Raw genomic sequence first — 144,179 nt, 5'->3', positions numbered from 1 at the left:
AATGATTTCATTTTGCTCACTCAAATATTCCACAAAACATTCATGTGCAATCATAACCTGACAAGTATTCTACATAAAAGATTTTAAAAATAGCCATAATCTCTTAAAATGTCGAATATAGAAATCATAAAACTCAAGACTCTTTATTTAGTTATATAATAAGTGACAAATCGCATACACAATAAACAAATACATCCCATACAATCACCACAACGTTAAACAAAAATAATTAACGCACTGGAACGATCATTACACATGTACGGATAATTTAATCGTATTACTTATCGTATGTGTTTTTGCGTAACTTTATAATAATAATAATAATTATAATAATCATACCTTTATTTCATGAAGAATTCACATAAAGAATTAATAGCTTTTTTACAATGTGGTCTTCAGTCACAAAACACAACTATATATTTTGAAACATGCATATGAACATACAAGGGAAAAATGAAAATAAATTATACAGTTAAATGTTAAAATGACTTCCTTATCAATTCCGACGACGTCGAAGACAACGAAGACGACGATGAAGTTGATGACGATGATGATGATTATAATGATATTAGAAAATATGCAAAATATGATACAAAAATCAATCTTTAAAAAATCAATCTTTCAAAATAAATCACATCACACAAATCACAACAAAGTATTAAAGAAACATTACTACTCAAAATCAACGAAAATCTCGTATAAAATTTTGTAAAATAAAGCCAAATATTAACAAGAGCACCGCCTTGCGGGTGCAGACCGCTTATCTATTTACTTTTTAAAGGTGAAGGGACTCTCAATCAATTTCAATCACAAAGGAGGGAGGGGTGGAGTGAAGAGGGGTGTATAGTGTGGGGGTGTGGTCATTTATTACATTATCTTCCAAAAAGGCGGAAAAAAAAAATGCAAAAAAATAAAAACAAAAATTTCAGGGGGGGGGGGGGGGATTCTTGGGTGCGATGGTTGGACGGCATTTCAAAAATAAAATAATAAAAATAAATATTTGTGTTTTTTAACCGTTTCAAAAAAAAATTGTGGGGGGGGGGGGGGGGTAGGGGTGGGGATGTATAGTGTGAGGGTGTGGTGGTCATTTGTGAGATGATCTTTAAAAAAAATGGGGGGGGGGGGATTCGGGGGGGAGGGGGGAGGGCGTGGGGATGGTTTGGGAGGAGTCTTTTGTGGTATGTCAGGTAAGAGTTGTTTTGTCAAAGTATCAATCAAATCTAATCATAAATAAAGAAGTTTTGGCAATTTTAGCAAAATTTAATAATTTGACCTTGAGAGGCAAGATCATTCAAAGGTCAAGGTAAAATTCAACTTGCCAGGTACAGTAACCTCATGATAGCATGAAAGTATTTGAAGTTTGAAAGCAATAGCCTTGATACTTTAGAAGTAAAGTGGATCGAAACACAAAAATTAACCATAAATTCAAAGTTACTAAGTCACAAAAATGGCCATAATTCCGTACAAATGACAACCAGAGTTATGCAACTTGTCCTTTTACTGTCCCCTTATGATAGTTTGCGAGTGTTCCAAGTATGAAAGCAATATCTATGATACTTTAGGGGTAAAGTTGACCAAAACACAAAACTTAACCAAATTTTCAATTTTCTAAGTATAAAGGGCCCATAATTCCGTCCAAATGCCAGTCAGAACTACATAACTTTGCCTGCACAGTCCCCTTATGATAGTTAATAAGTGTTGCAAGTATTAAAGCAATAGCTTTGATACTGTAGGAATAAAGTGGACCTAAACACAAAACTTAACCAAATTTTCAATTTTCTAAGTATAAAAAGGGCACATAATTCTGTCAAAATGCCAGTCAGAGTTACATAACTTTGCCTGCACAGACCCCTTATGATAGTTAGTAATGTTGCAAGTATGAAAGCAATAGCTTTGATACTTAAGGAATAAAATGGACCTAAACACAAAACTTAACCAAAATTTTCAATTTTCTAAGTATAAAAAGGGCACATAATTCTGTCAAAATGCAAGCAAGAGTTATCTTACTTTGCCTACCCAGCCCCCTAATGATAGTAAGTAAATGTACCAAGTTTTAATGCAATAGCATTGATACTTTCTGAGAAAAGTGGACCTAAACGCAAATCTTAACCGGACGCCGACGCCGCCAGTCAAAAATCATAAAAAGCGACATTTAAAGTTATGGTAGCCAGAACTAACCTAAATTATGTATTATGGTTATTCAAATTAAAATGCTGCATATTTATTATCGTTTCAGCAATGATCAACAACATTGGTGGTCCGGGAACGGTTAATTACTTTTTGTCAACACTGTATGTTCCAATGATCAAATACTGTGAAACCATTATATATCTTCAGGCATTAATTTTCGTATATTTCGTCAGTCGACCGATTGACGAATTCAAGATCCTAACGAACAATTATGTCCCATATTTGAACAAATTAAGACTGAATTACCAAAGGCATGAGGCACTAAAATCCAACATAATCCACTCATACAGACTCCGTCTGTTACGTAATCAAGATAAATCCGGTTTTGACACAAAATGGTGTAGATTACACAGTGTACTTAACTGACACGTGACATTGCTCTAAAACGCGAAAGCAGTACAGCTGTATCGACTGCGTCGACTTCGTTTAGGTAGAATTGTAATGATAAGCGCTAATTGTTATCAACTTTATTACCCATTGTGTGTATTGTGTTTTTCCGTGTTGTTGCAGAAGATTATACAGCCTCCACGCACCGGATAAGATCCGGATCAAAGACAATGAACAAAATTAAAAGATGATGATGTATATACTTACCGTATATACATTATCCGCATTGATTACAAATAAATACAAAATATTTTAATTTGTGTTTGTTTGTTTGTGTTTAACTACAATACAGGTGTAAAAATAGCTTGTGCTTCGTTTTATGGGCTATCGATCTTTTTAATCATTGACATCTTTTACAAGTTTTACGATACATGTTTCAAATAATTGTTACTTGTAGCAATTAAAAACGTAACCGGTAAAGAGAAATTAGCTGTCATGACGATTAGTTCCATCCAAACGTAGGGAAATTGTTTTCAGAAATTCACTTTTATTTTTGCGCGATTTTCAGGAAATCCCCGGAAAGCACGTGTTTCGAATGACTGAGTATGACGCAATAAAACATTGCTTTGTATCCTTTTGCATTCAATCTAATTTAAACTCACTTGTCCATTGGTTGTTACAATTAAATCTGAACTTTGCCCTATGAAACCACTTTCCCATAATGCACTGTTCATTTTACACTTCCGAAGATTTTTGTACTTAAAGTGATCAAATATTTACGATGCAAAACTCTTGAAACTTTATTGAAAACTGACCAAATAGTTTGCTTACACTAATTTTAACCAAAAAACTTCGCACCTTCTCTAATTTGCGCCGATAAAGGTAAGATTGTTATTAGTTGGCCATGATAATAAATGAATAAGACCAATTGGCAACTGGCTTCACTGTTTCAAACCCGGGTTTCAAACACTCGTTAACGGTTATTCGGTCCCACTAATCCGCTAATCGTAATAATGATACACTAATGGGGGCAATTGCTGTTCACCTGATAACAAAAGACTAGTATATTGACATGTGACAAACAGGCCCCACCTCCTGCAAGTGACTCTCAAGTGTCCTGCCTCTTTCCCCACTACGACTTTTCGCAACCGCAATATATTTCCGACAAACAAATCGGATATTGACTGAAGCATTTTTTTTCAAAGTCAGGTATTGGCGAATTTAAGTGCTGACGAAAACGTCATTTTTATAAAAATGACGAAATTTCGTGCTGGCGAAAATAAATGATTTCACAGTAAACTTAAAGAAAATGGAAATACATGCGGGAAGGACGTTCATTCATCAAGTTTCAACTATCTCCTTTATAGCAGACAGGCTTATAAGATGGAAACGAAGAAGATATTTCACTGATTTATGTGATTGTTAATGTAGAACCAATGTTTTAAGTAATAAAAAAAATGTAACGTTAATAGTCAGTTTCATATCCAGTAGGGATAATACATGTATTTGGTATTAACATTTGGATGAAGAATGTATATATATACATTTTTCATCCAAATGTTAATACCAAATACATGTATTATCCCTACTGGATATGTGGTGTTTACACTTACTTATTAATCCAGTTTAAAGGGGTTTATCATATAAAATACTAGTAATGACATGCTATGTCGTGAATGTTTGAATAAATAAAAACGATGACGCATATCATAATGGATCATTTCACACTTCTCATGAAACACTAATATCAGTTCTTACTCCTATACAAGTGCTCGTGTATTTGACATCTGTATAAAATTATTTTGTTAAATAACTTTAAGAAAATGTTGTCAATTTATAGAAACAACTTTGAGAAGGCTTATTGAAGCCAAATTGATAAGAAAAGACCAAATATTTTTATTTTAATAAATACAAATGGTTAAAATTATTCATACACAATTTGCAATTGTGCATAATTTTGTTCGACTGAAACTTATTGATGATCTTAGGAACCTGTCTGAATATAACTACATGTACTAGTCAAATATCAACTTCAACATTTCAGTGATACATTGTACATGTATGCTGATTACCTGTGCAGGAGGAAAATGAAACCACCTCAAATATTTTCAATGTCCCTTGACCTATTGCTTTCATATTGTGCAAAATTCTTTAACAACATGACCCCAATCTATAAACAATAACAGACAACTGTATAAAGTATTTTGTAAAATTATGACCCTTCTCCATTTAGAATATGCATATTATTGATAAATCTATGTTAAAGTTTGCGTACCACCTCATATATTTTCAATATCCCTTGACATATTGCTTTCATATTTTGCGAACTGTTTAACCAACATGACCCCAATCTATAAACAAGAGCAGACAACTGTATCAAGCATTGTGTAAGAATTATGGCCCTTTTTTGTCTAAGTAACTGAATATGTTCTTAAATTTTGTGTTTAGATCTACTTGACTTCTAAAGTATCAAAGCTTTTGCTTTCAAACTTCAAATATTTTCTTAATACCATGAGGGTACTGTACCTGACAAGTTAAATTGTACCTCAACCTTTGAATGCCTTGACTCTCAAGGTCACAAGAATAAATTTTAGTTAAATTTCCATAACTTCTTAATGTATGATAAGATTTTATTCATAATTTGACAATACGACACTTACCTGAATTCTACAATGGACTCCACCCAAACAAAACAATACCCCAAGCCCCAACTCAGAATCCCTGCAGCCCCCCCCCAAAAAAAAAATAAAAATAAATTTTGTTTTCCTTTTATATTTTTGAAAGACTTTCTAATAAATGACCACGCCCCACATTATACCCCCTGCTCAACCCTCCCCCCCCCTACCCAACCCATTATTTTTTCTTTTCTTTGAAACATGGTTTAAAAAAAGAAACAAATGTTTATTTACTTTATTTTTGAAGGACCATCCAAACATCCCACCCAAGCTATTGCTATCAAACTTGAAAAAAAATCTTATTAGTTTGTTTCATGTCTTTACAAATACTCAATAGATTGTTGAAAATATACCTGAACAATAACCTTGACCTTATTGATTAATTTGATTAATTTCCCCATGATGTCTTATGTTATACTGTCAAGCACTCGAATAGTCGAGCGCGCTGTCCTCTGACGCGCTTGTTTTCTTTATTTTTCATTCAAGCATACATTGTAGATGATTTCTATGTTCGAAGATAGTAATTTCCTTTTGCTATGTTTTTTATGCCCCCTTTTTGAAGAAAAAGGGGCATATAGTGATCGGACTGTCCGTCTTTCCGTCACACTTTGTGTGAGGTTTCGAAAAATGCTCATAACTTCTATGTCCCTTGAGATACAGCCTTCATATTTCGTATGCATGTGTATATGGGCAAGGCCTTTCCATAAGCACACAAATTTTGACCCCTTTGACCTTGACCTTGAACTTATGGTCTGCGTTTAGGTTTCAAAATCTGCGTTTAGGTTTCGAAAAATGCTATAACTTCTATCAAACCGTTTATTGGGGGCATATGTCATTCGATGGTGACAGCTCTTGTTTGACAATTTATTTAAAAAAAGAATCGTGACTACATATGGCAATTTTTCTCGTTTTCGAAGGATGATGACATCACTTGTTTGTTAATTTGTATGCCCCCCTTCAAAGAAGAGGGGGTATATTGTTTTGCACATGTCGGTTGGTCCGTCGGTCGGTCCGTCCACCAGATGGTTTTCGGATGATAACTCAAGAACGCTTAGATCTAGGATCATGAAAATTCACAGGTACATTGATCATGACTGGCAGATGACGCCTATTGATTTTCAGGTCACTTGGTCAAAGGTCAAGGTCACAGTGACTCCAAATAGAAAAATGGTTTCCGGATGATAAGTCAAGAATGCTTAGGCCTAGGATCATGAAACTTCATTTGAACATTGATCATGACTAGCAGATGAACCCTATTGATTTTCAGGTCACTAGGTCAAAGGTCAATGTCACAGTGACTCGAAACAGTAAAATGGTTTCAGAATGATAACCCAATAATGCTTACGCTTAGGATCATGAAACTTCATAGGTACATTGATCATGACTGGCAGATGACCCCTATTGATTTTCAGGGCACTAGGTCAAAGGTCAAGGGCACAGTGACTCGGAACAGTAAAATGGTTTCCGGATGATAGCTCAAGAATGCTTAAGCCTAGGATCATGAAACTTAATAGGGACATTGGTCATGACCAGCAGATGACCCCTACTAATTTTCAGGTCAATGGGTCAAAGGTCAAGGTTACAGTGACCTGAAACAGTAAAATGGTTGACTGGAAATAGGAAAATGGTTTCCGGATGATAACTCAAGAACGCTTACGCCTGGGATCATTAAACTTCATAGGGGCATTGATCATGGCTGGCAGATGACTCTTATTGATTTTCAGGTCACTAGGTCAAAGATCACAGTGAAATGAGGCAGTAAAATGGTTGACTGGAAATAGGAAAATGGTTTCCGGATGATAACTCAAGAAGGCTTACGCCTGGTATCATGAAACCATCACCACCTCCACTACCACCACAGTGAAAAAAAACGTCTTAACACAATGGCTGCCACTACAACTGACAGCCCATATGGGGGGCATGCATGTTTTACAAACAGCCCTTGTTCTTTTTCAAGTAACAGGTCTTAAAAACTTTTAATGGGCAAAAAAAAAAAAAAATTGGTTTTGTTAATTTGATGTCACCTGGATATGTATACATGTTTTCATAGTGTTTTAAATATAGTTGTTTTTGCTGTAGGTATAATGGCATTTTTAACATACCTGATTTTACGCATATAATTGCTTGATTTTGTCATTTGCAAAGATTGCCAATATACAACATGAAGAAGTAATTAGGCAAAATTATTTTTACAATACTTGAGGCTGGACCCTACACATTCAGTTTAATTGGGTCTAGCCACTCATTAGTTATTAATAAGAAAGCAGGGAGATTTAATATTTGAGTTTCATCTACAGATCATGAGATGTAGCATTTATAGGCACAGGAAAAGACTCGACCTTGTATAAATGCAAAGGATCTTTCAGTTATAAAATTAGAAGTTTTAAAGTTACAAACAAGCTTGATTCATTTCTTGCAAACAGAAAATCATTCATTGAGTACATGTCTTTCCATTGATTAAATCTGGAACTTCTAACTTAAATTCTTCTAATTCACCATGTATGCTACTGGTTTCTCTTATTTCATCCATAAGAATACTTGTAACATAATCAATGACTTGGTGCATATTTGAGGATGTTGATTGCAATCCACAGTCAATAAATTTGTTTGGTAGCATGTTATATTTAATACCTGACATACAGTTGTCCATTCTTATAAATGGTTAGTTTATTCATGTGATCAGCAAGGAAATTGACCTGATCCATTGTTGTAGTGCCGAAAAGTCCTTTTGAAAGTTTATCTATGAATGGCAAAAGTGCACTTTTACTTCTAGATTAGATTATGGTTGATTAAAGAATGAGACTTTCAATACTCGAAATTGTGCACTTAAATTTTGCTCCTGTTCATTGTCTGAGGCTGTTTATTCGAGTCATCATGTGAGATAACATGTGACACGATTGATTCTTCACTTAACAAGCTGGAAGTGCAGGCACATAAAATTATTGTGTGTTCCTCTTCAATTAAAGCATGATGTGTATTTCTTAAGAGAGTGTTATTTTCAACATTTTTGTTTATAGATCGTTTAAAAAATATGCGTTCTTCTATTATTTGACTTCTATTTGTAATGTCTTTGCCATCAACTTCTAGTTTCTGTATAGTTTTTTGTTCGTTTGTAAGTTTTTCATTGTTTGCAAAGTATTTCGTATTGTTTTCATTGTGTTCAACATGCTGTGCCCGTGCACGAAGTATTATGCCATCAAATTGTAGTTTTCAACTATGTTATTCAAAATGTTCCGATTTTTGCATAAAGAACAATATTGAAATCACCTCCAACTAAAATGTTTTTATCTTTGTTATTTATTTTATTGGAATGTAATGTTTCATAAAATTTGGATTCATCTATATTCAGGCCGTAAACGTTTATTAATGTTAATTGTGTTTCATGTATTATTATCCCCCGCCAGAGGCGGAGGGATATTGTTTTGGCGTTGTCCGTCTGTCCAGCTGTCCTTCCGTCCGGCACTTTTGTGTCCGGAGCCATATCTTGGAAGTGCTTTGGCGGATTTCATTGAAACTTCGTATGAGTATATATATGCATAAGAGGATGATGCACGTCAAATGGCATTGTACACCATCTGTTAAAAACAGAGTTATGGCCCTTTGTATCTTGAAAAAATGCTTTTTACTATAGGCACTTTTGTGTCCGGAGCCATATCTTGGAAGTGCTTTGGCGGATTTCATTGAAACTTAGGTGTATATATATGCATAACAGGATGATGCACGCCAAATGGCATCGTTCACCATCTGTTATTAACAGAGTTATGGCCCTTTGTATCTTGAAAAAATGCTTTTTACTATAGGCACTTTTGTTTCCGAAGCCATATCTTGGAAGTGCTTCGGCGGTTTTTATTGAAACTTGGTATGAGTATATATATGCATAAGAGGATGATGCACGCCAAATGGCATTGTATACCATCTATCTGTTAAAAACAGAGTTATGGCCCTTTGTATCTTGAAAAAATGCTTTTTACTATAGGTACTTTTGTGTCCGGAGCCATATCTTGGAAGTGCTTCGGCGGTTTTCATTGAAACTTGGTATGAGTATATATATGCATAACAGGATGATGCACGCCAAATGGCATCGTACACCATCTGTTAAAAACAGAGTTATGGCCCTTTGTATCTTGAAAAAATGCTTTTTACTATAGGTACTTTTGTGTCCGGAGCCATATCTTGGAAGAGCTTTAGCGGTTTTCATTGAAACTTGGTATGAGTATATATATGGATAAGAGGATGATGCACGCCAAATGGCATTGTACACCATCTGTTAATAACGGAGTTATGGCCCTTTGTATCTCGAAAAAATGCATTTGTTTGCGTGTCGGCAGCCATATCTTGAAAGTGCTTTGGCGGATTTCATTGAAACTTGGAATGAGTATATATATTGATAAGATAATAATGCACGCAAAATGGCATCGTACATTATCTGTTAATAATGGAGTTATGGCCCTTTTTATATTAAAAAAAACAAATGCTTTTTTGAGTGTCAAATATAACACTTTTGTGTCCAGCAGCATATTGGCGGGGGATATCAATTCAACGAATTTGCTTGTTATATCTATACTTGCTTGTCTGCCAATCATTATTTCTTTCAAGTTATCCACTGTTATTCCTGTATTACTTTTGATCAGTAAAGTGATGCCTTGTTTATTTGTATGTTGTCCGCTAAGATAAACATCTCTGTCCCATGCACTTTTCAATGTTTGTGCGAAGGTACGTGTGATGTGATTTTTCTGTAAAAGACTTTTTTTCGTCTAACCATTTGAAAATTTAAGTGTGTTTGTCTTTGTTATTTAGCCCTTTTACATTTAGAGTACATATGTTAATATTCATACAAAAGGAGGAGAAATACATGCCACTTTTCTTGTTTCTAACATTTTAAAATCATTTTGTAAAGCTAGATTATTTGTTAATACTAAATTATGCAAAATTATATTACGCTTTGACGTTAAAAACAATAACCTTCCATGTCCTACAGGTTATTGATACATTCTGTTCATTAAATTGATCTACGTACTTGTTCATTTATTATGCCCCCCTTCGAAGAAGAGGAGGTATATTGCTTTGCACATGTTGGTCGGTCTGTCCGTCCACCAGCTGGTTTCCGGATGATAACTCAAGAACGCTTGGGCCTAGGATCATGAAACTTCATAGGTACATTGATCATGACTCGCAGATGACCCCTATTGATTTTGAGGTCACTAGGTCAAAGGTCAAGGTTACCCGAAATAGTAAAATGGTTTCCGGATGATAAATCAAGAACTCTTAGGCCTAGGATCATGAAACTTGATAGGTAGATTGATCATTACTCGCAGATGACCCCTATTGATTATGAGGTCACTAGGTCAAAGGTCACAGTGACCCGTATTAGTAAAATGGTTTCCGGATGATAACTCAAGAGCGCTTAGGCCTAGGATCATGAAACTTGATAGGTAGATTGATCATGACTTGCAAATGACCCCTATTGATTTTCAGGTCACTAGGTCAGAGGTCACAGTGACCCGAAATAGTAAAAATGGTTTCTGGATGATAACTCAAGAACACTTACGCCTAGGATCATGAAACTTCATAGGTACATTGATCATGACTCGCAGATGACCCATATTGATTTTCAGGTCACTAGGTCAAAGTTCAAGGTGACCCGAAACAGTAAAATTGTTTCCGGATGATAACTCAAGAATGCTTTTGCCTAGGATCATGACACTTCATAGGTACATTGATCATGACTCGCAGATGACCCCTATTGATTTTCAGGTCACTAGGTCAAAGGTCAAGGTCACAGTGACAAAAAACGTATTCACACAATATCTGCCATTACAATGGACAGCCCATATGGGGGGCATGCATGTTTTACAAACAGCCCTTGTTATTACCGACTTACAATTTCTCAAACACTATCGAAGCTTTCAACTTCGAAGTCTATGCACTTGTAGAATATCAACACCTTCATCTACTGACAACAGAAGACAACTATTCACCATTTTGTACGAGTTATTCCCCTTTTCCGACTTCAATTTTTCAATCATTAAAAGCTTTCAACTTGAAATTCAACACTCTTGTAGAATGATTATGTGATGACCTTCTTATATTGACATGAGGAAACTATTCCTCTTTTTGGATTTGAAACTTAGTCTGTGTCAAGCACTTGTATTCCAGCGTCCTGCACCCGTTGGCAGTGCTCTTGTCAACACTTGATACTGCTTGTCCAGAGTATAAATGAGAAGCTTGACATCCGATTAACACTTCAGTTAAACAAACCTAGCCTTACTTATGAATCTTCCTCTTCATCTCTTGAAAGTGTTTGTCTGTTAAATACAACCATAAATCTAATATTTAATTTAAACTTGTTCAAACATACATTGTTTTTATGCCCCAAAGGCAGGCATATGGTTTCTGAACTGTCTGTCTGAAAAATTATACTTTTGCCATAACTTCCATACTACAGAATAATTTTTTCACTTGATATTTGTACACAACTCTTCTTTGATCAACACCTTCCCACGGACATATTTCTTGATGACCTTGGCACTTGAACTCAAAAGTCAAAGCATCAAATTACTTAACATTCACCATAACTTTGTGGTTCATGATTGGATTTACTTTATTTTTGTCCATAACTCCCCTTTGGACAAGACCTTCCCACTGACCTATTTTATGATGACATTGACCATTGAATGACCTTAGCTTAAAGGGTGAAATGTTTAAAACTAGATAGACATATTAAGCACGAGTAACATATTAAACCTTCAACTTCATAACATCAGTATACATGTACACTTTATCTGGCAGCAAAATAGCGTGGATCCGTTTACATTTACTTCAGTTTAGTCACTACACTTCTTTCCAAGCACCCTAAATCTAGCCCCAGGCCTTCATGAAGGAGAAATTTAAGTCATAAACACATTTTTACAAACATTTAATGCAAGAATGTAACATCTACTTTATCTACAATGAAAATGGGTTCAGATGACATTATGATGATAGACATGTGTACACATAAAATATTGCTTAGCTGGCTATTCAACTTGCCAGCAAGCAGTTGCCTTTCTGAAACATTTTTTAATTGTCAACAAATAAGAACCTAAAATAAAAACAATTTGAAGTAGAATGTTTTGCTTAACAAAGGTTTTGACACAATGCTCCAGCTAGGCTTTTCTACAGAACACAGCACCCAGCCGTCCCAAGGTCCCTTTCAAGCCTGAAAATGCCATTGATTTTATCTGATCACATAATTTAATCAAGTTGAAATAAATTAACTGAGTGTTTTTACAGTGAAAACAGTTTTATTCAATCTAGAAACAATGTCTTAAAAATCTTAAATCTTAAAAACTGTTAATTTATAAACAACGCATGCTATATTCAAAATATGACAAACTCAAAGTGATGATATTACACTATGCACTAAATGCTCTTTTGACATAAGCGTACCCGCCGTTTTAAAATCTTAGCTGGAGCAATGATCCCAAAAAGTTGTTAACTGATCAAATAATTATGTGAAAACATATCTTCAGAAAAAGCCAGTATTAAAGAACAAAAATATATACAACAGGCATAAAAATGGAAAAAAAAAGAGAAATAAGGACAATCATGATAAAATATGTGAATTACAACTTTTTAAGAAACACTGTCCACTGATTTTAATGCATACAAATTGTGAGATACTTTAGACCTACAACAAAAGTGAGGTTATCAGCAATATGCGGAGTTATAAAAACTGTCCAAATAACTATTTAAAATGAGGGAGAATATTTTCGTAAGTGTTAATTCTGTCTCTCGCAGACATGATCCAAAATGTGTATGACTGTTCCATATTGTTAATATTGTTTGGTTATCCACTGTTTGCCCACCCATCTGTTCCGAGCTCATGATAGCACTAATCCACCGGTCTGTTGTTGAAACACGTCTATTGAGTCACCATCTTCCATATCAAGCTGCAACAGCAGAGAACCAATTTTTAACCCTTTAAGCGCTGGAACCGAATTTTGAAGGCCTTTGCAAACAGTTTGGATCCAGATGAGACGCCACACAACGTGGCGTCTCATCAGGATCCAAACTGTTTGCTATTCTGATAGTATTCTTTGAAAAAAATGAAAGAAAATGCTAATTTTAGAAATTCAGCAGAAGACATTTTAGCAGACGACAAATTTCCCAGCATGCAAAGGGTTAAAGTGAATAAACTTTAAACTAAGTCAATGTGTACAAATTCACAGTATGGAAATTTTTGGTAATTATGCAAAAAACTTTGACTCTATGTTTTATAGAATAATTTATCAGCTGTTAACAGAATTTCTTAACCAACAAAACAATGAAAGTCAGTGATGCCGCAGGAAAATATCAAAATCAGGTCCAACAATGTATAAATAAAACTGATCATTAATTTGTTTAACATCATGGCCTAGGTACTTACCCCGTGTGGTGTGTCTGTTTCATTAATTGGATTGCCATCAAATCTGAATCGTACCACACCCATTTTAAGCCCTGAAGAAAAATTTAAGGAGAATATGAGTGACAACTTAAAACCAAAATATTGTAAAGGCACATACAATAACAACAATTAAAATGACATTCACTTACAAAAGAAAAGAAATTATCAGATAAATCATACAACTTTAAAATTGAAATTATCACAAAATAATTAAAACACGTCACCTTAAAAGTTATAAACAAGAGATGTGTTTGTCCAGTGATTTTTTTTTTTGCTTTTATTTGTTACAGCCTGTGCTATTTGAATTGGGAAAATTAGCGCGATAAACCATGAAATTGGGAAAAATAGTGTGATAAACAATGAAATTGGGAAACATTTAGCATTATAAATATGATTGTAAGTAAAAGAATTATAATAGTTTTTTATTGCATGTTCAGGGTTTTTTCTAGCCATTTTGGGAAACGGAATCTGGTCAAATTGGGATTGTTTTAATTGATAATAGTGGCAAATTTGGGATTTATTTATGGACAAAAAGGACTAAATTAAAGTTATATATTTTGTAGGATGTTTAAATAAACAGTGGAGATCTAGAGTTAGGAAATCATAAGTCATAAGAGACTTCTTTCTAAAAAAAATAATTTTTGTGTGTGGAAATTTGGGCTTTTTTGGGGAAATTTTTGTCAGCTTTTTGGGAAAAAACTTTGATTTTTGCGATTGGGAAGCAGCTGAAATTCGACGGTAAATTTTAGCAAAAAAAATCAATGTAATCAGAAACACAATGCACCCTACTGCGCCGCTTTGAAGCCATATATTTGACCTTGAAAGATGACCTTGACCTTTCATCACTCAAAATGTGCAGCTCCATGAGATACATGTACACATGCATGCCAAATATCAAATTGCTATCTTCAATATTGCAAAAGTTATGGCCAATGTTAAAGTTTTCAGACGGATGACACACGGGCAGCTCAACTGCTATATGCCCTCTACCAGGGGCATAACAAAAGCACTGCATAAAGGGTGCCACGCTCGGCTACAGGTGCAGTTTTGAACAAGGGCTGTTTGTAAAACATGCATGCCCCCCTATATGGGCTATAAGTTGTAGTAGCAGCCATTGTGTGAAGACGTTTTTTGTCACTGTGAATGGTGGTGGTGGTGGTGGTAGCAGGAGAAATAGTAGTAGTAGTAGTAGTAGTAGTAGTAGTAGTAGTAGTAGTAGTAGTAGAAGTAGTAGTAGAAGTAGTAGTAGTAGTAGTAGTAGTAGTAGTAGTAGTAGTAGTAGTAGTAATAGAGTAGTAGTAGTAGTAGGTGGTGGTAGCAGAAGAAATAGTAGTAGTAGTAGTAGTAGTAGTAGTAGTAGTAGTAGTAGTAGAAGTAGTAGTAGTAGTAGTAGTAGTAGTAGTAGAGCAGTAGTAGAAGTAGTAGTAGTAGTAGTAGTAGTAGTAGTAGTAGTAGTAGTAGTAGTAGTAGAAGTAGTAGTAGTAGTAGTAGTAGAAGTAGTAGTAGTAGTAGTAGCAGCAGCAGCAGCAGTAGTAGTAGTAGTAGTAGTAGTAATAGTAGTAGTAGTAGTAGTAGTATGCATTACAAAAATGCAGTTAGCCTTACATTTGGTAAAATTTAAATATATTACAAGGGAGGCAAATCTGTAACAATAAATTTAAACTTATTGCATTTGTTTCCCCTGTAGTGTATTACATCCCCTGTCCTGCTTATATTTATATTAATCAACAAAATTAAACATTAACACAATATTTAATATACAAACAAGGGACAAAATTGTCACAAAACCAGGTTTTCATTGGAAAAAAATCTGATAAAGGGAGAAAACTCAAACTGAACTTTTGAAATGAACAAACAAAATTAACCCCCTTTCAGGGTCTTCCCCAGGCCATTTAAGCGCCCCTTGCCGGGGCGCTTGAATTTCGAAATCAGAGTACCCGGGGCGCTTGAAATTTTCCGATCAGTGTTTTCTTCAGTAAAAGAAAGTGGAGATTGTCCAAAAAAATCAAGGTTTCCCTATCAGTGTATCAATATTCCCTGTTTTAAAAGAGCACTCGGTACCTACTTTCACAAGTAATCGCCATAAACACCACATGGGGTAATGGATAATCCACTGATAAGAGAATAGCATGACGCGCGTATTGATTATTCTAGCCACATTACACGGTCATTTAAATGCTGACAAGTATGTATCTGGTAACTTTCCAGTCGTCAAACTGTGAAGTTCATCGTCCAATCGGTTACGCGAATGCTTATGAGGGCGGGGTTAACTATCGACCATTATTTTTTATTGACGTTGGTCATGAAGTAAGAGTTTATCCCAGCTTGATTAGCAAGTAGTTGTACCATTTGAGTTATATAAAACCGGTAATTAGTACAGTACAGAACATTAAAGACGGTTTCGGGCATCATCATCACACCTTTTTACTGTAAACAAGTGTTACCTTTGACTCATAATTAATACGAGAAATTAATTGCAAGTGGTAAACAATTAATTATTATGCGGTTACAATTATGTGATAATTTATTTAATTCCAGTACATGTATATTTCAACATGTCCATTTATAGAACTGATTCACCTCGTTTTTCTGACATTTATTCGACACGTAATGCGCTTTAACACATTTTCGTTGAATTAATTACGCACACTTGTAAATGTTTCGTCCGATAATCGATAGTTGAGAAGACTGATGATGGCAACCGGCCGTGATCCTCGTGGACAACGTGAATTTCATGCATAATTCCGTCAAAACATTTATTTGACTCGTAATGTGTGTAAACAAATTATCGTTGAATGCATAACGCAACGGTTAATATTTGTTGAAATCTCAAATGGGAATAATTAAATTCGTAATCCGAAACCCATTACCGTAAGTCGATGTTAACGCGTTTTTAATCCGAAACACACTTCCGAATGTAAATGTTACCGCAACGTTAAATATTTTGCTTCAAATTAGCAGTGCAAATTTATTTTGTGTCGAATCTTTTTCTCAATTAAAAGAGCGCGAAAAGTATGCAGCATGTACAACGTCGCGTCTATTGCATACAAATGGCGTGTATTGCGCGTTTTTAACAAGCACACAACAGGTCAGGGGATTGACGCATATTCAGAGGCAATATTACATCAAATCTATAAATAGTCACTTAAAAAATGGCAAGGTTTGTGTTAAAGAAATAACTGAAAGCTTTTATCGTAAATATTTACCAGAAAGAGATTGATAAAAACAGAATAAACGGGATTATCGGGTAATAAATAGAAACTTGAAAAATAGTAAGTATACAGTAATAGAGTCGGGTTGAAACGGATGTATTGGGGAATCGTTCGAGTCGGGATTTTACTATCTGTGCGGAAAAGTTTTAAAACAATTAAACAATATAAAAAATATATTTTTAAATGACTGGGGGATTTTTTTGATGAGTCATAGCGCACCAAATGACGTCTTTTGACGCTGTTTTTCTTTGAGTTATAACGCACCACATAACGTGAATTAACACGTTAAATTTAAAAAAAATCAACGTCGGGAGGGGACACCCCTCCCGAACCCACCCCCGGGGCGCCTGAACAAATTCCTGGGGAAGGCACTGCCTTTGTAAGTTTGTTTTTAAAAAAAATCTATTTTTAGTCGTGGCAACCTTGACATTGGAGATATTGAAGTGATTCTTTCGTGCGACACACCGTCCCATGATGGTGAACAAATGTGCCAAATGATTTTAAAATCTCACAATGAATGACATAGTTATGGCCAGGACAAGCTCATTTATGGCCATTTTTGACCTTTGAACTCAAAGTGTGACCTTGACCTTGGAGATATCGACGTAACTATTTTGCGCGACACACCGTCCAATGATGGTGAACAAATGTGCCAAATAATTTATAAATCTGACAATGAACGACATAGTTATGGCCCGGACAAGCTTGTTCCGCCCGCCCGCCAGCCCGCCCGCATTCGCCAATCTAATAACCAGTTTTTTCCTTCGGAAAACCTGGTTGAATATACAAAAAATCTCATATTCTGATAATATTTTTACTGATCCACTGTTTTTTACTAAAAGGATGATGTTTCATTGGACTGATAATTATAGATTTAGGATTACAGACCAGTTGCTTCAGTAATATTGTTCAGTGTGCCCTGTTGGCCGCGTATGCATTCTTGAATTATCATTAAAAAAAAACCTTTACTATTTCAAGTGACCGTGACCTTTACCTTTGACCTAGTGACCTCAAAATCAATAGGGGTCATCTGCGAGTCATGATCAATGTACCTATGAAGTTTCATGATCCTAGGCCCAAGCGTTCTTGAGTTATCGTATGACAACCACCTGGTGGACGGACCGACCGACATGAGCAAAGCAATATACCCCTTCTTCTTCGAAGGGGGGCATAATAAATGAAAGCTTGTCAAATTTATTTTTTATTTTTATAGATGTCACTGTGACCTTGACCTTTGACATAAGGCTAGTGACCCCAAAATGGGTGTGGCGTGTAGAACTCATCAAGGTGAATCTACATATGAAGTTTTAAAGTTGTAGGTGGAAGCATTTTGATTTTTGAGCCAATGTTAAGGTTTAAGCACGACGCGGACGGCGGACATTGGACGACACGCCGAGCTGGCTATGACAATACCTCGGGTTTTCTTCGAAAACGCCGAGCTAAATAGAGATAACTGGATTGACATCATGTAAAAGCTGAATGATCAGGTTATAATACAGTTATTTACTCAGAATGCTCCTGAAAAACTTACAGCTCGATCACAGTATGCAGACATCAGTTTTCGCAAGGGTGTGTTTCTCTTAATTTTGAAATGCACCACACTTCCGTCCTGTCCAGTCACCTTCAAGTTTATGTGTTCAGTCTCTGACTTGACATCATCCTGAAAGGTATGACAAGATTTAGCAAAACTAGTAAACTGCTCCTGTAACCTGCAGTTATTCATAGGAAATGATAATTGATTCTTCATTTTTAACTAAATTGGGAACTTTATCAATTATGCTGAAAACTTTATAATGCATGTACAAATCATTTTTCATATTTAATAAACTTAACAAGAGATGTGTTTGTCAGAAACACAATGCCCCCTTATGCGCCGCCTTTTTTTAACCTTCGACCTTGAAGGATGACCATGACCTTTCACCACTCAAAGTGTGCAACTCCATGAGATACACATGCATGCCAAATATGAAGTTGCTATGTTGAATATTTAAAAAGTTATTGCAAAACTTTACTGTACTGTTACAAGATTACAAGTTTTTGAGATGTGGAATTTCATTCCGGGGGTGGTTGAACCTACGCCTAAAAACCTAAAACTAATGACGAGAAGCTTGAAGTACAGCGAAAATATGAAAGGGATATTGAGATAGTTTAGTAGATAGTATATTCTTCTTTTTATAAATGCACAATACATTGTGGATAGTCCGGAAAGTAAGTTGACATTTAAGTAAAATAACAGAGAAATTGTTGGACCACTTGAAATCTTGGAGGACCAGTAATTTCGGAAAGCTGGTGGTCCTTTGAGTCAGTAGGTACAAAAAAAGTAAGTGTCAAGCCCTGTAGGGCTGTAACCGTTTCTAATTGTTCTATTTTAAAGTATTTATAGTTGCAATTTCTAGTGAGCACTATGCAGGCTGTCAAGTGACCTTTTTTCAAAAAGTAGGAAAAAATAGGAACTACTTTTGCAAGAAAAGTAGGAAAAAAGTAGGAAAAAGTAGGAACTTTTCCCTCAAAAGTAGGAATACATAATACTTATTTTTTAGACACAGGTCCAGGAAACATAGCTTGAAACAGAGCAGGAGTGCAATCACATGTTCTGTATGGATACCCACTTGAAGCTACCTTAAGGGCCCAGAAGATTTCAGCCTTTTGTACCTGTTCCTTGTGTGATGGATGTACTTGCATACAGATAGATTTATCCCCACAACCCTGAGAGCTGCTTGGCTTTTGGGCACTTCCAAACAAACACTTTTGTGAATTATAATGCATGTATTTCATGTTTTCCTTGTGTTTTTATCCATCTGCATGACTTATAAGTTGATTAGCACCAGAATTACTACAAGATGGACTTCATTCAGACAGTACAATATCTTGCAAACTCATTGCGGTATCTCTCTCGCACCATGATCCCAGTGTTTTTCCACTGTTGTCCAACTTCTCCATCCATGAAGGGTTAAACTTTGTTTTCCCACTAGGAATTTTAGCACTTATAGTGTATCTATGATAATTAAGTTTCAAGCAAAGCTACCCTGATAAAGAAGTATACATGTAATTAGATGCTGTTCATTTTGGTGTATCATCAAATAAGTGGTTAGAGGTCTTCTGTGTATCGATATAAAAATGGTAATTATATTGTGCATGTTATATCCTTAAGCAGAAGACCAAATTTATTTAGCAGCGATTTTCCTCCTTCTTTATAAAGTACCGGTAAACGGTACTTTCCCAATCGAACGAAAATTCCCAAATTCCCAAAACGGTACTTTCCCAATCGAGCGAAAATTCCCAAATTCCCAATCGGCATCTGGAAAAATCCCAATCAGCGTCCGAATTTTTTCTCAAAACGATAGAAAGTTTCGTAAAAAAACCAACTTTCGGCGAGCGAACAAAGAAAATAGTATAGTTGTGTGTAACCACGCGCTCGATTAATTTCGGGTTTTATTATTCAGCGCATTCAATCAATAGAGTTGTTACTGTTTCCGGTTCTTTTGCCAGGCAGCCAGCGTACTGTTTTACGTCGGTTTGTAACCTTATCGTAGTTTGAAATGAGTCATAATAGCAAATATTATGCCAAAAAACCAATCGGAACCATCAATCACAGGACACATTGAAAGCAATAATGATGCTGTGCAGGGAGGGATGCAAGCAACTGAGTGATGATTAAACATCAAAGATTGTTGAAATTTCACAAAAATGAAAGAGAGAGACATTGCTTTAAAAGAGATTAAAACAACTAGTAATTGATTTGGTGTGTTCTTTATAATATTTTGTTATTTATATAAACTTTATAACTTAATGGTCATTAAGGCATGCCTGCAAATGATTATTTAAATGGGTATGTTCAATTAAGTATGAACTGTATGTATTCAATAAGACCCAAACTTCACGACGCGATTTTCCCAATTTCAGGATTTCACGACTCGATTTTTCCCAATTTTGAGGTTTTCACGACTCAATTTTTCCCAATCGGACCGGTACGGGTACTTTTCCCAATTGGACAAGGAAAATCGCTGTTTAGTGATACACCAACTTGTTGTACAAGATTAATACTAGTATATAAAGCAGTGTAAATGCTCTGCTACAGCTACATTGTGAAACCTTTAAATTGACAATAGGGTGCAGTTATAATAACTTAAGTTACATTCAAAATGACTGGTCATTGCAGAGCAGATTATGCAACTGGAGATAGGACCTTATCACCTGACATCTTTTATGACAGCATTGATTGGGCAATGAAACAGTTGCACTACATTGTTTATTCCAGTTTCAAATAATGGCTTTTACATTATTGATGACTTTGCGGGAGTGTAATAATGCCGTTTAATAATTTTAATACTTCGCTTTAACACCTTGAAGTTACCTCACTAGCAATGGCATCATTAGACAAGAATTGTGTTTGTCAGAAACACAATGCCCACTATTGCGCAGCTTTGAAATAAAATTTCAATATATCATTTGGCAGGTTTAGAAATTATCTTCTTTTTAAAGCTTATTACTTCCCTTGGATTGTATTTTTTAACTTTTGACCTTGAAGGATGACCTTCACCTTTCACCACTCAAAATGTGCAGCTTCATGAGATACACATGCATGCCAAATATCAAGTTGCTATCTTCAATATTGCAAAAGTTATGGCCCATATTAAAGTTTTCGGACGGACACACACACACAGACAGACAGACAAACGGACTGACAGTACAACTGCAATATGCCACCCTACCGGGAGCATAAAAATGTATCAGGGCATTTAGGCTCTGTGCATTTATCTTTAATTACTAAACATGATGTACCTATGATATCAATAGAACATCATATCCGTTGTCATGTAATACAGAATTTATTACATTATATTTGTAAATGATGAAAACTCGGCAAAGCATCAGCTTTATCTTTTTTCCAATAACTTGTGTAATAAATTCCATATTACATAACCACTCATACAATACATGTATCTCTATATCTCTACATTCCAAACAGCAATATCGTGTAAACATGCATAAGGTTTGGTCAAATTGTTGTCAATGGAAACAAAATAAAACTGGAATAAACAATGGGTTCCCTCAGCTCTTGCATCACTGGGAACTGTGTAAGGTAGTGAAGTCTGCAGTGTACAAATGCTAAGGAAGTAAACAAGGCACTATTGTTACTTCAAAAAAAAACTTGTCAATAATTTTAAAAGTTACATAAGAAATAAATATTTATGCTCCTGAAGATGTGCTAGCAGACAGTCAGCATGGGTTGTCAGGTCTCATCTAGATGAATGCACATTAACAGGGATACAGTCATGCCATAGATTCATTCATCCTGCAAGTTTACTAAATTAACTCTTAAAAAAAAAAAAATTCTCCATTGAAAATGAAAAAGTAGGAATAGTAAGAAGATTTGGTAAAAAAATAGGAAAAAGTAGGATCCTGATGAAAAAGTAGGAAATAGTAGGAAAAAGTATGACCGCTTGACAGCCTGCACTATGCAAAATATTATAAATCAGACCGTCAGCACAAAGCCATTACCGCATGTGTATTCGTTATCATAGGTTTGTTTATAATGGACGTTTTACGTAAAAAATAAATTAAATCAGCTACAAATGCTCTATCTGAAATATGTACATGTTTTGCACATAAAATAAAATGTGCATATCGTTTGAATGCTGAAAAATGAAAAACATTTACCTAGCAAATACGTTATCAATATATAATTTGGTTAACATATTGCTTTACACTATGCTATTGAACTTTGCTAAACCATCACATAGAATATTTCATGATGGCATCCATGTGCAACGTTTCGTTGACTTGTAAGAATTTTTAAACTTAAAAGTAACGAAGATATTCTTTCAGTTATCGTTTATGTCCGTGCCGAGTTAATGAAATACCAAGCAAATTGGCACCGAGCGAAGACAAAGCTTTAACAAACAAATTCGTTGAATTGATATCCCCCGCCAATATACTTCTGGACACAAAAGTTTTTTGGACTGATGGACAACACCAACGTTCATCATCCTCTTATCCATATATATCAGTGCACCACCTAGGATTTAAAAAGGGCAGGGGGGCTTTTTTGTCAATAGGGCACTTTGGACGCACAGTATTTTGTCAAAAGGGCACTTTGGAGCGCGCGGGCGTTTCTGGAATGCTTCCTCTTGCGTTTTAATTTATTTTAGATCTTTTAATAATTGTTAGAATATATTATTCCCATTATTATTAAACAATTCAAATATAATGTCTACAATGAGGAATAAATTAATTACAATGTTTTGAAATAAGATATTTATTAATCATTAATGTAAAAAAAAAAAAAAAAAAAATTTTTTTAAGGGCAAGGGGGGCCTAGGAAAGGCAGGGCGGAGTTTTGGGAGGGCAGGGCGCCCTTCAATTTAGGCCTAGCTGGAGCACTGTATATATATATACTCATACAAATTTTCAAAGAAATCCGTCAAAGCACTTCCAAGATATGGCTCCAGACACACAAAAAAAGCATTTTTTCAAGATACAAAGGGCCATAACTCTGTTTTTATCCAATGGTGTACAATGCCATTTGGCATGCATCATCCTCTTATCCATATAAACTCATACCACGTTTCAATGAAATCCGCCAAAGCATTTCCAAGATATGGCTCCGGACACAAAAAAATTTTTTTTTTTAAATACAAAGGGCCATAACTCCCTTATTAACAAATGGTGTACAATGCCATTTGACATGCATCATCCTCTTATCCATATACTCATACCAAGTTTCACTGAAATCCACCAAAGCACTTCCAAGATATAGCTACGGACACAAAAGTGCCGGAGTGACGGAAGGATGGACAACGCCAAAACAATATCCCTCCGCCTATGGCGGAGGATAATAAATAAATTTTTATCTCAATTGATTGCGCTTTCAAACAAATTTTCCTCTACCCCCTCCTCATAGTTTTTTAAAGCGGGTATATACGATTTTTTATATGTGTTTATTTGTAATATATTGATAAAATATGTTACAATAACACAAAATAGGCAAGAAAAATTATACATTAAAGCCGAATTTCATAAAATGCAGCAAAGACAAATTAGCGCCCCGCGACGTACATATTTTCCTACAATAACCGAAGCATTCGTCTTTGTATTATAAACCTTTAAACTACGAGGGGTGTTCCAGAAGTTCGTGGATTTTTGCTATAACTTATTAGTTTGCTGGAAAAAGTCAATGAAATTTACATATGATACAAACCAATTATCACGGACTTTATATATAAGCTAAAAATGCATGAATTCCATAAAGCGCGTTTGAAATGCGTTGCCATAGAGACCTCAGTAACGACATGCGGTGCACGCGTGTATTTTATTATGAGTATGAGCGTTACGCGAATTTAAATTTGGTTTAAATGTCATTGATAAACAGAATATACGGCAAATTTCACGTTACAGCGCCTAAGTCCTCCTTACAGCCCGGATTTGGCCCCTATGGACTTCAGCGTCTTCCCGGGAGTTAAATCACAGTTGCGCGGTATTCGCTTTGCAAGTAAACAGGAACTTACAGTTGCAGCAAAGCGAACCGTGTCGTCTTTTGACGCTGACTGGTATAGAGACACTTTTGACAAGTGGATTTCCCGACACATAAAGTGCATTCGCGTTGGAGGTCAGGGCCCTCAATCTATCAAATCTGCCGCCGAATTTCGGTGGCAGTCCCCCACCTGAAAAGTATACTTTTTTCCCCTTTTGGGGAGAAAAATTCCCCTTAAAAAAAAAAAAAAAAATTTTTTTTTTTTTTTTTAATAGAAATATGTGTCTCATGATTATTATATCTCAATTCTTTTTCAATTTAAACTTTTCAAACATACTAAATTATGAAAAATGCAATGAATATAGTGCAAACATGTACAAATGAAATAATGAGAGAATAAGTAAAAAAATCCCCCAAAAAGGGAAACGCCGCGAAAATTCCCCCACCTAAGGGCTGCGGACCCCTTCCCCCAAAGTAGTGTGAGGGCCCTGGAGGTGATTATGTGGAAAAGATTTGACAGTTGTCTAGGTTGGCGCTAAGGAAAAAAACTTAGTCGCCAAATCTAGGGGGGTCCGGCGGCATGCCCCCCCCCCCCCCCGGATTTTTTTTTGATCCTAGATTGTCTGTGGTGCGTTTTGGGGCTATTTTCTGAGCAAAATTAAGACTATTTGTTTCTGAAATTAGCTCTTTTTGCTTGAAAAGTTTTCTTTGCTGGTGAGCCACTTGCTGACATTTTGCAGCCAATTTATTTGTTTACATAGACACCAGTGGCGTAGTGATAATGATACACTAACACCGTTAAACAGTTTTCGGTACATGTGGTATTTAGGTTTTAAACCACTAAAGCAGCCCGCCCGTCTCGGAAGTAATTATACGACATTTTATAAAATCCAAACATTTTTTTTGTTTTTGAAGAAATGCGTTAGAAATTACTAAGTCAGCATGAGACCGCCATTGCACGTCAAAAACCGTGAGACTCACGACGAAACCGTGAACCTTGACAGGTATAGACGTTTCTGATTCTGCATTCACGTCTGCACTATTTTAGACGTCCTCCGATCGCGAACCTAACATTTGGTCATTTCCTGAGTTTACATTATTCTGTCCGCTTTCTTTTCTAAAGAATTGTGTTAATTTCTGTTGCTTCGACTTTCCATTTTCGCTCGCAGCATCCATTTTTCCCAGAATCTGCAACTCACTTTCTAAATCGGTCTTTCAAGTCGCATAGCGACCGTAAAGGGAAGTAACTCTTATCTACTTTTTTAGCCAATCAAAATCGTTGTGTCTTGGTAAATTAGTTTATAGTGGCTATGTCAATGCCATAACTCCGCCCATCTGATTAAACGACAATTCCGTACTGGTCGATTCGATAACGTTGAATCATAACATCTATAGCATAGGTCATACACGGCACGCTTCAGTGATTCAGTCATCGCGTAAATAGCCAAGTAACCCAAATGTTAAAAAAGTCTGGTCGCAGTGTAAAGCTTGACCAATTAAGACATTAGCCATGTGGATTATCGACCTAGGCGGTCGTCATTATCCCCTGGGGCCTTTCCGGTAAGGATGTTATCTGTGTAATCTTAGCGATGTTTCTGGCGATTGATACGGCCTGAAAACAGGCATTTAGAGTGTGCATTTGTAAAGCATAGGGTCTATTTTTTCTCAATCGCCAATTTCATGAAAATCTTATTTTTAATCGCCAGCTAGGAATTGTAATCGCAAATGGCGATTTCGGCGATCGGTAACGCTAACCTAGAGTTGTTAACTCAGGGTTTTTTTTCCACTTTTTGGGAAGATAGCCCATGGCTTTGGAATTGGGAATTTTATCGGCATTTTCATGAAATTGGGAAAATAAATTCATTAGCCTTTTTTTCCACACGAAAAGTCCACTGATTAGGGAAATACTAAATTTGATTTAACTCTTTATAATCATTCAAATTATAAGAAAAAAATCATATAATACTTTGTTAGATGTTATTGAATTAAAATTGAGATACAATACACATAAGACTTCTTTCTAAAAAAAAAAAAAAAAAATTTTTTTTTTTTTTTTTTTTTTGAAATTGGGAATTTTTTGCCACATTTTGGGAAAAAAGTATACTTTTTGGGATTGGGAACATAGCCGAATTTCGGCTATAAAATCGGGCCAAAAAAACCCCTGTAACTTCATAACGTCATTGACGTTGAACAGAAACGTTACACGTGCGTCAGTGTGCGCATTGTGCACATGTTTAAATCTCTGATATATATTTATTGTTTTATGTATTTCCATGATATTTGGAGAGTCTACGTTAGCGTTACCGATCGCCAAAATCGCCATTGGCGATTACAATTCTCGGCTGGCGATTAAAAATAAGATTTTCATGAAATTGGCGATTGAAAAAAAAGACCCTATGCTTTACAAATGCACACTCTAAATGCCTGTTTTCAGACCGTATAAAACGCCAGAAACATCGCTAAGATTACACAATCATTACCCTTACCAGAAAGGCCCCAGGGGATAATGACGACGGCCTAGGTCGATAATCCACATGGCTAATGTCTTAAGTGGTCATGCTTTACAGTGCGACCAGACTTTTCGAGTATTTGGGTTACTTGGAGATTTACGTGATAATCACTGAAGCGTGCCGTGTAATGGCCTGTGCTCTAGATGTTACGATTCAACGTCATCGAATCGACCAGTACGGAATTGTCATTTAATCAGATGGGCAGAGTTATGGCATTGACATAGCCACTTAAAACTAATTTCCAAAGAAACAACGATTTTGATTGGCTAAAAAAGTAGATATGAGTAACTTCCCTTTACGGTAGCTATGCGACATGAAAGACCGATTTCGAAAGCGAGTTGCAGATTCTGGGAAAAATGGATGCTGTTAACGAAAATGGAAAGTCAAAGCAACAGAAATTAACACAATTCTTTAGAAAAGAAAGCGGACAGAATAATGTAAGCTCAGGAAATGACCAAATGTTAGGTTCGTGATCCGAAGACGTCTAAAATAGTGCAGACGTGAATGCAGAATAGGAAACATCTACCTGTCAAGTCTCACGTTTTCGCCGTGAGTCTCATGGTTTTTGACATGGAATGACGGTCTCATGCTGACTAAGTAATTTCTCACGCATTTCTTCAAAAACAAAAAAAAATGAAAAAAAGTATTGTTTGGATTTCATAAAATGTTGTATAATTACTACCGAGACGGGAGGGCTGTTTAAGTGGTTTCTAACCTAAATACCACATGTACTGAAAACTGTTATACGGTGGTAATGTATCATTATCACTACGCCACCGGTGTCTGTGTAAACAAAAAAATCTCCTGCAAAATGTCAGCAAGTGGCTCACCAGCGAAGAAAATTTTTCAAGCAAAAAAAGGGCTAATTTCAGACAAAAATAGTCTTAATTTTGCTCAGGAAATTTTCAGGTGGGGCATGCCCCCCTAGGTTTGGCGACTAAGTTTTTTTTCCTTAGCGCCAACCTTGAGAGTAGATTTGGAATGGACGAAATATTCTTAACATGCTATTTTTTGTCCATTTATGTTACCAAATGAAAGTTATAGCGAAAATCCACTAACTTCTGGAACACCCCTCGTAAGTTTAGATGCACATTGTACATGTATGGTATACATGCTGGCGAATTCGGCTGTACAGCCGTTTTCAATTTAAGAATTAAATATCTGGCTTATTTCGCATTTTTCGACACATGTTCTTCTTAACTTTTATTTTAATTTATATTGAAATATATATATAATAAGTTTTTTACACAGTTTATATAAATTCATAAATATTTGACAAAATCGTATATACCCGCTTTAATAGGATTGTCATTGATTTCAAAATTGACCCTGCTTGGCTGAAATATGGATTTCCAAAATCTGGAAAATTGACACCCTTGGTCATATACAGACATATCACTCAGTTTCATTGTGCCAATGGATAGACGGTCCATCCCAAAGCAAGCAACTATGAATACAACTAGCTCAAATATGTAGATATAATTTATAGGTCTACTCTTAGAGTAGCAATAAGGATTTTTAATTAATGGACACTTTTTAACTGATTTTAAATAACGAAACAAAGCAGAAGTTCACGTCAAATCGAAACAAATGATTTCAGTGGAGTAGTATTCGGACATGAAAAATGCCGGTATTATGAATCCTGTATTATAATAGACAATTCCCTCAAATAATACGAACACAAACACTGTTTTATAAAACACTGTATCGATACCTTTTTAGATTGATCTTCAGACATTGTGAGAGATAAGTAAAACCACGCGCAGAACAAATTTTTGGAGTGTTCGATGTATGATTGTAAAATGGCGCACAAAGAAAGACCACCGTGTTTATAAAAGAAATCTTCTGATTGGTTAACCGTGCGCGTGACCTTTCAAACCATAACCTTTTTCATTATTTTTTTAAACATATGTTATTTGAATGTTTTATAATATTATGATATTATTTTTCTGTTAAAAATGTGCGATGTTTATAACATAATAATATAGTTTTCAAATACTCATTACTGAGCGAGTGAGTGACGTCACGCGCACATGCAAATTTAGACTTCGTTCTAAACCGTGATACATCGACTATCTCCGGAATCCTCCGCAATGAATCGTCTGCTGATCCACTCAATCGTGATACATCGGCTATCTCGGATTCCTCCGTAAGATTTATGAAATAAATCGTCTGCTGATCCAGAGTGCTGATCCACAGTGAATCGTCCCCTGGTTTAGTGCGCATAGGAAAGGTTGACAAACTCATAGTTTAGATTCACAATAATTCAATAAATTAATTTCTATTTTACTAATTATATTTAAATGAATGTCTTAATGAAACATGGTCGTGAAATAAAACGCGTACGAAACAATTTTTTTTAATTTATGAATTGTTAAAAATGTTGTTTTGTAAAGAAAAGAATGAACACAGTTTATATTCCGCCCACTGGTAGGCAAAGTGTGGTGGTATAACTATACGCAAGTATAGAAAAGTTTGGCATAATTATAGTTTATATATGCACAATAAGTCTGTAAATTAAATATTACTTTACTTATTGATATCTGAATAAACATTAGCAGTAAAAAATGTGTTTTTAAAGGATTATAGTGTATTGTGGTTCTAAATTGTTTTCTACTATGATGAACTTGATATTGAACACAATGCACATGCTCGTATGTATGTTTTTACCACATAAATCTATTTCAGCTACATAGATCTATAGTTGACTCATCTTTGCGACCATTTTTTAAAAAGAAAACACTCAGAAATCGAACTTGTTTCAAAACAAATTTTAGTTAAAGTGATATTATGGGCATCTAACAGTTTATAGGTGTCTATCGCAACCGTTGTTTATTTTTGGGGTTTTCACTTCATATACACTTATATATTTGTTAATGCAGCATCAACATATTAAAAAATATCCCGGAAAAGGAAAAATAATCGATTTAAATATCAACTGTACTTTCTTTTGACAACTGATCATGCATGTACGATGTGATACTAAATTTAGTTTTAGTGCAGATTCGTTCATACGACACAAAGACACAATTTTGTTTTACGGATTATTTCGGCTTACAGGACTCACCAGTCACGTAAAATATCGAATATAAATTATATTTTTTATAAACAACTGGCAGCAAGATGAGTTGCAGATAATTGGTCAGTAACCACATTTTAACTAACTCTTTTAACCTGTTAATTCTTTTCAGCTCAATTCAACAGTGAAAAATGCCCATATTATCACTTTAATGTACCATAACAAATAGGACGAAAACAAACAACAAATACGTCGATTCCATGAATGCAACGTATACCGGTAATAACAAATTAAAACCTATATATGTTTTGAAATAGCTTATCTTAGTACACATCATATAATTTTTTATTATAAGTGCAATTTTATTTTTTGCCGAAACTTACAAACAACACCAATAACAACACCAAAATACAAATTAACACAAATGTAATCCTTTTATAATAAGAATTATGGAAACTAGATAATGATAGAAATTAACAAAGAATTCACTTATTAGTTACATAAGTTGTATCTCTTTATCATCACCAATGACGGTAATTCATCAAATACTGAGATAAGAACCAAGAACTAAAATTATTTCTTAAAATGCCAAAATCCTAACAATCTGTCTTTTTGAAATAAAAAGAATTAAAAATATGTTTGGTATGATGATCAGTACAGATAACATTCTGCTTCATTGTACATGCAATTCTGCTTAAAAAATCTGAACATATTTCGAGGCAGATTTCGGGTCAGTGTCCTTTCTGTACAGAATAAATGGAATCCCGGACAATCACTCCTACGAACAATCGCTCCTACGCTAAATTTGACGGGGCGGACAGTCGCTCCTACGATGTTTTGACACGGCGGACAGTCGCTCCTACGAGGTTTTTACAGGGCGGACAGTCGCTACTACATTATTTTGCCAACCCGGACAATCGCTCCTACAGTATTTTGTCAACCCGGACAGTCGTTCCTACATTATTTTGACTCCACGGCAAAACGTTACTTACGCCGATCAAAGGCTAACACGTATTATGAACCGACAATAAAATTTGCCAACTTGTTAACAGTAAGCCGATTCAACATGAGCCGATCAATGTGATTTTAAATAGTTAATAACTTATTACCAAACTATGTTACAGTTTGTCGATTCTTTTACTGTAATTATTAGGTAGTTATAAGGACACCTCGGACAATCGTTCCTGCATTATTCCTATCAGGGACATTCGTTCATACATTATATTTATTGGAATAAGTTCCATTTTGCGAATGGAATAAACATAAAAAACCGCATAGATGAAACTGTGTTCTTTATTTCATATGTATTTATAATATGACATTTATATGACATTTATAAACATGTATACACACAAAATACGCAAATACAAACGAAAAGAAACACATATGTACATTTATACACACAGCTCGATTTTAACGATTTCAGAATTAAATATCTGGCTTATTTCACTTTTATTGACACATGTTCTTCTGAACTTTTATTTTAACTTATATTGAAATATATGTTTAATATTTTTTTTTTACACATTTTATATAAATTCATAAATATTTGACAAAATCGTGCAGTCTCACTTTAATCGTGAATTTTTAAGTATATTTTTTACACAACGATTGTTTCTTGAGCATGAATGGACATAAAAACATTAAAATTATTATAATATGTCGATTACATTGAGATCTATTATCATTGAGCCCTAGCAGGAATCGGAACGACTTTTACTGCATACCCATCGTATTGTAGACTTAGACGTGTGCTTCTTTGAATACGAGTGACCCTATAAGCATACAAAAGACGAGTGTAGGACATTAGCCCTCTGGGACATTAGCCCATAGGACAAAAGCCCCTAGGACATTAGCCCCTTTGGACATTAGCCCCCTAGGACATTTGCCCCTTAGGACATTAGCCCCTACCTATGTTTACATTCATTTTTTAGGTATTTAATTTCATCTTTTTTTAAATTAATGGAATTAATGGGTTATATTTTTTAAACAGCAACAACAACACAATATGTTACTTATGTTTCTAATTGTAAGGTAATTTTAGACTTCTGGATGGTGTCAGATAGCAAAATGTTTGCAAAATAAGTCCAAAGATAAAAATAGTAAAGAAATTGTAAAAAAAACCACTAAAATTTACGTGTGTGGTACAAGCTATATATATTGTTTCTATATACATATGAAATTTAAAAAATGGAATAAAAATGCTCACCTGTAAAAAAGTTTTGAACGTTTTAAAACACCTGGGGGCTAATTTCCTAGCATGCACTTTTTTTAAAGGGGCTTTTGTCCTTGGGGCTTTTGTCCTAGGGGCTCATGTCCTAGGGGCTAATGTCCTAGAGGGCTTATGTCCGTACCACAGAAAAGACTGACCGAGTTTGTTCGTTAGAAGTTTCATGTTGGAAGTGAATTTGAAGGTGTGGGACATTACAATATAAGAATCGACAAACTGTAACATAGTTTGTTAATAAGTTAATAAATTAATTAAAATCACATTAATCGGCTCATGTTGAATCGGTTTAACAAGTTGGCAAATTTAATTGTCGCATAATCTTTGATCGGCGTATACTACGCCGGGTTGGCAAAATAATGTAGGAGCGACTGTCCGGGTTGACAAAATAATGTAGGAGCGATTGTCCGGGTTGGCAAAATAATGTAGGAGCGACTGTCCGCCCTGTCAAAACATCGTAGGAGCGATTGTCCGCCCTGTTAATTCATCGGTCTCCTTTATAACGATAATCCCTAAATTCTTGAGTAATTTAACCTGGGAATCTTTAATTGTCGATATGATCTTAGCCTTTGCTTCTTTTATAAATGTAAAGGAAAGTATGACATGAGACAAATGTGCCGTTAGCCAATAGTCTTGCTTTATGATAATATTGTCACTGAACAAAGATGTAAAAAAACATCATAAAATAAAAATTATTACTTTTTAGAATATGCCCGCAATAGACGTATATAAGGTCAGGTATAAAGCAAAAAAACCGCTGAACGATGGTTATCAAACAATGCCGAACCTTAAATTCATATTATGAATTGATTTCATTTATATTACCATATATAATATAACATTTTATTTTGATAGGGCGAGTCGTTATATATGTGGGGCGAGTCGTTATACATGTGGGGCGAGTCGTTATAAAAAGTGGGGCGAGTCGTTATGGGGCGAGTCGTTAAGGGGGCGATAAATTTGTTATGAATAAAACGTTTGAATAAAATCGAAATTAAATAAAAATCCTACCATATAAGTAATGATGGGGCGAGCCGTTATCTATGTGGGGCGAGTCGTTATAAAAGTGGGGCGAGTCGTTATAAAAAGTGGGGCGAGTCGTTATGGGGCGAGTCGTTAAGGGGGCGAGTCGTTAGTAAACCCTTTCGGGTATGTCGTTGTTTGTTTGATTTTGTTTTAAATTTGAGTACTGATAAACATTGTCAAATAACATACTTAACGCATACCAATTATTTGATTTAAAAGTATTACGTCGTCGTTTATATATATGAAGAAAGCGATTTTCATGTAATCGTAATAAAAATTATCGAATTGAGGAATGAATGCACGCTATGCCAATTTTAAGATTATTCAACAAAAATATGATAACATTTTATTCTAACGTGAATGTAAAAATGATCTGCTATATTTTGACTTGCAAACACAAGGATATTGCCTTCAATGTCATTTCCGTTTCAAATAAAACAACATTTATATAACAGCTTGTCGTGAAATAAAATTTTATTCGCGCGTACATAAAATGTAACAAGTAACAAAACATGATAACATGTACTGATACGCAAGCACACGCACAACGAATTAGTGATACAATGGTAGTTACAATATGAAGGTTCATATATTTTTCATGTCTTAAAAACTGCATATCGACCCATGTTTCTTTATTATTTATTTTGCAAATACACACTACAACACTACCTTCGAATTTATTTTATACCGATACGTGTAAATTGTCCCCGGCTTTCGAAAGTACAAAACAAATCTCTTGCACGACATCAATCGGGACTCCTCGGACAATTCCGCCAAAACGGCGATCGTCTCTCGGGTGTATTTGGTGGAAGGATATGTCTAACGCCTCTAGGCGGAAGATATTACACCGAAAATATAGTTCGGGTTACACACCATTAAATTTGCACTGAATCAACCGATAATATAGATATATAAGGACCAATATCTTTAAGGAGTAATATAATAGAATATTTATTAATGTTAATGTTTAAAATTAGATATTTTGCATGCAAAATATTCAAATTTTAATAAAATTCTAAAAAAGCCTATTAGTTGTTTATTGAAGGGAAAACATCAACATTATTCAAACTTAAAAGAATCAGTTTTTCTTAAATTATATTCATTGCAACATTGCTGATGTTCGGCTGCAGGCGACAAACTTTGAGATTTAATCAATATGTCTATGTTCTATACCATCAACAATCGTACAACACTGTACAGTGGTACAGAGAAAAATTTTCGATGTAATATAAGAAATAGTAAACTCCACGTTGGTCCCAATGGCATTATAGTTACCAGCCAGGCAGTCACAAACTGTATATTTCATGAAATGATATGAGTGGGGCTTGATTGAATTTGAAAAACGATTCTTTCTGTACATTTGATGATGGCAACCATACAGTACTTCTGGCAGATATTGTTTATACTTTATCCTAGGCATTTTAATTCCAGATGTTGTTATAATCCCGGCCAGGCAACTAGCTTTTCAAAGCCTTAAACAATCCAGTGCCATTAAAATTAGGGACAGTGTAACAATGTTCAGTTTTGTAATATTAATATATTATAAGGCATAACTTTGCCCTTGGAAATGAACTCAATTCAGAATGGCCTCTCAAAATAAGACATACTGTATTGGAAATGTTAAAACTGAGCTGTGGTGTTGTTAAAATTTATATTATTTATCTTTTAAGAAACTTTAAGATACATATCTCAGGCATGCCCATGGTTTTGGGTCGGTACTCTTTAGATGGGAAACAAAAACACTAAATATGGTCGACAGTGCAGGCAACAATTGTAAAAAGATATTTTCCATCCATGACTGCCATTACTGACATGAAGTTATTTAACTGTAATATGTCTGGAAACAGTGTCAGTCCCACTTTCCTAAATATTGATTTATTCATGCATATGTATATATATGCCATACAAGTACAGTCAATTTACAACATTTAACAATTGGAAAACAATTATCACAGGATTTGGATCACAATGCATTGATATATCACATTTTGAATATCACAGTCAAAGTTAATCATTTAAATTCAGTTATAAGTAAATAGTCAGTGTATTTGGCAGAGATCTGAAATAACAAGTAGTTACAAGATGTTTAAATCAAGACATTATATATATACCACAGGATGTCCCATGAAAGGTTTGCAACTTATTTCCAATGGGGCCCTATAGATGGGTGGAAAATGTACAAAAATGGTGGCATTAAAAATGCATAAAAATATCATTAATTTAAACTTGAGACTATAGTCTTGAGATCAAATAGTAATTAGCATATATTATTAGAGAGCATTAGTTACACAATGTATACTACTATTTTGTGACAATTTGTCATTACATTTAAATGTACATACAAATACTTTATTGATGACTTATTTGAACAACAGTAATATATATATATATATTATAACAAACCAATATATATATATATATTATATATATAATATAACAAACCAATCACATAAAACAATAATTTAAACAATAAGACTACTAGTAACAAACAAAATCAGCATCTTTTTCAATTTCAATCATATTGTCTGTGAGAGAAGTTTTCACTCTGTTTTCAAATTCATATTTATTCTTTTATAAGAATTTTTACATCAGCAGGTAAACAGTTCCAGTCTTTGATCGTTTATAATTAAAAGTAGTGCTGGTAAAACCATTCACTTGAGGACATTGAGGTAAATAAAAGTTATCTTTACTATGTCTACTGTTATCACTATATATATCAGACACTAAACTAAAATTATTATACAAAAAAGGTCATGTAAGAAGGACATTTCTTGTTAACAATTTTATAAACATGAATGAGTGTTATTTGCTTAACTCTGTTTTGAACATTTAAGCAACCAATATTACTAAAATCTTTAACTTTCAAAGATGTTCTAGAGTCATATCCATGAATAAATTTAACAACTTTATTTTGTACAACTTGTAATCTATTTTTTAACTGTTTACTAATACCATTGTACTATGAAGAGCTAGCATAGTCAAAATGGCATTGAAGCAATGAGTTACATAACAATTTTCTTAATTCCATATTTGAACAGTGGTTTTGTCTATAAAAGAACAGGGGTGTAGCTGCTTTTAGGCACAGCAGGCCCGGGCCTACATTTTTTTTGAAACATGAAAAAATTAAAATTGCTTCAACTTCAAAAATGCATTAAAATGTTGACCCTGAAGGTGGTGAGGTGTAAGAAATCTGCATTTCATATTGACATGATCCTCAGGCAATGGATTCTGGTCTTGTTCAAAGGACATATCTTCCAATTATCAACTCTACTTCTTTCTATATAGACATGCAGACAGTATTATTGGAAAGAATTACCATGGTTTGACTTGTGAATAAGCGAGTGTTACAATTTTAAATGTTTCTCTGTTCCATATTGTTTTAAAATTTAGTTCTCTGGTATAAAGATAATACAGTAAAATTTAGTTCTCTGACATTGAGATAAAAAAGTAAAATATCAAAGAAATACAGGCCAAAGTCTTATATTTTCTTACCTTATTATTTGTCTAGATATGCTTTAAATCTCACCACAGGCATTATTGGATTTAAAAAATTTCTGGGGGAGGACCCCTGCACACACACCCCGTTTTTATGTAACATATTCGGGCCTACAGCTCAAAAAATGCTAGCTACGCCCCTGAAGAATCTTATTCTTGAGTTCACCTTTTTTAATTATATTATTAACAATAAATGTAGCAGAAAGATCAGTGTCGAATATTGAACCAAGGTGTTCAACAGATGATTGAGAAACAATAGTGTGATCATTACATTTTACATTAAAATTATGAAGTTTAGATTTCCTTTTGGAACCAAACACTATACATTCAGTTTTTCCAAGGTGTAAAGACAGTTTGTTATCCACTAACCATTTAATACAATTTGCAAGTTCTTTACAAAAAACACTACTGATGATACTAGGATCTTTGTGAAAATAAAGGATGACACTTTCATCGGCATATAGAATAAGTTTACATAAATACAATAATCAAAAATCACTAATATCCTATATCAGTGTTAAGGCATTATGAAATGGAAATGGTGTGACAAGTAACAAGAACCCTACACATTTACATCACAAAACATATGATATCTACAATTACTGGATATAATATATATGTTGAAAGTTAATATAAAGAGGGCAATACAAAAGAATGTACAAAAGTAGTAATAAAGATAAAACAACCAGTTTACAATGTTAAGATTTATGCAGTTGTTGGCAATAAGAGAACAATTACCATTCTTAATTTTGAATTTTGCAAGTGTAAATACATGTATGTAAATCAGAACACAAGAATTTGTTTCCCGGTCACTTTGAACTATATAAGTGCCCAATGTTTACCCTCAGTGAATTTGTAAAACCAACTTATATGTGCTGTCTGTCCGAAAACTTAAACATTTCCTATAACTTTTGCAATATTGAAGATAGCAACTTGATATTTGGCATACATGTGTATCTCATGGAGCTGCACATTTTGAGTACTGAAAGGTCAAGGTCATCCTTAAAGGTCAAATATACAGCTTCAAAGCGGCGCACTAGGGGGCATTATGTTTCTGACAAACACATCTCTTGTTTTTACATGAAAAACCACAGACATTGTTGGAATTTGCCACATATTAGGCATTGTGCATACATTTTTAAACTCAATTTTCCACACAATGAAGCAACTTTTTAAAAAGGCACCAAAAAATGTTCCTCCATCCCCTTTGCACGCTAAACAAAGAATCAGTTTTAAGCTCCACTGGCCAAATTTGTTCAAATTATGCCCCTGGGTCATATTTGACCCTGCCCGGGTTACACACCATTAAATTTGCACTAAATTAACTGATAATATAGATATAGAAAGACCATTATCTCTGAGGTGTAATATAATAGAGTATTTGTTTCTGTTATTGTTAAACATTAGTTGTCATTACATACAAAATATTCAAATGTTAATTAAATGTTTAGAAATCCAATTAGTTGTTTCTTGAAGTGTAAACAACACCATTATTCAAACTTAAAGAACCAGTATTTCTTAAATTACATTAATTATCGGTACAACATTGCGGATGTTCTGCAGGGCGACAAACTTTGAGATTTAATCCATATGTTTAGGTTCTATACCATAAACAATCGTACAAAACTGTACAGTGATACAGGGAAAACTCTTCGGTGTATTATAAGAAATAGTAAAATCCACTAAGATCCCCCCCCCCCCAAAAAAAAAAAACAAAGTGACAAGCCAGGCAGTCACAAACTGTATACAGACAAAAGCCATATGGCTCTCAGTGGGGTTTACTATTACCAGTATTGAGACACCTAAAGGGTTTCGCAGGATGGAATAAGTGGAGAGCTTGATTGAATTTGAAAAACAATTCTTTCTGTGCATTTGATGATGGCAACCATACAGTACTTCTGGCAGATATTTTTTATATTTTAGCCTAGGCAACTTAATTCTAGATGCTGTTATTCTGGCCAGGCCGATACTCTTTAGCTGGGCAACCAAAACACTAAATATGGTCAACTGTGCAGGCAACAATTGTAACTAGAAGTGGCGCGGCAGAGGCCGACGCGTATCCCCATGCTGCATGTTTGACCCAGTAAGCATTTTAATGAACCTCGTGGTGAATATAATGGATCAGCCCTGTTTTAGCCTTAAGTGTAAATTGGTTATTCCAATACTGTGGAGACACCAATAACACCTATAAACAAATTAAGAATACAGTGTTTTTATGCCCCCGGTAGGGTGGCATATAGTTTTTGAACTGTCCGTCAGTCTGTCTGTCTGTCCTTCCGTCTGAAAACTTTAACATTGCCCTAACTTTTGCAATATTGAAGATAGCAACTTGATATTTGGCATGCATGTGCATCTCAAGTAGCTGCACATTTTGAGTGGTGAAAGGTCAAGGTCATCCTTAAAGGTCAAATATATGGCTTTAAAGCGGCGCAATAGGGGGGTATTGTGTTTCTGACAAACTCATCTCTTGTTTTTAATTGAAAAACCAAAGACATTGTTGGAATTTGACTTATTTAAGGCATCGTGTATACATTTTAAAACTCATTTTTCCACAATATGAAACAACTTTTTTAAAAGGCACCAATAAAAGCTCCTCCATCCCCTATGCACACTAAACCAAGAATCAGTTTTTTATAAGATTATCCTTCAAAATGGGCAAAAGTCCGGGGCAATACTGTCAAAATGCCCTTTAACAACTCTTGTGACATGCAGCTGTAGTCTATTTTCTCTGTATTTTTTTTTTACAGCGAAACACATAATGGCATCATCATAGATGTATAGCTCAGAATTCATTTTATACTATATAAATATGTTATGTGGTCTTATTTATACAAAATAACCTGGATATTTATGAAAAAACACCATCTCCCTGTAAAGAGAGATGGCATTTGTTCGCCATAAACATTTATATATTCAGTAAATTGTAAGCAACAAACATGAAAAATTCAGTCCCCCAGTCATCGAGTTTTTAAAGAGTTCAACTTTGCTTAAGTAATAATGCATCAATGTTGATTCTAACAAAAAAAGGGTAGTCATTTATGCCTAAACAGTTCTGCTTTCCAGAAGCAAGGACGTCAAACACAAACTTTAAACCATTTATAGTCTTAATTATTAAACAAGAGGGCCATGATGGCCCTGTATCGCTCCACTGCTGAAAAAAAGGCTGAAACAAATATTCTCGGCATGTGCAAATACTTAAATATAGGCCCAATTTAAGCACATGTACACTTTTGTGACCCCCTGGGCTGGGTCACATTTAACCCCAGGGGCATAATTTGAGTAAACTTTGTAGAGGACTACTTTATCTCACTACATACAAAATGTGGTAGCCCTAGGTCCTAGAGTTAAGGACAAGAATATTTTAAAAGTCTTCACAAAATAAGCATGATATATGCGTATATAATGTTCAATTTTGTGATCCAGTGGTCAAGGTCAAATTTGACCCAAAGGGCATTATTTGAACAAACTTGGTAGAGGACTATAAGATGCTACTGCATACCAAATTTGGTAGCCATAGTCCGAATGGTTTTCGACAAGAAGATTTTTAAAGATATCACAAAATAGGTGCTTTATAAGCGTTAATTCAATTTTGTGACCCCTCGGGGCAGGGTCCAAGTTGACCCCAGAGGCATTATTTGAACAAATTTGGTAGAGGTTTATTTTAGATGCCACTGCATACCAAATTTGGTAGCCCTAAGCCCAATGGTTATGGACAAGAATTTTTGAAGTTTTCACAAAATAGGCCTTATATAAGCATATGTTCAATTTTGTGACCCCCGGGGCAGAGTCAAATTTGACCCCAGGGGCATAATTTGAACAAATTTGGTAGAAGACTATTAGATGTCTCTACATACAAAATTTGATAGTCCTAGACTCAATGGTTATGGACAATAAGATTTTGAAAGTTTTCACAAAATAGGCCTTATAAGCAAATTTTCAATTTTGTGACCCCTGGGGCAGGGTCAAATTTGACCCTAGGGGCATAATTTGAACAAATTTGAAAGAGGTTTACCCCAGGAACATTCCTGAGAAATTTTATCAGAATTGGACCAGAAGTTTAGGAGAAGATGTTTAAAGGAAAAGTTAACGCGCGGACAGACGCACGCGCGACGAACACAGGACCATAACATAAGCCCCGCTTGTCTTTGACCAGTGGAGCCTAAAAGATATTCGGCGTATATCCTGATTTTGTAATATAGTAAGAAAAATAACAATTTTATTTGATTCTGTAGTAGAAACAAAGAAGAACCCTTTTCTTTTCAAAGTAAAAGTTTTATAATTATGATAAATTGCCAGGACATAATTATGGGCCTTCGTTTTTGACATCTGATATCTTGTGAACCTAATAATGGTGCCCTAATACAAATGATACATAACATGAAGTAAAACAAAACAAAATTACTGCGTGTGTGTGAGATAGAGAAAATTATCAAAAAACAATGAAAATTTTATTTGCATATTAAATACAACACACTTTGACAACAAAAAGTATTGTTTGTATAATCAATATGAACATAATCTAAGTTGCTGCTAATATGGGATCCCCACCAGGATTTGAACCTGGATTTCCTCTCCATATAGAAAGGTGTGTTTGCTTACACTATAAGGATGTTCCAATTAACAGCAATAATATTGGTTACAATTATTTCTGTCAACTATATTAATTGATTAATTAAGTCTTGACACAAAATGTGTAAATAAACGTTTTAAGCTTTTTAAAAATAATATATTGAAGGCAACTGTCACATTGATAATGACATGTATCATAAGGGCTCGCCTTTAAAGCTACTCTGGATCAGGAACTCATGTTTTTCCACAACTGAACCTGAAATCAGAAAAAGATTATTTAAAACCACCTTTTTGTTATAGAAACAATTTAATGCCTTTTTTATTTCAATAGATTATTGATCCCCATAAAAATCTGGACACATAACCCAACAACTTGTTGAAAATGTGTTTGCTTATTTACATCTGTGAGTACATGTGTTGGTACATGTGACAGTGAGGCGGTAAGAAACTGCAACAACTAAATCGAAACAAATATTCAAATAACTACAATGGTATGTTTCTTATGCTAGCAATTAAGTAGCAAATAATGAGAATAACTAAATATGACATTTTGGGCTGCACTAACTATTAAGATCTATATAATGTTCAATGAACTTTATATACAAACAGGGCCGAGTTGCAACATTTTACAAGATAAAACGTTTGATTACTTGTACGGTAAGAAATAACACTTTTTAATTGATGTAACATGCATCAAAATAATCCCAAATAGTTTAAACAAAAAACACAGAAATATTAATTGACTAGATAGTAGATTGACATGAACAGACAGTAAAATAGAGTTTTGGAATGGTCATGTTCATCAGATCATGTACAAAATTGGGACAATCATAGCTCTACACAGTTTCCAACTAGTATTTTAAATGTAAAAGAAACAGATAAAGAAAAAAGATGTACACAGAACATTTGCTTGGAAAGTTCTGGGATTATTTCATCCAAATTTCTTCAAGAAAGTATAATGTACTGAAAAGTTTAGCTTACTAAAAAAAAACACTTAACAATATATTATATAATATTACAGATATTAACATATAAACATTGTTACTGAACTCAACAGAAAACACTTTAAAAGTTTCAATGACTTAACACATCGTTGTTGAAAAAAAGGGGCGCTTGCTGCACTGGTAACAACACAATTATATAACGCGATAATTTGCACATAAAATGTCCATAATCAAGAATTAGGTAAACATTGTGGGCAGTCAATCGTTTGGTATATGGGTGTTTGAACTAAATTGCATCCGATAAACAAAATGGCAGAAAAGCTATTGAGGTTATGTACATTTAAAAACCCGCAGAACTAGATATAATAAGCGCTTGGTGAAATCTACCATTAATTATGCTCACCATCTTGAAATAAAAAGTTCTTCAGCAAGCGTCAATTCTTTCTTTGGTCTGATGCGCAATACACAACTGATTGATTATTATGCCACTTGAAGTGATTAATAGTAATAACACATTTAATTAATATATCAGTGAACTAAATCTTGCAATAGACTAACACTAGTGTAAATTATTACATTTTTTGACTTGATACATTGACATGTTTAACTATGCTGTTTACAAATTTAGATAAGAGTGGGTCTCACTAAACACTGCAAAGACACACACAGTCTAGCAAAGGCTACAAAGACAAGTTAAGTCAGATCAAAACACAAATAAGTTAACCAGTGTTTCCTTTATTTAATAAATTTAAGACTATTATGGGAAAATATTTAGGAGAAACAAAGATTTTAACATAAATAACTGTTTTTATTTGGTCTACAGTAGTTTTGATATAATTCCAGGCAAGGTATAACAAAGGCAATCCAAGACTTACAGTGGGTTTATTGGACCTTGCAGCATGTGTTTGACTTTGTGTACCTTTGCTACACTTTGTGTGTGTGTTTTTGTAGTGTTTAGTGTGAGCGTTACAGCATGTAAACAATTGCTTCTTTTAATTTTAGAGACATGTGATTAATGCTATAATGCTTCTTAAACTAAGGAAAAACGTTTCGGTGTAATGTTTGGAGAATGTTTTTAATCATGTTTTTAATTTATTGTAATTAACATGTACATGTTCTTAAAAATATATTCATATTTCTGTTCAAATGATATGCATCCATTGTTTACAGTGATTTTTGTATTATTAGCTAATGTACAATTCGAATGTAATCATTTGGGACCTACTGGCGGGAATTTTTATATGAATTTGACTTGTCATGATTAAAGGTAAACTAAGGTCAAAAGTGACGTTAAACAGCTATGCTGAAAAAAAGAAAGGAAGTCTTCCTTAACTGGGCTCAATCCACTGACCCTTGGAGTTAAAGTCAAGCGCTTAAACCAATGGGCCATCAGTGCTTCCATAGTCAGTGGTTTATTTTATACTTAATACATGTATAAGCATTCCTTGAAATATCACACAATCAAACAATAAAAAAAGAACTCTCCCAAATTATTTGTGTCATTAAATGCAATATTGATAAATGTAAACATTCGATATAAAAAGCTCCAATAAAACACAAGAATAAAAGTAAATAAAATAAAAAAGTAACCCTCAACTTGGCTAGAACCATTGACCCCTGGAGTAAAAGTCTGCCGCTTAGACCACTCGGCCTTCCATGCTTATACAATGAGTGATGTATTTTATTCTTTATGTAAGCAATCCTTGTAGTGTCACAAATTAAAACGAAAACAGTCAATTTAAAGGTGCCAGTTAAAAATCAAGAATAGAATTAAAATAAGGAAAAAAAGTAGCCCTCATCAGGGCTAGAACCACTGACCCCTAGAGTCCTGGATTTAAAGTCTACCATTTAGACTACTCAAACATCCGTGCTTATTGAATGAAGGATGTATTTTAAACTATATATAAGCATTCTTTATAGCTTCACAAAATACAAGTACAACAACAGATTTCTCCAAAGTATTCAATCGTTTCGCGTTGCAACGCTGTATAATTTTCAGGCTTTTAAATCGTCAAAAGATGCATATTATGGCTATTTTAGAGCACGGTTAATGTTCAGTATTACTGTTTCCTTGCAAATATCATAACTAAAACCAAAATATGCGAATCTGAAACATTGTTTTAAAATTTTCTCAATTTACCAAAACGCGAAAATTTAAAATTAACTTAATGTCATAGTCCAAATAATTAGACGTAATCTACCGATGTATACATGTATCGACCTCATATTTATAGGATAGCTGAAATTATTTGCGTTCAGAATAAATCTGAGCCAAGAGTCTGCCAAAACAGAAATCATCAAAAGACTATTGCGGCAATTTATATTGACTACATGAAGTCATCATTGATAATTAATACTATAGGAGTAGTCAATGTCAATAGTGGAAACTTTCCATTTAAACAAGTGTAATTATGTTGTGGGAATTCACAGATTTACACTTTATATTATTTAAAGAATGTAATCTTGAAACAGACGAGCTACAAACAACACATTTTAATGTTTCTTCTTTACGTCAGGTTTGAAACCGTCGGGCCGCCATCTTGTTTCAAAAGTAGTTCCAAATCCAATATGACGGCCGCCTTCGTACATCAGAGAGACGGTGTGGTGTAGCCCACTGTCCGATGCGTTCAGATTGGCACGACATTTACAAAGCAAGGAACGATAACTGTGCATGAATTGGTACAGCGCATGTGAGCGTGTCAGTCAGTCAGTCAGTCAGAATAGTTAGAATGATTTATGGTACTTAAAGGATGGGAAATTATCTTAAACTCTATTGAGACGATGAAACAATGCACAACTTGAACCTGTATATGTCGGGGAAGAACTATCATGGATACACATTTAATCAAATCTTGACACATGTTGTCATCTAAATTTTATTGTTTCACCAATATTTACATCCTTCGTTTGAACATTTATAATCAAATGCTTATTTGAGCCCATTATCTCGTTATGATCATAAACTGCTTATGCTTTTGATATGGTTACTTTGCTGTTACATTTTTTTTACTCAGCAGTTTTTTAGAAATGAAGTTATACTTCGTATTGAGATATACTTTTATTTCAGACGGACTTTGAGGTCATCCAGACAATTATTTCTCTGTTGGACGACGCGGTTTAAATATTACTATGTTCAATATCAAATCACTTGCAATATCCCTATTAAGATTACAATGTAAAAAGCATACCCACTTTGAAAATTGAGCATGTGAAACACGCTCGGCGCTCTGAGAAAATGCGGATTAATGCATGTGCGTAAAATATTCTCCTTGATTAGTCGTGCAGTCCGCACCGGCTAATCATGGATTACGTTTTTCCGCCTGTATGAAAATATTTTTCGTATAAAGAAAGTCTCTACTTAGCGAAAATCAGCTTGAGTCGGCAAGTGCCGTCATTGATAAGCCTTCTTTGACTGCATCTGGGACAACACTTAACGCACGATCTGGGACAACACTTAACGCATGTTAGGCCCCGTTTTCTCAGATCGAGGCTTATGTTAATATGATTTTCAGAATGAAGCATTTTTGGACGATCTGCACACGTTATGCGACGACGATGGCGGAGAGATGGAATGGGACTACAGGTAAGCCTCGATGACATTTGAACCGCGCACTGGGAAAACGGGGCTTAACACATGTTCGCACAGGCTAATCAGTGACGACACTTTCCGCCTTTATGGTATTTTTCTTTTAAAGTAAGTAAGTAAATTGCGCACATGCATGAAGCCCCAGTTTCACAGTATCACACAGCGGGGCTTATTTAGAGTTTATACAGAGCTCGTATAAATTGAAATGTAACTAACGTTATTTCGCTGTAAAACAAGTCATTATTGGTATATCACCGGCATTGTCGTACAAATGATATTTTGACTTGTAACACAGTGGATCTTTGTGCATGAAGCCGTAAAATCAGTGTATAAAATACTCATATCAGTATCGTTAATATTTTTGTCAAGGCATTGCCACTTGAAACACAACATTTAACCTTATTTAAAAAGTCTGAGCTTACTATTGTTCTGGTATCGTATCTTATATGCTTTCATTTTTCAGGATGGAACACGGCCTTGACACCAATGACGTCAGCATCTGGTTCATGCAGAATAACGTCACCATGACAGGTGTCTACGGCAGTTACCATGGCAATCTCCAACATGTCGGAAACATCACAAAAGATCTTGTAGTCACGTTGAGGGACAACGAAGAGCAAAGTGATAGTGTCCAGACGGCTTGCATGTCTCGCGGAAAGGTGGCGGATATAGACGCTGATAGTTCTGCACGTGCTCATCGTGAATATGCTTCAGTCGAGCAGGTCAAACACTGTACAATTAATTCCGATAATGGGCAACCTACGTGTTACCCTCAGCTGGTCGACTGCGCAACTCAAACTGAGACTCGAACCTTTGTGGACCGTTTGTGGACAGGTCTTGGATATATTTCCCGCTTCCTTTACCCAATTTTGGCTCAAATTATCAAAATCGGTCAACATATACATAGACTCATGAAGAAATGATTGTCGTCGGGGCAAGTACATAAACGCTTAGTTTTATAATGGTGGGACAGTGCCTAGTTTTTTTCATTTAGTTATCTGAATGGAGGGAAGCTTACATTGATGCATCATATTGGCATGTGCTTGTAAATAAATTTTACTAAAAGTTAAGGTTATGCTGTGTTGTTAAACTGACTTTATGTTTCTGTGCTTTTTTTCTGTACTGATTCCTCGATTATAAGTAAAACATATCCTACAGAAGGTTTGTTGATAATAACATACATGTAGTTATAAATATGCGCCTGTGTTGTAATGCATTACATTTCTGATAAATAAAGAAGCACCAATTCTTTACAAGCCGAAATGTGTCAATCATTGAAACCAATAGCTTATAACGCATAACGTTAGTTTCTAAGATTTTCATGAGTAATCAATGACTTGATAACAAATGTATCCAGTTCAGTTACTCAAATTCGCATATTTTACTAATTTGAAAGTGGTGGTATAATACGCGTTGTTTCAATTGACATGACGCCTTATCTATGATCGCTCCGCCCACTAGAATTGATCCACCAATCAGCGATCGATTAATCGGGCGCACTCGTTAGCAACGACCTGCCCGCCATTTTCTAGACAAGCTACATGTTTAAGTTCACTTTTATTCCAACGAGTTTCTTTTGTTTTCCTCTTTAAAAAACGATTAAAAATGGTTAAACGGTGTAAATGGGGATTATGTAACTCGGAAAATCGATATCCTGAAAGATTAGTTGGTGACATTTAATTTATATCGTTTCCAAAGCCGAAAAGAGATCTTGAGAAGTGTAAGAGATGTATAAATACATGCGGTCGTCACCACGAACAACTGAACGTCAACACTGTCAAATACAATTATAATATATTTTTATCGGATATACTAGCAGATTTAAATAGTTTATGTTATCGATCTGATTATCACATAATATTTCACTTTAAAAAAAAATAGTTTTACCAGTTACTAGGTCAGAAGCGTGGTTCATCTGCATTACTTAAAGAGAAATAAAACCCAGCATAAAGCCTAATTCATGCTGTGTTTTATTACTCTGATAGTAATGCACTTAATTGACATCATACATGTTATTTGAAGGTGACATGTGATATATTATCTAATTAATGGTATCTACACATTTGCACTCATGTGGTGTCACCAATAAACGCTTTTAATCCACACTAGGAGCTGAATGCCTAGATCTCATTTTTTAAACGAGTTTCGTTTATTTTGTTCGGATCAAAAAACGGAAATGAAATATGGCAAAAACGGTGTAAAGAGGGTTAATGCAACTCTGACATTTAGTATCCAGAAAGATAAGTTAGATGAATTAAATTTATACCATTAACAACGCGGCAATGCGGTCTTGGCAAGAGCGAGTGGAAGCTTCAAGAATAACCGAGATCCCCTTTATAGAACATTAATTTATTTCACAAACTTGAAATGTCATATAAGCAATAACTAAGCATTATTAAGTATGTATTATGTCACGTGTGCATGTAAAATAATTGAGAATTTTGGTACCCAATTCGTGTAACTTTACGAAATCCCCGTTAAAAATCGCGTTTCTGTGTGTGTCAGAAACAAGTGAAAACCATTTTGTTATTATTTTAAAACAGACGTATCGATAAATGCTATTGTAAAAGAGTTATTATTACTGATATTAGTTAACCAATAAATGCGGTAACTTCGGGGAAGTCGGTACCTGCGCGAGCGTCTGATATTGGTAGCCTTATTAATTTATAATAGCCTGACCGTATTCCATTTCGTACAAAGCTAATTTTATATCAAACAATGTCCAAACTTACTGTGTTGTTTTTACGCTTTAAATGATAGTGATTGATAAATGTCCCATAAGCAATGTTTAATATGATAATATCACTTTTATACGCAATAACATGTGGGATTGAGGTACCCACCCGGCGTCAGAAAGCGCGTAAAACTTCACCGAATTTCCAGTTATAAAGCGCTATTTCGTGTCAAATGCACGGGTAGGGGGAATGTTTCGGTAATAATTTTGTTAATAACACGGGTAAATACCGGTGAAGTGTTAATTTATTGCAAATACCACCATTACACGTAATAATTTGAGAGCGTGGTTAATGTACCGATTTACCCGTTATAAATAGCTGATGTTCTCTTAAATTGTATATTTTTTGCATTTGCAGAATAACTAAATGGCATCAACCCCTTTACAAGTGTAATTTGGTGTTTAACAAGTCCATAAAATCATCCGGAATATCGCATAAATCTATATGCAGTCTATAGGCAAAGAAGCCATTTTGGAGTTAGCTTGTCTAGGTTTTCTTCCCGCTGAGCCACGTGATTAAGTGGGCGGAGCGATCACTGATAAGGCGTCATGTCAATCTCTCTGTACAGGTCTCGGAAAGGTTTAATGGATGATGTTACTTATCTTCGACTAGCACACAAGCTACTTGGCTATAGTGGTACAACAGCGATGTTTTGATATGGCGATAAAAATCTGTTTGGCGTCATTAGCGAACGTAAATAGGTCCCTGGCGACCCTCAAATCGACGCTTTGATTGATTACCCTTTTTCATTTTTTTTAAAGGGGCCTTTTCACGTTTTGGTAATTGACAAAATTAAAAAAAAAGTTTCAGATTCGCGAATTTTTGTTGTAGTTATGATATTTGCGCGGAAACAGTAATACTGAACATTTACCGTGCTCTTAAATATCCATTATTTTTTATATGCATCTGTTGACTATTTAAAACCCTGAACAATAGTTGTTATTCGGAACACTCCAGTCTGGGTTTTTCCGATATTTGAGCACGCGGGGTTGGTACAAACAAAAGCTGACTAGCATATTTTAAAAGAGAGTGAATCAATCATTTCTCTTAGTCTTATCGCTGAATAGTAAACACCACTTTTTCTGCTCAAACGTTCGTTTAAGATCATAAAAATACAATGATTTAATAATTTTTCTTCAGATAACTAATCTCGATCGTGTTTAATTTGTAAGAATATTATGTAACACGATATAATGCTGCATGTACATGTAAACGGCTTCGGTCACGTAACTATGTCATTGCATATACTGTGCGTAGGCCTGGGTATACAGTTTTAATATATTATGCTATTCAAATATTTTTAAAATCACACAGACAAGTACCAAACAACAACGACCTTACTATCCTCAGTCCATTCGTAGTACTAGAACTAATATATCGTTCCATATCAGTCGGATATTTATATGTCTATTGATATAGCACTTTTGTGATGCTTTTCTTTAATCTTATCTGAAAAGTAAAGAAAAATTATTCGCTAAAGACTAAGACCTTTTAAAAGATTAGAAGGCACATCAATAACGAGCGTTACCATACACTACTTTTATTTGCTATAATTATCTATAAAGCATGCCGAAAAACAAGAACATGAATAATGTTTTTCAGAAGAAATATTGCATGTCAAGCCGTGTGTATAGTTTACTTCATTACCATACAGCTGACAAAGTCTGTTTTCATGTCTTTTAAGGATGTTAGCCACTGGATCCATTTGTATAGGCGGCTGTATATCTGAACGGTGTGTTTAGACTTGTATCCTGTATTAAACGTCTGACATACGTTTGTATATCAGTGTTAGATTTGTTATGTGTAATTATTATTAATAATTAATATTATTATATAATATTATTAATAATAATAGTTATAACAACAACAAAAGACTTGAATTTTGACATTTTTCTGAAATAAACACTACTGTCGCTTAAATACTTATCCACTACTGAATGGGAAGCAAATCGGATATCGACGTTACTGGTCATTACTGTATTAATGACAATGTTTGTACCTCCCGCGCGCGCTCAGAAATCGGAAAAACCCACAGCGCGCAGTTCCGAATTAAATCTATTATAAAGCGTTGCAACGCGAAACGATTGAATAATTTGGAGAGTTCCGTTGTTGTCGTTATATTTTGTGAAACTACGAGGATTGTTTATATAACATATATAAAAAAAACATCACTCATTGTATGAGCGCGGATGGTCGAGTGGTCTAAGCGATACACTTTTACTGCAGAGGTCAGTGGTTCGAGCCCAGTTGAGGGTTATTTTTTTCTTTCTTTAATTGTATTCTTGTTTTTTACTGGAGCTTTTTGGATCCAATGTTTACATTTATCAATATAAAGCATTAAATGACAAACTTCAATACATGTCAACCTCTGTGAAAAGGCCCCTTTAACAAAAACAGTCATAGCGGATTCTTTCGTCAAAGATAAGCCTATGCGGACCGCACAGGCTAATTTTGAACGACACTTTACTTGGCAGAGCACTTTACTTTACAGTGGAGTCAAAATATTGCGAAATAGTCACTTAAACCATGTTTTTATTAATGTCAAATGTTTGTTAAACATTATTGCACACGTCAGTAACAAGCACGTTTAGCCCAAAATAGCATTTTAAAGTTTAAATGTACAGTTATACATAAAAGTGTAGACGTGATACTGATCCTCGCCACTTAAGGCACGGTATTGAATGGTTTGCTGAGTCGCAACATCTGGATTGTGAAAAATACTTATTCTCCTACGGCAGTTAACGCTGGGAGAGGTTTTAGGCGTTGATTTGGGCGTTTATTTATTGTATTGCGTAGTGATGAACCGACGTTGGAATTATTAGTCAACTGACGGGGGGGGGGGGTATGTTTACCCCTAAGACAAGTTACGATAGATGCACTAAGTTAACTCAAAGACCTTCAATCATCCTAAAAAGTTGGTTGTTTACACTAATCCGACCGATCATATTTTCCTGAGCCGTCTATTAACTTGTTACGCATTTCCAGGTAAAAATATCGAACATAATAGCCACATCATATTTTGATTTAAATTCAAATATTTGTTAAATATTATCGCATACATCAGTCACAGCAATCTTAACTTAACTAGCTTTTTAAAGTTTAAATGTATATAATAATTATAGGGATATATGAAAGTGTACAGAATCCCGGACAATCGCTTCTTAGGACAATCGCTCCTACGCTAAATTTGACAGGGCGGACAGTCGCTTCTACGATGTTTTGACACGGCGAACAGTCGCTCCTACGATGTGTTGACAAAGCGGACAGTCGCTCCTACATTATTTTGCCAACCCGGACAATCGCTCCTCCAGTATTTTGTCAACCCGGACAGTCGTTCTACATTATTTTGACTCCACGGCAAAACGTTATTTACGCCGATCAAAGGCTAACACCTATCATGAACCGACAATAAAATTTGCCAACTTGTTAACAGTAAGCCGATTCAACATGAGCCGATCAACGTGATTTTAAATAATTAATTTACTTATTACCAAACTATGTTACAGTTAGTCGATTCTCTTACTGTAATTATAAGGTAGTTATCAGGGTCGTTCCTGAGGCTATTTCAGCTATACGCACGATCGAGCAGCGAAGCTGCGAGTGGGGGAAAGGTGCGAGAGGGGGAGGGGATGGGGGTCTCGCCCAAGAACATTTTGGAAAATTCATTGCAGATGGTGCGTTTTGGTGTTATCTTTCAGCCACGTTTTGGCAATTTTATTCATCAATTTCTTGCTTGAAAAAGACCGATAAAAGGACATATTTCATTAAACATTGTCAACAGTAAATAAACTTTCGAACATAATTTATTTGCTAAGTTGAAGTGCCAATGCTTAAAAATAAAGAAGCCTTATTGCGAGGGAGAAACGATCGGTAGTTGCATAGGTGTGCGAGGGTGTTCAGCTCTATTGCTGGCGGGATATTGGGATCCTTCCCTAGAAAATTTTAGAAATTTCTTTGCAAACGGTGTAATTTGGTGTTTCATTTCAGGCACATGTTGGCAATTTTTATCCTCGAATTTTAGCTTGAAAAAAATGAGAACAATAAATATTTTCAATAAACATTGCCAACTGCAAATATACTTTTGACCATAATTTATTAAGTTTGAGTGTCAAGGCTTTAAATCAAGAAGCCTTTGACTTCGAGGGAATGGGTATTTTAATGTGAGGAAATGTTTGACTCTTGCTTCCACCCCCAGAAAGTTTTGAATTTCATTGCAGAAGGAGCTGTGAACATTTTACCACTTATCTGTCAAAAGAGCTAGCTTCTGAGTATCACCTAATGAACATATTTCGCTGACGCTATCTCTAAAAACATCTGGATAAACGGAGCGTTCGCCGCAATTTTGAAAATTTGCGCCATGTAAACATAATCTCGTTAATGTAACTCCAGGAAGATAAGTTACATTGCTTAAATATATACCATTTCCAACGCGAAAATGCGGTCTTGACAAGAGCGAGTAGAAGCTTCAATGTGTAGAATTACCGAGATCACCCTTATAGAACATTAATTTATTTCAAAAAATTGGACATGTGATGTAAGCAATAACTACGCATTATTAAGTATGAATTATATCACGTGTGCATGTAGAATACAAGAGAATATTGATACCCACTTTGCGTAACTTAACGAAATCCCCGTTATAAATCGAGTTTTGTGTGTGTCAGAAACAAGTGAAAACGATTTTATGTTTCTATTTAAATAAAAACGTATCGATAAATGCCATTGTATAAGAGTTATTATTACTGATATAACCAATAAATGCGTTAACTTGTGGGAAGTCGGTACCTGCGCGTATGGTGTACGAACTGGTCCAAAATTATTCTAAACTGTTCGGGACGGTTTACTAAACTGTACATATCGGACAGTTACATACTTTTGAACCGCTCGTGCGTCTGTAAACCGTACCGGGCGATTTATTTTGTGGATAACAAACTGTCCGATACAGTTTAGGAAACCGTCGTAAATTATAGTACGGCATAGGTTTTGAAGAGGAGTCAATCAACCAATCAGAATCTGACATAATTTAGGATTACACCACTTTGTTGATATACCATTTTAAAAAAAAACAAATAATTTCAAACCAATTAAAAGTGCAAGTAACAAGTATAGAATTAAAATCATTAATTGTTTACTTGTCATTGCTAGAATTTCAAAAACAAAAAAAGAATGATGAAATTTAATTTCTGTTAGGTCCAGTATATTTGTATCACAAAGTTAAAAAATCAATTATTAAAAAAAAAACACAGTATTTCTTTAACTAATTCAGAACATTTTCAATCTCCGGATTTGCTTGCGGTATTTTTGTCAATTGTTACTTTAAAAAGTATTATCCTTTTGAAAAAAATACTACTGTCCAGCGATAATACCGTATCGGACAGTTTAAACCGTGCCGGACGGTTTATGCGCACGAACGTCCAAAACTTTCCTAAACCGTCCCGGACGGTTTGTAAACTGTCCGGGACGGTTTACAAACTGTCCGGGACAGTTTATAAACCGTCCCGGACGGTTTAGAATAGTTTTGGACCTGTTCGTACACCATATGCGCGAGCGTCTGATACTGGTAGCTTTACCGAATTCCCCTTCATACAACGCTACTTTATATCAGACAATGACCAAACTGATTGTGCTGTCTTTCACTTTCAATTATAGTGATTGATAAATGTCCCATATGCAATGTTTAATATTATTAATATCACTCTATACGTAATAACATTTGGGATTTTGGTACCCACTCGGTGTCAGAAAGCGCGTAAAACTTCACAGAAATCCCAGTTTTAAAGCGCTATTTCGTGTCAAATACACGGGGGGTGGGGGGGGAATGTTTCGTTAATATTTTCGTAAATAACATGGGTAAATACCGGTGAAGAAGTGTTAATTTATTGCTAATACAACCATTACATGTAGTAACAGGTTCGATTTCGGTAAGCGCGCAAGCGTATGAGAGCGTGTTTCATGTACCGAAAAACCCGTTATAAATAGCTGATGTTCTCTATAAACGTATATTTTTTGCATTTGCAGAATAACTACATGACACAAACCCCTAATACAAGTGTTATATGGTGTCAAAAAAGTCCAAAAAATCATCCGGAATATCGCGTAAATCTGTATGCAGTCTATAGGCAAAGAGTCCATTTTAGTGTTAGCTTGTCTAGGTTTGCTACCCGCTGTGCCACGTGATTTAGTGGGCGGGGTGATTAAGTGGGCGGAGCGATCATCGTCGAGGCGTCATGTCAATTGTCAAACGTAAGAAAACTGTCTTAGAGAATACGATCTGGCAAATTTAAAGGTATTCGCACACAATCTATTGATATGGAGAGTGAGTGTGGAATTATTGTCTTTAATTATTTCTATTTAAGTTTCGATAGCTTAGCGCTGTTGACTCAGTTAGCATCGTTGCAAAAGGAAATAGTATTCTTTTAATATTTTTATAATAATGTTCTATATAGCGAAGGCATTGGCAGACTTCTAAACCTTTCGGTCTACTGGCGGGAAATTTTTCAATCATTGTATTGGCTGTTCATAAGATCAATAAAGGTCGAACACTGGTTAGAACAGCTAAAGGGATCAAACACAGCCCTTCATATATTTTGGATCTAACTGTATCATTATTTGTATGCCATAAACTTGTACACACATATAAAAAACTTAGTAAAATTTTCTTTTAATTGCCCAATGTATTATTAAGTGTAACTGTACCAATACTACCATGATAAACATACCTGCCATGAATTTTTCGTCGTGTTGTGCACGAAACACGATGATGTATGATGCTTTTACGACCATGCGAACATCGGAAAGCGAACAAGAACGTCACCACGACCAGAATGTTGACAGGACTAATTGTTATAGGCAAGTGCAATCCAGATTCAACTGTAATTATGTGTTGGAATTAACATTCGTGTAGTGTTGCTGTAACTTTTTTCTGTGAAGGTAATTTGTTATTAGCATTTTTTAATGGTTTAAAATGGTAAATTTATAAACAGTGGCTTATTTTTAGAACCAATCTGTATTTTTCACTCGCGATGAAACGCTTTTATGAACAACATGTGAATGCATTTGACGGTACAAAGCTCATCAGTTCCGATTTCTTTTAATTCATTTATATTCTTTAGATTAGTAATGAAGGAAATTCCTAGTTTAATATCACGATGTTTAGTTGTACATTTTTTTCCAGAGGTCAATGCAAAGTATTTTCTATAATTTAAACACAAGAGAAATATATAATATGGTTAAATCATCTAGCGGGCATATACATTTCGCATTTTGGAATACAACTAGTGTTATTAACAATGTGAAGAGAATGGTTAAGTAAAATTGAGATCTGTAGAGGTGCTCAGCTACACGATATGTTTCAAGCCTTTCTCATATTCAACGAATCAAGCGTTTTCGAATATTTCTTTACGGGTATACATGTATTTTGTTCTCTCTTAAGATATTGGCGCATGCGAATGATACACACTACAAACAGAAGTGAATGTAATAGTTGACTTATTTATGTCTTTTTCTTACAGAAGAATGTATATATATATATATATATATATATATATATATATATATATATATATATATATATATATATATATATATATATATATATATATATATATATATATATATATATATATACATTAAACCACAGTATTATACGTGTTTTCTTAAAAGATGGTTAATGAAAGACACGAAACACATTTTACACATACAGTCATAAATAAAGTGATAGAAGTTTAATTGATTTTATTTTGCAAAATTCAAGCATCTATAATCCAAAATATAAGCTCGTAAGATCAATACACATAAAAAGTATACATACATGTTGTGCAACCATAGTGATAGCTTCACACACATATTCCATACACTTGATCAAAACGACCGACAAAAATATTCATGGCTAACAAACACTTAGAAATATCGGATGGTCATCAAATGAAATGGATAAAATAAAACGCGCTTTTTATCGGTATTGTTGGATAATACGTGTATACCTGAATATTTTCAAAATTCGATGTTTAGTCGGAATGGCACACTGGTAGCGCAGAAGAAAGATTCCGGTTTCAGAATCTGAAGAAGGCAACTTGTTTTTCGCCCACTGTTCCTTCAAGTTAAGAAGGATTATTACAATTATTATAGTTTGAAATATAGCAAACACATTTAGTTGTAATATTTGTTGTTTTAACATACACACATCGATGAACATGTCCCTTTGAACGTTATTTAATAAGTAACTTTTTCTTTTACTTTGTCTAAATTTGGTTATTATTTATCTCGTGGTTACGAAAGCAAGGGAATTACGAAATATTTCATGGCAAACCCGAATGCGTACTAACTGTACTCACATGTTTTAAATACCAGTGTTACCCTGTTGCTATTTTTAGAATCGGACGATTTAGATAAACCTTGAACAAAACCACGTGACATAATATAATAAAATCGATCACGTGGTTAAAATTAAAAGGGAACAGTCTAAATTGCGTTCACTGAGTAATGCTAGAACACTATCATTACCCCACTGGACGGGCTTGTTTATTCTGAATAGAGCTTTACGGATTTACGGCACAGGAAGACACTTCAGAAGGTAGTTTTAACTTGTTTTTGTTGTTGTTGAAAAGTTATATGTTCTTATCATCATCATCATCATCATCATCATCATCATCATCATCATCATCATCATCATCATCATCATCATCATCATCATCATCATCATCATCATCATCATCATTGCCACCACCACCATCATCATCATCATAATCATCATCATCACCACCACCATCATCATCATAAAATCAAATATAGGATAAATCGAATACATAGTAAGTATGATATGGACAAAGTTTATCCGGTTCGGCCGGAAAAAGTAAAAAGGGCTCGATAACGCTCGCTTTATTTCCTTTTTATAAGCCTCAACGTTGTGACTTTCTTTATCTTGGAAAACTCCATGTATTCTCTATACCCGCGAACGGTGCTGATTGCAACAAAACAGTAAAAGCTAAGAAGAGTAGTTCCTATTAAGTGCTCCCCGAAAATTCTACATTCAAACAAAGTTTCTCGCATGCGCCGACGTTGCAACGCATAACTTTTTAAAACTCGTTGTTCGCCATTTTTTCCTCATTTTGGGATGTATTTTGTGCATTTCTTGTAACTATATAAGGTCACAATGGAACGTAGAGACACACGGCGTTTGAATGTTATTAGCGGGGATGTGGGGCAAAAATGCGTCATTCCGCTGATATTTAGCTCGATTTGATTCATGGATTAAATTACATTTATGATGTTTTCATTTCCTTCGTTTTTTCGTCTATTATTTGCAGCTGTTTTACTTTATCAAATTCGTTGACAATGAGTTAGAGTGGCTTTTATATGTTGGGTCTAATTAATTAATTAAGTTAATTAATTTCGCGTGAAAACGTCGTCCAAATGTTGTTTAAGGCCGTAAAGGTATTGGCACGAGTGGTACATGAGAGTACAATCAAGTGCACAATATTGAAGATTGTTTTGTTTTACATAATGCTAACAAATTATTATTAAACAGATGACTTAATATAAATAAGGTTAATCAATTATCTTTAATGTAAAGCATAACAGTGTATATGTTGTAAACTGAATATCATCGCATTTAAAATACTAGATTAAATGGTTTACAAAACAGGGGTTTTCTGACAAAATTGAGAAAGACATTGGGCCCATATCGAATCAAAGATGCCTATATTGTTCCAAAATGACTTTCCGAATTCCGTATTGAATGTTTCCAAAAAATATGAGAAATAAATAAATTGCACTATTTAGTTTTTCTCCTATCTAGCTCACTGGGTGAAACTCTTTTTAATTACATATTGAACACACCTCTATTGTTAATAATATATTTTGTATAGCAAAAATACAACAAGACAAAAATACATTTTCAAGTTTTATTCAAAACGTTACGATTCTTTCGATTCCAAAAGACCAGGTTCCATTACCAAAATGGTAAAAAACACAACAAGGCCTTTTAACTGCAAAGTACTGGTTTTTGGCCCAGGAAACGGACTCGAGAGCGTTTTTATAAGTCTCAGGCTTTCGATGCAATCGAGCTAAAATAGATAGGTTTAAACTAACTGCAATTACGTACATTTATAATTGTTAACAATGTTTACTTATGTCGAGCATGTATTTCACACTATATTTTGAGTTACACACACATTGTTATAAAACACTACGTGCTATTGTGTGTCGCTTTACTTAAATCCAAAGAAGAAACATCATTGCATAATTTTGAGGGTTTGACCTTCTTATCAAAAGCTAACCGTGCGAATGTGTAACCGTGCATTCCGCATTAAACAACTATAATATCTCAAACAACTTTAATCTATTATTTACACATACTCAGGTTTAAATGATTTAGGATTAGAATAAACAGTGTGATTTGTCCATACTTCAATCATTATCTTGTTTATTTAACTTTTCGTAATAAGTTTCATTTAATTATTTTGTTTCATTCATAAGATAATGGTCGGATTTATATTTAACCTTAGTGGCAGTATGTAAACAAAGACATTTCTCTACATCCGTCTATTTTTTCGCGGCCAGGTATCTTCTTATGGCGAACGACTTGACTGTGAATGAGACATTATCTAATACCGGAAACGACAACATGAATGCGTACCAAGCAATCAATAACGCACATACAAATGCTGGGTTTGAACGCCAAGAAAGTGATGAAAATGAGCTTAATGGCAAGATTGTGAAAGGAAGAGAAGCAACAAGTTGGGCGGTGGTAAATGGTCGGTCTCTTCAAAATGGAAAACTGGTGAACCAGAACGATGGAAAACAGCTTTCATTTACTGATCCGACACAGTGTGAAAAGGAATTTCATGCAGGACCATCGAGATCGGTAAGAATACAGATTTTTGCTAAATAGGAACTATATAAGTTGCATCGATTGTTTCTATATGAAAAATATTATTTAAAATGAAAAATATGTATAGTAAATTAGAAACTTAAAATAGTCTGCATTTAAATCATCTTTTTTTGCAAGTAGATTGTATTCTCAATGCTAGAAAATTAACTCATTTCTATTTGAGTGCATTTTCCATGCTGCATACAAGTTCACAAGAAATATAGATCAAACATTATCGTAAGCAGTACAATATTCTTCGTTTCTTTTCTGAAACAGAATAGTTTGAAATGACATTTTTTAATTACTTATGCATTTATAGGTTATTGTTGAAACAATATAAAGAATAAACAAGTAAATTAAATGTTGTAAACAAGAAGTGTACGTCTGTATCGGCCAACACGATTTTGAATCTTAATACTTAATAACTGTTTTGTTTAAGCGCGTCACTGGGCGACTTTGTCTTTCTGTGGCATCTGCAATCATGGGTTCCGTAGAGTTCGGCTACCATACTGGGGTAATAAACGCGCCAGAGATGGTATGCATCTTCTAGATTACCTTTGTAATCAATGTTTTCGTTATACTTTAAAGTTTGTGACGAAAGACTGAATATATAATTTTGGCATGTTTTGAAGTTTGTCATTTAATGCTTTATATTAGTAAATGTAAACATTAAAATTTAAAAGCTCCAGTAAAAAATCAAAAATAAAATTTAAAAAAGGAAAAAAAAGTAGCCCACAGCAGGGCTCGAACCAGTGACCCCCGGAATCCTGAATTAAAAACGCACTAGCCAACTGAGCTATCCTGCCAAGCTCACTTCAGATGCATATTTTATACTTTATATAAGCAATCTTCGTAGTTTCACAAATTTAAACGACAACAACAGAACTCTCCAAATTATTAAATCGTTTCGCGTTGCAACGCTTTATAATTTTTAGGTTTTTAAATCGTCAAAAGATGCATATGATGGCTATATTAGACCATGGCAAATGTTCAGTAATACTGTTTCCTCTCAAATATCATAACTAAACCGAAAATTTGCGAATCTGAAACAACTTTTCTCAATTTTGTCAATTTACCAAACCGTGAAAAGATCCCTTTAAGTAAAACTGTTTGTTTATCATCGTGTGTCGAATTGCACGGCTTAATATTTAAATATCCACTTAAGAAGAGCAACATGTGCTGCTGCCGATTTCACGTTAATTCAGTCATGTAGACCAACTTTGCAAATACCGCACATTCTGTTATCACTCTTTTCGTTATACTTAAAAGTGTGTGATGACAGACTGAAAAGTACGTTAAACGTAAAATTGCCCGTTTATCATCGTGTGTCGAACTGCACGGCGTATATTTAAATGTTCACTATATTAGTGCACGTGTGCTGCTTTCGATTTTACGTTCATGCAGTAATTTAGCTCAACTTTGCAAACGACGCAAATTCTCCCAAGCAACTGCACTTTACACCTGAAAACAACAAACGAAGACATAACAGATTCAAGAACCATCAGATAAATTAATATGTGACCAAAAGTTATTGCCAAACAGGAAAATACATACAACACTTCATAAAACATAAACATAATTTCATTCGATACATCCCTCATTAAATTGCTAATTCTGAGTAGTATCGCCACCAATCGTTAATACTCAACGTTGTCGAAAATTAGCGCTAATCGAAAATTTACGCTAAACGGCGAAAAAACATTATATTAATATAGGAGTATACCCATATATGTAAAGTTATTAATATCCATTACCAAAAAAGCAGCTTCTCATTGATTGATGATTGATGCTACTGATTGATTTTGAGTTTTGATCGAGTTATTTTACAAACAACAACATATTTTAAGATTAAGTAAATTTTGTTCAGAGATCATTTCCGTTTGCACAACAATTGCCATTTTAACAATTGAAGTTGAAAATCTTTGTTTATAATTTTGACCGGGCAAGTGCTTTGCATTGACAAATCTTGCTCACACTTAGGATAAATCAAGCTTGCATGGAGGCCTTGTGTGGAATTGTTTTTGTTTGCAGTTAGAGGGGTCAAGGCAAAATACACTTTTATTAAAAAAAAAAGAAACTGCTTGTGCTTAATAACTTTTTATGGAGGCATTTTTCTTAGAAAATCGACTTCCGCTCAATATATTGAGTAAGGTTTGAGGCATGGCACTCAAAATTTGTATATATGAAGTTTACTTGATTGGCTTTGCTTCTTGAGCCGCCACAAAATAAATGGTTAGGGTCAAGGTCGCTTCTGAAAAAATAGAAAAAAAAACTGAATAAAATTAGATTAGATGGAAGTTTCACGTTGCAATTTTGTGAGTAGTAGTTTCCATGCATACACTTTTTGAAATTCTTTTTGGGTCAGTTGGGTAAAAAATATTGTACTTTTATGCAGACAACGGTTTTTCCCGAATTACTTGAGACTTGATAAAAATATTGTACTGAAAGTGTGTTGATCGGTAAAGATTCTAACATAGAAAATTGCTTCAGCTAAATAAATGGAGTTTGAATGACCATATTACGCTAATAGTGAGTGCAGTTAGCTTAGAGAAAGAGTTTACTTGGGATATTACACTATTTTGACTTACAGTAAATACTGTAGTTAAATGTTGAAAAGCAGTTTTTTGTTGATTTGCCATGTTTCTTGTTGCTTATATTTGCGCGTTCTACTGAAGCACATAAAGGAATTTATGAACCACACCAACGTCAAAAGAACTGGGAACGCAATGGATGACGTCACAATAAGGTCACTATTTGCTCTGACTGTGTCAATATTCGCAGTTGGAGGAGTTATTGGAGGACTGACCGCTGGTTGGTGGGCGAACTTTTTGGGAAGGTGCGTTATAAACGTTGTAAAATGTTTTTGAACATTATTGACTTTCAAGCATATACGTACATGTTATTTGAATTTTAACAGAATATACACTAATGTTTATCTTTTTAGCATATTATTTATTAGTATCGATGTTCACAGTTCATTCTCTAGTGGTAATTACTTTGAACTATTTTCCGCAATTGCCAAATAAAACGGGAATTTAGTAGATGCACGCATACATCAAATCATGTGAAACGTTGATGTAGCCCTGATCAGAACGGTATGGAAATGCAGTTATAATAATAGCGACTGCCTTGGTTAATTGTAGGAAAGGTGGTATGCTCGTGAACAACATAATCGGCATCATCGCCAGTGTGTTGATGTTCCTGAGCCGAGTAGTGGACTCTTACGAGATTGTCATTGTTGGGCGTTTCCTTATTGGCATCAACTGCGGTAAAAAATATGTTTTCATATTATCCAAATCAAGCAGCGATACGCTTATTTGTATATACAACACCTTCCAGTTTGTCTCATATAATCGTTTGTCTATGAGTTTTTTTAACATAACAGTGGTAATAAACTAATAGATTCGAGATTTATGGACATGAACGTGCGTTTTTATCAAACAATGCAGCCATGTAATACATCTTTCCTAAATTGTCAATGGCTAGTGACCCCAGTTTTAATAATTGTTTTATGGTAAATATTGTGTTTTATAAATTAGTATGTATTTAAAACAATATGTTTCTCGGCATACTTTATATTGTGACAAATATAACCATTAATATTGTTCCGTCCGATGCCCATATCTATCATATCGTTATTAGGTCTCTACACCGGCCTGACCCCTATGTACCTCTCCGAGGTCTCATCCCTTCACATTCGAGGGGCTCTAGGGACCCTCCATCAGCTGGGGACAGTAACTGGGCTTTTTGCGTCGCAGGTTCTAGGATTTCCGGAAATACTTGGGAACGCTAGCTACTGGAATATTCTACTTGGTACAAAGTATTTCAACTAGTAGTCGTTTGTATTATGAATATAAAAATGCACTAATAACTAGTTTAAAAGTACAATGTTCAAGCCAGCAAATTACAAATCTAGTTATGACAAACATCCACCAGCAGCATATGTGCTTTTATATGCAATTAGGGATAAGCAGAAATATGTTTTACATTACAGATAAGGTAAAACTAAATGGAAATGAATTGATTGTTATGGTAGCGAATAATTTTACGGACACAATAGTCGTAAATATAAATCATTAACAAATGTAACCAAACATGCTGAACTTAAATGCCAAAAGCATGTAAAGCCTGTATGTGAACATGTAATCCGATTCAGGTGTTGGGCTGACCCCACTTGTCCTGCAGCTGCTGACCTTGCCGCTGTGTCCGGAAAGCCCACGGTACCTTTTGCTGACCAAGAACAAGGAAAGTCAGGCCAGGGAGGGTACGTATCACACTTTGGGGTCACAAGCTGAACTATACTTAATGCAATGATAACTTCACTTAGTCGTTCAAAACGACCGCTGACACTAAATCTCAAGTAATGTCCTTGAATTTATTTAAATAAAAACTTTTATTTTTGTCCAGACATAATCGAATTTGCATATAGATCTTGATTTAATAACGTGTCTTCTACATTGTTATATTTTCGAATCAGCACTGATAATACTTCGAGGAACCACACACATAGACGACGATATAGAAGAAATGAAATCAGAGAACAACATCAACGAGAAGGACACACCAGTAAGAATACTCGTTTATTTCTTGAGAGATTTTACAAAATTCGGATTACACCTATATGTTACACATTCTTGTCAAGACTTGCATTACGGGTACGTCTAAGAACCATTCCTTTGTTTTGATTTCAGATTGGCCTGATGGGTTTGTTCCGCGAGAAGTCACTGCGCATGCCCCTCATAATTAGCATTGTCATGCAGCTATCTCAACAGTTCTCTGGAATCAATGCGGTAAGTGAACGCTCTATTACAACAGTTGTTTTGCGATAACTACTATTTTTGTACTTATTTAATGACAAATACGAACAATGTTTTAACAGAAAATAGGGGATATCTGCATTGACTCTGACAGTTAGGGTTATGTCATTCAAAATTATGTTTTTTTTCAGATATTCTACTACTCATTTAACCTGTTTAAACATGCGGGTCTCTCTGATACTTGGTCTGCCCACGCTACTTCCGGTGTTGGCGGTACGATGGTGGTGATGTCCTTGATCACCGTACCACTCATGGATAGGGTGGGGCGCCGAACCCTCCACCTGTTTGGGCTCGGCGGAATGTTCATATTCAGCATTCTAATTACACTGTCCCTCTCCTTGACGGTAATATAATTATGTGTGCGGATGCGTCAAACGCAATTCCAAGTTTTGGTATTCTCTATCATACTGCTTTCATTTTTAAGACACATAGGCCTACCCAATAACAAACAAACCCCGATAATCCATTCGAAAATTACAATTTAAATTAAATGGTTTACGAATCGACGCTAACAAGCGTATTGCAAGAAAATATAAATCGATGCTGATGGTTACACATAAAAGAAAATATATTGTCTGCCTCTATCTTTGATGTCCAAACAAGGAATTTATTAATATTTGTTCAACATGTATGGAACATGATTGAAATGTTCTACAAATCGTATGAGACAAACATGTCTCATTTGAAGTTTGTCACAAAGAGCAATTAACGTTGTATTTCAGTATTTGGCGAGCTGGTTGCGGGTCGCCAATATTGCTGTATCCCTGCTATATGTTGTATTCTTTGGCTTGGGTCCCGGTATGTTTAATACTTGTTTTAAATTTCTGAATACACATATCACAGACATAAAAACGTTTAGATGTGTATTAATATAAACACTATTTCCATTTAGGAATTTTATTTACAAATTAGACTAATTTTGTCTTAGTTAATTAGTTATTGCTTGATTTGTAACTTTAAAGTAAATTGGATCTGAATATATTTTCAAAAGATACACATAATTAAAGGCAGAGCATTTTATCATATTCAACTATACACACAATTAAACGCTTATAACACACATTTCATTAATCGTTTACTCAAATATCAACTGTCTTGTCTTAGTTAATTAGTTATTGCTTGATTTGTAACTTTAAAGTAAATTGGATCTGAATATATTAGAAAAAGATACACATAATTAAAGGCAGAGCAGTTTATCATATTCAATTATACACACAATTAAACGCTTAGAACACACAGTTCTTTAATAGGTTGATCATATATCAACTGTGTACAAGGTGATATTGTCGGTGGGTCCCGAACTCTATTTCAGGTTCGATTCCCTGGCTAATTGTCGCCGAGATGTTTTCCCAGGGTCCCCGCCCCGTGGCCATTAGTGTCTCCGTGTTTACAAACTGGGTTGCCAACTTCACGGTAGGATACTGCTTCCCGTACATGCAGGTTTGTCCTGGACTTATATTTCATTTACATTATTTAATTTAATTCTAAAAGGTTTGGTCTTGCTGGTAAACAAATAAATTAACTCACCACGTTTAACAGTATAAGTCTTCAATGACGTGATCAGTTCGTAAATAATTAAGAATACGGTGCGGTGCGATCATGAGCTTCGATATAATGTTTGTTTTCACGCTTAACATACATTGAGAACAGGTAAATATACATAATACTCTTTGTTTTGTTTTCCAGAGTGGACTGGGTAATTTTTCGTTTTTACCGTTCACCATTACGTTAGGGCTGTTCTTTATCTTCACGGCGAAATTTGTTCCCGAGACGAAAAACAGAACTATCGAACAGATCTCTCAAATTTGGAAGAAGTCAGGCGAGTTGAACAAACTATAGACACCAAACAGGAGCTATATGTTTCTTGGTTACATAGTTCATATTCAAGGTGCAGTTCGAAACATACCAATAGTTGATCTCTCAGATTAAATTTTACTTGGTTTAATATCTCAATGGATTAAAGGTCTGAAGTGAATGTGATCTTTGATTACCATGTGTAAATAAAACATTTGAGATGCATTATACTGTGACACTGTGTAAAAAATGTATAACGAATTGCGACAATCAAGGTCTTTACGATTGAAGTTGATTTTAGAAAATATTTCCATGACAAAATGAAACAAATGTTACTTTCTTTATTTGGATTATATGTGTATACAACTCATCAATATGGCAATACATCCGTATGTCTGTGTGTGTGTGTGTGTGTGTGTGTGTGTGTGTGTGTGTGTGTGTGTGTGTGTGTGTGTGTGTGTGGCGGATGGCGAATCAGTGTCAATATTGTATGTAATGCTGTTAGTATTGTAAAACACGGTGTTTAGTTTTAAAAAGATTATTTTGTATGATTAAAAAAAATAAACTTACTGAAAGATTTCCGTTAATGGTGGCGTATATTTCACTTACGTGAGTCCGAGGGTATTTAAATTATTTAGAGGGATTTTTGAACGCCCCTCGTTTAGTTGGTTACTAGCAATGCACTTTAAATGCTTGATTTGTTGTATAAGACTTCGTGACTTCGTATTCATTTATTTTCACATTACAAATGACTATTAAATGTGATCGTAATGTCTTTTTCAGAGAAAAGCGTTACAAAAACGTTGATATTTCAAAATCAATCATGTTTGTCTTTATGTTACATTTAGCTATGCATGACAAGATATAGGACCAGTTTTACTGTTCATATTAGGGCATTTTTTGGTGTTTATTATTCGAGCGTTTGTCATGGGATAGTATTTTACACCCGCAATCGTTTGTATAAATTAGACAGTGACAATTGTGTTTCTTTCCAGCATATTAAGTTTATTGGCATTTTATTCAATTACTAATATACGCTAACACAATACAATATACACTGTGCTGTTAATTAAATAAATATTCAATGTATTCAGTTGGCAATAACTGCAAACATTTATGACACAAAACGTAAAAAGCCGCATCATCATATATTTCATAAGTAATAAAAAATTGAAACATGATATGATTAATTGGAATAATTATTTGGAATGTTGGCATTTCTACGAATACATGCACAAGGAAACAGAAACCTCTTTAATATTGGTAACCTATTAAAGCTCTTCATTTTATTGTGTTTCATTTAACATCAATTATCTTGAAAGCATGCCTTAATTACAAAACTAAGCATAGGATGCTAAATCATTTGTGTAAGCCAAGCGCGTGGGATATATGTACAATTTTTTATATCTATATTTATAGCATTATAACTTGATATATTTAAGACAAAATGGTATGCGATATTTTCTAAATCCTAATTTACAGCATAAAAACGTTTGATATGTATGTAACCTTTACACATCGTACATGCTATGTGTAAGTCAAACACGTAAGTGATATGCACTACAGCCACAATATTTGATATGTAACAAAAATATAATGCGTTAAATAGGTGTATGAGAGAAACACGTTTGTGAAAATATCTGAAGCCGAATTCTAACAAGTGTTGTTTTTGAGTACACAACAAGTGCAAATGTTGAAGATATGCATTCAAAACTTGACCAAAGTATTGCACATTGGATACAACCTGTAATCATATGTGAAGGTAAAAAACAGAGGCACGCTTCATTGAACATGAGCGTGAAATATATCGGAACTAAACTCCGAATAAAAGTGCCGTTTATGATATTCGTCAAAAAATAATGAAAAACATAAATACAATAATTATTCAATGATGTACAACGATATACAACGAATTCAACATCATATACAAGTCAGAACGGCGATCTGCAGAATAGCCCGTTTGTTCTCAAACGAAAAACAATAAGTATAGTAACGTTTCAGTTCTAACTTTTGCTGTTTTACAAGTTTGTTTTACATGACGCAATCTTTATTTCGTACAACGAAATGACATCTTCTAAGTAATAACTTTTGTAAAACTAATGAACAGTGGGACAATTATTGTTATACACATAAAAGCGTTTAATTAACTAATGAGGTAAACTATGTATGCAAAACTGTAGATATGACACGCGAATCATGATTAATTAATTAGACAGTACAACATATTACACTATTCTAGCTAACGCTTATTATGTTTTAAATACAGTGAAGTGAATGAACATTTCGAAATTATTACCAAACGACACTCTATACATTACTTATAACGGTAAACTATTACAAAAAAACTATGTTCACAACGTTTTCCGTATAAATTTGATAACTAAGCTGAGAATTTGGCTTAAGTTTCAAAATGATTGACGTATTATTTTTTTATAAACAGTCTTTGCTTTTGGTTTAAGCGGATGTAATATCGACAGCAGAAATATAAAACATGATTTTATGATGTATTGGGATCGTCAGAAAAATACACTGTGGATTACGTTGATGATAAGAATGATATGAATGTATGAATTCGTAATCCTTTACATAAAACGCATAAAAATAACGGCAGACAACATGGCGAAAAGTATCTCTTCTCTAATCCCTGCCTTGCGCAACGCCTTTCAACAGTACAGGCCCACCTTCATGCAAATAAATAATTGGCCATACGACGAATTCCAACTGGCTCCCGGATTTCGTGTAGGCCCGGTACAAATCAACGTTGAAGGCACCTTCCTGAGCACTCCAGTCGAGCACGGCAGGCGGGTCTTGCACACACATCATCCAACACAGCTCCACGCATCTGCATTGTAAGTTATACATTAACAATAACTGCAGGAAATAACCCATTTATATTCGCATGGACTAGTGACCAATTGTCTACAAAATGCATACGATAAACGAACAATACTACAAAGCATGACCACAGTACACATAGTTAATATCTTATTTTTTGTTAGAATATCTATACAATCTTTTAAATGCAATTCTTAAACCTGTAGCTGTCTTTTAAATAAGCATCATTCTCATGAAATTTCAGCTTCATGTGTCTAGTAACTACACAGATGGAAACGGACATAAACATGCATACACGAATAAACAATCCCCTTTAAAGGGATCTTTTCACGGTTTGGTAAATTGACAAAATTGAAAAAAGTTGTTTCAGATTCGCAAATTTTCGGTTTATTTATGATATGTGTAAGGAAACAGTATTACTGAACATTTGCCATGGTCTAATATAGTCATTATATACATCTTTTGACGATTTCAAAACCTAAAAATTATAAAGCGTTGCAACGCGAAACGATTAAAAAATTTTGAGAGCTCTGTTTTTGTCGTTTAAATTTGTGAAACTACGAAGATTGCTTATATAACGTATAAAATACGCATGTTATGTATGCTTGGCAGGATAGCTCAGTTTTTACTTCAGGATTCCGGGGGTCGCTGGTTCGAGCCCTGCTGCGGGCTACGTTTTTTCCTTTTTTAAATTTTATTTTTTACCTTTTACTGGAGCTTTTAAATTTAATGTTTACAATTATCAATATAAAGTATTTAATGACAAACTTTAAAACATGCCAAAATCTGTGAAAAGGCCCCTTTAAATTGATGCGTATGTTAATCGAAATGTTTTACCAAGTTTAAGTCAGCACGCATTAGAATAGTTAATTTCAAAATCCTAATTCTGCCATTTTATCACGATATTATAATTTTTTATTGCAACTTAAATGGACATAAAGAAATAGGCTGATAGAATTTATTAAACGTAAATTTCGCTGGTGTCGTAAATGCATATATATGTAATTGGCGTCGCACTGAAGTGCGGCGACTAGTATGTAATACGTTTTTTTCGCTTATGGAAGTTATTTTACGGATCAATGTATATATTTTTGTTGTCAGAATATCTTGCATAGTGGCGATTTTTTGTGTGTTAATTAGTGTAAATAAGTACTGCAGTTGTGCCTATTACATTTACTACAACAATTATTGCCAATAATGCAAAGCTAATTATTTTAATTAATAACTGATCACAGGGACTGGGCAATAATAAAAGATCACAGGGACTGGGCAAATACGCGAACCGGTGAAAATTTCTGGTTTTGTATAAAAACAAAACTTCTTTGTTTCACTATACTAGCAACCACTTTTTTACTAATAAAGGAGCTATAGAGCGTGAAGCGCGACACGTATTATTAATTGTAATAATGAGTCTTGATAAAGGAAGCAGCCGCTTATCAATGAGGAGCACCATCATAGCACCCCAGTCTCATTACTATTAAGTCCTTCTACAGTTTTTTTTTAAGAACCACATATAGATTCTAAAAAGGCCGCAGGCCTGACCCGTATCTTGCCAGTGGTATGGACCCTTTGGTATGGACCTTTAACCCCGCTCACTATCCAGCGTTTAAACTTCCGTGTTTACATTTAAACCGACTATTAATAGCTAATTAATATCTTAGTAAGAAGGTGATTTTTTTAAGTGGTTCCGTAGTGTAGTGGTTACACGCTCGCTTCACATGTGAGAGGCCCAAGGTTCGAGCCCCAGTAGAATCAAATAATTATATTTGTGTTCTATGTTTACTTTTTGTTTTGATGTAAACATTTTAGTTTAAATAAATATGCTGTTTTATTGTAACCATTTTTTGTTTTTATTATGCCCATGAAAAATATGTGTGAGGGGGGGGGGGTTGTTAACACATCAAAACTTTTACAGTGTTTTCATATCAATGAGTACTCAACCCATATCGTAAAAGAGCAACGTAAGAATAAGATCAGTATCATCTCCCCTTGAAGTTGAGAAAAATATGAAATAACGCTTAAAAGATGAAGCAGATTTTTTAAAACCTACACATTTCTGTTCCATTAATGCAAACTGCACACGGATGCCAGTAAAAAAAGGAAACCAATGTAAATAAAATGAACTATGAAATATTTGGGGGTTACAACACAAAATCATAGATAATAGTTATTTGGGAGTTATAACGCAACATCATAGATAATGGTTATTTGGGGTTATAACACAAAATCATAGATGATGGTTATACCAGTATCTTTTTCTATTTTGTTCAAAATAATCGGCCAATATATTAATATTTACAGTAGAAAAAAATCGTTCCATGTAACTTCATTGAGTGCCTTTTACACTGAAATTCCCGACGCCTTTTGATGCCTTTCATCAATACTTATCTTGTACATTAAACAGATATGTTTTACTAATTTACTATGTATAATTCAACAATACTCGGTGCTCACTTCTTAATGTACGGCAAACACACATCAACGACCTTGTCTCCGAATTCCTCCATTCGCCTGAGTTTAGCTAGAACTTCCTGAAACAAATAACACGATACATTTTGTTTTGTTTTCACCGATCATACAATAGTTGAATGACGATGTAAAGCGGGCATACGTTCACATTTAAATTTTCTCTACTGACAGAAATCGATCGCTGCCATGACGTTTTTTGCATTTAAAATTATGGGTTTGGATGGTATGAAATTAAGTCAATTTACCTTTTCAATCACGGGAACCACTTGTTTAGCAACCTTCTTACGGTATTCCTTGATCCCTTTCTTTACCTCTACCGGCACTTCAGGCATTTTTTCACCTTTCACCTATGAAACACATCCAATATGTGTTATTTGCAGGTTTAAGATATTCTTTTTTTGTCAAACAGTATTCCGTTTTCTTTTCGCAAACGCTATTTAGTTAACGTGAATATGTTTAAGAATCAACGAAAATGTGTTCACAAACCTTAACCGTAACGGGGATATGAACGTGTTAAAGTTAACGCTAACATACAATAATCATGATAAAATTTCGCATACGAGTGATATTGCGGAATACCTCGGGCAACATTGAATGGTAACATGGATTCCAAAAGATTCACGGTGTCAGATTATTACCACGATGTTAGCAAACGTAAACGTGCTGTCTAGATAACTATTGTACTATTTATTTGATAACACGAATCTTTTCGCAAACGCTAAGAAATTATCTCAAGCATTTAAGTGTTTGTAGAAATAAAAATGTCTTTTAATGAATCGACTTACAAAACTGTAATTCCTCGAATATTAAACAAAATAATTATATGAAAAAGATAATATACAAAATGTTCCTGCCTTGGTGCGAACCCGTTACCTAAATATGCAAAAGCAAACAGGTGACCACTTCACCAAGGATTCTTTTTTAAATTAAAAAAGTAGTTTAACGCTATGCGATAATATATGTTTTGCTCAATAATCGATAAAAAAAAAAAAAAAAAGAAAAGATTTATTAATTTTCCTATTTCCATTGATGATTATCCGTAAACAATTATATGTTCAATATTTTTCTTAGTTAGGTAGGAGTCATATTTTGCTGGTATGAACATATTGCTTACATTGATTAAAAAAAGAAAATATATTGCCAAACTACGTTACAAGTCCTAGACATTCTACGCTTTCATATAATTATCGTGATGCAATGCGTGGCCAAGATATTGCAGAAGATCTCCGGATTAAGTGATATCTGAAATATCAAAATGTTATGATTTACGTTAGCGGTAATGTTTCATGATACATTTGTGTTCAGATAATTCGAGGATCTGGAAACCTCACCTTTATGCAATTTTAGTTTAACGCTGAAGTATTTTCGTAAACAGTAATTTGATATTCATATAAATATCGAAATTAATAAGCTGTATTACGATTTTTTCGTGAATGCTAATTAGTTAAGGAAATGTTTTCGCGAAACTTTCTGTGCTACCATAAATGAAGAGTGAAGACGATTAATCGCTCCAATTATAATCGCTCTAATTAAATGTTCTTGGGTCCATTTGTTTACGTTGTGCATTGTATACACGTCACTTTTTTCAGAATATACACGTATTAGAAGACGTTCAATATCTAAAAAAGACATATACTGTCTATATATTTTATGATGTGAATACAAAGAACGATTATACAATCGACATAAAATATATCAAATTGCAGTACCCGAGTAAATCTATGATATCGTGGATACAGTAAAAAAAAGCAGTATTTATCTCGAAACATAAACATGATAAAATTCTCATCAAATACCCACCGAACGTATTTCATGTTGGAATACATGTCACTGGCTGGGCCTTACCTTTGGTACAGAGTGGGCACGCGTTTGTCGTTCTTTTGTAGGCGTGACAACCTCCTATACACGGCATACAAGTACACGTGGTTAGGTTTATAGTGGTACATGTAAACATAGATTGGCATTAAAAGTGAATTGTTAAAGTAAAAAAGTACCAACGTGTACCGATTTTAGAGGCATTGTAATTAGGAAGAGTTACACAGAGAGCGTATATGAATAACAATTTTTAAGGCCTCTTCATATGCATTTATGATTATGAAAATCTATACAATAAAATTTATTGAAGCATTCCAGGTACTGATTGAATAGGGAAAGAGCAGTAAGCAAAAGTTATAAGGTTCCCGAACTTATATAAATTAATAATATGAATTATAATGTGATAACAAATAACATGATAATATTAATAATGTTATAAATAATGTAACAATAAGGTTGAAAACCTTAAACAGAGAAGAGCAAGAAAATAAACAAAAATATTCTCCCACCTTTAAACATACCAAGTGCTACGGATCGTTAAAGCAATTTAGGACTGTATTAAACAAATAGGAGCAATAAATTATAAAATATTTACATATTGTTTTTATCTACACAAAAACATATGTACTAGCCGGACAAATGGACTTAAGATAATTTTTTTAGAACAATCCATTATATTTTCAATTGTTTAATTGCCTAATATCCAACAGACTTTATTTGCATTCCAGAGACACACGATACGTTACATACATAGCAAAGTCACAGTATTGTGTAAAATACAGTTTTATCGAAGATGGATAATCATTTACATTACGCTTAAATATAATTCTATGCTGCAATACATACCGAAGTAGACAGGATTTGAGCAATATAGCAAATGCAACCATACACGGCTATTTGTTACAAATAAAACAGTTCTTTTTGGTAATTTGAAGAAATGCATTATTTCTTAATTGTACTGAAGTTTTGTCCTATGAACACAATAAAACGTCCCACAACTATTTTTCTTCCACTTTATTCATGTAGTTATACATGTACATATATGCGTATGGTTGCTGTTTTTGATGAAAAAGCACATTGGATACATTACAAAGGTCAGAAATAACTTACTACAGTTGTTTTCTCTGTGACAAGGTTTGGCAGTGCCGGTCTACCACCCTTATGGGAAGAGAATCTTGGAATCTAAGGGAAAACATGCACCGGGTGATTGGAAAAAAGGATGATACAACTAAATGACGGTAGGTAAAAAGGCAACATTAGGCGACGGGTTTCATAATATTTAGCGAGAAACGTTTTTCTTATTAAAATCATAGATTAAAACTTAAACCCAATCTTATTGGAATTGTATTTGTGTATTGTGATAAATATGAAACAAACCAGAAGTTTGAATGGGTCAAATGCACACAACCGTACAATTCGGACATAATAAACAAAATAAAGAGATCACTATATTATGAAATGCAAGCAAAGCACACAGCTCTGATCAGAAAAACCTAACAGAAAAAAAGAAGGAAAACATCTTTTTTTACTACAAAGTACTACAGAAAGCAACTCTCAAATAACAAGCAAAAATCCCATAGCCTAACTGCCTCAAACACACAGATATAAAAGTTCTTCATGGTTGTGCAACATATTCATCGACTTAGGTAACACAATAACAAAACAGCATGAAAGCGTAAAGATACTGAATACCTTTGAATGGGATTTAGTGCTTATAGGAGATTTCAATTGTTCGGTTCCATTCGGTTCAGACGTGGACGAGTGGCTTTCCATCGGTGGAAGAAAAAGATCCTCCTCGATACGAGAATTTTGGTTGTCCGATGATTCTTTACAATGACTGTAAATGGTCTGAAGATCAAGAAAAGTAAATCAGAATTACAATTGATACTACAGTTGGATTAAAATAAACTTGGAAAGTCATCATCTCCTTAAAAAAGGGGATTACATCTATAAAAAACGTTTATTAGTACAAGTATAATGTTTCATAGTAAAGTTCATGTCAATTCGGTCAGAATAACATTTAGGTGATTTTTTTCTTGATTTTCTTAAAACAGACAAACAGGCACATGTCCGGACAATCAATAGTTCTTGCATCTTGCAAAGTCCGGTTGGAGACGAATATGTAACATGAAACATGCGTGTAAAGTAAAAAACAGCAACGCTTACAGTCAAGAGGTCAATTAATATCTTGATGTTCCGTTCTTCGTTTGTTCCCAACTTCTCCAAATTTTCCATGGCGTCTGTCCATTGGTCATCATATACCTGGGAGAACTTCTCAGCGATCTTCTGTGGCCTGTTTGGATCGCTGAGATCCGCAATATTTGGGTTAGAATCAAGCACCTTGGCTGCTGTCGAAGAACTCAGCCTGTAAGGTTTAATAACATTGAATAGTAAAACATTAATTATGATTTTACTAATAAATAATAATAATAAAATAATAGAAATACAAAAATAAATAAACAATAATTTTAATAATAATAATTATAATAATAATAATAATATAATAATAATAATAATAATAATAATAATAATAATAATAATAATAATAATATAATAATAATTATAATAATAATAATAATAATAATAATAATAATAATAATAATGATAATAATAATAATTATTATAATAATAATTATTATTATAATAATAACAATAATAATAATAATAAGAATAATAATTGTAGTAGTAGTATTATTAATCTGAATTTAAGCAATTGTTAAATGTTTAAAATATTATTCTCTATCAATAACATAAATACAATATTTCAATATTTAAATGTTTTTAGCAATGCCTAACTCAATCATTAAAGAAAGTAAATAAGGAAACACATTCTTAACAATTGAAAATGGAATATTTCTGATGTTTACAATGGATATAGTCGTTTATTGGTTCACTCGGTAAATCGGCATAACAATTCAGTTCGTAACTTGCAAAAAAGTACTTAATTGTGTTTATACCGAAAGGTCCTGCGGTGTACATTCAGAAAACACGAAAAATTGCCAGCTATAATACATGTTTCGAATATAAATAACCAATTATTTAGATGTACATTTATACAAAAATAAGTGTTAGTAAGTAATATGTTGAGGAAAATACAATATTTACAAAGATACACGCAGAAGAAGCAATATTGTCTAAAGTTTGTAAATGTCGTTACATGGCAAAGTACAAAGATTATAAGAGTCATCTGAACAATCCAGATTTATCAAATGACATGAAAAGGGCGCAATAATGTCTTAATGTTAGTTACAACATGTGGCATTGTTTTTTCTCCAAAGTGATACATAGTACAAACGAGAACAAAGATGAAACGGATTATATTACTCTTTTGTAGCAAAGTTTACATATTATGTTATTTCTGTTGAAGTTTATGTATCGTATTCTTTCAATCGAGAATGAGAAAAGCAGCGACGTCTGAGCGACTCTATACTTATCATGATCAACAAAATCTAGATTATTTTTATACTTGACCTTACATTTTATAATAATCTAGTTTGAGCAGTCATAGTATCTGCCCATGTTTGTACAAAAAAGGTAACATAACCATTCCATCAACAGTATAAATATAACAAAAACGATTTAGATCATAGGTAGCTATTTTAAAGCATATTCAATGAACTCAGAACAACGACAGTAAAGATTTTAGCTAAGAAATTTCAGAAATTGAAGTTAAATAAAAGCTTTGATTGTGAGTTTGCTCATTATATAGAGTATAAAATAATATATTCAATACTTACTCAGGTATTTTATCTAATTGCCTTTTATTAAAAAAATGACATACTAAATGAATAATAAAAACACTTGTATAAGCATACAAATGACATGCGAAACGCAAAAATACACATGTTTTCTTCTTTGTTTTTCATTTTTAAATGAGACTTTTTAATGTTTTAATATTTTTTTTCTCTTTAAAGCAAGGATATAAGATCTTATTACTTTATTTTTTTCCAAAAAAGATAAAACTATGATTAATAAAAACACTTGAATTTAAGTTAAGCAGAAGTGGTACATGATGAAAGGAACATGTTTTCTCAATTGCAAACAATTTTCTGCTTTTCAACAGAAAGCTGTTTAATGTGACTAACACATATACACTCTTGAAAAAGCTCCTATTTAATATAATATTCCGCACTTTTGCCAGAGGAGTTTAGCAAATGACGTTTTGTCGCGTTCTTTGATATTTTCGCAATGTTTTATTATGGAAAATAATAATAATAATAATAATTTTAATAATAATAATAATTATAATAAATACAAATAAATAAAAAATAAAAAATAAAATAACAATAATAATAATAATAATTGTTAGTATTGTTATTATCAACAATACGATTAGGTTTTTATGCATATGTTTTCTCTTCCAAAAACATAATGAACATCTATGTTTCTTTTATTAGAACTAACCGCGTCAAAAGTTGGTCCTTTTCTTCATCTAACTTCTTTATCTTTTGCTTTTCCTGGTGAAGCCTGTCTTGTAGCTGATTGATTTCATTTTTGTGGTTCATCTCGAGGGTGCGTAAGCTAAAAAACCATAACTCTAAATCAATGTTCTGGACTAATGAATGAATCAGGAACATGCAGTTTACAAAATTGCGTAGCATATTTTTTGTCCGCTTATTTTAGATGAGCTGATACGAGCAAGCTTAGTGTTTTGTAGAAAATTGCACAAACAGAAAAACAAGGAACACATAATTCAATGATAGAAGAACATTAATTTATGTAATTTAATTTTCTTATGCAAGACATCACCTGTTCATACGATATTTTTTACATGTTAAATTTGTCAGCGAATGATATATGCAAACCTGTTTAACGACTCTTCGAGTTTAGCTTTCATTGCATTGGTTTCGTCTTGCAATTTTTGTTTCTCGTCCGCAAGCAGTTTATTTTCACTGTTAATGCTGTACATCATAAAGAAAACAATTGTGTATAAACGTTATAGTATTTTAGATAATTGTTGGTTTTACATAATGTTTGGTTTTACAAATAAAATATCACTGACAAATAAAAATCATAGTTAATATCAGACATAAATATATGAGAGAATTTTTAAAGAATTGTTATTTCATTTAATATTTAACTTGAAGAAGTTCTAGCATATTGAGCAATTTTCACAGTTTGAAAACATGTTGACAAGCTATAAAGGGAGTTTGATAAAGTGACGTTATTTAATGTGCCCTACATCATTTTGGAAATGACAATTATGTGCTATGATATGTCAATTGCAGCATTTGCAATTAATGAAAACGCATTTAATGTTATCGTTCCCATGTGTTAGATACAGCATCATATGAAGGACTGTATGGCTTAAAAAACTGTCTGCAGCACGGTATACATTTTTAATGAACAAGAACACGGGTATTTTCATCGGGATTTCGCTTTGAGTATGTCAAATGGTTGTGCCAGTCGACATTATAAATCGAGACATCAGTTTTATATTTAAATTGAATGCGTTACATGTATACATGTTGTAAATCCCAGTGACATATATTGAAGGTAGTAATTATAGTTTTTTGTTCCTACGTGTGTGCTTTTAAAATATAATTTTTACTTGACAGATTCATGTATATCAAGAATACATTTGAATTTCCAACGAGTAGCGGCATGATAAATCTTGTATAAAGTATACAGTCGATTCTAAGCAACATTCACTCTTTGTATTTTTTTTTATAAACAAACAGTATTGTTAAAATGTTACGTTGTCTCTATTATAATGAATAGTCGAACTCACGTCTGTTGTTTTGTAATGTCAATTATGTGCCTTTATATAACAAATTAACAAACAAATGTGAATAGGCGTGTCTTTTCCAAGTAACATAAAGGCTTCATATTTTGCTGTTCAGCATACATCTAAATTGTTAAAACGTAACGTTATATTTACATTCATCAATGATCGATATCGTGTTAATCGTTACGTGTTATTATCATGTGCGAGGAAGAAAATACCCTACTCCATTTACAGAATTAACAGTATTCACCCAAGCTCTTTTATATAGTTCACACAGATTAAAAATATAAATCTGCATTGGAAAGGAGTAAAACATCTGAAACAAATATGAAATGACACCCTTATTTAAGTTTTATTCAAAAGTGATCAAATGTTTTATCGTGGATCGAATGCTTTTTTTTTAAATTATGTCATACCGACTATTTTCTCTCTCTTTTCCAAGTCGAAGTTCTCTCTCCTTTTGAAGCTCGCTTTCAGCTTTGTCTATTTTATCCTTCCACTCGTCAGATGGAGCCCTATATGGGTAATCGATTGAAATCATAATGATAAAATAGATCTTTTATTATGCCATCACACTTCGAGGTGCATATTGTGCTGACATGGTGTTAATCATAACAGTTAAATCCAGCATACAGTAATGAAAAGGCACGTTATCTGTACGTGATTCTAACAAGACTGCTATTTGCTTATCAAATCATGCAAAGATAAATTATATAAACTGGTAAATAAAAGTGATACATTCGAAAAAACAACGGTCGACACACAGTAACAAACTAATGTTATTGCCATACATATTAAAGTTCGTATTTGGAACATTAGACCAATATATTTGCATATTAATTACACTGTATATTTAAGTGTGTGAAAGCTGTTATAAAATCAAAGAAGAGCATTACCTCATTAAAAATTATATAACAACTTGTTCTATATATTACAACTGTTAACATATTACACAATCAGCGTATGACAAAGTTTAATATTCTCCAGGTTTTAAATGGAATTAGTTCCGGCGATGTCAGTATTCTTTCCATGCTGCATAACACTATAAGTTATATAAAGTGAGTTTATTTTTGTATATCCAGTGCGTGCTCATACAGTATATGGCCAGGTTGGTCATTGTGTGATCCAACTTCCGCCAACATACTTCACAACTATGTCAACGTCTTTACAATCCTCGTACCGTGTAGGGCTTCGTGGAATGTGGCTTTCCTTCCTCGCTAGCTCCAGTTCCTTCTTTGTGCTGCCCATCTCTTGTTCAAGTTTGGCCTTCTCTTTCTTGTATCTGAAATTATTGTTTGTTTGAAGCAACACAATGAACTTAGTACTTTACTAGACTCGAACTAAATCTATTTAGAAGTAAAACGACGTTAATTTTGTACAACTCCGCTGCGACATTTTGCCGCTCAACATGTTAAGTTATTTAGTTATACACTCGTTCGTGTAAGTGAATGTTTTAGTTAATGTTTTTCAAAACTGATCAAATGCATGTATTTATATTTAACAAATGCGATTTTTCAGTAAAGGTATATCTAAATGTACAGTCATTCATTTTAGTTAATGACGAATGACATTTTTATACAAACCGCTAGGTTTTTTTTATATAAGACTACATTGCGAGCCAAAATTGTATCACTGAAAGCAGTAAACATACTTATCTAGTTCATCTTCGGCTTTTGTTGTCTGAGCCTTCTCTAGTTCTGATATTTTCTTAAGGCTGTCAATTTCGTTTTTCAGCTTTGTCTGCTCTTCTTCAATCGCTTTTATCTTCTCATGTGCCTTGTCCTTAGCGACCTTCTCAGCTTCAAGTTTTTTGCTAAAACTATTGAGTTGCTCCTCTTGGGCTGCCTTGTCAGGATGTTGGTGTCTGTTTTATCAGGCAATAGTTAAAGTTATTTCATAAACATTACTTCTCGTTTTATTAACCCGTAAACAGTTATATGTTTGTGAAGAAAATAGTAGAGGACATAACGAAATATGAATATGGGATGGTAATTGCAAGTTTGCATATTTATCAAACTGAAATACATTTTCTCTTACATTAAACGATAAAGCTCGAGGTTAACCAAGGCTTGTCACACCGTAAGATTGATATGCATAACGAAATATTACATGTTAATTTATGTTTGAAAAGTCGACATAATAAGTAAAATGACGTCAAAATGACGTCAACAATGTCAGCTTCAAATAAGTAATGCATCAGAGCCAACTGGACAACGTACATCTCAGACTCGACATTGACTGCCTTTTTAGCACTTGCAAACTCTTCTTTTAAAGCTTTTGTTTGTTTTTGTAGTTCATTTTTGTCATGTCGTAGATTTCCGATTTCCCGATCAATGTCGTTCTTCTCCTTCTTCAGTCTGGCTAATTCCTCACTTACAGATGCACTGAAATACGACAAATATGTCCATAAATGACGAAATTCTAAATGATATTGTTTCCTTGTATCAAAACTGGTTTTCTTAACATTATGCCTGAAAAATTGTTGTTTACGTGTTTTCATTATAAAAACGTATACATGTAAATGCACGTAATGTACATGCACAAGGTTTTTACTCAATATCTGTACAATATTGGGCCTACAATCATTTGTACGGATGTTTGAAAATTTCTGGAAAATTAAATTAGATTTTGCAATATAATAACAACTAAAGTGTTTGCATATTTAAAAGTCTGGGAACAGTCTTATCAATATTGTTACGATTTATAAAATCGTTATGCGAAATCAGAGCAAACGAACTTTTAAATATAATGCGCACTGGTGTATTATCAATCGATCCGCACGAACTTACAAGTAACGATTCATATATGCGCATTTTGTCATCATTGTATTTTTCAAACGGAGGTAATACGCTAATACCGTGTAAAAATTGTAATTATTCTACTTTGTTTAGTGTTCAAATACATATTAACATTAAAAACGAAAGAAAAGAAAGAACATAAAAGAACACTGAACTAGACTCAGCAAGGAATTGAAGTTTTGGTGGAAGAGTGCATATGGGTTATTGGTGTCAAAAGTGCAAATTAATTCTCAAATGATCTATTCCAGTGAGTTTTTATTTACATTCTTTGAAATTGATATGGCTTGAGTAGCTCGCAATGTGCGTGTTTCAAAACATTCGAGATTGTCTTTTCATATTTTATGGACGGAACATTCTATTTCTATTTCTTTAAAACAATTTTTGTTCCAGTGCATAATAATTAGTCGTGTATACACAAGAAATAGTCAGTTGCATAATTCTTATATTTAATTGCATTCCCTTCAATAATACTAAGCAGGTTCGTATATATCTGATGTTCTGGTATAATCTTGATGGTTTAGAAATGTATGCTTTAAATATCATAACTAGTATAAAAAAATGAGGAAACAAGAGCTGTCATCATAGGATGACTTATGCCCCCTATAAACGCTTGATAGAAGTTATGAGCTTTTTTCGAAACCTAAACGCAGATTTCGAAACCTAAACGCGGACCCTAAGCTCAAGGTCAATGTCAAAATTTGTGTGCGCATAGAAAGGCCTTGTCCATATACACATGCATGCCAAATATGAAATTGCTATCTGAAGCGACATAGAAGTTATGAGCATTTTTCGAAACCTAAACGCAAAGTGTGACGGACAGAAGGACAGAGGGACAGAGGGACAGACGGACGGACAGACGGACGGACAGTCCGATCACTATATGTCATACTTCGGGGCATACAAATGATTATTAGATTGTTAAAACATAAACGCATCTATGTCACATATTTCGTCTATACTATACGGTTATACGCAATTATAAGACAGTTATGTTGGTCCTTGCAATTCACGAATAAAAAATGTTGCCTTGTCTTCCTGGTTTTAAAACCGATTGAATGTTCGCAAACAACTGAGATATCATATGTTATTCTTTTTTTCTGTCCGCCTATTCTGTGGTTTCGAGTCTGAAAAGAGACTGACTACATGGATATGTGTTGACATTTTACCGATTAAATGCACGCGTTCTACGATTGCGTACCATTTGATTTATGCTGCTGCAACTGAATGATTAAACTCGCGCAAATACTGTTTTATACTTATACCGTTTTGAAGTAGTCAAATAATAGAAATATTTTTGCCTTCGGGAGTTGTCTTAATTACAATACGTTTTTAGACGACACAATCTTCATCAGATTACGAAAACGTTAATGTTCATGGCTTACAGATTTATATTAACGTTTTTACTAAAACGAACAATTTTCTTGAAATTACACAATCCATGACATGAATAAGAAAGGAACGCTAATTGAAAGTTAAAATTAAACTTTATAGTATTTTAAAACAAATTAAAAGTAATTTAAATACAACTAGAATGATTGTATTTGATTATGAATGACGTAAAACTGCTTTAATGCGTGTTTAGTACAAACCCATCGGGCAACTTACATTTCTAAATCGACTTTGACCGTCTTCTTTTCTCTTGCAACTTCATCCTTTTGAGTTTTTATTTGATTGGCAAGTGAGGCTTTTTGCTCTTTCAGGTCTCCGATTTCCTTCTCAAGGCTGCTCTTCTCCCTCTGCAGTTCATCATTACGGGATGCGCTAAAATATGGCCACAATTTGAAATGTAAACTAATCATAAATCATTTCATTGTCTTGTATCGAAATCTTCTTGTCATATTCATTGTGACGAAAGAATTGTTTATTGGAATATATATTCAATGTTTATTTACAGGACATATGCATACAAAACACTGAACACATTTTTAAATGTTTAGCTTAAAAAGAAGTATTGATTTTGTTTTAATGAAGTTAACAAGTTCATGTACAGTAATTCGATTGTTTTATGTTAACCATATTGTAACGTTATTAAGTGCATAAGTATGTTTGACTGTCCAATCATTTATTTCCCATGATGGTGACCTAACTTGTAGCTTTATCGCCTAGAACACAATCACGATTGTGAGATTTACTCATGTTTTGTACATGTTTTGTAACTGTTAGTTCGTTAATGCTTACTTTGTGATCAGGTTATGGCACTTTTGTTATTACTTATGTAATACATATTTGCAAATGTATAACACTGAGAATGAGATACCAACATGTTGCATTTATCTAAACAATGATAATTAAAATACTTAGTGTTCACTGCGCTACCGAACGATAGTAATATTGTAAGATATACTATAACCGTTGAGTAAAAGAATGACATGTATGAGCCATTGCATTTGTTATAATTTTCTTATGTTTATAATGTGCTTCATATGTAATATGCTTGTAAAAATCGTACTTGAAAAGGAATACAGTAGTTAAAATCTCGTTATCCTATATTTTGTATGAAGGTGTTATGAGAATAATGATGGTCAAGAAATGCTCGTCTTTAATAAATACAATTTAAATACCTGTATGAAAAAGATTTACAGATTTAATACACAATGTACGTAAGTTCATGAAATAAATTTAATTATTTAATGTATACTGAGGTGTTGATTTCAAACACGCATCTCATATAAATATGTAAAACTATGCTCAATATACATGAACATCAAATATATTTTGCTCTTGCCCTCTGCAAATAACGATTTTGGGGTTGCCAAATTTAGTATAGGCTCGTTATTATATAAGCGAACGACTGAGAAATTTGTGTTTTCCAGTTTAGCTAATTACGTGCTCTCGAGCAGGAAAATGAAATGTCTTCAGTATGCGTTGACAGAATACGAACTTCGACATTTTTTCTTACCGGATGATTTATGATGCTGCAATTGAATGATTTTTAATTCACGTAAGCATTTATCATAATAACACCATTTCGCAATGGCAACATGCCACGGTTGGTGAGTGTTAGATGTACATCAAAAACGAGTATGCAAGACGCAGTATTGCCTCCGGGGAATGTCTTAATTGCACTATGTGTTAACATGACACAATCTTTATCAGATAACAATACAATTCATGTTCATTTGGGACCTAAGCTTTATTGACAGTTTGCTTTATACGTGTGGTTTATACCTCTGATGTATACTTTTTTAGATTAGAAAACGTAAGGTATTAAGAAAATTATTCAAAAAAACCCAAAACATCTCAAATATCTGGTTGGTGTAGTTTAATTTAAATGAGGAATCGAATTGTTTTTAAATATTACATCAGTTAAAATATGTTTAACATTAATACGATAGATTAATATGATCTACATTGAAACACATTTGATGTAAATTTTCAACGTGCGTATGACGTCCGTTTACCTTATGGATAATTTATATATCTTCGTTTTGGCGCACGCGTCTTGCGAAAATAAGTCTTATGCGATTTGCGGCCAGCAAAGCTCCAGACCAGCCTGCGCAACCGCACATTGTCCGTTAATGAGATGACGAAACATTGCTACGCTGGCCGCATATTGATTGCGATCAATTTTCGTCAGAAGCGGGTAAATAGATCATTGAAAAAGCAGTACATGCATTTATGCGAGCATTTCTTCTCGTTAACGTGAAGTACTATGTTGAAACAATTTATATTTAAATCCTAATTCATCCATCATGTTCACGTGATTTCTCACTAATTGGTGCAAACCTGTCACGCAATGACGGCAACCAGACGACAATTGTCGGGCTGAAAGCTTAATTATATCGACAGTTGTGTTATATAATAGTTGTGTACTTTTATATAGAAGGGCACTGTTGGTCACTTTTCTAAAGTTAATTTACACCTCAACAATGGAGCAAAACACGTATCTGAACGATTATTGTTTCACTTTTTTAAACCGTTATAACTCATTATCGCATATCCAAGTTATAAAGGTAACGGATACGATAAAAGACAACATTTATGCTTGCCAGTTCGCGATATGTACGATGAAAATACAGAATAGTTTTTACGTCATAAATTTCTTCTGAATGTTACATGGGAAGCATTACGCTTAAAGTACTAGCGACGCAATATCATTTAAACAAAAATGAATAAATATGATGGTGACTTAATGTTTTGCTCGTTAATGCGCAGTTTATACGTATTTATTTTGAAAACCAGAAAATTATTTATAACACACAAAAAAGCCCTTTGTTTAGTACTTTGCTTGATAAACAAAGCAGCATTGCTGTCGATTCAGAACTTATTGATTCACATTTGTGCATGATGCGTGTCATTTTGTTTATTAATGATTGCCCATGCAATGAGATAAGCAATAGGATAGTCGGACAGGTGGCTGTCAAAAGATGTGAAAATAATCTTACAAACATCTCGCGAAAGACCACCGTACACTCAAGAAATACAATACCCACTGCCTGAGAAGTGTATTATAAGAATGGTTCAATAAAACCAAACTTTATGTTCCGTACATCAAAAAACGCTCCCGTTGTATAAAACATTTAACTTTGTTTTCCATTCTTAAAGTATTTTTTATTTTGTAGGCAACATAATTTGCTAACATTCACATAAATGAATGGGTCACACAAATATCTCGATGGGGAGTGTTTTTAATATTCAGGCTATTGAAATGCTAAATATTTCAAAGAATACGCTGTGTTTGGGCAAGTCTGTAAAATGGCTACCGATGCCAAATAACTAATTCAACAAACACTATTGCGTAGCAAAAGAACGATGAGGACATTCCAGCAACAATCAACATGATTTCATCTTATGGAAACATACTGTGACATATTCGTTTGTATCGGATTTCATTAAATCTAGATATTGACATGAATAGGAAACAATAGACGAACGATAAAAAAACACAATAAAACTAATCAAAATAACAGTTTCAATACTTCATTGTCAGTAAGTAAATATGGTTGTATTTACATTACACAATTTACCATAACTGCATCAATACATTATGCTGCATATTTTATCAACGCTTCTCTGGCTAGTTTACTATTGATTTCACGACAATGGATGCAATTACCGTTATTGTAATAAAATTGCGAAAGTGTTGCGTCTTCCACTGGGTTGACAAAAGAATCCATGGGGACCCATTAATATTTTAAGATAGCGGTAACAGACTAACAGTTGTTTACAGTGAAGCAAAAATGCGCACACAAAATATTGTCACGTGCATTGCTATCGTCTGACAAACGATTGTACGAATCACTTAATTACTTCCGAATTGTAACCATCGGGAATGTCTGGAGAAACTCAGATTCTGTTATGGCCGAGACAGTTGCATTGACCACGACTTGCTTATATCGGAAATATTTTTTTTGTGTTCATCGTTTGCACCACACAGAAACTAGAAATTACGGTGCCACTAGCTTTGCCATATTTGATTATAATTGTGTGATTCTGGTTTAACTACTGCCATAGATGGCTAAAGATCGATTGAGAAAATATATAATTCAAAATCGAAGTAAACTTTGAGAATATGTTCAGGCATTGATTGTTTCCACTTTCCTCACCGACCTAATTATTGTGCCGACCCGAAACGTTTGTTTTTGTATTCCAGGTTGAGTGTGCAATCATATTTGCTAAATATGAAATACAATAACTATTACGTTTGCGATATTTTCTTAATTAAATTAAAAAAAAGAGAAAATAATGTAAAGCAGAGATTGGGAAGATTAGTGCATCTAATTGCATATTCGTAAAATTCGGAAATTCGAAGTAAAAGATTGTGTGATACAAAAATTGAGGATAAAATAAAAAAGGGTTGAACATAGTCAAAACCTGGAATCGCACACGCTCAATTAATACAGATTTGAAATTAACCTAATCTAAGTCAGATAGGTTTCGTTGCCTCTATATTGTGTTAAATACCGACCCTTGTAGTTGTGGTGGTTAGTAGTTGTGGCCTTATCTTACAAACACGCTAATACTTTCAGATACGGCTAATCTGCCGCCTGGCCTTCTCAAATAAACAGCCTTCATAAGTAAGATAAGAGTTGAATTCATAACGAGCATTACCCTAAATGCAGTGAATAAGCTATAAATCCGTTGAGTATAGAGTTACTACTGCGCATAGCTGTGTTCAGTCTGAAAGAAATGTATGTCAAATTGGCTATTAAATGTATATATATAATTATACTTTACAATTAAAATTCCGTTTAAAGTGAACTGCTTTAAATAATCCGATTATGAAATGCAGTATGCGTATGATCATATCAAATTAAGGAAATGTGCATTCAAGTGTACGAAAATATGCATTTGTTCCCACGTATTTAAGCATAAGCTGCCTTTAAACATTCAATACAGATGAATCATTCCGCATTAACCCATTTATGCCTAGTGGACTCTCCCATCCTTCTAAATTTGATCAATTTATTTCCAAAATTAGGGATGTTTAGTATCTTTATTTCTATAATTAGAATATTTCTTACAGAAATTCCTTTAAGCAAACAGCGCAGACCCATATGAGACGCCATATCATGCGGCGTCTCATCTGGGTCTACGCTGTTCGCCAAGGCCTTTTTTTCTAGACGCTTAAATGGGTTAAATCAACGAAAATCCCAATACGGTATGTCCGGTCATTAACAATTTAAAAACAGTATTTAGAATTAAAATACGACCCAAATTTAACTTAATTGGCTTATTGGATTACCTACGAGAAACGCGACAACAATAAACAACCCTTAGCGCAACAAAACATGTCTACGTTCAACGAAACAGGTACTTAATAACCCTAAAAAGATCGGCTCAAATGTCATGATCCTTTCTTTTGTTCAGTAACTTGATACACATGCTACACTAAATGATGTCAAATATTCGATCGACCAGATTGATGGTTTAATCTTTACAATCAAAATATTATCAAAACCGATTTAAGGTTAAGATAGAATTAAAACGCGGATTGAATTTTCCGATCCATTGATTTTTGAGGCTACACTCTACCATACCATAAACCTGCCATTTATAGGCTAATGTTTCGCCTGTTATATATAGGTCTACGTGAAGCATGACTTTGAATGAATGACAGGTCAACAATTTATTCAGACACATCACATGAACATGACATCATTGTGTTTTGAGAAGACATACATGTATAAACGCGTATGTCTAATTACCTTCAATTCGTTGAGTTAAACATGGCTGAACTGAACTTTGAATTTTCCAAAACTTCTATTAATAGTCGAAACAATAATGCTTTATATATTATTGCTGCTGCTGTAGCTGCTACTTTTTATAATGCTGATAATAATGGTAATTCTGATGATTATTATGATAAACATTTTGATATTTTGTCTCATCCACACTACCACTAATTACACAATTATCATCATCACTATTTGCATCATCGTTATCATCACCGACATCACTGCCAATCCTACCAACTCAACCACCACCTTCATCATCATCATCAGCGTTTAGAATTTTCTAACATGGACTGCACACTGACGCAGTTAACTTGGGTTGTAAAGTCGGAATGTCTAAAAGCTTTTCGGTTATCAACATGATATACAAAAGTCAGGTAAATAGGAACGTCGTTATTTAGGCGAAGTTCAGCTCGTAAAAGTTGTGAATGTCTTAAATTGCCGCTGTATCAATTACCGACCAGTTTGCAACGCTATATTGCTGCATTGATAGGCTACTAAATGATGACTATGTAACTGATTTCAACGCGAGTATTTCATATACATTTTGAAAGCCTACACTTCTTTAGAAGTGACAAGGAGTGAAACTTAACGCCCGTTTATTTGTTATCTCGTAACATAGTCTGAGGTAATGTAAATTATTTTGGTTGACTGCCTTCACACCGCGAGCGACCTAAAAATTGAATATGACAGATACTGCAGTGAATACAGATTTATGCAAACATGTGTAAGTTGAATGAAACAAGAAATACTAATGTGGGAAAACAGCGCATACATTAAATTACAAGTCAGATAATTATTAAGGAAATATATGAGCATGTCAAAACGTTATGTTTTACTTTAACATTACTTAGCCTTACATTAAGGATATAAACCTTAATTAGCAGCACTAATCATTATTGAAGACGTGGCTAATATGATAATGGCTTATGACAGAAACCACATACATATAACTGCAATCTAAGAACTTAAATCATCATTCTAACCGATATGATAAACACGTATGAATAGTATTCTATTTTACAAAAGTTATATACAATGTATGGTTTTTAATGCCAATGGCGTGCAAAAGTGGGAAAACGCGTTTACACGTACTCTACGTATCAAATTTCAAAATCTTCTGCAAATGAAACTGATATATTGATGTATAGTGTCATACAAACGAGTGTATACAAACTCAAAAAGGAGCTCGTTATTCGAGCTGTATATAACCATGCTTTTTCAAGTGACTTAAATTGAAATAAGGTACCTAGTTGAGTGTATTGCTTCAAACGTTGTTTTCTCTTCTGATTTAAAGTGGACTTTGTGTTGTCATTTGATATTCAGTTTCCAAAAAAAATAACGTAGTTTTCTGTACAGTTTAAAATGTTAAAACACAACGTCTGATCGTTATTGCACCACAAAAAGGTACATTTATATTGTAAAATACTGGTGTTTAAAATCATGCTAAGGAAACATTATGATGATATTGCTTCTGAGCTGCCACACATTTCGGATTGAATGTGGAAGTGATCACAATGTACGTAAAGATAACGACGGTCGTGACTTCAAAATCACATTCAGAAGAGACAAACTGAAATCAAAATATGCTTCTTAAATGTTAATTACTTAAACAAAAATAAAAATAAAACAACGTTTCGTCCCAGATTAGCCAAAGCAGTTTCGTCCCAGATTAGCCAAAGCAGTCCCCACTGGCTCATCAGGGACGACATTTTCAGCCTAGACCGGATTTTCGTTTAGAAGAGACTGATTTTAAGCTAAAAAGTCCATTAAAGCGGACAATGTTGTGGCTAATGAGCCTTGGCGGACTGCTTATGCTTATCTGGGGCGGCACTTTACGCACATGTATTAAGCCCTGTTTTCCCAGAGCGCGGCCCAAATCAATCCACTACGCAAGGGAACTCATTTCTTACCCGTAAGCGGGACTGGAATCACGCTTTCCTCTTTTGCCTTTATTCTGCTTTTTACCTCCACAAAATAGACTCATTCTTAGATATCCAATTAATCTTATATTTATCGCATATAGGCACTATTTAAATAACACTACGATGTGCACGTCTTTTAAATAATTCCGCAATGTTTTCAAGTTTGTCTTTTCACAAGCAGTTTCGATTTGCACTCCTGTCACATGCAATACGGTACATATCTGTTGTCAATTTTACAATTGCATATAACTTCCCTTCAAGGTATGTTTACATTCGCCTTTGACAAGCCTGAAATTACGCGCATTCGTTCAAAACTTTGAGATAAAGATAACATGTGTTTTATCATTTCATCTTGTTCAGATAAACGACCTTTACATTTTGAAATCCAACACGCATCGATATGAGTATCGCATAAGGTATTTCTTTATAAACTACGTTATGCTACAAATGACCATAAAATATCAAGGTTTAATCAAACGCTTGGGTAAGCTACGCTGACGCTAGTCAGCATTGGTTTAAACGCTCTTAAACTTTTAAACTATTTAATGCGTTTTATCACTGTTTACGATGACATTTTATGGAAGTTATCTTCCTTAATCAAACATGAGCTTTGCCTTATAAATGTGACGGATTGATTAAAAGGTCCTTTGTGTGGGACCGATGTCCGGTGTTTATATTGATCGACAAGGTGTTATGTCAATAGAATAAGCGATACCTTTCAATTTATAGACATGTCAGGTAATTCAGATTTACGTTACTTGAAATTCGTACAAGAGTTATTCACCTTAGTATTTGTTGTTTTGCCGAACTATAAAATATTCCGCAAAGAGAATTCATAGGGCCTGTTCATACTTAAATAAATAAAATAATTCCTGGCAAGAGGTTCAACTCTACCATAGTTAAATCACGCGACATATATATTGCACAACTGCTTTCTTGAAATGAAATGTTCGGAAAACTTTATATTATTGAGCAAGAACAATTAAGACGATAGTATATGACCATTAACGATAAAATAAATGTACGCATTGATTTCAAAACTATTTTCTTTATATAAGTCAGGTGAACAAACCTGCATCATCCGGTTCAGTGTATCGACCTGTGATTTTCCATTGGACGTTTCCCCATACCAAATATATTTTTATGTTTGATGCATGCTAAGTTGTTAAAAACCACTGACACATGTCTATTCGCGCATATAAAATTCGATGATTGGATGATTCGCGCGAGGCAAGTTGACTAGTATGTGTTCACTTCATTTTCTTTTTTTTGTATTTTTGTTCTGTATCTATAAGATATAAATGTATGATCAATAATATCTAATAATGCGAACTAAGCCACGAAATCTGGCGCAACACCCCGTCATTGATGCAGCTAAGAACAGCGCTGAAAAATGTGTCTTCTTGTTCTTCACCAACACCAACTTTTCCTGTCTCATTTGCCGCATTAAAGTTGCAGAGCTGCTACGTTACAAATAGAGAAGACAACATTTTTTAGAGTATAAAATGGTAAGTGTTTAGACCAATCATCATCATCATCATCATCATCATCATCATCATCATCATCATCATCATCATCATCATCATCATCATCATCATCATCGTCGTCGTCATCATCATCATCATCATCATCATCATCATCATCATCATCATCATCATCAGCAGCAGCAGCAGCAGCAGCAGCAGCAGCAGCAGCAGCAGCGGCGGCGGCGGCAACGGCGGCGGCAGCAGTAGCAGCAAAAAAAAAGGCAGAAGCAGCAGCAGTTACATAAACTCATTTACAGTATATATATATATATATATATATATATATATATATATATATATATATATATATAAAATATATTTAAATATAAATAAAAATAAATAAATATATATATATACATATATGTGTGTGTGTGTGTGTGTGTGTGTGTGTGTGTGTGTGTGTGTGTGTGTGTGTGTGTGTGTGTGTGTGTGTGTGTGTGTGTGTGTGTGTGTGGGTGGGGGTGTGATTGGTGCAAGTGCCTACAGTATCACAGCTGGTTTATTTTTTCACGACTGAATGTCGGACTTTGTCATAGCTTGCTTTGAGTTTTGCTTGCGTAGATTCCTTCATCATTAACCTCATGTACTTAACGTTCCCACACACTACACTGTAGGTCATTTAATATTTTAGTTGTGTTTCTTTTGTTATTTTACTGATAAAATTACACCATGATAATAGTAAGTTATATCCAATAGTTTTCAATACATTTTAAAATAGTTAATCATAAATTAAACTAGCATTTTTTATATACCAGTAATGCGTAATGAAACGTTTTTTTTAAAAAACCCAAATCCATTAGCCGTTTTCCTTGTACCCATTATGGCATAACTGGAATCGAAGCCCATAGCAATCCTTCTTAACAAGCTCTGCTGGTTGCCATTTGTGGTCTTCAGCAAGAAGTATCTGTTTAAATTAAGATAATCATCCGGACGTTTTTCCGATGCAGTTTATAGAAGAGTACAGGATCTCGAAACGCCTAGCCATCAGTCGCATAGGCGCATAGGATGTACAGGATCTCGAAACGCCTAGCCATCAGTCGCATAGGCGCATAGGATGCTTTAGTCTGCAAGAAAATCGTGCTGAAGCAAGGCAAAATGTTCAAAAACAAATCGTTTTAGAGCTTTTCGTAGATAAAATTCTCTTTAGTTTATTAATCTTTGTAAAATGCCAAATATATTGTAAGTTTGGATATTTCATAGGTTTTCAAGAAAGAAGTTGTAGCAATAATGACTATTGGAACTTTCTAAATTTAGATGAATTTGAGATATTTGCTTATTTTTCTAATGGTTGAGTATTTTTGTTATTTATATTGTCAGACTCTAATTCATCATTATTTACAGATTTAAACCGTTCTTGCCCGCGACCATTACCATTAACAACATGATCTATTTACTTGTTTTTTTTTTATAATTTCAATGTTCAATTAATTTTGTATCGAACGATTACTGACAAATTAAGCGTTGCCAAAACCGAAAAAAGAAAAATACTTTTCCGAAAGCTCAATGAAATAATGTTTGATATATTTTGATAAACTTTACACGACCACTATGTACATATGGGGTAAGGGTGAAAACTCTTAAACTTTGGGAAAAGAAATCGCAAACATCTTAGCACCTAGGCAGAGCAAAATTATCAGGTTATCAACCGGTAGTTTTTCGAACCCAATCAGCGTGAAGCATGATTAAATTTCAGGTTTCAAAATATCGTCAAAACTGGGTTTTACTTAATAACGTGTGCAAATATCACGTCCGACAATCATATCTTAAATGAACGTTTTGATACGGTTCTGTTCTTTTTCGTTTCGATTTTGTTAAATACACTTTTATTTACATTGTGAAACCTAAGTTAAGTTAAACGAATATTACGTTTGTGGCAAACTCACTCAATTTTGCGGCGTAGCTGTATACGCCAGCTTTTCACCTAAGCCTGATCTTAAGCGACCAATAAATTTGAATATAAAATTTCCCGCCGGTAGGCCTGCAACTTTTCGCAGTAGAAAACGTGCAATCTACAAACATATTTCACATTAACGTTTATATTATTCAATCGACTTTCTATTTTTTTTGAAAGTATAGCATATGAAAAGGGATACTACAGTTCGTTTAGCAACGATGTTAACTGCGTATTCAGCATGGAACAAGTGTATCTATAATGATAAGGTTTGAGATATAGAGCAGTTTCACACTCAATTCTCGACATCAATACAGAGTGTGTGCCCCTTTATATTTAGAAGAATATCAGCGCCAGAGCGTTTGTACTTAAAGGCTGTGTTCTCATATTTGGTAATTACTACGATATTGCATTATGTGTACTCATACATTTTAGATCATATAAGTACTGTTGTTCAGTAACCTGATATACGCTTTGACGAAAATATTTAAAATTGTTTTCGAAATTGACCGTTAAACACGTACATGTTTAAAGTTTTAAACAAGCCGTCGTTCCAGCAGTGGCGTTGTTACCTCACTTTAATGAATTGCAGTCCAACTCACAAGGTATCAAGGTCAGTTTGCTGTCAGTTACAGTAATCGTTATATAAACGCTATCGCGTAAACGATGTGTACTTGAAGTTTATTTTGATCAGTTTATTATCAGAAAGATACTAAATAAAGATATCCGGCGATGGTATGTCATTCATATATTTTCGGCGTAGCTGTATAGCCCATTTCACCAGGAGATCGGCAATATTCGCAGAAACTCGGAAGTCTATCTATCAGCTGACTACGCTAACCAATCACATTCTGGAGTATTATGTTTACATTAAATCAGCATGGCGTCTGCTTCAACAGTTTCCTTTGTTGAAATTAAAAAAATGCCTTTTCAATCGGTAGTTTGCCACAATCACTTTACAAAATTAATATAACATCAATAATTAGTTACTATGGGTTACAAATGACTACTCGTATCACAACAGTGTCACACACATGTTAGACAAATTAGGGTGGCGTTCACTTGAGAACAGAAGGTATGACTCCCGGCTACTGATGTTCTATAAAATTGTCCACGGACTGGTTGCTGTACCAATGCCTCCCTACGTCACTCCTCCGACCCGACTCACTAGACATCTGCACCCTCTTTCATTCAGACAAATCCCCACTCCAAGCAACTACTATAAATTTTCCTTCTATCCAGCCACTATTGTCCTATGGAACTCTCTACCAGCAAATTGTACAGGCACCTACCCTGGACCAGTTTAGGCAGGGGATGACCAAACTAGACCACAGTTTCTAAGCAGGTTGGCTGTTTTTAACCTTTTATTTGTATATTTCTTCTTTTAACTAACACTATCACCTTTTTTCTATGTCTCACAAATACATTATGTATTACTTTTTTATCTCCTATACACTTCTTCCTTAATTTCCTAGCACTGACACGCGCCTGCTTGTAATGCTAATTGTTGGCGACTAGCAGTATATATAGATAGATAGATAGATAGATAGATAGATAGATAGATAGATAGATAGATAGATAGATAGATAGATAGATAGATAGATAGATAGATAGATAGATAGATAGATAGATAGATAGATAGATAGATAGATAGATAGATAGATAGATAGATAGATAGATAGATAGATAGATAGATAGATAGATAGATAGATAGATAGATAGATAGATAGATAGATAGATAGATAGATAGATAGATAGATAGATAGATAGATAGATAGATAGATAGATAGATAGATAGATAGATAGATAGATAGATAGATAGATAGATAGATAGATAGATAGATAGATAGATAGATAGATAGATAGATAGATAGATAGATAGATAGATACGAGCTGTTTACAACGATCGTATAAACATGCGATTTATACTATCGCTATTTTTAGATCAGAATTGGGGTTTTCCAAAAATTGGAGAATCTGTTTTTGTCAACTACGGAAACTCAAAATCGTCCAAAAATGCGATATTTGATAATTATTACTGGAAATAAGGAGGAAATAATAGGATAAATAGAATATTATGTGAGTTTTGGATAAAGATCAAGTTTATCATGCTCGGCTCGACTATGTTATTAAACACTCGGCTTGCCTCGCGTTGGTACATCGGTTCTAAGTCTCGCATGATAAACTTGATCTTTATCCGATATTCACATGATATTCTCTATTAGCATCGTTTCCACCACTGCCCATATTCTTACAACTTTTCACATGACTCACGTGCGGCATTTTCTTCGGTGTATTCTCTATTTATCAGTAAAATATCCGCCATGAATTTACAAATATTGCTACTATTAATAGATTAATTGTACATTTTACTCCAGCATTTCATTGGTCAGCCAGTTACCTGTTCGGAGTCTTATCGGCTGAAATCGTAAATATTCTTGACTACTCGGAGTGAAATGGGCTATTAAGCCCGCTTTTCACCTTACCTGACCTTTGTAAGTAAAATTCAAATAAAATTTCCCGCGGCTAGGTACGAATGAATACACTTCATTTATTCCATTGGCTGATTTAAGTATACCACCTGAACATTGGAAACATATCCGCGTCTTTGTAACACTGTTTTACTGCATGAAACAATTTTATCTCTGATGAAAAGGCTTAATAGATAGAACAGTTTTACACTCAATTCTCGACATCAATACAGTTTGTGCGTGCACCTTTAATTTTCAGAAAATTACCAGCGCAAAAGCGTTTATACTTAAAGGCTATGTTCTCATATTGAGTAACAACTGCCATATTCCTGTCAACATCTTAACATGTAAAAGCATACAGAGCAGTGGAAGCGAGGCCTCACTTTAATGCATTGCATTTCAACCCGCGAGGTATCGGGTCAATTCGCGGCCAGTGTGTGAATGTCAGAGTTTATATACAGGTCATCACCGGAGTTCGCGGCCAGTAAAAATAATCGTTATATAATAAAGACGCTATCCGTGAACTAGGTGACCTGGAATTTACTTTAGACCAGAAATATGTTAAATGAAGATATTCAGCAATATAATTTTGGTATGTCAATAATAGATTCTTCATGCGTTTTCAACAATACAATGATAAATATTATTTTTGATTAATTTAACAATAATTATTCCACCCTATTAACTAATGTATTAAGCATGAGCGCGAGGATTCTCGATACTGTTAATAATCGAATCAAATAGCAATGCCCGACAAACCACTAAAACAGGTTTGTTCGAAAAACGCGCTTATAAATACGGATACTTCGCGTGTGGCCGGTTGACTCATATGTTTTAATTTCAATTCCATTCTTCTTTTGGTTTTCTGTTTTGTATCTATAGGTTTATGACCAGCAATATATAATAATGTAAAATAAGCCGCGAAAACACCGCGTAAGAACTGCACAGACAAAGACATTCGCTATCCTTGATCTCATTCATTGAACTATCAACGCCGTATATCTTTTTTAAAGATATTTCTTGTTAATGTGATTTTAACAATTGCATGATAAGGACCAATTTTATTAATTTTATTAGAAATATTTATCCATTTAGACCAATTTATTAAGCATGAGCACGATGATTCACGATGCTATTAATATTGGAATCAAATAAGATTCGAGTGTTGCCGGCTGACCTATATACCTTTCCTTTCATTTGTTTTCATGCTTCTTGTGTTTTTTTTTCTATTCTGTAAATGTAGATATCTGAGTAATAATATCTAATAAAGCGAAGTAAGCCACACAATCAGGCGAAACACCCCGAAATTGATTTTCGTGTGATGCAGCTAAGAACTGCGCAGAAAAAAGGCATTTGCTATTTTTTATCTCATAGATATTACTTTTGATCGTTTATAAACACCGACCACAATCAACGCCGTAAATATTTTGTTCAATTTATTTCTTGTTTTATTTAGTTGTTTTTCTCACCAAAATTCCGTCAACCAGTAACTGTATATGTAGTACAGAAACTTTCATCTCCATTTATTAGCATTTCCCATTTACTTTATGTAGACACAGTGTCCTCTCTCCAGCGTGCCTTCGACCACGAAGTCTGATACTATACATGCTTTGTCCAACCACAATCATCAAATGTTCCGAAATGTTTCATTGAAACAGTAGAAAGGATTTCTTATCTGTCAAAATTGACTGGCAGTGCATTGATAGGCCACGTGTTGCTGTTATAGAAATAGGAACTATTATGATTGTATGTGATTTTCCGTATCACAAGACTGTGTGAAACGGACACATGGTACACACGAACATAATTTAATTGCAATACTGGTACTGTAAAGATCATCAGAACAGTCGTTGTCGAGTGCTATTTTGTTACTACACAACATCACTATGGTAAGACAGGTTTTATAGAAGACATATTTTATGTTTTGGATATTTCGATAAAATTCGTAAAAATCTTTTTTTTGGATAACATCAAATTTGAATATGTTTTAATGAACGCAAAAAACATTATCGAATAGATAATAATTGGTCGCGATATATAATACTTCTTTTTGTAAGAATTCTGTACAATTTAAAGCCACACAACTTATTTGGCATAAAAAATTTAAGTATAAATAAGAAACATACATTACATATGCCAATTAGAATATATATGGTGGTTACAAGGTAAAAATCCGTCTTTTTGTTCTTTAAAACTTAAAAATAATCGCGTTTGTCGAAATTGACGTATATGTATAGAAATTCTACTTTCAGTTTTAAAAGCGGTACCGTTTGAAAAATAATAAATTACTTGCTAAATAGGCTATATTCATGTCATTAATTTTATCTATGCCAATACGAATATATCTGGTGGTTACAAGGTAAAAATCCGTCTTTTGTGCGCTTTAAAACTTAAAAATAATCGCGTTTGTCGAAATGAACGTATACGTAAAGAAATCCTACTTTCGGTTTTAAAAGCCGTACCGTTTGAAAAATAATAAATTACTTGCTAACTAGGCTATAGATTTAATGACAATTGTGCTCACTTTCAAATTGCATCTATATGTATTGATTAACATGTATTTCATTTCAAGGTGTGTGGCTTTCAACAAATTTATGCCTAGCGTCTTCGCGGTTTGGTTAAAAGAATTTCTGTAAGAAATATTCTTAATTTAGAAATCAGGGTTGGCACCAATCGACCGCCCCCGGTTTTAACCGGCGGTTTTTACCGGTTAAAACCGCGCCTGTCAATACTCCTGAAGTGGTCATTACTGGTCAATACTGGTCGATTGAACTTTACCCCCAATTTTGATTAATATTCCATGCTTAATTAAACAATATTGATAATATAAATTAAACAGACCAGTTGCCAATAATGTCTTAAGCTATTAATACCCACTATTTTATACCTGTTCATGCGATTTGTAGGGCAATCTCTCAAAATTTTGCAAATAAGTCAAAGTTGGTCAATTGGATTTTTCTAGTTGATTGAACTTTTTCAATTCTAATGAATTATGAATGTTCACATAATTTTGTGCTTGATTCAACAAGAACCTGTCCATTACTGTGTATTAGTTGTTCCTCATGCCTACTGTCCCCACAGTCTTCTCACTGTGTTCTCACCTAGGCTGTGAGGTTGGGGCACCCAAAACAGATAATAGGGCCTTAAATGGCACCTTTTTGACACAAACCTTACTTGTCATGTATTCTTGCCTAGATTTCTTTAAGTACTTTTTAAACAAAATAGTGAAAAAATATTTTATTTTCCATTGATATAAAAATAAAAAACATTATAAGAAATAATTATTAAAAGTAAAAAAATAATTGAAGAGTCTAGAGTAGACCCACAATTGGAAAACATTATTTGTTAGCAAAATCAAGAACTTTTATTGCTTATTCATTTGAAGACCAATTGAACTTTAAATATGAAAGGAAAAAACCCTCTTAATACAGAAAGGAGACAAGTTAGAAGTAATTATTACATTAATAGCAAGTTACCTTTTGTGTGAGTGCAATGAAATAGCCGAAGGGCAGATTTGCTTCATTGTCAATATCAGGGACATAACACTGCATGCATTTTATTACTAATTAAGGCTTAGGGGCCAGATTTATGACTCTAGAAAACACAGCAGTTCTGTTTGCCCATCAGCCTATCAAATAGATATATCAATAGATCAGTGAAATACTATGGTTACTACGATAGTAATAATACTTTAGTAACAGATGTGATACACTGAGATAAAGATATTGCCTTAGTCCTTATGTATTTGAGGCCGTTTCCATAAAAATTAAGAAGTAATTTTTTACAGCTTTAAAGATTGTTTTTTACAATAAAAAACTCAAAAGAAGTTTATCAATTACAGAATAATAATTGATTTAATATAGAATAGCCTAAAGTCTTTCTTTGTGATGTTTAAATTCTACAATTTTCAATCGACCAGTATTGACCAATAATGACCAATAATGACCAGTATTGACCGGTTTTAACCAGGTATTGACCGCCGGCCCGGTCAATACTCAATTGACCGGTCAATATGCCAACCCTGATAAAAATACATATAGTAGACATCCTTAATTTTGGAAATAAATTGATCCAATTTAGAAGAATGGGAGAGTTCACTAGGCATAAATGGGTTAAACACAATGTTCATCTTTTAACAATAAAGGAATGTAAGTTGCACATTTATACCATAACAAAGTTGGCATATTGAACACGTTTAGCTTAATGTCCATTGTAGATTTTTCATCTCGTGCTCCTATGTTGGGGAACAACCGTTACATATGCACAGAACTATGTAAACAACTTCGACCAAGAGTTTTCCTTCACGTGTGACCATCCTTATCAGACGATAAGTCACGTTGAAAGTATTCATGACAACGGTGCAGAAGACCGCCGTTTTGCATTTGGTTGTCGGGATGTTCTACCAGACCAGAAAGGCTCGAGGCCACAATGCTATTGGTCAGGTGCTCGAAATAAGATATATGTTACTTTGTGGAACATGTACATGTGATAAAGACTGTACAATTGATAAACATATCTTTAAAGTTAATACGTAATTTAGAAAAAAATAAATATGATTGCTAGCTAAGATGTGATAAAATCAATTCAAACAATTAATGTGATACATTTTTCTGCATTTGCTTAATTTGGCAAATGAAACACCCAAATGCACAGCATCTGTCTTTAACTGCAATACAATTTCATATTTAAATGCTACATCGGCCATATTGCTATAGTTGCATTATTTCTAGCAAAGGAGAGTTAAGCTAAACGTTATAGCGTATTGCAATATTATATTTATTGTAACAATATCAGGGTGCGGTTGCCCAGATGACACATATTCTTGTTCCTGTCTACTTGTTCTACTTTTATTTTCTTATTACACATTTGATGGCTCATTAAGCGGATTTCAGAGCGGCTCAATTAGTCTTATACATTCGCTGCGATCGATCTGAAATAAAGCAGTGAACCAATCAATTATTTAATCAATTTTTTGGCTTACAGGTTTCGAAAACCAGTACGACCTTCCTGTAGTTTTCCAGTGTCCCAGGAACAATTACATCAACGGCATGGGTAGTGTCCATGACAATGGAGCAGAAGACAGGATCTGGAAGTTCTATTGTTGTCAACTACCTGGTAAGGTTTACCATAATAAAATCAAGAAATTACAAATATCCCCGTACTATGTTGCATTTTTGTACTTTAAAAGACACTATGCATTATGTAAAAATGTTATCACAAATTGAAGCAATAGTATTTTTATCACGAAACTATGCAGATGCGTAATACTTGCCTTATATATTGCTCTTAACTTACTATGAAAAAGCTCTTCGCTTTCGTTTAGATTTCAATATTTTTAATGTCAGCGTTTAAGATTATGTTAAATAGCCTACACAAGTTACAAATAAAACAAGTGCATCTGATCTGTGATTGTTTAAAATACCGGGCATTTACAAACGCGGCGCAAATCACACGATTAAAATGTTCAAACTAACATGTGCTGAATAAACATGGTTCTTTTGTCAAGTGAACTGTTGCACATGAAGCTGTTGAGAGATACATCAGATACACAGCCGCAACCTGCGCCTCATTCCGCGTGTTGGTATAATTTAAGTTAATTAGCTAAATCAAATGACATTGATCGGTTGAAGTGAAGTTATTATATGTAAAACCATGGTATATTTTCCAGATATCCACATGTTCGACTGCAGTTTTACTGACTGGACGAACGTATTTGACGGAGCCCAGAACTTCAACAGTCCGGACGGTCTGGTCATGAAAGGGATGGACTCGTATCACGACAACAATTTTGAGTACCGGAAATGTTTCGTAGTTATTTTAGGCTATTACAACCGAATATACCTGATAAGATACCGTTGTACCTATCAGATATACATACATAAAACTGAAGCGACATTATCTTTTTTATTTTAACAATGTGGCTTCATACGAAACGAAATGCGCACACACCTTTATTGCCATTATTGTTTAAAACTTCAAATTAAGCTCAAAGACCCAGGTTTAATTCCACGGCATTCAAAGAGATCATTACCTTTTTTTTAACTCATGGAATAAATTTGAAGCTTTGCAAATGAATCACCTTAGAAACATAAAGACGTATTAAATGACAGTACATCACCGTTTATACTATAAATATACTATTTCCAATCTCTTTGATCTGTTCAGGGTTGGCGGATATAGGACCGGTCACAGTCATTTTGTTTCGCACAATTCATTTTTTCATATCCGAAAATATTTGATTTTTTTTTTAAAACTATGTCAGCAAATGCAATATAAGTTAAACTTAATTTTTCAATTTTTGTGTCGATCGGCTCTCTGCAACTTTAAACATCGTTGAAATACCTTACTTATGTGGCGAATTAAGGCTCGATCGGCTCTCTGCAACTTTAAACATCGTTGAAATACCTCACTTATGTGGCGAATTAAGGCATTGCATCAATATGTTGCCTCACTCACTAATGACTGCTTGCATATCAAATATTCAATATGTTACCAGGTATGTTTCAAACCGGGGGAGGGATATAATAATCGCATCGTCTGATTCCTTTCATCGGTCATACCTTAAAATGAATATGCATATGATCAAATACGACTTTAAGAGCATACAGTGAAAGCAGTTGTTTTTAATGTTCTTTTGCGAGAGCAATGTCGTTATGTCGGAATATAAGTACCTCGGAAAAAATGTAAAATACCTAATTTTCAGAGACCGAAGGTTCAAGTACGAGCTTTGCACGCCTTATGTGATGGACGGACTAATCGTCGTTGGATAGTGACAATATACAGTTGTTAATTGATTGTATCCTCTTTATTTGATCGCCAAATATACTATGTACAATTGTTGTTATTATTTTGGCTTTTGTTGTTAATGTAGTTAGAGATGATTTACAATGTAAGTAAGGAAATATGTTTACGTGAATGAACGGTTTATATGGCTCCGTTATTTTGCGGTTTATTAAAGATTAAAACCTGTTTACACACATCGGCCGATTATTTCATCGACACAATTATTGTGTGTTCGATTGAGTTTTGATTTAAGCATAAAGGATGAGATCTTTTCAAAATATCGTATTTGTTCATATGCAACAAATGATTATTTAAACATGCATCAATTGAAATGATAGTAAACAATTACACATACATTAATCAAAAGGGCTTTGAATAGCGCGAATAAGAGATACACGACCCATTAATCGCGTAAACACAAAGAACACACATTTTTTTTGTTCTGAGCGTCACTTGGGAACTGAAATTGGCTTTATTATAACTTATCTTTAAAGAGATGTGAAGCCGTTGTTAAAAGGCGGTATAATATGTCAATATAATGGTGGTCATTCGTTATTTCGCATAATTGAACTGTGGATTATAAGGGCGAGATCGCCAATGCACAATACGAAAATGCGAAAACACGATGCGAGAACACAAGATCACGATGTAAGATCGCGAGATCACAATGCGAAATCTAGAAGGTTATTTTGTGATCTCACACTGTAATCTCGCGTCTTTGCATCTTCATGCATCTTTGCATCGCGTTCTCGCCCTTATTATTTTGCAACGGTCGAAAATGCGAGAACTCGATGTTAAAACACGACAATAGTATCGCGATACACATTGTGTAATCGCAGTCACGCTTCGTGGTCTCGCAATCTAGCATCGTATTCTCGCACCTTTGCATCGTAATCTCATAATCAAACATCTTGATTTCGTATTTCCGAAACTTGTATGGCAAGGAAAACACGATCCAACGTCACATTATAACGATGCGACAAAGAGAAACAACTATGTTAGCTCACGATATTAATATAGCAAGTTTTGCACAACGTTTAAAATGCAATTTTAAATTAAAAAAGCTTCAATAGACAAATGGTAGCGGCTTGGATATTGCTTTCGAAGGTTCTGGGTTCGATTCCCGGTTTTTCTTGAAACTTCTTGCTTTTATAATTTTTTTTACCATTCAAGTAATTAGTATATCCTTGCTCGTACACAGAACTATTATTTCTTAAAGTATTTTCAATAAAAATAGAATGCTTTTCTGAGAATTTGATAAAAGTCCATACCCGATGTGTGCTAGCATTTTATCTAACGAATCAAGTCCTTATACCCATTTGGACACACTCGACGTTATATTGTACCTCATAAACAATAAAGGTCTTTGTATTAAAACACAATCTTTGTAAATGTAATTGTTTACTGTGCGCATTATTGCATCTGTTCATCTCTTACACTCGTCTTCTATCAATTGTATGAAATATTTACTGTTAAAAAAATCATCTTCCTTTCACTTCCTAACCAAACAATTTTGGAAATTTCACCATTACGAACTATTTTTTGGGTCAAGGGTTTGTTCAAAAACGGCCTTTTATATAATACTCTGTCGCCATTATTTAACATGAACATCTTGCACAAGTATTCCCGCATTGCGATTGTGGTATAAATGTAACCACAAAACTGATGCACGTTTTCACTTGTTAGTCGCATACCCCCCGCATGAAAAGTTTGTTATCAAATGAACGTATATAGAAACATAAATAGTGTTTGTAGAAAACAAAATACGTACGATCACATCATATATGTCCTTACATGGCTAATTGATTTTTCGCCGTCGAAATACATGTTAGCATTTGAGTAATACGCAGTTTTCTTTCCACACATTTAAGTCACACTATTAGTGCCGCGTAATGCGAAAATGTGTCGTATGACGTAGACGACCATCGTAGCTCAAGCCCAATTGCCCAGTATGAGCAAGTCTGGTCGCATGTGGTATAAGACCCATTTTCGCATGACGCGTGTCTTTGAAAATCTCAATGTGTCTTGTAAATTGAACATCTAGCCACGAACATTTTCGATTGAAAATTCAAGTCTCTCTTTTTTTTATAAATGGCAAACTGGCAAATGTCGATGGCCTATTCTGGATGACAGGAAAGATTTCCAGACAAGCTGACCGACAATCATAAATATTCGATTTCCCTCTTATCATGACACTATTCTATTTCCGTACGTTTTTCTCACCATGCATTTCTTTTTCTATAATTCCTGTTATTTTATATCTTGAGATCAATACTGAGTTATCAACATAAGGTCTTCTTCGAAAGTCCATACTGTCTTCCCCAGACGATGTACTACTATCCGCGACCGGACCCTGACATTCTGCGAGATGGTTGTTTATGCGTAACTGTAACATGATAAAAATGTGTGCCTTTATGTCGTATAAACATGCAGAGAGTAGTCCGGATTTCTCTACATTTAGCATTTTAAATCCTATAAAAAAGATGGCTACGGGATTTCTCCCAAATAAGCTAATTACAAATTTTCGGATGTCTTTAGTCGGTTCTAGTGGGTGTAAATTTCCATAACATTTAATAAGCTGTTGAGCAATGTCGTTTAAGTTGAAAAGCTGGGTTAACAGCTAATCGAGCATTGATATGACATGTCTGCGCAATGCATCGGAAGGCTCGATTGCGTAGTTCATACTGTAATCTTGAGTTTTTGACCTATGCTAAGTCGAGATTGTGAAGATGCTAGATCCCGATATTAATATCATGAGTGTTTATAATTCACCGTGACTTGTTACTGTATTTATAAAATGTGGTGCTATTTACAGTTCCTTTTTTTTGATGATTTACTATGATGTACATCGATGAACTTCAAAAAAAAGTGTCATACCGTGGCTATAGATACAATTTTCAGAAATCAATTGTCCGATAAATTCCAATTATTCATCACTTAAGCATGACATAAATTAGTTTGAATTATGGCACATCATACTGCAGTGTAAAAGGAGATAAATACTCATTTAACAAGACAAAAGCGTGAATGTCCGACTATGAACTTGTGCATGTTCTATTTAAATGTAGTGTTGTTTTTGTATTTATAACACAGTAAATATTCAATAATACTCTGCATTATTTGCGATAAGTGGTAAGTTTTATTAAAGTTTGCTTAATACAGGTCTTGACAGGCTATCTCTGTTATGGACATTATGCCTTATCTAACACTAGATGTCTTTGCTTTAATCTTACTGTAGCACTTGTGTAGCACTTGACGTTTATCATGAAGCCTCACAATTAAATTCGGCAAACACTCCAACATTTTGTCTGCGAACATGTTATCTAACGAATGATAGTGGGCAGTTGTAGGCATTGTTTAAATGCTAAATGGTTACGGCAAACATGGCGTGGTCATTTATTTGTTTTTTATTTTTGTGGATACTTATCGACCATAGAGGTAAATTTAGTTATGGATAGCAATAAGATGTTTGTAAGTGTGTGCATACTAAGCGGGTGCCATGACTGTTTATTTCGATACATAAATATGTATATACCATAATTTGTTTTTAAATGAACAGATTTGCATCATTATTAATAAAACTGTTTTTATTATACCGGTGTATTGCTTGGCAGGGTTCAAATTGCTTAGATAATATATCTAAACGTAAAACAATATCAATATAAAGTTTTATTTCAGGAAATGTCGCGTCACAAAACTGTGGCGCAAATCTTCATGGTGATTCCGGTTCGTTTTATTCACCTTTCTACCCAAATAATTACAACAACAACGAAGATTGCGTATACAGAATCGTCGTAGCTACAGGGCACAAAGTGTGCGTCATTATGAATACTTTTGAAGGTGAAGGGTGTTGTGACTATTTAGATTTACATGATGGCCAGACAACGTCCGCCGTATTAAAGAGGTATGGTGATTATCGAGTCAGTTTGTCAAGAAGTATCCATTTTGAGATGCATGCACTATTTCGTAGGGATACGATAAACGTCGGTTTAATTGCTTACATAAATTAGTTGTTAAAGCCTTAAGAGGGCTATGGATCGTTTAGAGATATTTAATTTGTGATGACATAAAATTAACAGCAACGATAATAGTGTGACAAAAATTAAAACACCGATCATTATAGTAGTTTTGCAATTATCCAAAATACTACCTAAGCATAAACAAATAAATAGATAAATAAATAAATGAACGTCTTTGAAAACGTCTCTCAACATTTTAACAGTATAACACTCGCGTGTGTGATAAAATATTGTAAATTGTAGAGTTAATCACACTGCTCCTTATATTTATTTATTTATTTATTGTCAAAACGTGATCTAGTTATACCGGTATCATGTAGGTATTATATGTTTTATAGATGAACGATATTATTTGTTATTAAAAATCTACCACCAAATCAATTTCCGAGGCCTACGCCACGAGTACTCTGAAATTATGTGTGTACTAATCAAATCAGGCGCAACATATTGGCTTTATATTTATTTAAAATCCTATTATGGTCAATTCTGGGGTAAGTGGGTGCTTTCTTCTAGCCCTCGGACCGGTTATTCCCCCCTCCAATCTTTGCATTAGCCGTTCTAATGCGTTGAGATAAGTTTGTCTCAGTTTATGTCTATATTCGGTGATGTGCTCTTATATGCATATAGTTGATAAGACTTAAACATTCTCTCCTGAATCAAAGTTTTAGGTTTCATCCTTTGTTATATTTAAGATTCATGAATAGATTGCCAAATGAAAATGAGCCCGTGTGTCATCCGGAAATCAGCTGACGGCCGTTTGGCACACCGACTTCTCAGTTGTTAATCGAGGATTTTTTGCACAGTTTATATCTGTAGTGGATCGTATGTATGAACGGATATCTTTTTTAAATCTTGTGAATGTCAAAAAGAAAACACCTTATTTCAGTTGATATTTATCATGTTGCCATAAAGGCGTGGGCAATAAAAAAGTGAATAATTTAACAATAGTCATAAGCAATCTTATAAAAAATAAAATAATGTATGCCAATTCTCAGAACCATGTCTTGCAAACGATTTACAGCAGGCGATTTAACTAAAAGGATTAGTGTTATGTTGCATGCATGTGTTTTATTGTTGAAAAACTTACATGTACGTAGTATATGTTTTAGAATGCATGGGTACCCCATCGGTTCCAAATGGAATAGTCTTTCAACAAAATGTGACTAAAGTATTTCACCTTACATGTCTGGATGGTTATCATAGTACACAAGGCGATGAAATACGTTGCCTTCCGAGCTGCAACTGGACATTTGCCGAATGCAACCCAGTGGGTATGTACACATATAAAAATACTATAAACTATTTAGACTGTGCAAAATCGCAAGACATGTAACGATGTTAAACTGACACATTTTACATAATTTCATAATTTGAATATATATATAAACATTTTTATATTTTGTTTATATTGTGACATATTTGTTAAAAATGGTTATGTTTATACATGTGTTGGTTACATAGTATTACCGTAGTTTAAGATGTTTACGACGTTATTGATATTATAGTGCATAATAAACTAACAGCTGATCAAAAGCAACACACGTGATGTGAACAATTCACACGTTTCAAATTACGGTAGGCAAACTGCATACCATTAAACAAATCAATTATCAACTAGGTTAAATCGCCATCTACATGTTAAAATGTACCAACCCCTGCATATACAGTTATTTGATAAAGAATGTAGTCAATACATAGAAGAGTATAGTATTTGCCGCCTAAATGACTATCTGCGTGAAACATTCAAATAACGTTTTCCGTAAATTGACAGATTGTAGATTACCGCCGCAAATTTCAAATGGGCATTTAGCGACTTATTCGTCAACTCTGTACCCTTCTATAATCAAGCTGCAATGTGACCCTGGTTACGTACTCAGAAACCAGGATTTCATGCAATGTCAGAGCAACGGATCATGGTCTTTGGTTTTATGTTCCTTAATCGGTATGTGCATTGTCGGCGTTGTTTTGATGAGAAATATACATGGACACAACTAGGACAGCATTAACATATAATGTTTAAGTTAAAGTTATCATGTCGATGGAATGTGGTAATGATATATACGCTAGCATACGTATGGTCATTTAGACCAATTATTAAAATTTGGTGTGTTGAATCGGATTTTTGAAAATGTGGACCATGGCATTGATGTGCATATCATCCTGAAAACTAAATGTTTACATATCTCAATTTGTCATTTGTTAGGGACTCAGTTCTTATGACTCTGTCACACAAATTGAGATGAGATGGCTTTTTGTAAATAAAATGGAATCTGTAGTCGATAATCATATTCGAAGTGTGTTCCTATAGGTAAAAACATTAATTTGAAAACATATACTTCATATTAAGTTTTCTTTTCACAATTTATACCACGGCACACAGTCATTGTTGTTTTATTTATTATTTCAAGACTGCGGGTTGCCGCCATCATTAGCTAACGGTATGATGGCGCTCAGAAACAATTCGACGACATTCACGTCGCAAGCAGAAGTATCATGCAACCCTGGTTACTTTCTAAACGGTAGTTATAGTATCATACATTGCACTACACAGGGAAGATGGACTCAGGATTCGTTCAAGTGCCTACCTGTTGGTGAGCAACGCTGTAACCTTTTTAAAACCCTTTTTGATGCGTTTTTATAGAGTTATGTCGAATTTAAGGATGTGGGTCATACACTTAAATATAAACTATGATAAGCATAAGAATCTCTGATTTATCTTTGATTTTATTGGTCCATATCAGATGCTTTCTTGAATAATTTTGTACTCTTTATTAATCTGCTTTCTCGTGGCCTCGGCACTGTGTCAACACGACGTGTAATACCCACGATCACTGAAAGCTTAAACAACAAGGAAAGCCTTAATCAACATTTATTCAGTGATAAATAGTTTAAAACCCCTCTAGGTTCCCTTGAACCATCGGTCGTTCAGACAGTAAATAATAAAGACATTAAACATTTTTGAACTAGCAAATATTTGATGGAAATATTATCTTCGGGCGTTCGGTACTTGATACTATATTTTAGAACATTAATCGGCATATTGCAATAGGTTTTTTTGATGTTATAGTTTAGTTCGTTTAACTCTTTCATGAGCCTCTTGTTAAGCTTTGGGACAAACGTAGAATTTTGCATCTTTCATATTGCTGAGAATTGTATATTAATTCTAAATCGCCGAAATATCAGACAATAATTTTCAAAACCCCTCATAGTCTGTGACTTTAATTACATGTTGCCAACTATAGACTTATACTAATTCAGTTAAATGTACAGAGAATGATACATGTTGTACACCTACATATTCTCTGTGTGTTCCGACAGTTAAAGTAATGACAAAGTCCGTCCGAAATAAATGTTATATGTTTGCCAAGCGCCCTCTTGATATTTTTTAGGTGATTAGAACTAAAATACACAAAAAACAACCACACTTCCATTTATTCCGAAATGAACAACAATTGCCTGAGTTGTGTTCCCTTGATTTTAACCCTATTTCATTAGGATCGAACGGTATGGAATTGTGGAAGAACCCTTCCATTCTCAAGTGATTACATTGAAACTTAATAAGTTTTATATACGTACTCACCATAAAGTGTACATACGCACGATAGTTTATGCACAATTATTCAGAAATACTGAAGGTATATGCCATTGAACTTAACAATTTGCATGTCAGTTAGTAGTCCAAATTGTCATAAGTTTATTGAGAAAACATTTTCATAAACGTTACTCAATCGATTTAAATGAACATTGAAATATATCACAACAATGAAGTTTACTTGTGCGAGACGCAAGAAACATGCAACGTGGGGCATACATTCCGGGTAAAATATATATCATTGCTTACAATGCGGTCTTGGAGTATTAGTCACGTTGTGACAAAGCTCTATTTTTAAATTAACTTTTAATTTTTCAATTTAAGTATAAACTTTATATTTATGCTTTTCAGAACAAATTCAGAAACTTACTGATTAATACTAAATTAATATGTAAACGGATATAAATTGATTTATATACATGTACGGCAATTCATTATAATTATTTTTTAATTTAGAATGCCCAGTATTAGATCCTTACGACAAGCTAACAATTGAATTGGATCCTTATACTACAAAGTCTATCGTAAATACCACGGCAATGTTTTCTTGCCCACCAAGTTCAATTTTGGTTTGTTACAAAAGAATAAAATGCACGATCAACGGACAATGGACTGGACCGGTTCCAAAATGTATTATGCGTAAGTGTTTTTCCTTCTGAGCGTTCTTATGAAATAAAATTCATATATTATTATGTTTGCACCATGGGATTTTGGCTATGTTGTTTTATGTTTTTTTCAGAAACTTTTGAGTTAAGTAATGAAAAAAAGATTTGCTAAAAATAATGATATACTATTTCTTGAAGTCCATACTACAAGCAATGCACTTAATTCAACGCGTCTGATTTATTTAATATGTTATGGTTTACTTCATTTTTTATTTATTAATTACAATATGTTTCGTAACATAGTCTTTATAGTTAACGTGAGTACCAATTGTACGTCAAATTATATACAAGACAAATGTTGGAAATTGGTTGGATTTGTATTTAGTGGAAAAGACTGTTAGAAACTGTCAGGTCGATGTAGATACGAAAGACAGAACCTGGCGAGAAACTCAACCCGGGACTATTGTAGTGGAAAATTGTCCAAATGGTAAATGTTATATTCATTTTCTTACTTTTATCATACCACATTGATATCTGCCTGATATAACGTTGCCTGATATATTGTTATGTCATGTTCAACAGGAAGTTCTTATATCAGTCATGTGTGGACAATGGTCATATGACTCGGAATCAACTATAAAGTAATCATTTTTAGTAAAATCGAATCAGATTCAACAAAACAAACAATTTGATACCAAGATGTAATATATTTTAAACACAAAATGCAACACTAACAGCAAAAAACATTTTTTACAAATATTAAGCGCGCGTTTTCATGGCGTCATTATTAACACGTCAAACGACAAAAGTCATATTCTTTCCCGCTAAAACTGCAGCTTTTTAGCGATTTTTTTCATTATTTCGGGGACGTAAAGGTATGATCAACAGAAAAAAGACAGGTTACTGTCTGATCTTTTTGTAATATATCAGGCTCGGCACGAAGAAAATATATTATCCTAAGCCTTGCCTGATATATTACAAAGAGATCAGTAACCTGTTTTCTCTATGTATAAAATATACACTTGTTTCACCTTTATTCTAGTCCATACAACATGGTAGAAGTCTTCTGAGATGTGCTATGAAAACGTTTCGTATTATTCGTAATACGCGCTTGGCTCTTAATTTATTGCTGGTAAAATTTGCTATATGCGTATTACGAAACAGGGAGTTGATATTGAACATAACATAATTAATTTAAACAAAATAATTAGGACACATGTTACTCATGCAACATTCATGGTTTTATTAAGGCTACTCTGGGAAGGTTAGTCGACAATGTAGCGAGGAAGGACTCTGGCTCAACCCATTCTACAACTGCGTATCAGAACGCGTTGCTGAATTGATGTCCGCGGTGAGTATACACTATTTTTATTAATGATGGCATTGAACGATGACTTTACGTTTATATGAAATGTACTTAACATAATGGTAAGTTTGAACTGACTTAGAAAATAACTTCATGTCAAAATGTAAAACATGTTTGAAGGCTACTCTGGGAAGGTTAGTCGGCAATGTAGCGAGGAGGGACTCTGGCTCAACGCATTCTACAACTGCGTATCAGAACGCGTTGCTCAACTATTATATGAGGTGGGTATAAATCAAATGTTATTTATGCTGCATTGTAAAATGGCTTTACTTTTGTATTGAAGTTAATTATCTTTTATATTATAGTTTAATAAAACCTAAAAATAACGACATTTGTTTAACACTTATCAGCTTATTACTATCAAAATTGTAATAAGTTTACAAAATTTCGTCTTGATTAAAGGTGGAAAGTATCAAAGAAGCACCATCAACTCAGAAAATCACTAAAAGTCTAAATCAGCTAGTAAATATAACAAAACCTACCAACGGAACATCCTATATCGGCGAACTGAACGCAATTACTAGCATGCTGGATACCATAGCAAGCGTCAGCGACAAGATCGAGGTTACGGACGAGCAAGCAAATGCAAAATATTTAACCGTCTTTGATTTTTGGTTAGGATTTTATTAAACTACAAGTCACTTTTGATCGTAGACATCGTAGTCAAAATATATAAAAATTAATGTAATTCTACATTATGATACTAAAATTGAGATCACATCTGAAAGCTGCGGTAATTCAAATACACATAATTCTTTTATATAGTCGTTTTTTGCCGCAACAAGTAACTTACTGGACTATGACAACGCCGAATCATGGAAATCCGGGGGCGACCACTATAAAAACAACGGGTCACCTGATAGAACTGTAAAATTTGTTCTAATGCGCACGGGTGAACTTTTTACTTACTTAATATGCCTAAGTTCTTTATAAATTTTGAAAAAAATATCCCACACAAATGGTATTTTATTATCACACTTATTGATATGTTTTAAGCAAAACAGCCAGAGCTGCATACAAATACCAAATGCACATTTCGTTTGTGTGCTAGAATGACATCTTCTAAAATTTATAAACAAAAACAAAATCAGAACAACAAACAAAACAATATCTTTATACAGCGTTATGTTTCCCTCATCATATTTTTTTACTTTGCAGAGTACGGCTTATCTCGGTGCGATGAAAGTTCTAAATGTGGTTGACAAGTACGCAGACATTTTAATGAATACACTCGCAAACAATTCGGAGAGCAGTAAAACCATACAAATGGACAATATGGGTAATCCGTTTGTTCTCTAAAATGAAGTGTATGCAAATTCAATATTTATCTTATTTATTGATTATATAGATACGATATGGCGTTTGTTATTTGTTCTTGGCTTCTTACCCTATTTCAGTGGTGCACGTTAGTATGGTAAACACGACATCAGACGATTTGAAATTCCCACATAAACCTCTTGGCATTACGAGTTCTGTTATTCTGCCGAAGGCCTCATTAAAAGGTATGAAAATAATGTGATTGTGTTCAAAATGTTCATTTGGGCTGATGCCGTTTTTAAATATGTTCTATATGAACTTATGATATGGTATGATATGGTATGGAGCAGTTTTCATAATATTGAAAAAAGTATCGAATGCATTTATATTATTATTGATGCTTCTCTGGCTTCTATGTAAATACGAATTTCTACTCCTCTTGCTCAATTGAAATTAAATAATCTGCATTAGCACGTGTTTATTATTTTTAAAATTTCTGTAAATCGTATTGAGTGTATTTGAAGTAATACATTTACTTGATTAAATACATTTTAGGATCAAACTCAATCGCAGCAGTAGTATACAGAAATCTGACAGGCATAATGTCATCAAAGCCAAAAAATGACAGGCATGCAATATAAAAAAATGTTTACCTATACTACACATAAACCTTGATGTATGAAATAAATACTTTAACTATACATATACCTGGACTACAATTACTTTATATTTCAGTGATTCCACTATAAATTCAGAGGTTGTGACAGTGACGTTGGATAACTGGAAGAATACCACGAACTTTGTTGTTGATATAACAATGGACTACGCACAGGTACTTTTATGACGTCTAATTATTATCTTTTTGTTTTGTAGTTGTGTTTTTGTGTTCAATAATTGTTTTACAAGATGTGTTTGGTTTTATTTCAGAACCTCCACGCAACCCCATTTTGCAGTTTTTGGAATACTACTTTGTATGTGCTGCGCTTGTTGCAACATCTCTGTCAAGCAAAAAATATCAACATTTACCATATCATCTTTAAATTAGTTTTACTTTATCGTTAATGAACTTTGTATAACGTTTTATTTGTGTATAGATATTGTCTTCGTGAATATCATGTATATCATATATACATGTATGTATATAAATAAAATTTGTATTTTGCATGTCATACGATATGTTATGCTCGGCATGAACAAAATATTTAATGCGGTATTTTAAAACTGATTTATGTTCGCTTTTCCATGAAAACATACTAGTTTTGCCTGGGACACCACCGGATGTCTTGTCATGTCCTCGAATCATTCAAGCGCAACATGTCGTTGCACGCACCTGACGAATTTTGCAATTCTTATGAGTCCATTCATTCAGGTATTATTTTCATATGATATTATCTATCCAGATTTCGCATGATTGTGTAGTACTCTGCTTTACAGTGTACATTTTTAGTGCCCTTTTTATTATTTAATTGGTCCAATGTTACACTTATGCTTCAGGAATACGAGGTTCACAAAGTCAGGTGATATTGAACGTATACATTCAAAATTGTACATATGGTTACTACAGATCAAAATAAAAACATGTATATTTGCTGTTTATAGAGAATGAGTTAGATGGCCATTGTATGTAAATATGTTTACAATATTTAACTATTGGTTCTTAACAATTAAAACATTATAATGCAAATTGTGTATAAACACGCTATAAAAAAAAACTTGGTCTATAGGTTATGCATATTAAATCTCGAGTGAAAACAAAATACTTATGTATATTTTTATTTATTTGAAATACCGAGCTTTTTACAAATACACCGTTTTTTTGCCTGGGATTCGGATAAGACTTGTTGACAGATTTAAACAAATGTTGTTTGATCACTTGCTTAACAGTTCGATATTGGATATGCTTAAACTGTTTAAACCCCTTTTTTACATGCGATATTTGTTTAGACTTACTTTGTAAACGTATGCTCTGATTCAGAGTTTCCGCATACCCGTTGAGAATCCAAACTGGCAGATACGCTCAGAATGACATACGATGCAATAAATTTTATTGTTCATTTTGTAAACTTTGATTAGAAAGATAATTACTAGTGTATATGTTTAAGCCGCTGTAGCACTCATTTTAGGAATAAATGCATTTTCAGTATATTTTATATTAACCCATCTGTGTATAAATTACGCAATTTATGAGTTTCACTTGACTAATCAGTAATTTCTAAAGTTTGGAAATACATCAAAGCAGCTTTTGTTATAAGGGTTTCGATTGTTAAAAATGCTGTTAAGATAAATATTCGTGCCGCCTGAATATAAAATGTTGTTGTTACCATCGATTGTGTTAACTTTGTATTATTATATGAGTTTTTATTAGGATGATATACTGTTATATCTTATTTAGAGACATAATGTAATGTTAATATAATGAAGACAATGTAATTTTGTAAAAGTCTCAATAAACTGTTTGTTTTTCTGCCTTTCTCTGTGTCAGTCCGTATAAACTGTGTAAATAGATGTATGTTACGTTATCACTATAACGATGCGTTTTGTTTTCAGAGCAGAGCGAGTACTAAAGACCTAGATATCATTTCCATAGTTGGCTGTTCAATATCACTAGCCGGCTTGGTGTTAACAATTACTTTCCATATAGTGCTTTGGAAGTGCGTTTCATTGTTTTATCCTACCTATCAATCTACAACATACATGTATTATTTCAAAATGTGCAAACAAAATGATATATTGATGTAAAAGTATTTAAAGTTCTTCAATATGGAATCCTTTTTCAGGTATGTAAGCAAACGACGTGTTGCTGTCTTGTTGAACCTGTCCGTGGCCCTCATAATTTCTTACGTTATGTTTATTGGTGGCATCGACAGAACGGAAAGCAAGGCAAGGCTGAAAGCTTCTCATTAGCTATCGTGGTAAAACAGAACTGATTGCAGTACATGTTTTTAAACTGACATAATGATAAGATTTTGCAATTAAAGATAATGCATGCTTTGTAGTGACCACCGTACCAAATAGGTGAACCAATAAATCATCATGATTTGATTAAAGCTCCATCTGCTATAATGTTTGATAAATTCACCAGCTTTTATCATGTTTTTAGAAGTGTCGTAGTGTGTTGAGTTCCCATTTTTGTTTAATCAATCACATGCGTTGAATAAAAAATACTGCGGGTTAACAATTATTTCTCCTGTGATAATAGTTATGTTGTTTCATTTTTCCTATCTTTGATCATGTTTAATGATGATTTTCACCAAATTCTAGATCATTTGTACTACGTTGGCGTCTTTTCTGCATTATATTTACCTGGTCGTATTCTCACTTATGTTGGTGGAAGGTATTGACGTCGCCGTGTCCATACTAATTGTCTTTCAAACAAAATCAAAACTTAAATGGATGCTGTCAGCTGCCTGGGGTAATTATCGTTCGATATCTTTGCAGTATGCTTGGTATAGATCTACCACTTTTGAATCACTTTATATTTTGAATTTTGGGTTATTTACGAAGCACAATGTGAGATGACTGAGGGGTCTTATTATTATTTATTTATCATGAATCTTTTAAAAACACGCATATGTTTGCAGTTAAACTTGTCAGGCTTGCTGTTTGATGTGTAATATATTGTTGGTGTATAATTTCTACGTGCAGTTGTTCCTGCTGTGATCGTTGGGATAACGCTCGCTGTCACCAAGACAGAAGGATATGGGAATGAAAAATCGTAAGTGACCACTACATTGTTCTTGATTATAAGTACAGAAAAACAGGAGTTTGTGTTCGGAATGTAACCATTACAATGAAAAGCAAATATAAAAATATGTACATGTCTTAACTACAAATATTTTTTAGATGCTGGTTGACAATTAAGAGAGGTGTTTTTTGGGCCTTTGTTGGACCTGCGCTGCTTGTCGTTTTGGTACGTTCTACTAAATTCTAATAATTTTAATAATAATGATTTGGTCTTATACTAAATAAGCATTATGTTCGAAACATTATTCACAACTAGATCCGCTAAACACTTGTTATTTAAACTAATTAATTTATTATTATCGTTATTATCATGTGAACTCTCGATCATTTTTCTTTATGTTAGCTTTGTTCCGCAGGTCAACTTTATCATCCTAGTGATTGTGATACGGGCAACACTTAGATCGTATACCATGGCAAAGAAGTCAACAGTTGAAAGATCAAAGTAATTCATCGTTTATTGAAATGTCCACAATAATTCATTTTGCACTTCACATTGTGTTTTAACCCCGCATAATACAATAGTCACTAAAGTTCCGTTATTGGCGTGGCACTGAAGTGCGGCGACTAGTATGTAATACGTTTTTTTTCGCTTATGGGAGAAGAAGTTATTTTACGGATCAATGTATATATTTTTGTTGTCAGAATATCTTGCATAGTGGTGAATTTGTGTGTGTAAATTAGTAAAGTACTGCATTTGTGCCTATTACATTTACTACAACATTTATTGCCAATAATGCAAAGCTAATTGTTTTAATTAATAACACAGGGACAGGGCAATAATAAAAGATCACAGGGACTGGGCTAATACGCGAACCGGTGAAACTTTCTGGTTTTGTATAAAAACAAAACTTCTTTGCTCCACTATCCTAGCAACCACCTAGTTACTAATAAAGGCGCTATAGAGCGCTAAGCGCGACACGTATTATTAATTGTAATAATGAGTCTTGATAAAGGAAGCAGCCGCTTATCAATGAGGAGCACCATCACAGCACCCCAGTCTCATTACTATCAAGTCCTCCTACAGGTTGTTTTTAAGAACCACATATAGAAGGCCGCAGGCCTGACCCGTATCTTGCCAGTGGAATGGACCCTTTGGTATGGACCTTTAACCCCGCTCACTATCCAGCTTTTAAACTTCCGGGTTTACATTTAAACCGACTATTAATAGCTTATTAATATCTTAGTTAGAAGGTGATTTTTCAAGCGGTTCCGTAGTGTAGTGGTTACACATTTGTGTTCTATTTTAACGTTTTGTTATGCCGATGAGATATATGCGTAAGAGGGGGGGGGGGGGGGTTTCGTAAACACATTTAAACTTTTACAGTGTTTTCATATCAATGAGTACTCAACCCCTATCGTAAATGAGCAACGTAAGAATAAGTTCAGAATCATCTCCCCTTGAAGTTGAGAAAAATATGAAATAACGCTTACAAGATGAAGCAGATTTTTTAAAAACTGACACAGTTCTGTTCCATTGATGAAAACTGCACACGTATTCTTAGCAAAGTGAAGTATTATTTATAAGATTTGTATAATTGTATGATTATAAAGTAAATGCATCATCAAGTATTATCGTTTTACCTTTTTTGCAATACGAAAGTTTGAGTACTTTATAATGTTAATAACAAATTGACTTATTATAAGGTAAAACACGATACTTCATTTTAGCGAACGTAGCTTTATTTCGCAAGTACATGTTATTATGTTATTATCAAATCAGATCAGCAGTATGGTGTCTATCTGCTTTACTACCGTTAACGGGACTTACTTGGGTTCTGGGGGTTCTCTATCTGGACGAAAGCATGGTCTGGGTACAATACGTCTTTGCTGTCTGCAACAGTCTACAGGTACTCAATGTGATAAATATAATTATAAGCTTCATCATCAGTTGTATGTATTAATGATGATTATACAATGGCGGTCTTGTATTTCCTTTCTAAACACATACGCAATATATTCTTGATTTATATTAAAGTAATTGCATTTGTCATTATGTGTGCCGAATCGCATCGAACGGTCGCATAATTGCAGCAACTTAGAACGGTATCGTGCTTACTCTTAACTAAAAAAAACTTAAGATTGTCTCATGATGTATGCGTTAACATAACACGTTAGCTTCAATGTTTTTTTGCGAATGCTAGCGATTTTAGATGATTAAATAAAATTATGTGTTGTAATACAATCCAATTGATTTATTTATTTGAAAATCTTTTCAGGGTTTGGTGATTTTCATGTTCCATTGTGCATTAAACAAAACGGTAATTTACTTTAATTTACATTTACGTTTACTTATGTGTTGATTTGGTAACTGATGAACGAATGTCAAAAATAAATTGACGCTTTCAATTAGTGTACTACTTAAACAGTTTCAAAATTGTTTTCTATAAATAAATATGAGTACCCAATCTTGTTTCTTAGAGCATAAATAAAAAATAAACATCTTGAAAATTGTAGCTTTGGAAGGCATATAAAACGAAAAAACAAAGGTCGTCGTACGCCAGTAGTACTTACCTCAAATCTAGAAGCACTTCAGTAAGATCTGTAAAACCGCATAATATCAGCTCATTTTTAGTATTACGTTTTCTGGTACAAAACTATGTCTGCTAAACAAGTATTACTTTAAATGCCCATTCTTAAAATGTCAAAATTGAAGTTCAGAAACAGCCGTTGTCTCTACTTGAGATTTCTTGTTAAACATGTTATATATTTTCATGTCGACAATTTAAGTCGTATGATGTAGTGTGAAGTATTTGGTGCAATAAATATGATTAAAACATCTCAAGTATCGTGCTAATATACTATCCGCTGCATCATATACACCATACTTTTCATCACAATTGTTGTATATGCATTTATTCACACCGTCATTACATGTATTATGTATGTTGTTTGGCTATGTACAAATGTATTTGCCAATAAAATTGACTTGACTTGACTTGATGCTGACCCACTATAATTAAATCGCTCCCAACAAATATGTTCTTTTAAACATTTTCAAAGGTCGCAGCTAATCCTTGATCTGTGGTATTAAGAATGCAATATCATCGCTTCCTTTAAATATATTTAACAATATTTAATCTCTGAATAATCATATTATGATATAGGTAATAACGGAAAACAGTGAGGTAAGCATGAATGTTAACGACACATTCGAAATACCGTCAGTTTGCGAATCGGCCTATACAAGTTACGAGAATTTACCGATCAAACAAACAATGCAAACAGCTGCGCAGGCTGACAAAGAAGAGCGAGTCGATGGTATATGTATGCACTTGGAGTTCATCGCTAATGAAGAAAAGCTAAGGAGCAACGATGCTGAGGAAACGGCGAACACAGATATCCATGGTTATATATATGCAATTAATAATTGATTACATTATTTGTAATATTGTGTTGTCATGTTTTAAAAATCGACAAAATATGCGATATTGAATGATATTAATTAATTAATATAATTGAATGCAGTAAATGTCGTTACTTAATGTTTTTGTTGTTAGTTATATGTAGCGTGTAGCTCGTTCAAATACATTCGCATAACTCACTTTAATTAAAGCATACAGCATATATTAATGCAATATGAGTTCATGCTTTTTAGACGTCGGGCTGGACATTCTGACAGACAAATACCTCTATAGTACGGTGTTATCGGTGTTGACGTGTTACTTAAGTAAAAAACGATGAGGGGCTTTTTCACAATGCTGTTGATGAAATCACTACTGACAATAATAATATTCAAGTCGAAGAATGGTGTGTGTTTATATATATTTAATGTATAAATATTAAAAGCTTTTTTGAGTGATAACGGCTGAATGCATGATAGTTAGTTATTTATTTAAGAGATTTATGTGATCATATTTTGGAAATATCGCCTCGTTCAATACGGCGTTGTCTGCTAACCGCCACAAACACTTCAATGTTTCGTCCTTTTTGTATAATATACAAAACAGAGAAGGCCATATTAGTTGAACTGACTTTTATTTTGTCATGTTTTTACATATATTAAATTAATTATATTATATCATCGTTAAAACTAACAAAGATGCATGTACACAATTAAGTTTATCGAGAACGACTGCTATTTGGTATAGTATTGACGACTTCTTTAAAAAAAAGTGTGGACTTTAAATGAATTCCACATTGCCTGATTCAACAAAATCGGGAACCACGAGTGTATAGTATGTTACCATGTATGATATGCATAAAACAAGCTGTTTTTTCCCTTGTATTTTCTTCCTAACTGTATACTTATCTTGAATAATAACATTCGAAAAAAATTGTTGTTTGGTTTCGTTTTTTTAAATGTTAACAAGCATGTGAAGAGGACTGTGTTATAATAAGTGAATCAAACATTCAAGGTTGCATGAATAAAGCCACGTTAATCTTAGAAAAATAAACAAATGAACGCATGAACATGTATATACTGACTTCCACAGTATGATTACTGAATACTAATGACTCCCCAAATTAACACAATCTCTTACACTCGAACATAACAACGAGATTCTCAAGAAATAGGCAGACAACCGCCTTGAATTGCATGTAAGGTAAACTTTAAAATCGAAGGTTACAACGAAGTTTACCTTCCGTTACTATGTATTTATGCAAATTATGGAACCCGATATTTTATTTGAGTAGTTAATGCCTTGCATCAACCAAAGCTTAAATGGTAAGCTTTTATTACCGAATATACTGACAATATGAAAACTTAACAACTTTTTGTCAAGTAATGTTATTTACCAGTCATGATATTTTAATCAATATATAGAGAATACTAGGTTAGCGTTGAATACAGAGAAGTTTATGTTGCGAGGCTTAGAACGCCGGAAGCGCGAGCCTTGGCGAGCGCTTTCGGTGTTCGAGCCGAGCAACATAAATTTCACTGTATTCAACGCTAATCCTAGTATTCTATTTATCCCATTTGATTTTTTCAACGTGACATTTAACATAAATAGATCTAATAACCTTAACAATAATTTTAATTCAGTCATTAAAGCGCTTAAAATCTAACAAATGTAACCATGCGTAGTGATATACATGTATTTGTTCTGGTAAGCAAAATAGTCTTTAAAAAATTCGCACACAAACTGTAAAACAAGTAAAAATATCACCATATGCCTACATTCAATTTTACGCAGTATGCGAATTTTAACACATTACGACCGCGAAAAGAAGATTTTACTTTACTATAATTCATTTTATTTTCGAAAGAAAATGATCAAAATCCAATATGGCGGCGATTGCTCCTGACAAAATGCTGTCGATGTCAACATACATGTACACCATCGACGACCTAGTTCTGGCTACCATAACTTTAAATGTCGCTTTTTATGATTTTTGACTGGCGCGACTTTGTACAGGTCTGTCAATACTAAATAAACTGTACGCTGAAGTTTCTTTAGCTATCGAAGACCTTGACAATTTTGACGAGTAAACAGACAATTGCAGCGACTGACACTTTATTTGACAAAATATACAGGGCAATACGTTTTCCGACTTCGGACGACGAATTTAAGGACGCGCAGAACGTGTTTTTTATATAATGTAATGGGTATGCCGTGTGTGATCAGATGCATCAATGGCGCCCATGTTAAAATCCCCGAGAACAGGGAACGACAAAAGTACAAACAAAAATCAAAACACGTAAGAACTAGTATCTTACCCTTTAAAATCCATCTAATAATCCATTTAACTCAATAAATGACGATTTTGCATCTAGGGTCTTTAATAATTATTTTAGCATAGTTAAATAAAGACCCTTATGCCATGCTATCACTTTATTCAAATGAGTTTATGAACGCGATAAACTTTCTTCTTCGTCACACGCTACGTCATTAGCTGAAATAATTCGCGTTCAGAATAAATCTGAACGCTGAAACTCCGGTCTGTAAAAACCATAACGAAAAATAAATACAATACTATTATGTGAAATACAGTATTTACAAGTGTATATATCTAAAATCTACCGGTTGTTTGACAAATATGAACTAAGATCACAAAAATTACCTGTATTTCATTCGAAATCATAGACATTGAACAATCATTTTCTCAAAGGCAACCATTTTGGCATTGTTGTTGTTGTTCTTATTTCGTACCATAGCTATTTCGTACCTATTACTTTTGGGATATTTCGTTACTGTCGATTCTAATATTTTGAGTTATAGTAGTTATAATTATTCTTTTGCTTCTTTTTCTTCTTATGATTATTATTTCCAATTTCATTTCTTACTGTTTTGTGTATATTGCACACTTTTTTTGTTCGAACTCAGTTACAAACATAGTTGAATTTAACCTCCACCAAGGGAGATAACATAATCTTTACTAATACTATACAAGGATTGATATTGGATGAAACAAACTCGAAATATAGTTTATTAACAGGTAAATTTCGATATATTTTGCTCAATATATACTATCTAGGCAACGTTCTTTCATAAAAGTCACAAATATGTGTGTTTTTAAATTTAGGAGTGATGCGACCGAAATTCGTGTCGGAACTCTCGCTATTAAAAAGATAGAGTGGACTATTGACGCCAAGAGTCTGCCAAAGCAAAAGTCATCAAAAGACTCTCAGGCGGCAATTTATATTGACTAGCTACGTCATGTACTCTACATTCATAATACTGCTGTTCAAATGAACCGGAGCAGTTTATCAAATAATAGCCGTTGGTAAACTCGGTTGCATTTGCAGATTTCTGCATACAAACATAATTATGTTTAAACTTGCACAATGTTTTATTTATCTATGGTAAATGCCCTTATTGCACGAGAAAATAATTTAATATATAAATACACAAAGAATGGAAAACATTCCAGTACACAACAGATAAATAAGTAGAAAATACCCGTGTACAAAATGGGACGTTCCCAATTCCAGTGTGGTGCTATTTTTACCATCTTATACTTTACACAGCTCTATGCCTAACGTGAATTAAATAGGAAAGCAAACATAGCAGATTATTCATGAACTGTGCGATATGTGTATGGCTTGTTGTACATTCTTAATTTTTATGTTAAATGTCAAAAGTATATGCTTTGGTTATAGATCTAAACAATGCACATTACACGAAATAAGGAAAATGTGATCAATTGACAATTCAGATATGTCGACATACAGTACATGTAGAAAACATGTGAAATAAGTCGCGTTTATAATAAATCGTCAAAAAAATGGGGAAAATGGCGCAATAAGTATGTCATTTTATGACGCCATCAATCAGCTGATTCATTATACGGATGGCGAAAAAGTATGTCATATGACTAGTTTTAAAGGTTGAAGGTCGTATAATTTTGAAGCTTAAGTTTTGTCGACTTTGTTATAAATAAAAAAATAACAAAACAAAAATCGTGTAATTTCATATTTTATTTCAACATTTCTTTTGGTGAATATGTCATATATATGTTTTTCTGAAAAATATGCAAATTTTCTTCTAATGGGTGACATTTAAATTCGATCAATGAACCAATCAATATCGACCTAATTTTAGCGCATATCGCATGACGTCATTTAAAAAGTAGTCCGTGCACGCGACAAGTATATTCCACAGTGTTGAATACAAGCAAGTATATACCACAACGTGTTATACCGTCAATGTCGCGGTGAAAATGGGATAAAAACTAATAATTGTAAAAAATACGGTATTTTGAACATTTCTTTTCTTAGTCAATCTGGTTGACAACTCCTTTAAATCATTCGCTTAAACCTTCTAAATGATAGTTTGTAGAACAAATATACAGTCACACATACTACCATTATTTCTAAAACCAACTTGACATTCATTGAAATCGTTTCACTCTCGCTCCAATTATTAAGACGGTTGCGCAGCGGTTAAGACAATTTTTTAGGCAGAATATTAACAAGAGTTATCTGTCAATAATTTGCCGGATTAGATTTATCACCCATTTTATACAATTGAATTGGACAATTGAGACTTTAGACCAGGACTCAGGTTATACGCTGTTATCAAATAATTAAGGATAATGTGGTCACCTTATTTGATATAGACACGTTTTTGTATTCGCGTACAATTAAAGATTTTTTTATTTATATTTTCAATATTATGCGTCGACAAAAAAACAACTTTAAATATACGTTCTTAATTTTTTCTTGCCGGATGATTGATGATTCTTTAACTGAATGACTTCAATTCACGTTAGCGTTTATCACAATAACACCATTTCATAATGGCGACATTTTGCAGTTTATCACATAATCTGACTAGTGTATCGTTTCTTTAATTGCACTTTTTCAATTCAACGGTATAGAATTAAAGATCGATGTACAGTTCATCGTATTACGCATTTCGTAGACGTGCATTTTGGGAAAGTACATTCGAAACATATATGTTAGACGTTTCTAGATTCCTGTTAGCCTGTGACTTTGGTCTTATACCAGACCTCCCTACAAGAGCCGATTCTCTGTGGCCATATTTAAGGTCCTGGTTTAGAAGGACCTAGCTTAAACCACTTTATATTCCATGGTAATTAAACAGTACATGAAAGACGGTGTCGGGTATCATCATCACACCTTTTAACCATAAACAATTGTTCCTTATGAGAAGTTAAATGCAATGGTGAGCAATTAATTACTTTTGGCGAGTAAGTTTTGAAAACAATACCCGTTACAAATTGTATTCGCGAAATTGTTACTGACAGATTTAAGTTCTACGCATGTAAAGCGTGCGTATCAAAACAGACCATGTGCCGTAACTAAATATAGACGTACAACTCGGTATATATAGTATTTAAAAATGAAAAAAAAATCATCGGCAATAATGCACACAATGAGAAAGTATTGACACATTGAAACTATAGACAAAATACGTAAATTTATGAATAAAAAAATGAATTAAAGTTGCACATCGATTGGTCGTTATAACCAAATATGTACAGTGCCAGATGCTCGCACATCGCGTCACTTGATTTACGCATGTTCAATTGGAATTTTATCATCTACAAAATCACTTTTCATATGCGCTTGCGTACAATGACGGACGTTTGTGTTTATATAATTCTTAAACACATTAGCGTCAATACTGGTCATATTTTGGTTTTGAACATTGAAATCGCAATAATGCTGGATTAAAACGTATTGGATAGTATTAGAACATATATTTATCAAGCGATCAACACAGTCATACGGTAGGGTGTACTAAATTATTTATTAAAATAAAATTGGGACTTCCTACTTTATTATCAGGGACGTCAAAAATTTAAGGCTTGGAAGTCAGGACTTCCAACTTTTGAAGCCTAGTGGAATTTAATGTATTTACACCTAAGGTGATAATGTTAAATGCAACCGCGTTCCCCTAGCACCGCTTTTGAGGTATGTAATACATTATAAATAATAAATAATATATAGTATACACTTCATGCTCCCAAAAGGACCAGAAAGTATAACAACACTGAATGCCTATAGACACTGAGGGTCAAGCTTACTGTGACTTGTAATAGTTATGCCTTTAATTGGTCATACAATGGACTATTAAAGCCGTTGCCAGAAGTCAGCATAAAACTCGGAAATAAGGAAAGCAACAAATGCAATATTAATACACAACAAGTTTTTATTTCATAACAACATTTAAATACAGCCATATAGCATTACATACATCATCAAATTTATTGTACATACAGTTGTACACAAAAATGAAAAGAAGATGAACCAAAAAAGTATTTGCCTACCTACCTACCCTATTTGTTTTGGTCATGTCAGTGGAAACAACACTTTTTGTTAGGCCTAAGGATCATAGGCTTTATTGCAATATGTATTGATATACAATCAGTTCATATTTTTTTGTTGTGTTTGTCATTTAACAAATCGGATTTTGTTGCATATGTGTTGGTCAACTCGACAATTTTTCAATGCCAATATTTTGAAATACCGCAAATAGGTACGGTGGTATCAAACGATAAAACATTAATGAGAACAAACAATGCAATTATTAAAACGCATTAAAAAAGTATAGTTAAACCAACACACGACTATATGTCCACAATGCGATAAACGAACGATAGATCGCGGAATTGTATGCATAACAACCGGGTCTTTATGTAATGTACATTGTAAGATATGTATCCATAGATAGGAGTTTAGATAACACCAAAACGGAGATTTGCTTACATAAATCAGACTTATACCAGCGGACGTGTGGTAATAAGATCATGTTACTTACATGTATAAATGTTTACTTGTAATTAAGATCGGCCGTATACTGTTTGTAGGAGAGTGTATTTTCGAGGATAATTGTGAATCTAAACCAGCAAGGGTGTTGATCGTTACTTTCGTGCATAATGATGACTTTTAGAGACTTTCGTCTACCTTTAGGGGTCTGTTTATGTTTTCTCGTTTGTCGAACTACAATATCAACATCAACCGGTAAATATGATTTTTTTTATATGTCGTAATTATTTTGAAGAGGAATTTCATCACCACAACCACATTGTCATCATCATCATCATCATCATCATCATCATCATCATCATCATCATCATCATCATCATCATCATCATCATCATCATCATCATCGTCATCATTATCATCATCATCAGCGGCATCATCATCATCATCATCATCATCATCATCATCATCATCATCATCATCATCATCATCATCATCATCATCATCATCATCATCATCATCATCATCATCATCATCATCGCTATTGCGAGAACAGGTTTTTATCATATGTGGTTATATTAAAATCTCTTAATGTTAACTGTTTTATTGAAATATTTGGCATAAGATTACAAGATTTGTTTGTTTTAAAATGGCGACCTGATGTAAATGACACTTCGTCACTATTTCATCATTTTTTTCTTGAAATTGGAACATATTTTTTGAAAGATCAATTTACTTAGACAAAATTAAAAATTCGAAATTAAGAAACATACTAACACAATTGAGATTGTCTTCTTATGGTCTATCAATAGAAACTGGTAGGCACCAACACATTTCAATAAATGAAAGAATAGGTAAATTTTGTCCACGTAATGAAAGTGATGTTGAGGACCAATTGGTTCTTATATGTCCTTTATAGTATAATGATAGAAATACACTTTTACATGATGTTTGAAGAAAAACACTAAGTGTGTTTAATATTTACAATTGTTGGATCAGACCAGAAAATCTATATTGATACTTTTAGCTAACTTTTAATGCTGATTATTAATTTGATAGTAAACGAACATTTGATATAACTGCATAATTAAGGAAATGTGTTCATTCAGACGTCGAAGCGTTGTTATTATGGATGTTTTTTCGACAATGCGAATACGATTCGAAATCGCGATATTGTTTGACCTTTGAAAAAAAAGAACGAGAGCAAGAGATGACAATGGAAGACAAGAGAATCTTATATTCCTTTCACGACCTCGCATCGCGATATCGTGTTCTCGGATCGTTATTCTGCTCCATCCCTCTCGAGTTCTCGCCCTTGTAATTCAATTTGTCAAGAGTCGACAAAACAAACTACGAGTGGCAGCATTGGCATATCAATTAATACGTTTTACATTGTTTATTTGTGCAAAACATAATAAACATTCTAAATGTATATAAATATTGTATTGTAATAGAGTTTAACCCATTGATACATTAAATAACGAAAATATTAACTGTCTCTCTTCACTAGAGGAAATTTTGGTTATTAACGGAAAATCAAATTTATTTCCTGTAAATATATATATCGTAAAATATAAAACACACTTTTTTCAAAACAAAATAATGACTGCAGACAAACATAACTGTTATCAAATGAATTAAAAAATGCAATTGCTAAAATACATTTGTTAGAATCTTTAATGTACCGACCAGAGAAAGGTTAAGAACTGTTTACAAGTAACATGTGCTGACAATAGTCGAGGACGAATTCGTTCTTGGAAGGGGTGTATAACACGGTACTGAGTTTAAGTGGCAATTTGCAATAAGCTGTGTTAGTGTCCCGGCTAGCTCACGCGGAAGAGCATTCGTCTTGATATCGGGGTTCGAGTCTCGAACTGGCTTCACACTTTATACCAACCGTCGACACATTTACGTAGCTATTTATACCGATAATTTAAATATATTATCATCTTATGATCTGGAGTATCGTTTAGCCTTAAGACTATTGTTTCGTTTCAGAAGCCTAGAATAAGGTTCTTCTTTAACTCGATTATACGGATTTGTCACAAATCGCAAATGCGCTTCATTGAATTTAGCTATGTTGAATGTAGGTTTGAATATGGAGCATACTCTTAATTGCATTATCTATTGATATACAATTAGCTCATTTTTTTGGTTTTGTTGGTCATTTAACAAATCGGATTTTGTTGCATATGTGTTGGTCAACTCGACAATTTTCCAATGACAATATGTGGAAATACCGCAAATAGGTACGGTGGTATCAAACGATAAAACATTAATGAGAACAAACAATGCAATTATTCTAACGCATTGAAAAAGTATAGTCAAACCAACACACGACCTGATGTCAACAATGCGACAAACGAACGATATATCGCGGAATTGTATGCATAACAACCGGGTCTTTATGTTATGTACATTTTAAGATATGTATCCAGAGATAGAAGTTAAGATGACAGCAAAACGGAGATTTGCTTATATAAATCGGATTTATACCAACGGACATGTGGTAATAAGATCGTGTGACTTACAAGTATAAAGAATGTTTAATATTTACAATTGTTGGATCAGACCAGAAAACTAAACTTCGAACCGCAAATATATAGCTTTATGAGACAATATCTTTTTGCCTAAATTGAAATTTTGCTTATAATAGCTAAGTGTATATTTTTTCAATCAATAACATTTTTTGAACATTCACTTAACTTTTGTGAAAATATCAAGAGCCTTATGTAACATATTTCATTCCCCCTAAATTCATATACTTGAATACATTCATAAAAAGTTGTTGTTATTTTGACGAATGTGTATTTATGTTTATTGATTTTTTTTTACGATGAGTTGTTCATATATGCGAGAGTCACAAACAAACTATATAAATAATCTGTCTGTCTTCTTGTCTGTCTGTCTGGCTTTCCGTTCGTCCATCTGTCCGTCCGTCCATCCAAACCCAACCAAAACTCATCCATCCGTCCGTCCGTCCGTCCGTCCGTCCGTCCGTCATCCATCCATCCATCCATCCATCCATCCATCCATCCATCATCCATCCATCCATCCATCCATCCAATCCATCCATCCATCCATCCATCCATCCATCCATCCATCCATCCATCCATCCATCCATCCATCCATCCATCCATCCATCCATCCATCCATCCATCCATCCATCCATCCATCCATCCATCCATCCATCCATCCATCCATCCATCCATCCATCCATCCATCCATCCATCCATCCATCCATCCATCCATCCATCCATCCATCCATCCATCCATCCATCCATGATTTTTATGTTTACTTTTGCGCTGCATGTATAGTCCAGTGTTGTATTTTTAATAACAAATGTCAAAGTCATGCATTTAATTAAGCAGCAATTTAATTTAGCACGCATAACTTCTGTAATTCGACAATTTAAATAAAAACATATTATTAGAAGTTCAGAACGTCTGCAAGAAATGTTAATGGTTAGTTACATGTAGACAAAACCCCTCAAAACATTGTAAACATTATGTTACTCATCGTGGTTACCTCATCAACGGGTCACATAATATTAATCTACATGGGTACCTCCTCAGCGGCTCAGTGATAGCTAACGCATTGACAAGTAAATTTATGTCTGATAAGGAAGAATTATGAGTGTGTAGCTTTTCATACTTTACCCAGATAAGTGCTGTTAATTTTACACAATTGGAATTTCAATGCATGATTTGCATGCTAAAACAAACATTAAGACAAGAAAATTAATAATTAAAATCACAAATAACAATACAATTACTCGAATCATAAATGTCCCGCTGTTTATAAGGACGACATTGATTTGATTTAATTTACTTTATCGGAAACATTAAAATCTCGTACTAGATGAACAAAGGTCGATAACAAGCAGTTAACATTAAGGTTTTTAATAGTTGCGCTTGAGCCGATGCTGTGGTTGCAAAAAAAAACAGTGAATTATTGTTATCCAATTAATTGTCTGTTGAAATGTAACAGTGAAGATATCGCATGCGCAAAAACTGACTTACCCTTAGTCGCGAAATTAAGAGCTATAAACAAAGAGACAGGTAGAATATGCACTAAAACGAATAATAATTCATGTATACATATGAAACGCATGCTGGCTGCTGTATTAGATAAATCATCTCCGGTAGTGCTAACAAAGGAAAATCGTAGACATCACGATAAGGGAGGTCAATATTAAACATTTTTTTATTTGTTTACTAACATGTTGTTACTGTATTATTTCCTTATTAACACTCAAAGTACAGCGTGTGATACATTAGTATCCGATTCAAGCTAAATATACCATGAATATATATTTTGTCCGTTTGTATATCAAGACATTTTTAGATTAAATACTGTGGTAGGTATCCACGGATGTCTTCAACATTAAACTCCGCAGAACATTAAAAAAGGCATTTATCTTAAAGCCGCAATACACTTTCATATATCGTAAACTATCATTGACGTTGAAGACTATTATCTGATTAATATGATTAACTTGTACGGGGTTTGTTAACCATATCTCTCTTTATCTGTATCTCTCTTTATGTTTGCTTTTAAAATTACTCTGCGATGTTAGTTAACCTATCAGTTTTGTATCAGTTTTATCCCGTTTATGGTTTGAGTATACAGTCGTCTTATACCATCTTGCAATGTATATATGTCTTCTTATTATGACCATTTTTGATAACAGAACATTCTACCTTGTATAAGCTTCTAAAATATGATTTCTTTATTCAGCTGATGGCAAAAATAACATATACTAACAATATACTACTTAATAGCACAATCTTTGTAAGAAAGATATATCTACATAAAAGAAACAAAAAAAACAAAACAGTTTTGAACAATATTTGTCATATGAGGAGTAACATATCCCCTGCTAATTCTACCATGAATTGAATGATAAGACGATTTGTGTCCATCCAAAAGTCGGATGACAGATCTTTTGTTTACAGCAGTCCATGAATGTCATCAAGAATTTCAAGCAAAATTTTAAGCTTTTTTAATCGAATGCATTTAAAGTTACATCTTCAATAAATTAATAAAAAAAAAACCAAACACAAATAAAAATAAATAAAAAGTCCTAAGCAGCCGTGATCAGAGCTGAGTGCCAGGAGAAGATTTACACAAATAATCTCTGTTCTCTATCATTCTATGTGACAACAAGGGCGTTTTCTATTTTATCCCAGATATTGTTACAATTATTCACTATTTGAGGAAAGCGTCCCTGGATAGAAAAACAATGTTCTTGACTCATCGTAATGTCTTTAATACAATTTTATTAAAAGCAGAGCAGATCAGTTGTTTGTATTTCCCTACCGCTTTCACCAGAAAGGGATATTGGTTCACACACCGAGCAATATCTCGTTTGTCAGAGCTTCAGCAATAGTTGTTTCTGCAATTTATCAAAGAGTTGTGGAAGTTCTTACATGAAACCTGGTGCACGCATACATTTGAATGTTAGTGTCACGATTTAAGTTTGTCAAAAGACGTCATAGGTCAGGTCGCTGTGACTAGTAAGAAATCAAAAACTTCATCGCTTGATAACTCAAAAATCACTTAATATATTATTATTGAAGCTTAAGTTTTTAAATAATATATGTCCGTCTGTCAATCACTTCCTATGTGATCCATTCATATTTGTTACTGGCAGCAAAAAACTAACATAAGGTTACATTCCACTGGATCATTTAAAAATATTGCTTTTTTTCTGAAGAGCCCCTTTCCTCTTCTGGTATGAAAACCGAATAGGAATCACCTTCATACCTTTTGTTGTTATTTCCTGTATCATATTATGCAGGTATGCAGTTTGGTGAACTTCGTTGACAGATGAACGTTCTGGAGCGTTGAAGCACCTTGCTTTTGCCACAAATATAACTGCCGAAACCCATTTTTTAAGTGTCTGCAGTTGGGCGATATTTCATAAAATGCACATGTAGTTTTTATTCCGATTTCTGAAAGATGTAATATGTATCATTATGCCCGTTTTATAGTTGCAAGCAATAAAGGATAAAATAATCTGATCGGTTGTCTCAAGTAGAGATGCAACTGACATTTCATTTTATGAATAATTTTATATTGTCAAGCTTTGATGCTTTATTCTTCCATCCGACAGCCCAACTGTGTCTGACTTCGATCAGAGCATGTCATAATAAGGATGTAACGTAACGATTATTTGAACATTACCATTTGAACATAAGAAAATCAGTTATTTACAAAAATAACAATTTCGTTGTTTGGCCTTATGTTTGTACAAACAACGATTTAATGGTGTGGTCGTTTGGTCAATTTATTTATTTATTTATCCATACAAATTTCCTCATCGTTACATTGAAAACCCAAGCCCCAGGCCTATATGTCATTTATAAATATACATCCCTAAGTTGAATCCATGTACTATAAAGCAGATAGGCCAAAATGTCATTTATAAGTTACACTCCGTCGGTAAATAGCTGAACTTTTCCTGTCTAAATTACGCATATTTCCTTATATTACATACTAGCGTCTATTGTTAAATTGGTATACATGTATAAACAGTCGATTTTTGTATAATAAGGAAGCAAATACACACAATACAAACAGGAATGTAGTTTCACAATTTCTAATTATCACGGGCGAAGCACGTTAACGGTTTCGCTAGTATCGTGTTGATTATAATATTACTGGACTTTGGACAGTAGTTGTGTTTAAGTTTAAGGAGCAAAATAAATATCCATGGAATATTTGTCTATGTCTCACAACTTTACTTTAATTCTATGTATATGTATATTCATAAGCTGTGTTGACGTATTTTTCAATCAGACAATCTCTCTGTATGCCACTTCGACCAGAGCATGCCATAATAAGGTGTTTACAATTTCAATGCAGCTAAAATTTCACAATTTCACTTTTTAAAAATTATATGTTTATGTATATTTTAAGCTTTGGTGATTTATTTTTCATGTAGACAATCCCACTGAGTGCGACTTCGACCAGAGCACGCTCTGTGGCTACACACAGGACAAAACGGACAACTTTGATTGGATTTGGTACAGTGGACACACCACATCTGCCGATACCGGACCGAATAACGACCACACCACGGGAAAGAGTACTGGTCACTACATGTACATTGAGACTTCTCTAAGATATCCGAATGCCATTGCGCGGTTGATCAGCCCTTCGTATCATCTAAAAGTAGTTGGATTGGTTGATGTTATTGTTTTTATCAGGGACCTATACAAACAAAGGGATGTTCAACTTTAATTATACGAAGAACAAGCTTGCGCGCTGTCGCGCAAAACGGAACGAGACTGGCGACCCAACGATTTCGCGCAAGAAGGCGACATTTCAAAGCCGCCATTTTGACAGACCGAGATCGTGACAAAGCGATACAGTCAGATTACGATTGTCAATAAACCAAGTGTTGCCAACAAAGAAGTATTCATTGCAAAGGTTTGTTGAATTTGAGACATCTTATTTATATTTACTTATGTAAAAACAACGGTGGGTAGTTTCGCCAAAACATGCGAAATAAAGCAAACATGAAGAGTAAACTGTTCTGCGTGATTACACTTGTATACGTTGTAGTGACATAAGATAGCGGTAATCTGATTTTATTTTTATGAAAAATCGGTTTAGTTACACAAACTTAATATACACATTGTGAGATATACTATGATTAATATTTTGACCTCAACAAAGACATCTGCTTTCTCAAGTCTTTATTTCTTAATTATGAAGGGAGTAATTTAATAAACTTGTCAAAACAAGCTCCTCCTTTATAATCTTGGCAGTTGTCGAAATTGTACACTTACCGGCTATGTGTTTTATTCACTTCCATATTCCGATTAACATATTTCATGGCTTTTTTCAAAAGGCTCGGTCAAATCAAGCTCCATACTAGTCATAATGTTATTCTCAGAAACGTTACATTTCAATGCATCGTGTGGTGAAAATTTAATTTACATTATTGTGCAAATTAATAATTTTGTATTAGCTCCAATACCATACATTTTTTCATTTTTTTTCATTTTGTAAAGACTATCAATTGGATCATTATATGACGCAGCTTTTTTCGAAATGATCAGTCAATACTAGCCCTGTATTAATCATGTTGGTATGTTTGCAAACGTTACATTTCAATGCATTGTGTGTTGCAAATTTAATTTGCATTATTTGCAAATTCATAATTTTGTATCAGCTCAAAGACAATACAATTTTAGTCATTTTTTTATTTTGTAACGGTTTAAACCACTATCATTTTGATCAACATATGTCGCGACTTTTTTCGAAAGGCTCAGTTCTAGCCCTATATTAATCACGTTGGTATCTTTACAAACGATACATTTCAATGCAACATGTGGTCAAAATTTAATTTGCATTTATTTGCAAATTTATAATTCTGTATTAGCTCAAAGACAATACAATTTTATTCGTTTTTTTAAATTTTGTAAATACTATCAATTTGAAAAAAAATATGTCGCTTTTTTTTGGAAAGGCTCAGTCAATACTAGCACTAAATTAATCATGTTTTTATTGTTGCGAATGTTTCCCTTCAATGCATTGTGTGGTGCACACTTAATTGGCATAAATTGCAAAGGCGTTTTGTATTCGCTCAAAGATGATACAATTTTAGTCATTTTTTATTGTTTTACCACTATCAGTTTTATATACATATGCCAAGGCTTTTTTCAGCAGGCTCGGTCAATCATTGACCAATGTTAATCATGTTGGTATCATTAAAAATGTGACACTTAAATGCATGGTGTGGTGCATCTTAAATATGCATTTTTTACAAACTCATATTTTTGTATAAGCTCAAAGACGATACAATTATAGTCATTTTTTTCATTGTTAAACCGTTATCGGTTTTGTATACATTAAATTTGTCGTTGCTTTTTTTCGAATGTCTCTGTCAATACTAGCCCTATTTATATCATTTTGGTATCTTTACACATTTTACAATTCAATGGGTTGTGTGGTGCAACTTAAGTTGCATTATTTGGAAATTAAAACATTTATTTGCTCAAAGAAAGTAGAATATTGGTCATTTTAAAATATTTTAAGCACCTAAAGGCAGCCATCGTAGCTCTAGACCAGCCTACGCATGCATGCAGTCTGGTCAGGAACTTACCTGTAAACTATGAATCCGATTAAAATATGCTTAAGCATTTTTCAATAGGCCGGTGATTACAAGCTACACACGATACATGTTGGTATTTATACAAATGTTTAACTTTGATGCATTGTGTGTTGGAAATTGTCTTTATATATTTTTTAACTGGTAGCTTTGCTTAAGGTTAGAGAAGTTTTTTTTTAAATACCTTCTGTTCCATTACCGTATGTTGAAGTTTTTGTCAATAGCCTCTGTAATTACAAATACTTTACTAAACATGTTGATATTTAAAAAAAATACATGTTGATACAATGTGTGGTGCATTATTTACGTACATTTTTCATAAAGACATAACTTTGAATGAGATAAAAAATGAAGTATAGTAATCATTTTTTTATTTTCAAACCACCTTCTGTCCCATGTATTGGTGTTGAAGCTTTTCTAAAATGCTCCGTCATTACAAGCTCTATACTTAACATGTTGGTAGTTTCCCATATGTTACAATGTTATAAATTGTGTGGTGCAACTTTTATTTGCATTATGAAAAGTGACTTAGTCATAACTTTTTAAAAGCTCAACGAAGAGAGGCAAATTCATTAGTGTTTTGCATATGTCGGTGGTCTTTTTATAAGGCTCTGTTATAAAAAGCTTTACCTTCAACTTCTAATGTCTAGCATTTTAACATATGAACACCTTAATTCTGATTTGCAAATTAATTATTCGCTAACGGTTCCAATAATTCATTTAAATAATCGTCTGTGCCTTTTTGTTGGGAAGGTTTTTTTCTAGAAACTTTGTGAGAACTGGATTTTGGGACTATTTACAAACATCTTAGAACGCGAACAGCATGACCTGAAATTGTTTGATAAGCAGCAAATACTCGTGTGATATAATAGTCTTTAACAGTAAAACGTGTTTTATTTATAAAATAATTGATTTCTTCAGCACTAATGACAGACTAAAGAAGAAACAAACAAACAAACATGTGAATAATTTTGTACCGTTCTATTAGCCTATTTATCTATCTATCTTTTGTTTCAATAGCAGGCATTTTGACTTAATTAATATAGTTCTATTGCTAAACTTCTGTTTTACATTCATCTTGTTTTATATTTTTCAGTGCGCTTTAAAGAGGCGAAACAAGGTCTCTTGCTCTTTAAACGGAAAGTTAGACCGCGCAAGAAAAAAGTCATTACGCCAGCGAAACTCACTTGTACAAACCCAGGTCATTTCCACATTTAGAACTGATAACGCTTTTATAACATTGTGAACTTAAAATAGTGCTGACATACATGGGTGATCACATCTTTGCCAAGGACACTGATACTGATTCAATACCGAAATTTGATTCCTTTCTTTGCCTGGGTCGTACCTCGACCATCCCAGCACTAAGAAGATGTTTCTGTATTCATGTGTACTAGAATTCTAGATATAGCAGTGGCGACAACAAACTTAAAAAACCTTTCCGAAGACCGAAGACAAAATAAACTTTAATCTGAATTAGTTTTAAATATTCAATTGATTTATTTAAACTGTTGAGGTTTTTTCACAAATGAACATATGAACCAGCAGTGAATATCTCTGCTTCACTCAAAAGTGACTTTTAGATCTTTGATTATGTTCATCAAAAATGTATTACCAGAACTCATGATAAATATAAAATGTCCAAACTTGTTTTAAAAAATTGATCTGGTATTTATTTTTTCATTAGCTTTTTTTGTATAGCTGTGGCTTTAAAATAAATGTACTAAATCTACTGCATCCCCATGTCAGCAGGAACCTTACTCTTTTGTTGTTGAAATAATAAATAGAAAATTGTTAGTCATATTATTTAGTTCTATTTCAAATTGTTACTTGTTCACAATCTTGTTTAAAAATGTGTTTTTTTCACATGTTATGGATTCAGAAAAAACTATTTTCTTTAACTTAATGGATACAACAATGATTGCTGATTACACTTAGTAAAATGATTTTATCGTTACACATACTCTTAAATTAAATAAAACCACGTTTACCGATCATGCATGTACTAATTTGTATGTTTCAGTGACTCAATTATTTAAATTTTACAATAATCACGGATTTCATGTTTGTAAAAAAATTGTTTGCAAACAATTATGTATATTGTATGTTAACAAGTAAATGTGTATATTCTGTACATTATGAGAAAATAATGATATTGATAATTAAACACGAATATCATATATTGTTTTGTTACCGATTTATAATGAGAAATAACAGATAAAAGACTTTTCTGAATATTCTTGCCTTCAAATTCTGCTGATTTGTTTTCAATACTTGAACACGAAATCTGGAAGACTTTTTCAGTACTATCATGGATATGATGTTCAGAAGGAGTGATACATGGCATGCGAAACTTCGTTGTCTCGGATGATAAAGAACAATTATACATTTTGAATTGTATGCAATTGACAGGGATTGATAATGTCGATATTTTAGACACAGCAGAGTATTATTAATAATTAATTAAAAGGCCGGTCTTTTGTACAAGCAGATACGTGCGATTTACAATTGCAATTGAAACCCCAGGAAACAAATGGTACTTTTACTCGTCAACGGATCCCGTTATTGGGTTCCGTTTAGCATACTGTGTGATAATAAGACTAATTATTTATTTACAGGACAAACAACGCAAAGATGAACGAATATTTATTTAACAACAAAAGTGGATTATTAAGAAACAAAATACAACACAAATGAGCGAAATCGCTCGCAATCGATATCACTTAGACGCATGGTCGATACATGTATCGTTTAATTGATCGAGATTATCCAATCTCGCTCACCAGTTTATTTTGCGCTCTGAAACGGGATATCGCGAGGTTGCTCAACCCTTCGTGTGTATAGGTCCCTGTTTTTATACATTATTCACTGGTATTGTTAAAGCTAACATAACTTTCAAAAACTACTGAGGCCTTTACATGATGATCTTTCTGTGCAGTTAAATTATGATTATTTTTCAATGCATTGCATAAAATGGAAACAGAAATGTTCGACGCAGCTTTTCAATAAAATTGTTATATATTTATAATACTTATATTATTATTTCCTTTACAATAATTTATTATACCAAATTTAATACATTAGCAAATCTTGTAAAAAGTTAGTGATTTGAGACAATCGATTTGTTTGTATTTAAATTTGTTCCTTATTGATTCAAACAGGGCTCAGGAATCCAATGCCTGACGTTTTGGTATTCCATGTACGGCTCGACTATCAAAACACTAAATGTTTATGTGACTGCCTCTGGCCATACAAATAATCGTGGATCACCCGCATGGACACTGTCAGGAAACCAGGGTGACCAATGGAAACAAGCGAAGTTTACCATATTCCCAACTGGAAACTATCAGGTGTGATTTGTATCTCATTATTACGACTCATTCACATGTAGAAGCACCTGATTCTGTCTTTTAAAACAAACATCACAAGAAACACAATAAAAAAAATACATGCCAAAAATAAAATAAAACATGTATGCTATGCTCGCACTTACATAAACCTATTTTGAAAATATTTAATGTGCATTTTTATAGGAATAGAAATTATATCAATTGTATTTTGTGTAAAATTTCGTTTTAAATTCTGATTGTCCTAATTGGTTTAATGTAGAAACAATGATTATTGTTTCTAGATACAGTGTTCCGCTTGGACCAATCCTCGTTTCGCCTTTTTTGACTCTGGATTTAATTAGCATAACGCGCATTCGCGATGCGAGCACGCGAGGTAACGATGCATGATCGCAATATTAATATTACGATATTGCACTGCAATCTCGCGTCTAAGCATGTTAATGTCGACATCGAATGATTGATCCGGTCAAGGTTCTGGTTGTGATAAGTCGCTGATTTTATAAGAAGATTTATAAAATATGTTTATACGTTTTAAGTACCCCGAGGCGTACGGATATTTGCATCTCAAAACTGTGAACAAATTAATTCCGTCGTGACGTCGTGATTGAGCAGAATAAAAAAACTGTATTGTTCTTCAAATTATGATGGAAATGTGGTTTATGTTGAAATGGTTAAACCCCATCCACCAACACATGAACGCAACAAATGCCAACCTCGTAAAAGATCATCAAATACTGTTTATAGAGAATCAAATAGTTATGTCACATTGATTCTGACCGTGAACGCTGCTTTAGTGCTGATTCAGGATGGAACTCGTTTTTTTAAGTGATTTGTTCGCCATAGCGACATCTAACGTAACCAAATTTGATCACGATTACGAGCAAGGAAGCATGTCAAACAATTGAAAACTTATTATTGTATGTTGACATGGGTGTCGAAGTCATACGGGTTTTTAAATTAAGAACTTGCAGAGCAGATAACTGAAGTAAATTCGTTAAATCAGGAGAACGCCACACTACAAAACATAATTAAATAAACAAATCGTTCCCATAACGATCTGGGACATTAAAGGTGTCGTATGATCATATAACTAGTTGGGCTGTCGGGCGATACAGGTAATCCCAATCACATAGAACAAAAACACTTGAATAAGGCTAAGGCCATCAACTTTCAGCCTCAGCTAACTGACATTGATCGTGCCCAAAGACTACGTCCAAAACGTCCCGAATCATCCTTGCCATCGTCAAATTTACTAATTCAAAAGCACTGGTGACTATGTCAAAGATCCTTGAACAAAGACTGGCCAAAGCTCTTCGTTTAGGCCAGATAACTCGAACGTGGGGGTAAGCTATCGATCTATTGTCAACACGTGTGATAGGCGGACATTGCCGTGGACTGATGTCAAGAAACCAAGGGGACATTTCTCATCAAAGATACTGATGCTTTGGATTCCATCCGTAACACGAACGTTCATCTTGTCCAACTGCGCACTTTCCTTAAATGCGTCTCAAAACATAACGTGTGTGCTATTTACTTACTCGTAATGTCCGTTGGAGGCTGTTTGTTTGAAATCTAGGAGAAGTGACATGCCGTTCTTTTTTATGACAGATTAATTCGTATAAAATATTTTACTATTTCTAATCTACTATAACATTTTGAGATTGGTAACTTATATTTAAACTATATTGCTGTTATTACGGTTTACTATATGCCAAATATATGAAATCTAAGTATTAAATAAATGATTTCAGATCTTAGCCGCTTCAAACATTTATTTTAAGTACGTTCATTCCTTATCCGTTATTGCAAATCAGCCCGTTGATACAGTAAATGTGCAGCTTCGATTCCTGTTAACCGTTCTATTAGTCATCCTATTAACGGGGATTTTTTGTGTGTCCTGTAGCCGACTGATACTCGTCGCTGTTTTTAAATTTTCACACAACTGACAATGTACCTTATGCATTTACGCCGCAAAACTATGCTATGTTTATATACCATACTAACTCGGCAATCCCAAGATTGTGTGTGAAAGTTTGTACCTTGCGAACTTCACTTTTTACCGAAATTACGTTCTCTCATATTTGTTTGACTATTTCTTTTTGAAAGAGTGTATTGTGAGAAGTCTGGCAGCTAATTGAAATTATTCATGCATATTATCTTTAATTATTATTTTTCCTTGTATGAGTTTTACTGTTTTATGTGTACTTTTTAGTGCCTGATGTTTATTTACTTTCCCACTCCCACACCAATATGTTATTAGGTATTGACAGTTGCCGATGGTTCGGTTTTAATTCTCCTTATTTTACTTTTACCGGCAGGTGATAGACCTGCACTTTTTATCGTCTATCGGAACGTTTCCTGTACGGCCATATATTATACACTTAATTCAGTTATGTTGCTGTAATAGAACTGCGCGTCACGTATTAAATATAAAAAAGGCGTAAGCCGAAAGGTTGATAAAAAAGGACAGAAAAAATATGTGTTTTTGTTTGATTTATCATACTATATCACGTATTAAATCAAATACATGTGTTATTATTTATACGCGCAACATCTTTAGTTGCATATTATGCTCATTTAATTTTACGACTTTAATGCTAAACTTAATTAAGAACTTAGGCTATAAACTGTCACGTATAATTATCCGGGTTTCAAATGATACACAATATGCCCTATATAGCATGTTCAGCCACTACCATTTCATCATGTTTCTCTTATTACCTGGGGATATAGAAACAAATGCCGGGCAGTTTAATTAATACCTTCACAGTACGATTGTGTTCTATCGATTATACAGAATATTAGAAGCATACGCAAAAACTTTATACTAATATCCGTATAATAATAGATTTAAAGATATTTTAACCTTTAACAATATTTTCAACATGAAAAACAATGGTCCCACACGAGTAACTTCTCAGTGTAACTGCACAGTCTAGCACTTTGATCGACCCTATTGCTATTTCTAGTTCAATAACACATCTTTAGATTCAATTTTTTAATCACGCTGACGTGTACAAATTAAATGACGCGATTTGTTCTCACGAATGGTAATTTTTATCTGAAGGTACGCTAAAAGAAAAAAGTCATTTGATTTTAAAACATTAATTTTCAACAGTCATCATCCTACATGTTTTCCTCCATGATAATAATAAGTAAAACTGGCTGAAACTTGTATAATTTTATTATTCGAAAAATATCTCTTCAGCAAGATCTACAAAAGACTTGAAGCTCTAAATTCCAAAAAACATTGTTACTGGGTAACATATATGCAACTGAGAATTACTCCGTGTAATATGAATCACAATGCAAAAGAGATTTGTTTTCAATTCTTTTGAAAAATGCGTATTTGAAAGCAAATCGTCGAATCCTTGTCAGTATTGGACACCTGTAACAATATTAGTAAAATACAGTTAAAATGAGTTTAATAATATACCGCATTAACTCTCAAAATACTTCTTTTGTCCACTTTCAACCACGAATGATACTAATAAGCAGTCAACCATAACCCCTTTTTGATAAAACAAGTTAAACAAAGCAATAACACAATGTTTCGTGAATCAGCTAAATTATTAGCCAAACCATTTTTAATAATTTTAAATAGGCCTACTAGTGAAGATCTCTTTCATAATTATTGGAAAGAGGATAATGGTTTACCACCATTAGAAAAGGGAAAACAGTTTATAGCATCGAACT

The 144,179-nt window shown here is 33.9% G+C and overlaps 7 protein-coding genes and 1 long non-coding RNA gene across 12 annotated transcripts in view; 6 read left to right on the top strand and 2 right to left on the bottom strand.

Moving 5' to 3' along the window:
* Positions 1-12,091: 12,091 nt before the first annotated feature.
* On the bottom strand, positions 12,092-28,692 carry LOC127878889 (small ubiquitin-related modifier 3-like). The gene is made up of 5 exons (XM_052425416.1): positions 28,528-28,692; positions 18,361-18,489; position 14,402; positions 13,600-13,670; positions 12,092-13,123 (listed from the first exon to the last, which is right to left on the bottom strand). Exons 1-5 carry the CDS (start codon positions 28,549-28,551, stop codon positions 13,055-13,057), a joined length of 294 nt encoding a protein of 97 aa, XP_052281376.1. The 5' UTR covers positions 28,552-28,692; the 3' UTR covers positions 12,092-13,054.
* A 313-nt stretch (positions 28,693-29,005) lies between these two features.
* Positions 29,006-46,710, top strand: LOC127879850 (uncharacterized). Its single transcript, XM_052426916.1, has 3 exons — positions 29,006-29,046; positions 45,606-45,676; positions 46,143-46,710. Exons 2-3 carry the CDS (start codon positions 45,660-45,662, stop codon positions 46,600-46,602), a joined length of 477 nt encoding a protein of 158 aa, XP_052282876.1. The 5' UTR covers positions 29,006-29,046; positions 45,606-45,659; the 3' UTR covers positions 46,603-46,710.
* A 10,101-nt stretch (positions 46,711-56,811) lies between these two features.
* On the top strand, positions 56,812-66,474 carry LOC127877438 (glucose transporter type 1-like). 3 transcript variants are annotated; one of them, XM_052423313.1, is made up of 14 exons: positions 56,812-56,925; positions 56,959-56,986; positions 58,975-59,278; positions 59,724-59,819; positions 61,960-62,120; positions 62,428-62,552; positions 62,927-63,097; positions 63,441-63,548; positions 63,762-63,850; positions 63,976-64,074; positions 64,233-64,445; positions 64,824-64,899; positions 65,414-65,541; positions 65,788-66,474. In XM_052423313.1, exons 3-14 carry the CDS (start codon positions 58,985-58,987, stop codon positions 65,938-65,940), a joined length of 1,713 nt encoding a protein of 570 aa, XP_052279273.1. In that variant the 5' UTR covers positions 56,812-56,925; positions 56,959-56,986; positions 58,975-58,984; the 3' UTR covers positions 65,941-66,474. The 3 variants fall into 3 exon arrangements, with proteins under 3 accessions (XP_052279273.1, XP_052279272.1, XP_052279275.1); XM_052423312.1 differs by having other exon boundaries at positions 56,830-56,986; XM_052423315.1 differs by lacking the exons at positions 56,812-56,925; positions 56,959-56,986 and having other exon boundaries at positions 58,751-59,278.
* Positions 66,475-66,894: 420 nt separating this feature from the next.
* On the bottom strand, positions 66,895-91,186 carry LOC127877437 (uncharacterized). 2 transcript variants are annotated; one of them, XM_052423310.1, is made up of 15 exons: positions 90,629-91,186; positions 83,146-83,301; positions 80,962-81,126; positions 80,394-80,606; positions 79,923-80,024; positions 79,159-79,257; positions 77,820-77,915; positions 77,419-77,535; positions 75,181-75,379; positions 74,707-74,862; positions 74,125-74,196; positions 73,045-73,098; positions 71,445-71,546; positions 71,185-71,261; positions 66,895-68,737 (listed from the first exon to the last, which is right to left on the bottom strand). In XM_052423310.1, exons 1-15 carry the CDS (start codon positions 90,700-90,702, stop codon positions 68,533-68,535), a joined length of 1,887 nt encoding a protein of 628 aa, XP_052279270.1. In that variant the 5' UTR covers positions 90,703-91,186; the 3' UTR covers positions 66,895-68,532. The 2 variants fall into 2 exon arrangements, with proteins under 2 accessions (XP_052279270.1, XP_052279271.1); XM_052423311.1 differs by lacking the exon at positions 74,125-74,196 and having other exon boundaries at positions 90,629-91,181.
* Positions 91,187-98,232: 7,046 nt separating this feature from the next.
* LOC127879792 (hemagglutinin/amebocyte aggregation factor-like) lies at positions 98,233-103,375 on the top strand. Its single transcript, XM_052426845.1, has 5 exons — positions 98,233-98,417; positions 100,745-100,970; positions 101,512-101,643; positions 102,197-102,320; positions 103,232-103,375. Exons 1-5 carry the CDS (start codon positions 98,415-98,417, stop codon positions 103,296-103,298), a joined length of 552 nt encoding a protein of 183 aa, XP_052282805.1. The 5' UTR covers positions 98,233-98,414; the 3' UTR covers positions 103,299-103,375.
* Positions 103,376-106,557: 3,182 nt separating this feature from the next.
* Positions 106,558-114,806, top strand: LOC127877459 (sushi, von Willebrand factor type A, EGF and pentraxin domain-containing protein 1-like). Its single transcript, XM_052423368.1, has 12 exons — positions 106,558-106,749; positions 106,990-107,215; positions 108,023-108,601; positions 109,102-109,272; positions 109,739-109,921; positions 111,379-111,561; positions 111,913-112,014; positions 113,014-113,114; positions 113,659-113,760; positions 114,052-114,172; positions 114,291-114,395; positions 114,706-114,806. Exons 3-12 carry the CDS (start codon positions 108,418-108,420, stop codon positions 114,789-114,791), a joined length of 1,338 nt encoding a protein of 445 aa, XP_052279328.1. The 5' UTR covers positions 106,558-106,749; positions 106,990-107,215; positions 108,023-108,417; the 3' UTR covers positions 114,792-114,806.
* Positions 114,807-114,884: 78 nt separating this feature from the next.
* Positions 114,885-121,704, top strand: LOC127877460 (adhesion G-protein coupled receptor D1-like). The gene is made up of 13 exons (XM_052423369.1): positions 114,885-114,982; positions 115,078-115,121; positions 115,408-115,519; positions 116,928-117,062; positions 117,412-117,562; positions 117,796-117,865; positions 117,994-118,060; positions 118,251-118,336; positions 119,615-119,741; positions 120,111-120,152; positions 120,349-120,435; positions 120,999-121,239; positions 121,490-121,704. The coding sequence occupies exons 1-13, from the start codon at positions 114,968-114,970 to the stop codon at positions 121,573-121,575; spliced, it is 1,263 nt and encodes a 420-aa protein (XP_052279329.1). The 5' UTR covers positions 114,885-114,967; the 3' UTR covers positions 121,576-121,704.
* Positions 121,705-135,141: 13,437 nt separating this feature from the next.
* The window catches only part of LOC127877461 (uncharacterized), an 18,168-nt gene continuing 9,130 nt past the window's right edge, over positions 135,142-144,179 (top strand). The window contains exons 1-2 of one of the 2 annotated variants that reach the window (XR_008048448.1): positions 135,142-135,188; positions 140,295-140,483. This is a non-coding gene — a long non-coding RNA (uncharacterized LOC127877461). Of the gene's footprint in view, positions 135,447-140,294; positions 140,484-144,179 lie in introns of both variants that reach the window. The other variant, XR_008048449.1, reaches the window with a different exon arrangement.

The sequence above is a fragment of the Dreissena polymorpha genome, chromosome 4 (assembly GCF_020536995.1).
Source record: "Dreissena polymorpha isolate Duluth1 chromosome 4, UMN_Dpol_1.0, whole genome shotgun sequence".
NCBI classification, from domain to species: Eukaryota; Metazoa; Mollusca; class Bivalvia; order Myida; family Dreissenidae; genus Dreissena; species Dreissena polymorpha.
Note: the sequence above shows the minus strand (reverse complement) of the source record. Positions and strands in the feature narration are given on the sequence as shown.

Coding starts and splice junctions, on each gene's coding strand:
- LOC127878889 (XM_052425416.1), bottom strand. CDS start 28,551: ATGTCTGAAGATCAATCTAAAAAG. Junction 18,490..28,527: donor CTGAAGATCAATCTAAAAAG/GTATCGATACAG, acceptor CATACCTTTCAG/GATGATGTCAAGTCAGAGAC. Junction 13,124..13,599: donor AAACAGACACACCACACGGG/GTAAGTACCTAG, acceptor CTGCTGTTGCAG/CTTGATATGGAAGATGGTGA.
- LOC127877438 (XM_052423313.1), top strand. CDS start 58,985: ATGGCGAACGACTTGACTGTGAATGAGACATTATCTAATACCGGAAAC. Junction 63,098..63,440: donor CTACTGGAATATTCTACTTG/GTACAAAGTATT, acceptor AATCCGATTCAG/GTGTTGGGCTGACCCCACTT. Junction 64,900..65,413: donor ATTCTTTGGCTTGGGTCCCG/GTATGTTTAATA, acceptor ACTCTATTTCAG/GTTCGATTCCCTGGCTAATT.
- LOC127877437 (XM_052423310.1), bottom strand. CDS start 90,702: ATGAGTCTATTTTGTGGAGGTAAAAAGCAGAATAAAGGCAAAAGAGGA. Junction 81,127..83,145: donor GTCAAAGTCGATTTAGAAAT/GTAAGTTGCCCG, acceptor GTCGTATTTCAG/TGCATCTGTAAGTGAGGAAT. Junction 74,197..74,706: donor GCACTAAATCCCATTCAAAG/GTATTCAGTATC, acceptor GTTTTCCCTTAG/ATTCCAAGATTCTCTTCCCA.
- LOC127879792 (XM_052426845.1), top strand. Junction 101,644..102,196: donor CTATTGTTGTCAACTACCTG/GTAAGGTTTACC, acceptor TATATTTTCCAG/ATATCCACATGTTCGACTGC. Junction 102,321..103,231: donor TATCACGACAACAATTTTGA/GTACCGGAAATG, acceptor CCTAATTTTCAG/AGACCGAAGGTTCAAGTACG.
- LOC127877459 (XM_052423368.1), top strand. CDS start 108,418: ATGTACGTAGTATATGTTTTAGAATGCATGGGTACCCCATCGGTTCCA. Junction 111,562..111,912: donor GGTTCCAAAATGTATTATGC/GTAAGTGTTTTT, acceptor ATTTGTATTTAG/TGGAAAAGACTGTTAGAAAC. Junction 113,115..113,658: donor TTGCTCAACTATTATATGAG/GTGGGTATAAAT, acceptor TCTTTTATATAG/TCGTTTTTTGCCGCAACAAG.
- LOC127877460 (XM_052423369.1), top strand. Junction 115,520..116,927: donor TTATGAGTCCATTCATTCAG/GTATTATTTTCA, acceptor ATCCTTTTTCAG/GTATGTAAGCAAACGACGTG. Junction 119,742..120,110: donor CTGTCTGCAACAGTCTACAG/GTACTCAATGTG, acceptor AAATCTTTTCAG/GGTTTGGTGATTTTCATGTT.